The sequence below is a fragment of the Podarcis pityusensis genome (genome assembly GCF_964106645.2).
Source record: "Podarcis pityusensis genome assembly, chromosome: 13".
NCBI classification, from domain to species: Eukaryota; Metazoa; Chordata; class Lepidosauria; order Squamata; family Lacertidae; genus Podarcis; species Podarcis pityusensis.
In genome coordinates this window covers 10,153,986-10,295,399 of record NC_138038.1, presented here as the reverse complement: position 1 = coordinate 10,295,399, position 141,414 = coordinate 10,153,986, and the positions used below count along the sequence as shown (strand labels likewise).

The following is a 141,414-nucleotide window of genomic DNA, read 5'->3' as shown; positions in this document are numbered from 1 at the left end:
TGGGATTGAATTGAAAGTATGCTTCTACAGTTGTTTTGCTTTTGAATTGCTTTAGTAAAATGTTTTATAATAGGTATTAAAAGTGAAGAATTACATCATTTTGCTTAAGTTGATTTGGAAGCATTTATGTTATAAGGTGAGATAGAAATAATAAATACAATAAATACAAGATACTGAAACTACTAATTGTTCTACTTGAAATTAGTGGACCTAAATTAGTCATATCCACTAATTTCAGTGAGTCTGTTCTGAATGTGGCCAACTTTGGTTATCACCTATTGTTGTGACAAAATTCATGCTAAAAGCCAGTTAGAAGATCGTAAACTATGCTCTGCTTCACAGTACATAAGGGAATTTGCCCTGAAGAAAACTCTTGCTAGAAATCGTTGGCTTTAGACATGCTGAACCATCTGGTCAGCATCTTTAGATTCCATCTCTTTAAGTTTAGTGCATACCTTTCATTACCTCTGAACCTAAAGACCTCCAGATCTTTAGTGAAGCTATAGTCACGCATATTCCCCCTTTCTTTTTCCTCCCCAGTTCACCACACAGGTGGTCTCCTGCTGCCCTGCAAAACTGTCCACAGAAAATGGTGGAAAGAAGGAGATACTTCAGGGATTCCATGTCATCTTGGAAGACACTATTCTTTTCCCAGAGGGTGGAGGGCAGGTACCAATCTTGGTTCTTGGTCAGAAAGTGGAACCTGTTTTGGGGGTTCTAACATATTGTATACATCTTAATATGCTACTAGGGATTTACTGTTGACCTAGTTCTTGAAACTAAGATTTGAATTGTTCCACGGAATTACTAGAAATGTGTGATCTCCTGTTCACTCTTAAATCCAGATCTTGTCTGTGCTTCTTTTATATGTTTAAGCCAGCAATCCTAAACACACTGGGGAATAAACGCCAGTTTACTTCCAAATAAAATCTTATTACCAGGGCTTTTATTTCAGTCAAAGTTCAGAGTACAGTGGTACCTTGCAAGACGAATGCCTCGCAAGACGGAAAACTCGCTAGACGAAAGGGTTTTTGGTTTTTTGAGTTGCTTCGCAAGACGATTTTCACCATGGGCTTGCTTCGCAAGACGGAAACGTCTTGCAAGTTTGTTTCCTTTTTCTTAAAACCGTTAATACAGTTGCGACTTGACTTCGAGGAGCAACTCATAGCACGCGGTGTGGTAGCCTTTTTTGAGGTTTTTGAAGACTTTGGTGATTTTTGAAGCTTTTCCAAAACTTTCCCGACACCGTGCTTCGCAAGACGAAAAAACTTGTGGAACGAATTAATTTCATCTTGCGAGGCACCACTGTAGTTGAAATCAGTGGACTTGGATAACTGAAGTGCATTGATTGCAATGGGTTTATTCAGTGTGTGATTATTACCTTATATTTGTAATCTCTATAATAACAATCAATTAATGTATCAATGAGTATCAGGAAAGAGAATATATATGAACATAATGAGTAAAATGTGCGATAGGTTAAATAATGTTTAGAAGCACGAGGGGTTGACGGGAAGTCATCGGACCTTTGAGAAGAATGTGATACAATGTAATAAGTATATATTTTTTATTATGTATAATTTTGTTACATGTTGCTTTCTTATTTTCTTGTATACAATTTCAATAAAGCAATTTAAAATGCAAAAAAAAAATCTATAATAACAATCAAAACTTTTACTTGGGCTAATTAATATTGTGACGATAATTCAGAGAACCTCTGCACAGCAATTGCTTCGTTAATCAAATTTGTGGTTTTTTTAAGAGGGTGGTATAGCATTTGCTCAGCTTCGCAACTCACAACCATTGCCATTTTACACATGCTTTCGTCTGCTACAGCAGGAGAATATTCCCCCAAAGCTGGGCTGGTGACTTTAATTTCTTTTTTCCAGCCCGATGACCGGGGGCTCATTAATGACATCCCAGTATTAAGGGTCACCCGACAAGGTCCAGATGCTCTACACTTCGTCCAGACACCCCTTGAGCCAGGGAGCGAGGTGCAACTGGTGCTGGATTGGGACCGGCGCTTTGACCACATGCAGCAGCATTCAGGTAAGAAACCGATGGAACGAGATACCCACACATTCAGACTGGTCATCAAAAAAGACACATTTTTAATAGATATATATTTAAATCTCCTAGTGAGAAGGAGAAGGGGAAACTGTCGCTTATCATCGTCTCAAATTCAAATATCTTTAATACGGTCAATGACCAGCAAGCAATTCATAAAATAAAATATGGCAATATAAGTACTATTGTACTACAGATAACAGTGGAGATATGGCCAAATCACAAAATTGGTGCTTATGTTTGTGACCAAGTTTCGACTTTTAAGGTTTTAAGGATTCAATTCAAATGTCACTACTGTTTATCATTGCTCGTCTTATTCTTGTTGCAATGTAACAGTACTTCGCCACAGGCCTGTTGATTTCGGGGTCTTTGTCAGCTAAGAGGTGTCTGATATAGATGTCGTCTGTACTACGAGGTATTTTCCTCAGAATCGGCTCGATCTGCTCTTTTCTTGAGTCTCGATATAATGGGCAATATGACGATTATCATCGTCTCTTTTAGGGCAGCATCTCATCACAGCTATTGCGGATCTGATGTTTGGATTCAAGACGACATCATGGTGAGCAAGGCACACCTCTGCCTAATTGCTTTCCTCCCTGCTTGTGTGTGTTCTGAGCATTTGTATGAGTCTGAGAGAGGGGAGCTGCAAAACCTTGAGAGAAATTGGGGCACCCAGAGTGGCAAGAATCTTCATAGATCACCATTGGAGTATTTACCGTACTTTTCCGTGTATAAGACTAGGTTTTTTTACAGTGGTACCTCAGGTTACATATGCTTCAGGTTACAGGCTCCGCTAACCCAGAAATAGTGCTTCAGGTTAAGAACTTTGCTTCAGGATGAGAACAGAAATCGTGCTCCGGCGGTGTGGCAGCAGCAGGAGGCCCCATTAGCTAAAGTGGTGCTTCAGGTTAAGAACAGTTTCAGGTTAAGAACGGACCTCCGGAATGAATTAAGTACTTAACCTGAGGTACCACTGTATGTGGAAAACTGTGGGTCATCTTATACACTATTTAAAAATAGGGGGCGTCTTATACATGAGGGCATCTTATATACAGAAAAATACGGTAGTAATAACTTCATGAGCTGCTTGGAAGGAGGACAGATTTGTAAACAACCTTGGACCAGAGTTCTTTCCGTATTTGCTAATACTTAATGCGAGAATTAACTTGGTGAGTTAGGGATTCCCCCTGCATGTGAAGACAGGCTCTGGTGGACTGACAAGGCCAGTAGTGAGTCCAACGGTCAAGAAGGCGGTTTCTGTACATGCTGCAGAGGGAAGTGAGGGGCAGATGGGGCTTGTCAACCTGGCCATCTAGGAGGAGGAAAACTGATCCTTAACTTCCACGGCCTTGCGGGATGTCTTGGCGAGAGGAAAGGGCTAAGGAGTAAACCCTACTCCAATCCAGAGTGAAGTTCCTATGGCAGTTGGAAGGTGGCATGTATGCAGCCTCCTGGCAACTCCAGCAACCAAACTGGTGCCAAATGTCTTGCTCTGCTTTCGTTTGGACCACATCAGCAAGGCCGAGAGCGGGGTCTTGTCGTTTGGACAGCCAAGGACCTGCCTACACACTGCTCAGGGTGGTCACTTGGGTGCTGCTAATATAGCAGTTTGACTTCACCCCCCAGAGACGCACTCCATTGTCTCTCGAGACAGGCGGATGCCTACAACAATATCTAGGTTATTACAGTGGTGCCTCGCAAGACGAAATTAATCCGTTCCGCGAGTCTCTTCGTCTTGCGGTTTTTTCGTCTTGCGAAGCACGGCTATTAACGGCTTAGCGGCTATTAACGGCTTAGCGGCTTTAAGAAAAAGGAAACAAACTCGCAAGAACTCGCAAGATGTTTCGTCTTGCGAAGCAAGCCCATAGGGAAATTCGTCTTGTGGAATGACTCAAAAAACGCAAAACCCTTTCGTCTAGCGAGTTTTTCGTCTTGCGAGGCATTCGTCTTGCGGGGCACCACTGTAATTGGTAATGAAACTGATACAGACGAATCACCAGTACTCCACACAGCAATAGCAGTAGCCATTGGAATATGAATAGGCACCATGCATGTTTCTGTAGCTTAACATTTCCTGGGTGGAGTTGGTAGGTTGCAAGGAGAGATACCTGAAGGAGCGTCTCCACCCCCATCATTCAGCACGGACACTGAGATCCAGCGCTGAGGGCCTTCTGGCGGTTGCCTCATTGTGAGAAGTGAGGTTACAGGGAACCACAGAGGGCCTTCTCGGTAGTGGTGCCCGCCCTGTGGAACGCCCTCCCTTCAGATGCGAAGGAAATAAGTAGCTATCTTATCTTTAAAAGACATCTGAAGGCAGCCCTGTTTAGGGAAGTTTTTAATATTTAATGCTGTATTGTTTTTAACACTTGATTGGAAGCTGCCCAGAGTGGCTGGGGAAACTCAGCCAGATGGGTGGGGTATCAATAATAAATTATTATATTATTAATATTAGAAGTTTTTCCTTTCCCCACAGAGTCCTATTGAGAAGTCACTTCCACAATTTCCTATACCAGCAAATCTCCTACAGACTTAATACAGTCATACCTCTTGTTACGTTTGCTTCAGGTTGCGCATTTTCAGGTTGCGTCCCGCGGCGACCCAGAAAGGGTTACTTCCGGGTTTCGCCGCATGCGCAGACGCACAAAATGACGTCACGTGCATGCGCAGAAGTGGCGAATCGCGACACGTGCAGACGAGGGTTGCGTTCCTTTCGTGTTGCGAACGGGGCTCCGGAACGGATCCTGTTTGCAACCAGAGGTACCGTTGCATTGTTAACTGACAAGGAATATGTTGTTGTTGCTTTAATCCAGAAGCAAAGGTTAAAATGAAATCATTGTGTAGTCATGAAGATGTATCATCTGGGAAGCTGTCCCAGAAACTCCAGCGGGTGTAGAATGCTGCAGCGAGGCTCCTCACGGGGTCTCTGCCATGGGAGCATATTCACCCAGTGCTTTTCCAGCTGCACTGGCTCCCGGTGGAGTACAGGGTCAGGTTTAAGGTGCTGGTTTTGATCTTTAAAGCCCTTCACAGCCTAGGGCCCTCGTACCTATGGGACCGCCTCTCCCGGTATGCCCCACGGAGAGCCTCAAGGTCCATAAATAGCAACACCCTAGAGGTCCTGGGCCCTAAGGAAGTTAGATTAGCTTCAACCAGAGCCAGGGCCTTTTCAACGCTGGCTCCGGCCTGGTGGAACGCTCTGTCCCATGAGACCAGGGCCCTGCAGGATCTGATTTCTTTCCGCAGGGCCTGTAAGACAGAGTTGTTCCGCCTGGCCTTTGGCTTGGAGCCAATTTGATTCCCTCCCCGCCTTTCTTTTTTCCTTTCTCCTCCTGTGATGAGGCTGCATTTTAATGTTTCAATATTTTAATGTTGTATTTTAATCTTGTTTTTAAGTTGTATTCATTCAGCTTGTTTTTATTATTGCTTGTTAGCCACCCTGAGCCCAGCCTTGGCTGGGGAGGGCGGGGTATAAATAAAATTTATTATTGTTGTTATTATTATTATTATTATTATTATTATTATTATTATATCTTGAATAGGGCTTTGTTCCCAGGGAAAACGCACAGAGGATGGCAGGCTTAGCCTAGTTTCTGTGCAGTAACCCTTCCTCAGAGGACGATGCTGGAGGGCTGGGGACAGAGGGAGCTCTCTTGTGCACCCAGAGCTATCTCCCGTGTGACTTGGGGAACATGCTATTTGCTCTCTCCCACCCTCAACAGGGAGCTGGGTCGCCAACGAAGCACTATAGAGCTGGACACCCCCTCGATGACAGCAGATCAGGTGGCAGCCCTTGAGCAGAGCGTGAATGACAGAATCCGAGCCAGGATCCCGGTGGTGGTGCAAGAGCTGGCAGTGGGCGACCCTGAAGTTGAGCTGGTAAGCAAGAGCGTGCGGGCTAAGGCAAGAGGAGGGAGTGAAGTTTGCTACGTTTGGTTCTCTTAACCTTGCACTGCATTGCAGGTGAGGAGCCGTGGCTTGCCGGACGACCACACGGGGCCTGTGCGGATTATAAGCATCGAGGGTGTCGATGCCAATATGTGTTGTGGCACGCATATCTCTAATCTCAGTGACCTGCAGGTGAGAGTCATGGGGGCGGGGTGTGGCTTGCAGCACCAGAATCAAGGTTTTTGCCAGGTTGGACCCCCTCACAAATGAGCACAGGACTGCCTTGCCACTCACATCTGTTGTGAGAACACATTCTGCCCCTTCGTGACACATGAGAAGCTGCCATTGGTGTAACTCTGAGCTTCAGTAAAGCAAATAATTTAATTAGACAGCGCCTTATATGATATTGGGGATGCGGGTGGCGCTGTGGGTTAAACCACAGAGCCTAGGACTTGCCGATCAGAAGGTCGGCAGTTCGAATCTCCGTGATGGGGTGAGCTCCTGTTGTTTGGTCCCTGCTCCTGCCAACCTAGCAGTTCAAAAGCATGTCAAAGTGCAAGTAGATAAATAGGGACCACTCCGGCAGGAAGGTAAATGGCATTTCCGTGCGCTGCTCTGGCTTGCCAGAAGCGGCTTAGTCATGCTGGCCACATGACCCGGAAGCTGTACACCGGCTCCCTCGGCCAGTAAAGCGAGATGAGCGCCGCAACCCCAGAGTCCGTCACGACTGGACCTAATGGTCAGGGGTACGTTTACTATATGATATTGAGCGACAGGATAGTCTGGCCACAGTAAGGAAATTTTGTCCATGGTACAGTGGTGCCTTGCAAGACGAAATTAATCCATTCCGCGAGTCTCTTTGTCTTGCGGTTTTTTCGTCTTGCGAAGCACGGCTATTAGCGGCTTAGCGGCTATTAACGGCTTAGCGGCTTTAAGAAAAAGGAAACAAACTCGCAAGAACTCGCAAGACGTTTCGTCTTGCGAAGCAAGCCCATAGGGAAATTCGTCTTGCGGAACGACTCAAAAAACGCAAAACCCTTTCGTCTAGCGAGTTTTTCGTCTTGCGAGGCATTCGTCTTGCGGGGCACCACTGTATGATTCTTTTCCACCTAATCGTTTTGACACTTTGGCACCCTATTTGCAAAATTTAGCAATTCCAAAATGCAGGCGCGTCTTCACTTTCACAAGATTGAATATACTGCCTTCGGCTGTACTTGAGGGTTGACTTCAAAACATTCCACTGGAAAAATGGTTATCTCCCTGTGGAGATGACAGTATTGAGTCAGCGGGTCATGTGCTTCTGGCCTGCACTCTTTATAAAGATTTGAGGAGTGAGGTTATTACCCCTCCAATACTGTCCACGCCAGGTTGCTCAAACATTGCTATAGAGTCCTTTTAGTAGATCAAGATGATCAGGTGACAGCAAAAACTGCAATGTTTTTAGCGGGGGCAATTAGAATGAGATCTTTTATTTGATTATTGACGTAAACCCCCCAAATGTATTTTGTATAGTTATGTTTTTACCGCTATCTTCAGTACATTTTATTTTATTGCTATGGCTAGTGGCTGATGCAAATAAAGATTCTCTCTATCTATGTGATCTATACCATTGGTCTAGCTAGCTCAGTGTCCAGGATTTCAGGCAGGGATCTCTCTCCCGGCCCTACCCAGAGATACCAGGGATTGTAAATCAATTTGGACGCCTTTTTTTCTAACAAGGCTTCTCTGCTGCTTGTCAGTGGTCAGCCAGAAATTTTACAAGTGATTCCTTCCTTCAGATAGTGAAGTAATTGGGGAATCATCCTTATTTTAAATTACCTGCCTATACTTTTCTAACGAATGCCTGGACGCGTAGAACTATAGGAAGTTTCCTTCACTAAATCAGACCAATGTGTAAACAGTGGATTATTTCCACTGCCCAGCACAGACTCTGCAAGGTTTCTGGCAGAAATCTTCACTTGGAGATAGATACCAGGGTATGGATCTGGGACCTTGCAAGGCAGATAATAATAATAATAATAATTTATTATTTATACCCCGCCCATCTGGCTGGGCTTCCCCAGCCACTCTGGGCGGCTTCCAAAAAAAAATTAAAATACTGTAATACATCAAACATTAAAAGATGTTCTACCACTGAGCTTGGACCTTTTCCCACTTTCAATATAAGGGACAGGATAGACGCATGCAGATTTACTTTCCCTGATGCTTCTTGACAAATTCCAATCTAGCTGGTTGAAGGGCATCCTCAGAAAATTGGCCACATATGGTCTCTCCCCAGAGTATTTATTAAGTTTAGAAAGGGGAAGGGCCAAGAACATAATCAAAGAAAGACTCAGGGACATTGAAACCCAAAATGACTTTAACCAACTTCCGATAACTTATAAACTTCTATACAATTCCCAAAGGCCCCATCTAGCAAACTATCTCAAAGTTCTAGACAACGCTAAACACCGATGGGCATTTTCCAGGGCCCGCTTTAACGCTCTCCCTTCAGCTCTTTTAGAGGGAAGATACAATAAAATACCGATCGAACAAAGATTATGTCCCTGTAACAGCAATGAAATCAAAACCATTGGGCATGTCATCTTATACTGCCCATTATATCGAGACTCAAGAAAAGAGCTGATCGAACCGATTCTGAGGAAAATACCTCGTAGTACAGACGACACCTATATCAGACACCTCTTAGCTGACAAAGAGCCCGAAATTATCAGGTCCGTGGCAAAGTACTGTTACATTGCAACAAGAATAAGATGAGCAATGATGTCTACAAAGGAGTACAAACTGTAAACACCGAAGGAACGATAATAAACAGTAGCGACTCCTGAATTGAATTTTAAAAACTTAAAACTCGAAACCTGGTCATAAATATAGGCACCAATTCTGTGAATTGGCCATATTTTTACTGTTACTTGTAGCACAATACTACTCTTAATGTCATATTTTATAAATTGCTTCCTGGTCATTGACCGTATTGAAGAATTTTAAAAAAGATGCATGCAGATGTAGTATTTTACCACTCAAGACGAATGTGTTTGTCTTTTGAAGATGGTTAAGCTCTTGGGCACCGAAAAAGGGAAGAAGAACAAGACCAACTTAGTTTTCCTCGCTGGGAACCGAGTGCTGAAAACTTTGGAGCGAAGCCATGCAACCGAGAAGTCCTTCACATCACTGCTTAAGCAAGTATTTGTATTCTCCTGTCCCAGGGAATGAAACCAAAGTCCCAGAAGGGTGATTGGAAACCCAGTGGCCTTCAAATTTCATTTGAACTCTCGAAAGGAAAAGCACACAAAGGTGGGGATTTTCCCTCAAGGCAAGAAATAGTGAGTTGTATAGGCAAATTGGTTGTTTATAGAAGTTGGGCCAGTTATTTCTGGTCTGATCTTAGGGCTCGGGATGAGTAGCGGAAGGGTTTCAACAGCCACACCGTAAATGGATTTAAAGATAACTGTTCCCAAACAATGGTTTTAAAAGGGGATGGGACAAGTTCATGGAAGATAAGTTTTTCAGTGGCTACAAGCCACAAGGGCTGTGATCTGCCTGCACACTCTGAAGCCAGCACTGTGTCTGAATACCAGTTGCTGGAAACCACAAGAGGAGAAAATGTTCTTATGCTTGGGTCATAATAATAATAATAATAATAATAATAATAATAATATATGCTACCCACCTGATGGGGTTGCCCCAGCCATTCTGGGCTGCTTCAATTAGAACACATTAAGCATTAAAAGATTAAATGTTTTAAACCATTAAAAACTTCTCTATACAGGGCTGCCTTCAGGCATCTTCTAAAAGTCGGATACAGTCATACCTCCGGTTGAAGTAGCTTCGGGATGAATATTTTCGGGTTGTGCTCCGCGGAAGCGTGTTACTTCCGAGTTTCGCCGCTCGTGAATGCGCAGACGCTCAAAATGACGTCACGTGCATGCGCGGAAGCAGCGAAACGCGACCCACGCACGCGCAGTCACATGTTACGTTCACTTCAGGATGCGAACGGGGCTCCAGAACGGATCCCATTCGCATCCAGAGGTACCACTGTAGTTGTTTATGTCCTTGACATCTGATGGGAGGGCGTTCCATAGGGAGGGAGACCATTCAGTATTTTTATTATGCATTTTCTGTTTTTTATATTGTGTTTTTATGTTGGCAACTGCCCTGAGATCTACAGATGAAGGGCAATATACAAATAATAATAATACAGTGGAACCTTGGTTGTCGAACGTAATCCGTTCCGGAAGACCGTTCGACTAATGAAACGTTTGACAACCGAGGCGCAGTGGCTGGTCGGCAAAATCCATTGGAAAAATGGAGAAACGCACCTGGGAAGCCGTTCAACCTCAGGGGCGCGTTCGAAAATGGAAGCATTCGCTTCCGGGTTGTTGGCGTTTGAAAGCCAAAACATTCAGCTTCCAAGGCGTTTGACAACCAAAGTTCCACTGTAATAATAATAATAATAATAATAATATTAATAATAGAAGGTCACTGCCTTATTCTCTGTAGCTTCATGTCCTGCAGTGAGGGAACCGCCAAAAGGCCCTCAGAGCTGGACCTCAGTGTCCGGGCTGAATGATGGGGCTGGAGACGCTCCTTCAGGTACACTGGGCCGAGGCCGTTTAGGGCTTTAAAGGTCAGCCCCAAGACGTTGAATTGTGCTCAGAAATGTACTTCTTGAGAGCTTCCCACAGGGATCTGAGTGGCCACTGTGAGGATGTTGGACCAGATGAGCCATTAGCTTGATCCAGCAGGCCTTTCTTACGTTCTAAACCAGGCATCCCCAAACTCGGCCCTCCAGATGTTTCGGGACTACAACTCCCATCATCCCTAGCTAACAGGACCAGTGTGTTAGAATTCCTGCTCCATGATTGCAGTCGTAAGATTGTTGTCTTTCACATGACGGTGTATGTTTTGACTCCACAGAGTGGGAAGTGACGGAGACAGGACGTTTGTGTTACTGTGTTCCGTGAAGTGGGACCGTGAAGTCCTTTGTTCTTTCTCTTTGCTGTCTGATGCTAGAGAGAGAGAGAGGGAGCCATGTTGTAGTGCTCCGTGTGTGTTTATATGTAAATAAAATAATTAGCCAAAATGCTGAGTTGCTGAGGAGGTCTGTCACGCAAACTGCGAACACTCTGCGGATCCCTAAGTGTGCCGACGTCTGTTGACATCGGTCGCTGTGATGTTCAGGCAGAAGAAAGCTTTTGAAGCTCCCGAACGATCAACCAGGAGGGAGAGAACATGCCAGGCGGGCATGTGTCTCTACCAGCGTCCTACTTGAGTGTAGGACGAGCTCCTGACACAGTGGTCAGGGATGGTGGGAACTGTAGTCCCAAAACATCTGGAGGGCCGAGTTTGGGGATGCCTATTCTAAACAATTATAGGGACGTGGGTGGCGCTGTGGGTTAAACCACAGAGCCTAGGACCTGCTGATCAGAAGGTCGGCAGTTCGAATCCCCGCAACGGGGTGAGCTCCCGTTCCTCGGTCCCTGCTCCTGCCCACCTAGCAGTTCAAAAGCACATCAAAGTGCAAGTACAGTGGTACCTCGCAAGACGAAAAACGCGCAAGACGAAAGAGTTTTCCGTTTTTTGAGTCGTTCCGCAAGACGAATTTCCCTATGGGCTTGCTTCGCAAGACGAAACGTCTTGCAAGTTCTTGCGAGTTTGTTTCCTTTTTCTTAAAGCCGCTAAGCCGCTAATAGCCGCTAAGCCGCTAATAGCCGTGCTTTGCAAGACGAAAAAACCGCAAGACGAAGAGACTCGCAGAATGGATTAATTTCGTCTTGCGAGGCACCACTGTAGATAAATAGGTACCGCTCTGGCGGGAAGGTAAACGGCGTTTCCGTGCACTGCTCTGGTTCGCCAGAAGCGGCTTAGTCATGCTGGCCACATGACCCGGAAGCTGTACGCCGGCTCCCTCGGCCAATAAAGCGAGATGAGCACCGCAACCCCAGTCGGTCACGACTGGACCTAATGGTCAGGGCTGCCTTTACCTTTACCTATTCTAAACAATACAGCTGTTGGTATTGGCCCTCAGTTCAGTTGTGCATCTCCACTGAGCACAAGCTGTTTCACTTCCTCCCACCTTTTCCTCCCTCATCACCAAGCTTGTAGTCTTATTAGATGATGTACCAACCCTCCCTGAAGGCATCTGGTTACCTTTGTCGTTTTAGGACTGGCCCCGAAGAGCACGTGGAAGCTGTAAAGAGGCTACAGAACTCTCTGAAGCTGCTTCAGAAGGTACAGTTGAGCAATGGCCACGTTCCTCTGTGAATGTTTCTGGAGCCATGGTGGGGAATCCCAGGTCCCGAAAGGTCAAAGGCGGTGTCAGGGAACTGCCATCAGCTCAGAGGCGAGAGGTGGGAGGGCAGCTGGATTGCAGGGAGCCTCCAAAGATCGTGGGAAGCAGCACTTCCTCAGCGGAGGAGGGAAGCCCCCGCCTCTAGTGGGGAAGAGATGCAGGACTCGGAGGATACAAGAGAGAGCCAAGACACCGTGCCTGAGCAAAGCGGGGGGGGGGGGAGGCAGGTCCCCCTTTACCCACGCCTTCCCTGTGCAGTAGGTTTACGCGCAGAGAGGGGAGGCGTCGGATGGGGGTCAAGAGACTACTCTGCCGGGGAAAGTTTAAGGACCGCCCACTCTCAGATTCTGCTAGTGACTGAGCAAGACATGGAATTGAGGCGTCCTGCACTGTAAATGTTTTTGCACCAATAATAAAGCCTTTGAAAGACCAATCGGGATCTTGCCTGTTCGCTCTCGAGCAACCCACGCCGGTAGGCATAACAGGCAGCTTTCTATCTGAACATCAGGAGTCTTCCCACGCCACACCCAGTATCCCCAAGCTATGGCCCTTCTCTGCCCTCCCCTTCAGACAGTTTCTGCCTGGCTGGAATGTGCCCTTGAACTGCGAGAAAGCCTCTTGCTTGCTTGGAGTGGGGAGACATGGGTGGGCATATGTCAAAACGTCTTGACTTTCGTGCAGTTGAAATGCAGCCTGCCTGTGTAGCCACAGCTGTTGCCCTACCCAATTTTGCCTCTGTCCCGGCTCAGCATTGGTATGTGACTCCCGTGAGGTTGGCCATGGGGACATTGACAGACATTGGTTAGAAAAAAAGGTTCCCTATTCCATTGGGAGCAGAGAGAGCCACCAACAAGCTTTTAATGGGAGATTGCTCATTATTTTTATTATGTGTTTTCTGTTTTTTATACTGTGTTTTTATTTTTTTAAAAATAAATTTATTTATTTGGCTTTTCAGATTAAAATTTTACAGTCACTTGTCCAACATACAACATAATAACAAGATTCCAAGGAATCTCATGGACTTCCCTCCTCCCCTTTGTGGGTTCCTATTGTTAATCATTTCCTCCTGCATCTTTTGTAATAATCCAAATCTTTTATCTCTCCGTTGTATCCAAAATTCACCATTAAACTACAAGCAATATTCCAACCCTACTAATGATTTAAACTGTTGACAGTGATCTTTAAGACAAGTTATAAATTTTCCCCATTATTAAAATTTTGGCCTTCCTGATTTCTGATTCTTCCGGTCATTTTAGCCATTTTGACATAGTCCATCAACTTGATCTACCATTCTTCTCTGGCAGGGACTTTATCTTCTTTCCATCTCTGGTGTTTTTATGTTGGGAACTGCCCTGAGATCTACGGATGAAGGGCAGTATACTACTACTACTATTGCTACTGCTAATAATAATAATAATAATAATAATAATAATACAGTGGTACCTCCACTTGCATGAGATGCGGGTGGCGCTGTAGGTTAAACCACAGAGCCTAGGGCTTGCCAATCAGAAGGTCGGTGGTTCGAATCCCCGCGATGGGGTGAGCTCCCATTGCTTGGTCCCTGCTCCTGCCAACCTAGCAGTTCGAAAGCACATCAAAGTGCAAGTAGATAAATAGGTACCGCTCCGGCGGGAAGGTAAACAGCATTTCTGTGCGCTGCTCTGGTTCACCAGAAACGGCTTAGTCATGCTGGCCAATAAAGCGAGATGAGCGCTGCAACCCCAGAGTCGGCCACGACTGGACCTAATGGTCAGGGGTCCCCTTTACCCTTACCTCCAGTTGCACATGGGATCTGTTCCAGAGCTCCGGTCAGATCCCGAGGAATTCTCAACTGGAAGTGCCTGATCTGCGCATGCACGTGGTGCGGTAGAGCGCTTTGCGCATGCGCGCGGGGTGAAACCCAGAAAAATACTTCCGGGTTTGCCGTGTGCGTAACCCAAAGGATACGCAACCAGAGGTACCACTGTAATGATAACAACCACATGATCATCTGTGGGTCATGCAGGCAGCAGCTGAGATCAGACTCCAGTAAGCAGCCTGTAGGAAGGCCATGGGAAGTAAGACAGCAATCAGAACCAGAGTTCAGGAAGACTTTGCCAGAAATTCCCTGCCTGCTCCATCCCATCACTCTTGGTTGAGTATTGGAACAGAGGGGTGGTGGGTTCCCAGGGTGATTGCCCTAGGCACATTTTTCCGGGGGGCACCCCACCTCCCCAAGTCAGCCCTGTCCCGCTTTGTGAGGCTGGGATCTGAACAGATCCCACCTTGCAAAGTGGCTCAGGGCTGGTGTTGCTCCGGTTTTGCCAGCGGCGACGGCCGGGCCAGCATGCGGCAGGCTCTGTTCACCCCCGCACCCCAGCACACACGAGCTCCCCCCTCCCCACGGCACCATGAAAACACGCTCCACTGCTATGTCCACTTTCCGACGTCTACTTCTCTTTCAGAGCAACTTGAACCTGCTGAGGGATTTAGCTGTCCTCACAGCTCAGAGTTTAAAAAACAACCTGGATCAGGAACCTGTTCTTGTCTTGCACAGGTGAGGGGAAAGGTCATGTTGGGTTTGCATGGGGTGACTTTAAAATACCCAGAAAAAAAGAGGAAAATTCTGGATGCTTTCTACTTTGCCACTTGAAAGGTACAGCTGATTTTTTAACTCCCATTTAGAAACTGCTGTTCCCACTCACCTTACCTGTACAGTGGTACCTCGGGTTAAGTACTTAATTCGTTCCGGAGGTCCATTCTTAACCTGAAACTGTTCTTAACCTGAAGCACCACTGCTGCTGGAGCACGATTTCTGCTCTCATCCTGAAGCAAAGTTCTTAACCCGAGGTACTGTTTCTGGGTTAGCGGAGTCTGTAACCTGAAGCGTCTGTAACCTGAAGCGTATATAACCCGAGGTACCACTGTACAGGTTTTTGAGGCCCGTCAAAGCAAAATTGTGTGTTATATATTTTTTTAATTAGAAAAACACACACGCACTGTGGATCAATGCAACCCAAATGAATTATTAATCCTTTTTTTTTTTTTTTTTTTGCTTAAGCCAGTCTAGTCGTTACTGGTTTCTTTCTCGCGGGGCTAGTGGACCTATTGTAGGGAAAGGTGTGGCAGAGGTAGCATTTTGCATCCTGCTTTCTCAGGTCTTGGGATGGGGAAGTCCGCTCCACTTCACCGTGGGGAGGAGTTGCGGTGGACCGCGTGGCCACCCACTCTCCTCCGGGGGTGGGGGACGAAGTCCCGCGTTGCCCAGGAGATCCCGGCCGCAACAGCAACCAGCCAGCCAGCCAATCAGCTGGCTGGTGGGGGTGTGGCCGGGACCCATTTAAACGGAGGCGCAAGCTGGAGGGCTTATTCTTGGCTCGCTTCCTCAATCTGGATTGTTCGCATTTTCCCTCTCTTGCAGGAAAGACGGTGATTCTGAGTTCATGAACATCATTGCGAATGAGATTGGCGCGGGGGTGAGTCTCTCTCTCTTGTTTCTCTGAGCTTTGGCACCGGATATAGTGGTGTTTTGAGAGGTGCTGAAGGCTCCCTACTTTGAGCTGGAAAGGTTCCCACCTCCAGTGTATCATCTCAACACAAATCAGATCCAGTCAGGCCTTTAAAAACTTAATTGTTGTTTCAGATCATGCAGCTGACACATCAAAAGTGAAATTAAAATTAAGACAGCTGGTTACAGAAGTAGCAGCTCACAGCGTGCAGAGTAGCTATAAAATCTAATGTGATATAAAGGAGGAGGAGATAGAATTGATTCAATAAGCACCTGCAGTTAGAAAATAGGAACAGTTTTGTTCCAACTTCTGTGGTTAAAATACCGCTATGTGACGCTACCAAATACCAATTAAGAATAAAGAGATCATAGCAAAATTTAGAAAATATCACTGAATTTAAAGTCACATCCACACCATATATTTAGAGGTGATGTCACAAAGAATCCTGAGAACAAATAGTGTACCTCCACACACCTACAGTTTCCAGGATTCTGACTGCCCCAGATAAGCTAAATTGGTTTGATTCTTGCATCCATGACTACTGCTTACACCCCGAAAGATTAAAAGCTTTATTCATTAGCTTGGTGACATTTCCATTTATGGCACGGTCTGTTTACCTGTGGACCTCCATATGTTATGTTTTATTATGACTCTCTGCATCAGATTATTATAAAGTGTGTGTGTTCTTCGTTGAATATTTTGTTGTTGTAAACAACCTTCTTCCAGCAGGAAAGCCTCCTTTTCCTATCTGTGGGAGATGAAAAAGCAGCTGGGCTTTTTCTGCTCGCGGGACCCCCAGACGCTGTGGAGAAACTGGGCCCCAGGTGAGTCACTCAAGCCAGCTGGATAAATTCAGGCCTGGATTGGTGTGTGTGTTGGGGAGGGAGCATGGATGTTCATTTTGGTCGGTCGGGAAGAAAAGAATCACAGTTTTCTGGGAGTCTTTGAAAGAGAGAGACAAGCAAATTCATGTAGCGGTTGCAGGGCTGAAACAAATCAGGCAGGCTAGGCCATGGCTAGGGCTGGGCGATATAGCAGTATATCATCCAAAACCGATTTGAAGTCCATATCACGATATTGGCTTCATCATTGTTGATCATGAATCGTGTGTGTGTGTGTGTGTGTGTGTGTGTGTGTGTGTGTTTGCTATGCAAAATTCACAGTGTGGGAAAAATCATGAAGCCGGCCAATGCCTCCACATCAGGCATAGGCAAACTCGGCCCTCCAGATGTTTTGAGACTACAATTCCCATCATTCCTTACCACTGGTCCTGTTAGCTAGGGATGATGGGAGCTGTAGTCCCAAAACATCTGGAGGGCCGAGTTTGCCTATGCCTGCTCTATATAGTTCCATCCCTATTTCAAACATTGTGCTCTTTTGGTATATTGCAATGTGGAGCTTGTGATATAGCGCAATGTTGAAAACCAGAGATCACCCAGCCCTAGGCGTGGCTCTTGGAATATATTCCAGAAGTTCGTTTGACTTCCAAAAACGTTTGAAAACCAAGGTGCGGCTTCCAATTGGCTGCAGGAGCTTCCTACACTCAGTCGGAAGCCGCATCGGATGTTCGGATTCCAAAGAACGTTCGCAAACCGGAACACTCACTTCTGGGTTTGCGGCGCTTGGGAGCCAAAACGCACGCATACCAAGGCATTTGGAAGCCAAGATACGACTGTACAGTGGTACCTCGGGTTAAGAACTTAATTCATTCCGGAGGTCCGTTCTTAACCTGAAACTGTTCTTAACCTGAAGCACCACTTTAGCTAATGGGCCCTCCTGCTGCCGCTGCACTGCCAGAGCCCGATTTCTGTTCTCATCCTGAAGCAAAGTTCTTAACCTGAAGCACTATTTCTGGGTTAGCAGAGTCTGTAACCTGAAGTGTATGTAACCTGAAGCGTCTGTAACCTGAGGTACCACTGTACTCTATGAGAGCCCATTGACCAACAAAGCAAATGTGGGGCAAGGAGAAGCTAGTCTGACCCTGTTCCTGTTCTTCCCCCAAGGGTGGCGGAACTGCTGGAAGGAAAAGGGGCTGGGAAGCGGGGCCGCTACCAGGGCAAAGCCATGCGGATGAGCCGGCGGCCAGAGGTGGAAGCCCTCCTGCGGACATTTGTCAGCGAACGGAGCACAGAGCAGTGATGGGATGGACAACGGGAGTAAATGGCGCACTGTGAATATGAAAACCGAGCCACCGTTCTTAAGGACTGTAAAGTAATAAACTTAAGGATTCCTCCCCCTTTGTGTTCTTGCTTTCAGTGTGGCAGTGTCAACAAAGGAGACTGGTGGTCTGACTTGGAAACAGCAGTGAACTGAGAGATTTCAAGGGGGGGGGGGTAAAAGTGAGGGATGGATAGGGAAAGCATTCCTGGAAGCCAATGCTGTCTTTCCTAGAAGGAACTTCCCCCTGTTAATGCTGGAGAAAGACATAGAGAGTCCCTCTGAGACCTTGCACTGATTTTTGCACGTCCCCAAATCGGTCTTGATCCCAAATCAAGCCCCGCGGGTGTTTGCTACTTCTTTTCTCTTTCTTTTTGACCACTTCAGCTGGGCCTCTGGAGGCTCCCTGCACGCTACAGCCAAGGTGCCCCAAAGGCAGATATTGCTAAATGTTTGTATCTTAAAATGTGCTTATGGAGGAGTAAACCTCACCAAGTACTTCCCCACTGTCAGGAGGGAGTCAGATATGTTTGGGCATTAAGCACAGCTCGGTCCCTGCTCCTGCCAACCTAGCAGTTCGAAAGCACGTCAAAGTGCAAGTAGATAAATAGGTACCACTCTGGTGGGAAGGTAAACGGCATTTCCATGCTCTGCTCTGCTTCGCCAGAAGCGGCTTAGTCATGCTGGCCACATGACCCGGAAGCTGTACGCCGGCTCCCTCGGCCAATAAAGCGAGATGAGCGTCGCAAGCCCAGAGTCGGTCACGACTGGACCTAATGGTCAGGGGTCCCTTTACCTTTACTACTGTCCGCCAGAGTTTTCTTGCTAACCTAGAAGTTGTTGAATACAGTGGTACCTCGGGTTAAGTACTTAATTCGTTCCGGAGGTCCGTTCTTAACCTGAAACTGTTCTGAACCTGAGGTACCACTTTAGCTAATGGGGCCTCCCGCCACCGCTGCACAATTTCTATTCTCATCCTGAAGCAAAGTTTTTAACCCAAGGTACTATTTCTGGGTTAGCGGAGTCTGTAACCTGAAGCGTCTGTAACCTGAAGCGTCTGTAATTCGAGGTACCACTGTACGTGACTTTGTTTCTTGAGCAATATGACAGTGCATTGATTCATTTCCTGGAAAGTTTGCTTAGGGTTGTATTGCTAGTAAAAGACATCCTTTAACATAAGAAAGCCACACACCCACCATTACCGGAGAGACTTGGGTCTTCTACCTATATTGTGCCAATGGAAGGCATATTAGGAATAATCATCCACAAAACCCACAAGACTAAATTGGAACAGAGGGCAAAATGCAGATATCCAAGACTGAAGTGAGATGACAAAGAGGAAAGACTGAGACTTGTGGCTGGTAGAGGAATAGGGACAAATAAGGAGAAGCGTGTATACATTCAAAGTGAGAGACAGGAAGAAACCCAAGAGAAGGCACCAGAACAGAGAGCAGAAAGAACAATCGGTTGCAGCAAAAACTACTATTGAATGCCCAAGATACCCCCCAGCTTGCTTTAAAACGGAAAGGAACTTCATCTATCTTTCTGTTCAAGTTTGGACTCTGAAGATTTTTTTTTCACAACACACATTTACACCTGTCACCGTAGGACTGGGAGAAAACCTTGCCTGTAATCCTGGAGATCCGCTGCCAGTCTAGATGGACCAACAGTATGGTTTGATGTAAGGCAGCTTTCTATGTACAGTGGTACCTCGGGTTAAGAACTTAATTCGTTCCGGAGGTCCGTTCTTAACCTGAAGCACCACTTTAGCTAATGGGGCCTCCTGCTGCCGCCCTGCCGCCGGAGCACGATTTCTGTTCTCATCCTGAAGCAAAGTTCTTAACCCGAGGTACTATTTCTGGGTTAGCGGAGTCTGTAACCTGAAGCGTATGTAACCTGAAGCATATGTAACCAGAGGTACCACTGTATCTGTCCTTCGTGGTGTTCCTGCCTGGATGTCAGAATGTTCTTGATGCTAACCTGGGGGAGCTCGTATTCATTGATCTGTAGAGGAGCTCGGTTCCATCTCCCACAAAAGAGTCGGCAACGTTCCTAAGTTTTGTAAAGCTTTAGCCCCGAGTCCCGAGGGCCCTTGCAAGAGCTGGAACAGGAGAACCACGTCCAAGAAGGCTGCGTTCCAAACTTTCTGCCCCCTATGCGTCTTTCTTTGTCTGCCGGAAGAGCCAGGAGATGCAGTAGGGGATCAGCGCCACAGCACAGATGTGAGCGCAGGTGTTCCTGCAGAAGGAGAGGATGTAGAACAAGTTCTCCCTGTCGGTGGGCAGCTCGAAGGAATCAAACAGGTGCAGGACGGACAGGGAGCAAACGATGCAGCTGAGGCGGAAGGCCAGCCGCTGCCTTCGCTTCCCTTTGCAGCTCTGCGTGTACATTGGAGAGTTGAGGCCCAGTCCCAGGCCCAGCAGGATGCCCAGGTTGCGAAGCAGGCTGGCAAAGGGCGTCGTGTCGATATGGACCCACTCTGGCCGCTCGCACCACTTGTGGGCCTTCTCCAGCGTCCACAGGAGGTCCACCCCCAGCATCTTGAGCAGCAGGTAGAAGCCCAGGGCAAAGCCAAAGAGGAAGAAAGTGGTGCCCACGTATCTCCTCAGGCTGGCGTTGTAGATGGAGCGGACGTGCTCAAAGAACACTGCCACCAGCATCCCTGAGGAGGGGAGAGACGGTTCTGTTTAGCCGGAATATCCACAAACGCATCCACACAACGCCTCTCCCTTCAGAGTTGTGGATATAGGGCTGAGTGGGAGTTGAACTTTAGAGAATAAGCAGTTGGCCATTTAGTGCATCAAAGCGTTGGTTATCAAATGCTATGCGCGGCCCATCTGTGTCTCCTTGAACCTGGACATGGGGTGCCCACAAGGGTCCAAAAAAGGTAAAGGGACCCCTGACCATTAGGTCCAGTTGTGACCGACTCTGGGGTTGCAGCGCTCATCTCGCTTTATTGGCCGAGGGAGCCGGCATACAGCTTCCGGGTCATGTGGCCAGCATGACTAAGCCGCTTCTGGCGAAGCAGAGCAGCGCACGGAAACGCCATTTACCTTCCCGCCAGAGCGGTACCTATTTATCTACTTGCACTTTGACGTGCTTTCGAACTGCTAGGTGGGCAGGAGCAGGGACCGAGCAACGGGAGCTCACCCCGTCGCGGGGATTTGAACCGCCGACCTTCTGATCAGCAAGTCCTAGGCTCTGTGGTTTAACCCACAACGCCACCCATGTCCCTATGATATAATTGGCACTGCCCAAATTCCCAGGAAAACAAAAATCATTTGTGTGGTGCCAAAGGAATGGCGCCAGGCAGGTGTCCCTGGGGAGAGCATTATACAGCAGTGGTTCCAGATGATTCCTACAAGCAAAGCATGCCACACATATCACAGCAGAGAGCAAGGTTACAAGTCACCAACAACAATACAGTGGTGCCTCGCAAGACGAAATTAATCCGTTCCGCGAGAGTCTTCGTCTAGCGGTTTTTTCGTCTTGCGAAGCAACCCTATTAGCGGCTTAATGGATTAGCGCTATTAGCGGTTTAGCGGCTATTAAAGGCTTATCGGTTTAGCTGCTAAAAGGCTATTAAAGGCTTAGCGGCTTAGATAAAGGGGGGGAAAGCGGGGAAAAAATCTCAAGACTCGCAAGACATTTTCGTCTTGCGAAGCAAGCCCATAGGGAAATTCGTCCTGCGAAGCAACTCAAAAACGGAAAACCCTTTCGTCTAGCGGGTTTTCCGTCTTGCGAGGCATTCGTCTTGCGGGGCACCACTGTATTCAATTTGGCCTGGGGTAAAATTATTTCCTCCTGACTCCAGTCAAAGATCAACTTGGATCCAAGGTTGCTAGTTCAATCTCTGTATGGGACAACTGCATATTCGTGCATTGCTGGGCGTTTGACTCCTTTGGGTCCCTCCCAACCCTATGATTCTGTGAGCCACAGCTGGCAATCTAGGCTGCCTCCACCACCACCACCCCAAGACAAATGTTAGCAACATGCATATTGTTTGACTCTATAATAAAATAATAATAATAATAATAATAATAATAATAATAATAATTTATTATTATTATTTATACCCCGCCCATCTGGCTGGGTTTCCCCAGCCACTCTGGGTGGCTTCCAACAGAATGTTAAAATACAATAGTCTATTAAACATTAAAAGCTTCCCTAAACAGGGCTGCCTTCACATCTGAAGGGAGGGCGTTCCACAGGGCGGGCGCCACTACTGAGAAGGCCCTCTGCCTGGTTCCCTGTAACTTGGCTTCTCACAGTGAGGAAACCATCAGAAGGCCCTCGGCGCTGGACCTCAGTGTCCGGGCAGAATGATGGGGGTGGAGACGCTCCTTCAGGTATACTGGATCGAGGCCAGTACACACACACCTTCCAACCGTCTTCTGTTTCTAGTGCATAAAGGCCTTTTCGCTGGTGCGCAGAAATTTCGTTGTGCAGCTAAAAGCCTAGGAAAAACTCACCCGAGATCACACCTGAGATCACTTGGTGTGGGAAGTGTGCAGCGAGGAAGACTCTAGATAAGCAGACGCAGACCTGCACAGTCCAGAATCCCGCCCAGAGGAGACCACGCAGACACCTGGGAGTGAGGGGGACTTGTTCAGACCAGAGCAAAAGCAGGAATTATCTTACCACGCCACCATCTAAATCAGCGGTTCTCAACCTGTGGGCCCCCAGATGTTGTTGGACTACAACTCCCATCATCCCTGAGCTCTGGCCTTGCTAGCTAGGGGTGATGGGAGTTGTAGTCCAACAACATCTGGGGGCCCACAGGTTGAGAAAGGCTGATCTAAATCTTTGAGAGCTAGAGCCACGATTCCTCTCTCTCTCTCTCTCTCTTGCTGAGGAAAAGATTGCCTTGCTTGAGAAAGCCAGTTCTGTAGCCGCAGCCCTAATGGCAAGAGTCAGCGAATGTCAGGCTTCAGGGAATTCAGTCCCTCCCCCAGTGGCAGCCAAGAAGCAGAGAAATCAGGAGTTCTTACCAAGTAATATATTCAATAGTCACAGAGAGAGACGAAGGAATGCGGTCTCCCCTAGATAATGGCATTGCTCCAAGTAAAGTCCCACCCCCTACGTCTCTCCTATTCTACGTAACCCCGTGCCGGCTAATAGCTTTCTGCGTCTGAGCTTTTTGTTCTACTACCCTCAATGCTCGTCTGGTCCTGGAGAGGGGGGGTCAGGAATGCTTTCCAAAGACACTGAGTCTGTCAGCTGTCTCTTCCCTGGTGCTGCTTCTTCCTGCTGCTCCCCCAGTATTTCTCAGCTTCTCCCCTCTGCAGCCTCTGAACTGTGACCTTCTGCAAACCACTGTTCTAAATCTATACTGTCCTCCTGTTCTTGGGGAGGTTCAGGAGAAAGGGAGGGCCCTCACCATTCCTCCTCAGTCCAGCCCCTGACAGCGAACTTGTCTCCCACAACCACTGCGGTCAAAGGCTGCATCCCACAATTTGTGTGAATTTACCATGGGATGGTTTCAAGATGATCTACTCAACAGACCCTTCAAAAAGCAGGGATAGTGGACCTTATTCCTCTCTATGTTGCTGGACTACAGCATCCCTCACCATTGCCCAAGCTGGCTGTGGCTCATGGGAGGAGTGGTACAGCAGGATGTCTCATCCTGCTCATAAATATTCCCAATATTCCAAAACTGGACAGAATTTCAGTAAGCTGAAATTCAAAGACACGTTGAAGCGAGATTTTGCATAGAAAGGCAACGTAGAGGCTATTAAAAAAAGAACCCCCCCCCTTTTGCTGAGGTAATGTTTAATTGCAATTATCTTAAATGCTAACTTATCAGGGCTCTGACCAATTCACCCTGTGGCAGACTGACAGCCTTCATATCTTTCCATTTTTCTATATTGTACTGCCATTAACATTATTGTTATTATTGATTAAATTTGTATATCACCCTTAATCCGCAGATCTCAGGGTGGTTCACAGCATAAAAATACAATATAAAACACATAACATATAATATAAACAATAACAAAACAACCTCCCCCCTTTCCCCTACCCCCTCCCATAAACACATTTAAAATGCCATAGATTGCTCAATTGGGGATAAAGGGATGTTTTTTACTGGCTCCTAAAGATATGTAATGAAGGCGCCAGGTGAGCCTCCCAGGGGAGAGCATTCCACAAATGGGGAGCTACCACTGAAAAGGCCCTGCTCTCGTATTGCCACTCTCTAGAGCTCTCATGGAGGAGGCACATGTACAAGGGCCTAAGATTATGATCTCAGGGTCTGGGTAGGTTCATATGGAGAGAGGCGGTCCTTGAGGTATTGTGGTCCTGAGCTGTTTAAGGCTAAACCAGCACTTTGAATTGAAACTAATTGGCATTCAGTACAGTCAGGCCAGGATCGGTGTAATATGCTCAAACCGTGAGCAACCTGGCTGCTGAATTCTGCACCAGCTGAAGTTTCCGAGTCGTCTTCAGAGGCAGCCTTACATATAACGTGTTTCAGTAATCTAACCTTGACGTTACAAGAGCGTAGACCATAGAAGTTACGTTATCCCTGTCCAGGTGGGGCATAGCTGGGCCACCAGCCGAAGCTGATGGAAGGAACTCCAAGCCATTAAGGCCACCTGAGCCTCAAGTAACAGCAAAGGCTCCAGAAGCATCTCCAAACTGTGTACCCACTCCTTCAGAGGGAGCGTAACCCCATCAAGAGCAGGCAACCTCCCATTCATCTGGTCTAGGGAACCACCCATTAACAGTATTTGCACTAGATTGTCATTACACCCCGGGGGCAGCAGTTTTTGTCTCCTTGGAAGTATGGAGGAGCAAAGTTGTTCTGAGATGCTCTCCTGTTGAGATAGCATCACATTGTCTTCCTAAAAGTAAGGTCCCAGCTGTTCTGAACATCTGAGACCTGCATGTATAGGGTGGTATACTAATACTGATGGTTCTAGTTACAGGTTGGTCTGTACAGCCGTGTTGGTCTGCCGTAGTCTAAACTAAACTAAACTAAAAACTAAACTAAACTAAACTAAAATCAGAAATAGACTGGAAAGAGAAGTTGCTGAATTGCAACTTATTACCAAACTTAAAACCATGGAGAGACTTGGTCTGAATAGAGACATTGGATTCTTATCTCATTATACATGATAAAGCTATTTTGAGCCATCTTACCCCTTGCTTTTTCCTGTAAGACCAATTGCAGTCGTTAACAGTCGTCAACAGGTTAACCACACCTATCAGCCAATCACCCATTCCCACCACCCTTCTGAGTAATACCCCTCCCCACCCTCTCACTATATATAAGGGTCTGGTGACTTCTGTTTCAGTGTATCTGAAGAAGCGTGCATGCACACGAAAGCTCATACCAATAACTAACTTCGTTGGTCTCTAACGTGCTACTGGAAGGAATTTTTATTTTAATTTTGTTAATAGTGTTGGTGCAGGTTGAGAGCAGGGGCCTCACCTGGAAGCCAAGGTCTCTCTCTGCAGCGGCAAGAGTTGCGACAGCAGGGCTGTCACCATGACATAGTAGACCCCAGAAGACCCCATGGCGTGACCAGAGGGGCTGCCTGGAGGGGAGAGACACAAGTGTAAATGAAAGGGGGAGGTCTTACAGCCACTTAAAGACAGGGAGAAGAGGAGGCAGCTTCAACCTCACCTGGGCCAGTTTCACAGGTGATGGGAAACTGCTGGATCGCAGGGGGTGTTGCGGTGCCGTAGTAATCGGTCTCACGTACCCACCAGTAAGGTCTCTGTCCAAACAGGATCCTGTAAGGAGGGAAGATTAAGGAGTGGTGGTTGGGCCCCCAGAAACCAGAAGATGTAAGATAGGCTAGGAGGCAAGAAATTGCCACTGCCAATTAAGGAATCTTAGAAGGATGTTGGATAGAAACTAAGTGGTTTCCAGCTATAATGCTTTAAGAGATACGAAAAAAGGTTTACAAATGGGTAAAAGCTTAATGGTAAGGATTTGCTGAACTAACAAACTGAACTGGAATACAAAAAAGGGAGGTATGAGGAGGTCCGGGGAAATAAGTGTAAGGAAGATATGCTATGGAAAGTTAACGTGTTTTTAACTGTTTTTATCTTGTATGTTTTTCTTTATTTTTCTTTTTTTTGTTATATCTTAAAAACTTTATTCTTTTTTCTGTATTTTGTATTTTCTTGTATTTTTTATTTTTTGTTTTTGTATTCTTTGAAACTTTAATAAATATCATTTAAAAAAAAAAAAAGAAATTGCCACTGCCTATTCCAGTTACCTCAGTAAATCCATCTCAGAAGAAAAACAAAAACCTAGCCTTCCATGTTTTCAGGGTAGTAACAAACTTGCATCCTACTGTTAAAGGCTTCAGGAACTGGAAAAGACTGGTGTGATTATTTTGTACTCAAGACTTCTAGTTCCCTGCCACATTTCCTCTCCCTCTCTCTTCCTCTTATAGACATTCACATTTAATTAATATTGCTTTCATTTTTAATTCCTTGCTACAGTTTTTAATACCTGATTTTATTTATTGAGATCTTTTAAATTGAAAAAAGGCCTTTATTATGAGTTGCCTGTGCTTCTTTCTGTTGTTCTTAGATGGTTTTTAAAATTCTTTGAAAGCCCTTTGAATAGTATTTTAATAGAAAGGTAGTCTATCCATGTTTAAAAACCATCAAACAACAAATCTGAATCGCCAATCCATGATGAAGCAATTTTCATTTAATTCTACAAAATAAAACTACATTTTGCAAAAAGAAGAAAAAGGGAGGGGAGGGAGGGGAAAAAGGAGGAAAATCAAAGAAAATTATGTACATTTGGCTACTTCTTAAGTTAATCACAATCCCATGATTTGCTTTTTTAGGGCAAATTCTGGAAATGGAGGATTCATAGAATCACAGTGTTTGAAAGTACCAAAGATAATTCAGTCTCCTTCCTGACACAAAGGCAAAACTTCTCCCCAGAGCCACTTACAATGTCCAGACCATGCCATGGGAAAGCACCTACAGAACAAATAAATTATTCCATATTACTCAAGCAAGTGAACCAAGGAGTGCTTCCTTTCCAAAAAAGAAAAGAAAAGAAAGAAAGTTTGATTACCCCACAACTGCCCTGGCCCTTGCCACCAGACGGAGAAGTCAAACTCCCAGTCCAGTTTCCGACGAAGGTTTTAAAACGTAAATCAGATCGGTAACTAGGCAAGGCGCAGCTTATAAGGTGCAGCAGGTATATAAGAACTCTAGATCAGGGGTCAGGAACCTTTTCCAGCCATGGGCCGGTCCACCGTCCCTCAGACCATGTGGTGGGCCGGAGTATATTTTTTTTGGGGGGGAAATGAACGAATTCCTATGCCCCACAAATAACCCAGAGATGCATTTTAAATAAAAGCACACATCCTACTCATGTAAAAACACCAGGCAGGCCCCACAAATAACCCAGAGATGCATTTTAAATAAAAGGACACATTCTACTCATGTAGAAACACGCTGATTCCCGGACAGTCCGCAGGCCGGATTGAGATGGCGATTGGGCCTTAGGTTGCCTACCCCTGCTCTAGATAGATGGCTAAACCCAAGCTAATATGTTGACATGTTGATCCAACAAGCGACATGCCCCCTCCATCTTCCTTTTGAGTAGCAGGAAGGGCACAGCATTGGTGAAGCAAGCAGTCGGAGTCCTAGGCACGGACAAGCTAATGGGCACGGAATGGGTTGAGTTTGCGAGGTCTATTCACACCCATGCCAGAGTCTCTGTGTCTTTGGAGATGGAGGTTTTGTCAGAAGCAACTGAGCACCCAATTTACTCTGTTTCCTCCCCAGAGGCTCCTTACCAACAGGAGGAGGCAACAGAAGTGTGAGACTTGGGGTGTCTGATGCCACAAGGGCAGGGCACTCCTTTGCCAACCTCCTTGACTCCAGTTCCTCTGGATCTAGCTCTCCACACACTTGACTGCTAGCCTGCTCCTCAGCCTCGGACACTTTTCGGGATCCCAAATCTACCTCCCGCACCCAGGATTGTCCAGCTCCAACTCCCCAAGCTCCTCCCAATCGTCTTCAGGATTCGACCATCTCCTCCATGACTCCTCACACCCAGGCTGTGGGTGGTCAGCAGTGCAGGGAATTCATTCTGGAAGCAGTCAAAGGCATTCTCCGGGAGAGGATTCATATGAAATGCAAAGCTGTGATTTAGCACTACAAGAATGGGCCTGGAAAGAGACCTGCCTGCTTGCTCCTGCCCCTTTCCGCTCCACACAAGCTCAGCTTAATTAGCTCCTTCTTAGTTTGGGTCAAACCATAGTTTGCCATCACATCTGAACCAGTAAACTATGGTTTGCTCTGGCCCTGGAAAACAGCATCAAAATCTGGACAACGGGGTTCTTTTTATAATATCAAGCTAAGCTTTGACATTATGTTCAGACCAAACCTAAATTGCTACTTTGCATAGTCCTGGAAAACAGTGTCCAGGACAGAGTCCTGGCTCAGATTAAGAACTGGGACTACAGGGAATGGGGAGGGGAGCCCCTGTGGTCTCTGTCTGGGCAATATGACCGAGAAGAGAACTTGTTCCTGACCCTCAAATGGGGTGATCAGGATTCTTAGACTCCGCGCTCACCACTTGAAAACCAGGTTCAACCAATCACCGATCACAGCCACCCAGATGAGTCGGATTCCCACTTCCTCCTTCAGCTGGAACCAGATGGGGAAGAAGACAAAGAAAGTAGTTTTGAGGTCAGCGACTGTGGAGATGAAGACAAACCAGTCCTGGTAGCCCATGAAGTTCTCCTGGAGGTAGCTGGTGGCCTGGACCCCTGCGCTGTGCAGAAGGTCCATGGTGCAACTTCAGCAGGGATTGTCTTCTCCCACCTTAGCTCTTGCTCGTTTCCCTAGCCACTGAGCCTTTATTGTATCCGAAACCCCTGATCTTTGATCCTTAACTGCCTCCCCTCTCCAAAAAAATATTGACAGAGGCTGCAACATGAAGCAAAGTGTGTGTTTGTTTGCACGAGTCAGTGCTCCTGTTTTAGAGGGCATTGCTGCACCACTCAGAACTACTTAAATGTCATTTCCTATGGAACCCAAGTTTTATTATATAGTATTCTCAGCATACTCACTGAATTACAATTCACAGGACTTTGGGGGGAAAGCCGTGACAGTTGAATATAATAATGTCTCTTTCTGGAGAAATTAGCAAGACAGCGAGAGCTGACAAATCACCTTAACTGCCATAGAGTTTCTGCGCAGTGCATGGGTCTAAGCCAGTGATGGCCAAACTCGGCCCTCCAGCTGTATTTTTGACTACAACTACCATCATCCCTAGGGACGCGGGTGGCGCTGTGGGTTAAACCACAGAGCCTAGGACTTGCCGATCAGAAGGTTGGCAGTTCGAATCCCCGCGACGGGGTGAGCTCCCGTTGTTCGGTCCCTGCTCCTGCCAACCTAGCAGTTCGAAAGCACGTCAAAGTGCAAGTAGATAAATAGGTACCGCTCCGGCGGGAAGGTAAATGGCGCTTCTTTGCGCTGCTCTGATTCACCAGAAGCGGCTTAGTCATGCTGGCCACATGACCCGGAAGCTGTACGCCGGCTCCCTTGGCCAATAAAGCGAGATGAGCGCCGCAACCCCAGAGTCGGCCACGACTGGACCTAATGGTCAGGGGTCCCTTTACCTTTACAATCATCCTTAGCTAACAGGACCGGTGGTCAGAGATGATGGGAACTGTAGTCCCAAAACAGCTGGAGGGCCAAGTTTGGCCACCACTGGTCTAAACCATCAGCTACCTACAGGAGATGATGATAAGAATAATAAATTAAAAACCAGTCTAAGTTTGTAATGTAGGTTGGCCTGAAGGTCTCTGCTCTTTGTTGAGTCCATAAAAGGGCTTCATGGGTGGACATTTTTGGCACAAAGGTGGGCTTTGCAGGGGTTGAAATTTTCCTCGGAAGACACTTGAGAGCTTACTGTTTGTGCCTGTTTAGCTGCTTCTGTGTGATCGTTGTTTTCCAGTGGTGGCTTTTCATCACAACATTAATCCCGGCTGCTCACATTGACAATGTTACAAGACCAAGATTTGACACTGGGGCAAAGCTAGTTCAGAGTGAGGAGGAATAAAGTTCATTCAGAGTGAAAGTAAATAAAGATGATTCGGAGTGAGGGCAATGCTTTCTCTATCATACTTCCCTCATTTTGGATAGGCAATGGATGGAGTGGGGTGGTGCTTGCCCTGAATCTATGTTGAGCACAAGAACAAGGAAGGAGCAAGGAGCCTTATTGCAGCAGCTTCCCAGCATCCAAACAATTAAGTAACTTCTCCACCTATAGATCCCACCTTCTCCACCATAGTGGTCACTCATAAGATGGGCAGAATTTTGCTGTTGTTCACAGCTCTCTCCCCTTCCAAACTGCAAAAAAGTGAGCCCCCTTTTTCAAGCAGGGAGTCCGCTTCATCTGTTTACCCAGGTCTCTTTCTTTACTTATAGATGGAGAAAGAAAGAAATGGGACTAGGGTAGGGCAGACACTTCCGCAATGTTATGATGGGATGCAGCAGGAAGCCTTGTCAGGGAAGAGCGATATGAGGCGTTTCCCAATTTTCCCGTAGAAGGTTGGAAGGATTTTATGAAAAAGGAAGTGTTGAGCCATTAAAGATGTGCACAGGGCCAGCTTGGAAGCATGTGGGGATACAAGGTGAGATCTCGGAAGCCGGTGGTGTGTGGAGGCATTAAATAATAATAATAATAATAATAATAATAATAATAATAATAATAAATTTATTATTTATACCCCGCCCATCTGTCTTCTAAAAGTCTGGTATTTGTTTCTTTTACATCTGGTGGGAGGGCGTTCCACAGGGCGGGCCCCACTACTGAGAAGGCCCTCTGTCTGGTTCCCTGTAACTTTGCTTCTCGCAGCGAGGGTACCACCAGAAGGCCCTCGGCGCTGGACCTCAGTGTCCAGGCAGAATGATGGGGTTGGAGATGCTCCTTCAGCTATACTGGACCGGGGCTGTTTAGGGCTTTAAAGGTCAGCACCAACACTTTGAATTGTGCTCGGAATCGTACTGGGAGCCAATATAGGTCTTTCATGAAGACATCTGAAGGCAGCCCTGTTTAGGGAAGCTTTTAATGTTTGACGCATTACTGTATTTTAATATTTTGTTGGAAGCCATCCAGAGCGGCTGGGGAAACCCAGCCAGATGGGCGGGGTATAAATAATAAATTATTATTATTATTATTATTATTATTATTATTATTATTATTATTAAAGACCGGTGTTATGTGGTCTCGGCGGCTGCTCCCAGTCACCAGTCTAGCTGCCACATTCTGGATTAGTTGTAGTTTCCGGGTCACCTTCAAAGGTAGCCCCACATAGAGCGCATTGCAGTAGTCCAAGCGAGAGATAGCCAGAGCATGCACCACTCTGGTGAGGCAGTCTGCGGGCAGGTAGGGTCTTTGTAGTGACCAAGGCTTCAGTCTTCTGCCTAGTGTGCCCTACACCACTCCATCTCTAGAGGAAGCATAATAAAGGTAAAAGGACCCCTGGAAGTTAAGTCCAGTTGCGAACGACTCTGGGGTTGCGGCGCTCATCTCACTTTACTGGCCGAAGAGGCCGATGTTTGTCTGCAGACAGTTTTTCCAGGTCATGTGGCCAGCATGACTAAGCCGCTTCTGGCGAAACCAGAGCAGCGTATGGAAACGCCGTTTACCTTCCCGCCAGAGCAGTACCTATTTATCTACTTGCACTTTTGACGTGCTTTCGAACTGCTAGGTTGGCAGGAGCAGGGACCAAGCAACGGGAGCTCACCCCATCATGGGGATTCGAACTGCCAACCTTCCAATTGGCAAGCCCTAGGCTCAGTGAGGAAGCATAATGAAATGTGCCAAATAAGCATGCAGACTCACAAGCATGCAGACTCACAGCATGCTGAATTTAGCTGTGTTTCAGGTGGAAGTTGGGTTTCTTTTTTTAAAGCACAGGGTAAGGTAAAGTAAAGGGACCCCTGACCATTAGGTCCAGCCATGGCCGACTCTGGGGTTGTGGCCCTCATCTCGCTTTATTGGCCGAGGGAGCCGGCGTACAGCTTCTGGGTCATGTGGCCAGCATGACTAAGCTGCTTCTGGCGAACCAGAGAAGGGCACGGAAACACCATTTACCTTCCCGCCGGAGCGGTACCCATTTATCTACTTGCACTTTGACATGCTTTCGAACTGCTAGGTGGGCAGGAGCAGGGACCGAGCAACAGGAGCTCACCCCATCACAGGGATTCGAACCACCGACTTTCTGATCGGCAAGTCCTAGGCTCTGTGGTTTAACCCACAGCGCCACCCGCGTCCCCCAAGTACATAGGAACAAAAGAAGCTGAATCAGATTACTGGATCCATTGGATCAGAGTTGGGTCCACTGGACAACTCTGCGCTGACTGTCTTTCCCCCATATCAACTGGTAGCAATATCACTAAGGCACCACAGCATAGATATATTTTTGTCCCAGCTCAGAAACTGAAGAGTAAGTGCTGATAAGTAATCTTTCCAGGGCAATTAATTAATTAATCAAGACTCAAAGGGCATGATCTTGCATACATGGAGTTTGAGGAACACATAGCAGAAAGGCACGCAGCTTCCGAGTGAACGAGATCAAAGTGCAACCTCCCAAATTATGTGATAAAAGAAAGTAAACAACTGTATTAATGGAGAAAGAAATCAGCTGCAGAGGGCAAGGCAGCTGCTGTTGGAGGTTTGTTACAGGCAGCCCAAAGTGTCCTGGAAGAAGCAGGGGTTAGGATTTGAGAATGTGGGCATCCCAGAAATCCCACGTGGTGGGAAAACAGCTCAATAGCTGGCAGATAGGCATGCTGGGGTCAAGGTTGGAACTCCTGGGGAAGGTGGAAGGTGGCAGGCAGGAAGAGAAGGCAGATAAATAAGAGGGGTCAGAGTTTGAGCTCACCCCTGCCTGTATGCTCACCTATGTTCTTCCGGACAGAGAACAGAGTGTTCTGTTCGTGACCTCTAGCGTGGAAGCTTGCGTGAGCAAGATCTCCCTCATCTGACAGGTCCCTCCACCTGAAGATTAAATAGGAGGACTCCCAGGCAAACCCTCGGTTCGTGGTTGCGGTGGGAATTTTCAACAGAAAAAGGCCTGAGCTGGACCAGGAGTACGAAGCTAGATCAGAGACCCAGCGGCTTCTTTCTTCCCCCAAAAGAGTTAAAACTCTTTGACTATGCTGCTAGCATTTGTTTGCTACCAAAAGATGGTCACCAGTTTGAACAGTTTTAAAAAGCGCTAGATAAATTGATGGAGGATACGGCTATTTTCTGGAATTGCGATGCTCTGTTCACTCAGTTATTATGGTTAATCCAGAAAACACCACGGCTAAATAATTGCATTCCAGTGTTTTCTGTTGTCCCTCTCTCCCTGCCACCTTATTTTTAAATACCTGTTGTGCGTTGAGTAGCCTTTTACATATCAACCGGCAGCAAGTTACTGACCTACCTAATAGGAAGTGTGGTCTGAGTGAAGGCAGTTTGTTTGGTGATGCTCTGCTGCATTGCACTTCCAATCACAGCTGTCAACTTTTCCCTTTTCTTGTGAGGAATCCTATTCGGAATAAGGGAATTTCCCTTTAAAAAGGGGAAACGTTGACAGCTATGCTTCCAATGCCTTCCCACCCTCCATTGAAAGAGCATTCGCACCATCTGCCAGTAGCCGTTGATAAAAAAATACAGGGAGAGAAGGACAAACAGAGCCTTTGTGGTTGTGGCACCCAGACTGTGGAACAATTTCCTTACAGGGGTGCCCAAACTTTTTTCAAACAGGGCCAGATTTGCTGAAGTGAACATGTGTGAGGGCTGGCCAGAGTTGTTGGGCTTTTTTTAGGACTGAAGTTGTTGAGTTTTTACAATTTTACCCCAAAGTAAAGGATTTCACCTCAGGACATATACTGCCACAGGGGCAGGCCAGATTAGGCCCCCCAAACGGACTTTGGACATGCCTGCCTTACAGAGATTTGGTTCCCTGCCACTAAATAAAGAGTCATGGATGCTTTAGCTGAGATTCCTACATTGCAGGGGGTTGGACTAAATGACTCTTGAGGTCCCTTCCAACTCTATGATTCTTTTTTTGCCAGACATTTGGTTTATCTTGAGGCCCTTCTGATTTTGTTTTATGGGGATTTTTAAAATAAGTGTTCCGTTCTAAATGCTTAATGGCTCCATTTTAAAACGCTCCTATTGTATTTGTATTCCATAATTTTGTATGCTGCTTTGGGGGCCTGTTTAAGGCCTAAAAGGCAATGTAGATAGATAGATAGATAGATGATAGATAGATAGATAGATAGATAGATAGATAGATAGACAGATGATAGATAGATACATATCTTTCCTTTATAAGGAAAGTCCTCCTAGTCCTTCCTTCCAGAGAGCCTGTTCAATGAAACATCCTGATTCATCTGTGCACAGTTTTCAAGGAGGTTACATGAGGGTGGTTTGTTGACTATTTCAGACCCTCCAAGAGCCCCTATTTCCCAGGGACAGTCCCAGATATACAGAAGTTTCTGCTTTGATCTCAGAATGTCCCGCTTTTCCTTAGGACGTCCCTATTTCCATCAGAGAAATGTTGGATGGTATGGAGTTATCCGACCCCTGAGCCTTCTGAAGGCAATCCTGTACAGTGGTGCCCCGAAAGACGAATGCCTCGCAAGACGAATGCCTCGCAAGACGAAAGGGTTTTGCGTTTTTTGAGTCGTTCCGCAAGACGAATTTCCCTATGGGCTTGCTTCGCAAGACGAAACGTCTTGCCAGTTCTTGCGAGTTTCTTTCCTTTTTCTTAAAGCCGCTAAGCCGTTAATAGCCGCTAAGCTGCTAAGCCGTTAATAGCTGCTAAGCCGCTAATAGCCGCTAAGCCGCTAAGCTGCTAATAGCCGTGCTTTGCAAGACGAAGAGACTCGCGGAACGGATTAATTTCGTCTTGCGAGGCACCACTGTATAGGGAAGGTTTTTTTTAAAAAAAGTTTAATGTTTTATTGTTTTTATATATGTTGGACGCTGCCTAGAGTGGGGCAACCCAGAAAGATGTGGGGGGTATAAATAGTAAAAATTATCCTTATGGAATGGGACGTCCCTATTTTCATTGGAGAAACGTTGGAGCGTACACACTTTAATTGTCAGACCTGAATTTGCCTGTGTGGAAATGAATCATAACACCCAAAATAATGACAATCTGGAAGTGCCCCAGTCACTGCATCACACTGGGATCACTGCAAGGCTGAAACCGTCAAAATTATTGCTGTAGGCAGCCCTGAGTTACATAACACGGCCCCTCCTTGCCTGGAACGGGAATAATACACACCACATGGCAGCACCAAGGAGGGAAAAATCGAGTGCTGCATAAATAAATGCAAGTCAGCAATATTTTCATTGTGTAACGATAGGACACATCAGTTAATGGGAGTGGTTGAAGCTGATTCAGTAGCCAGCAAAAAGATAAATGTTGAAGACAATAGAGTTAAGCATTAACCTGCAGTACTTGCTGACCTTTTTCTGTAATGAAAGGGGTGAAGAACCAAGCTGAAATCTAACATGTGTGTCCTTAGGACTTTTGTGAGGAATGCAGTTAAGGAGCATGAAGTCAGAATTCAGCAAATGAGGAGGTTTTGCTTCTAATTTCCTTTGCTCCGCAACGCCAGGAGGGTTGAGGACCTCCATTCATTTCTGGCACCCAAATTCCTAGACTCGGAAGTCTTTAATTCAAATTCCGAGACTCGGAAATCTTTACTTTTGCATTTGGGTGTCGGGCATCCAGTCACAAACGAAATATATCCTCGCAACCCTGACATCTGCCCACCTCTGCCTGAGGAGACCTGAGGTGACACCTGTGTCAGCGCTTATGGTATCTGAAGTTTTTACAGCCCTTAGACCTGGAAATTTAATCGATTTCCTAGTAGAGTTTTCTTGCAAAGTGCTGGTAAAGGCCCAGCCCAGTGATTTTCAGTTGCTGAGCGCAACAGTGTCCTTTGGTGTGCAAAAGTAGATGCGCGAATCACAGGTACAGAACCCTAATTTCTTGTGGCCCTCGGCCTCCTTTGGATGCAAGTGAAACATGGCGGAAAGGAGTTTGTACCTCTCAACTGTCCCACTTTAAGAAGAGGGAGAGGTAAAGGGTACCTCATCCAATTTGCGTAGGCCCACCTACCTATGGCTGGGCCAAGGCATTTTGCCGCCTGAAGCAAAAAGCGAGAAGTCGCTTCCTCCTAGTCCCGTTCCAGGTGCAAACAGTTCAACAGACACATTGAATTTTATTTCCTCATCCTTCACTGCATCCTGAGGGTGCCGGGCAGTTTGCATAGCACACACTGAACCGCACTCTGCTTGTTGCCCTTGAATATTTGCCACCCGAGGCAGCTGCCTCACTCTGCCTCATAGTAGGGCTGGACCCTGCAACTCATCCCTGGCTTCGGCCATACCTACCATCAGCATGCATCTTCTGACATATTGCCTGTGAGGAAACGCTGCCCGGTTCAGATTTTGAAACAGGGTGCCAACTTGAATAAAATATTGGGAGGGGGGCAGGTAGGCCCTGCCCCACATAATCAATCACATGGTGCGAGACACACACGCCATTTGAATGGCAACGCTCATCAACTGGGGTGGGGGGGTAGCGCCTTCAATTATTTTATTGGTGGGGATTTGGCTCCTACATTTCAAATATAGTCCCTGCTCCACTCCTACATCACTTTCCTGTTTTGAAAATGGTCAAGAATACATTGTATATTTGGAAAGTTATGAGGATTGCTGACCTTCAGCGTGATCATTTTATAAGCCCTTTTATGTTTCTGGCTATCAAGGGGGGAAGTTAGTATATTTATATTTGTGCACCAAAGGCAACTGCTTTTTAAGGCATTTCCCCAGCTACGGAATCAAGACTTGGCGCAATGCATTTTTCCTCACATACGTCCTCGTCTGGGTCTTGAAAATCCTCTGTGGCATTGCCTCCCTCCTTCTTGGGAACTCCGTGTCCTTGCTTATTGTGGTATTTGCTCTGCCGCCTCCTCCATTTTTCACATCTCCCCTGGGATGGCTGGGATAGCTTGCCATGGAGGGAAAAATGTGGAGAATTCTGGGATTTTAGCTGGATTTCGCAGTGATCTTACAGACATGCACACCACAAAAGGAGTAGCTGCAAAGGCCGGACTACGTAATCTAACTCAAGCCTTACTTTAGACGGGGGATTTGGGGGGGCAGGTTTTTTTTTTATTTGCTACATCTCTGCTTACAAGGCTTTCACATGCAACTCAGACGCCGGGTTCAATTCGGGGAGACCTGGGACTTGAGTCTAATGTGGCAGCTTTTAGCAGACGGACGTTTACTGCCAGCTGTTTTATACGGGGAACGTTCTCCCTGAAAAGAAAACAAGTCAGTCTAAACCCACCCACCCCCAACGTAAAGTACCATATTTTTCGCTCTATAAGACGCACAAGACCACAAGACGCACCTAGTTTTTGGAGGAGGAAAACAAGAAAAAAAAAAATTCTGAATCCCAGAAGCCAGAACAGCAAGAGGGATCGCTGCGCAGCGAAAGCAGCGATCCTTCTTGCTGTTCTGGCTTCTGGGATATCTGCGCAGTCTGCATTCGCTCCATAAGACGCACACACATTTCCCCTTACTTTTTAGGAGGGAAAAAGTGAGTCTTATAGAGCAAAAAATACGGTATTTGCAAAGGATTATTCTATTGCAGGGCTATCCGAGTGACCCCACCCTCTGCTATTGCAATATAAGAACTGGCAAGGCAATTTCCCCCCATGTTTACAAATTTGAGATAAATCACATTTTCCATATAAAATAAGACCCAAGTTAGAAAGAGGGCAAACTTCTGCTACCGGTCATTCTTTGTTCATTGTGGGTGGATTGCTGCTGCCCAATCACAGATATTCTAAATTCTGGATTTCTACTGGTGGTAGGATTTTGTTGATTTGAGTGTGTTAAGCTTACTGTCGTGTCAATGGCTTCCTTTGTACGTTACTCGTTTCTTTACCCCCTGCCTATGGCGGTACCGCTTCTCCCAATGCCCACCATTTTGGGCCCCCCAAATGCACCACCGGGAAATACGTCAAATTTTATTACGCGCCAACTTGTTAATACAATTGGTTCATCTATCCACTGTGACTGTGGCCTGTGTCAGACAGTGAATCCCACCCCCCTTGGCCCAGAATGGAGGGTCATTCTCTCAGCCTTGCTATCTGTAATGGGGAATATCAACTTGAAACCTTTTTTTTAATAAAAAAAATGCAAACCATGTGGTCCTACCGCCTACCATACCCTCCAACATTTTCCCAATGAAAATAGGGACGTCCCATTCCATAATGATAATTTTAATATTTACACACCGCACATCTTATTGGGTTGCCCCAGCCACTCTGGGCAGCTTTCAACATATATATAAAAAAAGTAAGCATTAAAAAAAAACTTGTCTTCTGACAGTTTAGAGGTTGGATAATTCCATACCCTCCAACATTTCTCCGATGAAAATAGGGACATCCTAAGGAAAACTTGGACATTCTGGGATCAAATCAGAAACTGGGATGATTTCTCTAAATCAGGGACGTCCCCGGAAAATAGGGTCTGCAATAATCACAATTTGTTGTTGGTTTACACAGCAAACAAAAATAAATGGAGATGAACTCTAAGTTACTTCATATACTGGCGCTGTGTGGCTCAGTCAATGTGCCCCACCCACTAACCTTTCCTCCAGCTTTCCCCTTGCAATATGTTTAATCCTAGGAATTGGGAGTTAAGGGTTGGCAGCTGATGAACTGTTGACACAGTCTTTTAGCATGACAGGGAAGCAAACAGGGCTTAGCTTGCCCCAAGGATTAGCTCTGGAACAAATCAAGACTCAGTTCTGAAATATGTGAATAAGAGAAGACAATGCCTCTGACCATGTGCAGAATGCCTTTCTTTCACCAATGAGTCCTGTAGCCTGCTTTGATTAGGAGCAAGTGATTTCAGGTCTGAAGTGCCAGTACTCTAAAGCAGGCTAGATCCCCAGCTTCATTTTATAAATTAATCACAGCAAGTATTACTTCCCCTACCTGTCAACAGGTGAAGAAACCACCACCAAAGTCTCAGGATATCATTTTTTGGCACAGAGTAGCCCACCCACTGCGTAAACACTGGATAATAATTCTTCAGCAGTTAAAAGAAGTGAAAAGTTGAGCTGGCAGAGACCAGAGAGGAGCTTTAGAGAATCATTGCAGATTATTATTCTTTTCATCTCAAAGTTTAGCGCTCTGGCACAACACTGTAGAAGTACTGTAACCTGCATCACTAAATCAAGGCTAGGAGTTCATTTATAGTTAACTGGCAGAGGGAATTGATACGGGGAGCTTTTAAACAACATTTAATACTTCAGTTTTCAAATATTTTCCCAAAAGAAAGCTGACCATTCATTTGCTAACAAAACATGCTTTATTCATAACAAAAAGGTGTAGGTACAAATATAGAAATATGGCGTGCAGACATCTACAAAAGCCCTCTCTAGGCTGCAGTAGGTCGCGGGTGGGTTCGCCATCTTTTCTCCCTCCCCATCCCAAAAGTGACCGTCAATCCTTCAGTGGGGTAAAACCCCCCCATAACACACACAGGAGTTCATCGCTTGACCTCATAACAGCAGCCAGGCTCACTAGGGAGCGTCTCCCTTGAAGTGTGAACAATGCTGGCGGGTGTCATGGATGGACAGATAACTTCCCTCTCCTGCCACAAGACAGGCAATGGTGGAAATATATATTCTATTCCTCTTCTGCCCCAACTATGCCAAGTGAATCCCCTTGCTTGCTCCCCGTTCCCTGCCTTGCTGATACCAGTTTTTCCCTGTCATCTCAGCTGAGCATGTATTTGCTGGTGGCAGACAAAATCGCAGGTAACACTTTTCTGGAGAAATGTCTTGCACTGGAAGACTCACGTAGCAACGCCATCCAGGGCCAAGACTTTAGGGTCTGGAGGGGCCCCAGATGCAGAAGCGCTGGCGTATCAGCAACATTTTGAAATAAGCGGAGCGGCACACGTTACCTTTCAACCATAATGTCCACAATCTAAAAATTACCAAACTGCGCCACTGGAATTACGACCTATGGACAGCACTGGATGGAGACCCCGGCTGGTATTTTATGAAGGCAGATGGGTCAGCCGTATCCTGGCTCCAGCGGGAGCCCAGAACACACTTAGTTAAGAGGACCGCCAAGAACGCTGTCCCTTTTTGCCTTCCGTCGTAGCTCTTCACCTGCTCAAGTTCATAGAAAATAAAACCGGCATGGCGGCTACACAGTTTTCTTGTCTTGTTGGGTAAGGATCTGGGAGACGCAATACGGGATGAGGGCAACCGCTGCCAGTGGCACGGCGGCACTCTTGCAGAAAGACAGGAGGTAGAAGAGCAACTCCACTTTAGCAGGGGGCTTGAAAGAGTCAAAGAGGTGCAAGACGAGGAGCGAAGCGCCGATGGAGGCCAGCCGGAAGGCCAGCTGCTGCCCTTGTTTCCCTTTGCAGCTTTCCACGTACATTGGGGAGTTGAGGGCCAGTCCCAGTCCAAAGAGGACGCCCAGGTTGCGCAGGAGGCCGGCAAAGGGCGTGGTGTCCAGGTGGACCCAATCTGGGTTTTCGCACCACCGCTTGGCCTTTTCCAAGGTCCACAGGAGGTCCACGCCCAGCACCTTCAGCAGCAGGTAGAAACCCAGGGCGAAAGAGAAGAGGAACAGGGTGGTGCCCACATACTTCCGCAGGCTGGGGTTATAGATGGAGCGTATGTGCTGGAAAGATTCGGCAACCACCATGCCTGGATTGGGGGGAAAGGAGACATCGCTGGTCAGGACACACACACCTCCAAACTTTTGGAAGCAATCTTAAGGCTACGCAAAATGGCTCAGGTCTTTAGAAAACTAAACAAGGTGGAACACCTGGAATGCCATCACACCCTCAAAGACAAAGTATTCTGTTTTATGGGTATCTCACAGCCTCATCAAGACCTCATTTGGGCAGGTCAGAGTGATTTTTCTCAGGGTGGAAGGGGAAGGTCTCCCAGGTGGGAGGTGGGAAATTCAGCTCTCTGTATGTATGAAGGTTAAGATAAATTGGTGGCCAAAAGTTACACAGAATTCATAGCTGTCAACTTTCAGATTTGAAAATAAGGGATCAGCAGCCTCACCTGTCCCGGGGACAGTCTACGGGATATCTAACAATCCGGGATAGCAGCGGGAAGCAGCGGGAAACGGCGCTGGAATAAGGGAATTTCCCGCAAAAAAAGGGAAGGTTGACAGCTATGACACGCATATATTTATAATTTTGTTTTTTATGAGGATCATATGAGAAATATTATTAATGTATCTTTCTTTCTTTTTCTCTTTCTTCTGTTTGATACATTGCTTTTTATTATTTTATTTTGAATTTTATGCTATATTAGGATGAAAACCTTTAATAAAATTACCGTATTAGACGCACCAGACCACAAGACACACCTAGTTTTTGGAGGAGGAAAACAAGAAAAAAAATATTCTGAATCTCAGAGGCCAGAACAGCAAGAGGGATTGCTGCGCAGTGAAAGCAGCAATCCCTCTTGCTGTTCTGGCTTCTGGGATAGCTGTGCAGCCTGTATTCGCTCCATAAGATGCACACACATTTCCCCTTAATTTTTAGGAGGGAAAAAGTGAGTCTTAGAGAGCAAAAAATACGGTATTATTTTTTTTAGACCTCATTTCGGGGAGCACACTAATTTTGTTCTGTGGAGTCTGCGTATTAGAATCTGTAGCTGAGTCCACGGCAACAAATTCTACTGTATTCCATAGCTGCAGCCTTGCCGTACATCTCAATATATCATACCAGGCGGTGAGTAATCTGCACTGACCTGAGAAGACACCGGCGACAACTTGGTGGGGGAAATGGGCAGCGATGAAGACACGGGAGAGACAGACGCAGACTTGGACAACAGCAAAAGCCGCCCAGAGCACTGCCTGCAAGAAACTGCAAAAGGAGACAAGAGATGAGAAGAGAATAGAGGTGAACACTGGCAAGCTAGACTTTTCTGGGGCATCTCCTGAGCTCACTTGCAAGCTATACAGATCCTTTCCCACACACTGTCAGGAAAAATGTAAGAGCTCCGGAGAATTAAGACTGTTAAGTTGTGGGTGAACATATCAGACGACACAGTGATTCTTCAAACAGCTCTTGTTTATTCAGAGGCCAGAACAGAACTGAACTGAAGGGCTCAGTCAGCCTGCTTATATAGAGCTCCAGTACCACGTTACTGTAACAACTTTCTAAAACTATCCAATCACTGAACATCACTTTCGATCCTTCATTTGCATAACTATCTACAGTATCCCCCTGCTGGCCCAGGGTGAGAACTTCAGTACATAACAAAGACTTTGGGTTCCTGTGCAGTTTTTGCATTGGCCACCCTCTGTCACCAGGGGAAGACCAGTGTAATATGAAAGCAGAGGTCACAACAGGTTGTTAGATTGCAGTGTGAGCCTGACTTTCCTCTGGCTTCACAACTGAAACAACAGACGAGCAAACAAGCCAATCAAAATCCTGCTCAGCTGCCAAATGTTGTCCCTTCCTACAGACTTCGGGCAGGCTGTCATTGTCTGATGATTGAGAAATCTCTTGGCAACAGCTTGGGGCAGTCAATCCACACAATCATCTGGCTTCTGGTTCAGACATGTAGGAATGTATTTTCCAAAGCATGATCCGAGAGAGGCACCCTTGTACTGATCACAGTGAAGGAGTTTCCAGCATAGCCCTGCTGCACTTTGAAACATTGCATATGCCTTCTCCTGGTTCCCAATGAGAATAATTCACTTTTCCAGTTGCTACAGGCAATTTTAATGACAACATCTACTAGGGATGGAGGGGCAATTTGATCTTCATTGCAATTCAGTGAGAAACTAACTAACTTGCACTTCTCGAACCAACGTGCGAACATTGTGTGAACACAGCTATCCTGCAAAATTTGTCCTCCTCTGAATTGCGCGACGCAGTTCCCCACGCAATAGCAGAGGGGGAATGTGCACAGAACCACACACATTCATGGAAATAGCATTAAAATGCATAATACTTGGGGAAATTGCTTGCAAAAATATGAATGATTAGCCAGAGAGCCATATCAAAATGTGCTTATTGGGAGAAATTTGCATTAAAATGCTGTCAACTTTCGTGAGGATTTTTTTTAAAAAAATGCGGAAATGTGGAGAACTAAGAATGCTAAGATTGGAGAAATGAGAAACTTAGAGGACTGAAATTAACAGATCCATCCAAGCCTAAGATATGCACAGGGACAATATTGTTCTCTCCTGGTGTCTTTTTTCCTTATCAGCATCAAATCTCTGGCTTATTGTAAAGTGTATTTTTGTACCTTTTGTAAAAGGTTACTGCCAAAGGGATAAAATGCAGGACTTCCAATTTTCCCTTCCACAACGGAAGCATTGTTGCACGTCGTAATATTAATTCTCCTTGAAGCGGAAAATACTTCCCAGCACTCTCCCTTGCTCAGAGAGAGTGCCTTTTGTTAATATTGCTGGCGTTGCTTACCGGTGTTTCCAAGATGGCTGCTTCTTTTTCAATGCAATGGAGAGAATGGCTGTAACCATCACATAGTACACGCCGGCTGAACCCATCGCGTGTCCAGAGGGACTCCCTAAAGTGAAAAGGAAAGTCAGACGCCTTGGCTCCAAAACCTCCGTATCACCCTCAGCCTTGCCTGAAAGATATTACTACAGCAAGACCCTTTCAAGCTGTCTATATAACCCGTCGCCTTTCCAGAGGGGAAATAAAATGCAAAATCAGATGCAGGCCTTATGTACCCAAATACTACTCTTTATGTATTGATTTCCCACCCCCTTCAAGGCTCACCAGTCAGAGCCCAAGCAACATATTCTGCAACAGCTGAGCAAGTCTTGTGGTTGGCGTCGCTTTCTGTTTTCCATGGAAAGCACAGATTCAGAGAGCGCCTGGATTTTGATCTGAGACTGAACCATGTTTTGGTGGTGGGAGTTTAAGGCAGAGCTTCATTGACCATTTACTTCATTTTTAGCATTTAACTTAACCCATTTGGCTCTTAAAATGTATCTTTCACTGAGCTTCAGACATGGGTGAGGAAATTAAATCTTGCAAGGCTATATTGTGTTCCAGTACAGGAAAGTACAGAAAATGCAGGCGCTCACCAAACATATGGAATTGTGATTAACTCAAGACACGGCCTAGATTTATCAAACCTGTTTACAGTGGTACCTCGGGTTACATACGCTTCAGGTTACATACGCTTCAGGTTACAGACTCCACTAACCCAGAAATAGTGCTTCAGGTTAAGAACTTTGCTTCAGGACGAGAAAAGAAATCGTGCTCTGGCGGCGCAGCAGGAGGCCCCATTAGCTAAAGCGGTGCTTCAGGTTAAGAACAGTTTCAGGTTAAGTACGAACCTCCGGAACAAATTAAGTACTTAACCCGAGGTACTACTGTATTATTATTTTATTTATTAGATTTATATCACCATAAGATCTCAGGGCAGTTCACAGAATAACTGTCTTTATGATTATTTTTTTTGGTGTTAATGCATTCCTTTTTTTCCTTCCTGCCCTGCCTCTGGTTACACGGCCACCCTTTCCTTCGGCATCTCACCTGGGCCAGTTTCACACGTAGCAGGGAACTGCTGGATTGCAGGGGCCGAGGTGTTGTGGTAGAAACTGGCCTCACGTACCCACCAGTAAGGTCTCTGCCCAAACAGGATCCTGTAGAGAAAAGGAGCATGAGAGGCACTGTGAGTCTCTGCTGTGGGAAGGGATTGCCGACAACAGAACCAGCTAGGGCCGAAAGGAAAGAGAGTTGCGACACCCACACAAATTCCTGAGTGTTAAGGATCACAATGCAAGCAGACCAGAAGGGTCCCATGTTTTCGTGGAGTATTTTGGAGTCTGGTGCTGGAAAAAAACAGATCTGGGGGCTAAATAGATATTTATCCTAGATGCTAACACCAAAGGCAGTAATAGGCCATGCACGCAACTCGTTAAAGTCAACCAGGGGCAACCAAAGACTTTCCTCCCATTCCACAAGTCCAGAAAAAATAACTTGCCAGACTGGCATGGAACTTGCAGAGAGGAGCTCGTGAAAGGGAAGGAAAGAGTGGAAGGGAAATGGAAAGGACTTGTTCCATTGAGGCCATCCTAACAGCTGGTTTCACAGAATAGCAGTGAGCAGCTGGAATGGGTAGAATAGTTTGTTACCGGGGTTCGGACTTGCCAGGAAGTCTTCCCATTCCAAATTTATGGAAGCTAGCTGTGGCTATTCTTGGTGCCTACTTAACAAGTACGTGGGTGGCGCTGTGGGTTAAACCACAGAGCCTAGGGCTTGCCGATCAGAAGGTCGGCGGTTCAAATCCCCGCGACAGGGTGAGCTCCCGTTGCTCGGTCCCTGCTCCTGCCAACCTAGCAGTTCGAAAGCACGTCAAAGTGCAAGTAGATAAATAAGTACCACTCCGGCGGGAAGGTAAACGGCGTTTCTGTGTGCTTCTCTGGTTCGCCAGAAGCGGCTTAGTCCTGCTGGCCACATGACCTGGAAGCTATACGCCGGCTCCCTTGGCCAATAAAGCGAGATGAATGCCGCAACCCCAGAGTCGGCCATAACTGGACCTAACGGTCAGGGGTCCCTTTACCTTTGCTTAACAACATTACATGCCCAGATGAAGAAAGCCTGAGTTCAGGCAACCACTTTAGAGTAGGCAGGACACTTACCACTTGAAGACGAGGTTCAGCCAGTCGCCAATCACAGCCACCCAGATGAGTTTGATCCCCACCGCTTCGCAGAGGTGGAACCAGATGGGGAAGAAGACAAAGAACGTGTTTCGGAGGTCGGCAGCGAAAGAAACAAAGAGGAACCAATCCTGGGCTGCCGGGTAGCTTGTTTGGAGGTAGTGTGTGGCTTGGATGCCTGAGTGATGGAGAAAGTCCATGCCCGCTTCCATTCTGTCGATAGCTGAGCGACCAGCTATTTCGGTCCCTGCTGAAGCTGCACTACACCCTTGGACGGCTCTCATCGCCTTTTATCTTCTCCCGTGTGCGGCAGATTGAGCTTTGGACTTAAAATCACTTTGGTACAAAAACACCTTCCCGATCAAAGGTGCTTCCCCCCCTAGCTTGGGACAAACAAGTTTAGAGAAACTTATGTAAGAGGAACAAACAAGCCCTCCAAAACAGCCTGTTGCCTTCGCCGCAAATGCGTTAACTCTTTCCAGGGCCACATTAAATCTTCATCCCGTCCCCTGGGTAAAAGGAAGCGTCTCTGGTTGGTGCACAACTTCTCCTGCATCCTGGCTCAGGGCTGATGGAGGAAATTTGCTATGTGCATGAATCCCTGGGTTGAAATTTTCAAGGTTTTAGTACTGCTCACAGTTGGGTTCCCGACAGGTCATTTTATATTATCCCACTCCTCCCTCTGCATAAAAAACCCCAATCATAGGCAACTGCAGCAACTCAGTTTAAACTGCCTTTAAAAACTAATGGAATTTAAGAGAGACCAGATAGACACAGGGTTCTTCCACACTAGGCATTTAGTGTGGAATTGCTATGTTTTGTTTGCTCACTTGTTATGGGGCAGCCACACAGCGCAGTCATCAGAATCCTTCCCTCTTCTGTTCTCCAACTGCAGCACACAAACTTTGCAGTAGTGATTCTACAAGTTTCTTTGACCATACCTATCACAGCTCCAAAGTCCTCCCTAAATCTGTAATCTCAGGATACGTGCTCAAGATCAATTAATGCACACGAGCTACTGCACAACACCTTTGAACCTCCCCTTTAGCGCTTACAATGGTGATGGCTAATAATGCAATAAGCATAAGTAGAAAACCATGTGTACAGTAAGTGTTTCAGCTTATACGCAGGCCGGATCCTATGCATGTTTATTTAGAAGCAAAGCTGAGACTTAATGCATACCCTTCAAGTGCCCTGATTTTCCAGGGACAGCCCCAGAATTACAGAAGCCATCCTGAGGGCCTTCTCAGTAGTGGCACCCACCCTGTGGAACGCCCTCCCACCAGATGTCAAAGAGAAAAACAACTACCAGACTTTTAGAAGACATCTGAAGGCAGCCCTGCTTAGGGAAGCTTTTAATGTTTAATAGGTTATTGTATTTTAGTGTTTTGTTGGAAGCTGCCCAGAGTGGCTGGGGAAACCCAGCCAGATGGGCAGGGTATAAATAATAATAATAATAATAATAATAATAATAATTTGATCCCGGAATGCCCGTTTCCCCTTTTCCTCCCCTCCATGTATTGGAGAACAATTAAAAGTGGTGTGTGTAGGTGTAAAAAAAGCCCTGTTTATACTGAACATAAAATAACTGCACCGTGTGAAGGAAAGGGTGACACTGGCGTACAAAGCCCGTCCTATAATTTTGAAGGAAAATGTCACTAATCCATTTTAAATTATTTAACTGCAATGCTTCCACAGCCAGCCATTTATTCCCTCTCTATCCCTTTTCCATTGTGTGTTGTGATTTGTTTGGTTTTCCCCCAGATTGCAAGGCTACAGATAGGGACTGTCTTGTCTGTAAGCCACTCCAGGAGTCTTTTTGGCTGAAGAGCGGTGCATGCAGATGTACTAAATAAACCAAATAGACAATAAATATTTTGGGCATGAGGCCTCTTCTGGTTCCTATTTCTTCAGCTGGGCTTTGCCTTTCTCCACCTTGTAGGCTCTCGTGCAGTTCATCTTAGGCAGCAGTGAACAGCAAAGAGGGAATGCTGACACGAGCCAGTTCAAATGCCTGACACTTTGACCGTCACGCTGTGTTCCCGATGCAAAGTGCCAGATTCGGACTCTCTCAGCTGGTATGATCTGCTGAACCACTCAATAAAGGCTATTTAAGAGCTGGGGACTGTACTCACGCCAGCAGACGAACACGCCGCACACATTCTAACACTTAACTAAGCATGTTTTGCTTTTCAATTTCTTTTGCGTACGTGAAGTGCCGATTTTGAAAATGCATTTTTGTCATCGCCGATTAGGCAGGAGCGCAGGAGGTTACGAGCACAGCTCTGCAAAAGTCTCAAGATTTAGGTCCGCCCCATAATAAAGTCAGGGGAGTTTAGCATTGCTTTTCTACCATCAGATGGTAATACAGGGTACCTCAGGTTAAGTACTTAATTCGTTCTGGAGGTCCGTTCTTAACCTGAAACTGTTCTTAACCTAAAGCACCACTTTAGCTAATGGGGCCTCCTGCTGCTGCCACACCGCCAGAGCACAATTTCTGTTCTCATCCTGAAGCAAAGTTCTTAACCTGAGGTACTATTTCTGGGTTAGCGGAGTCTGTAACCTGAAGCGTATGTAACCTGAAGCGTATGTAACCCGAGGTACCACTGTAGAATTAACAATTAGCATTTCATCCCCTTGATAGTGGTTCTAGGATTGCAGTCTTCAATGGGAAAGGCCCTACCTGATTGGGGCAATAATTTAGGGCTGCCATATGCCTGGGTTTTCTTGGGAATTGGCCTGCAAAATGGCGGATTTTTGCTGAATGGGCAAAATGTCTGTGTAAACCTGGACATATGGCAAGTAGGTCAGTTTTTTTTTTTTTTTAATGCTTTTAAAAACACTATAAAAGTCCCCAAACAACAAACTTGGTCCAGATTTTCACTTCCAGGAATATGGCCACCCTAGATAATTGCTGCTTTTTCATTAAAATGAAAGTCACTTCTTTAAGCATCCATTTTGTAAAAGCACGTGTAGTTTAGCCTTTAGTTGCCAGCAATAGCAGAGCAAGAAAATGTCATATGAAGGGACAGGAAATCATCCGGGGGAAATTATGGAACAAGTCCAGAGCAGGATGTGTGTTTGTTAGCATCTGCAAGTTCTTTTCATCTGTTTTTTCTTTTAAATTGCTTCTATTGTATTATTTTGATAGTGGCCATTAGCCTGTCTTGGAAATATCTGTATTGAAGGGTGGGATATAAATCTGTAGAATAGAAACTTGGGAGCCAAGAGTTGAAAAGGAAATTATTCCCACCCGCCCTGCCGACAAACCTTAGGTTAACTTCTATAGGCAGAAGACACGTCATGCCTTTCATCTCCCCAACTGGGGGAAATCAGACACGTTTTCCTGTTTACCAGCGGTGCAGTTTGTTCTTCTTGTGTTCCTGGAAACGCTAAGCACAAAGCAAGCTCTCCTCCAAAACACGATGGTGTCCACACTCCGGGCCATCAGGAAGAGCAGGGTTAATGATTGCTGGCCGGCCAGTGAAAATGTCTCCTTTATCTCCACTCGCCAACGAAAGTCCAAGCTCAGGGCCCTTGACCCGCGACAATCTGCGCAGGCAGTGGCCATGGGCCTGGAGGGCAGGCCAGTGAAGACGTGGAACTAGAATTTCAGGAGAGTCCAAAATCAACCATGCCCTGGCTTGCATGTTCAGGGCTGTCTTAAGCATGTGCGGCGCCTTGCCCAAAAAAGATGTTAGATTGTTTTTGACTGCTATGAGCTAAAAACTGGAAATCCCAAGAAATACCAACAGTAGAAGAATGGCAGATGAAGTTGTTGGACTTTTTGGAGCTGGCCAAACTGAGTGGAAGAATCCGCGATCAGAAAGAAGATTGGAAGAAATTCAAAGATGATTTAGCCAAATATTGTAACATAAGACAATTAGAAGTCACTTGAAAGTACCAAATAGGCTTAGGATTAAAATAAGAACAAATTGTAAAGCATTATGGATTTTGATTACTAAGAAAAGAGAAGAAGATAGTAAATTGAAGGAGTTAATTTTATTAGAAAGAAGATTTTGGAGAACTGTTACAAGGTGATACAAAGAAATTCAGTTAGGGGAGATTTGAGGAAGTCAGTTAACAACGAAAGTGTTTTAGAAGTAACAAATGTTTATATTTTTTTTAGTATTGTAGTGTGTTTTCTTTTGTGTGTTTTATATGTTATATCTGTTAGAAATGTGGAAAACCAATAAAAAATTTTTTTTGGGGGGGGGGAGCACATGTGACGCCAGGGTACAAAGATCCGCCCAGCACCCTACCCCCCCCCAAGTTGCCCAGTCCCAGGCACGCAGGAGGGTGGAACTGGGCGCCTGCCTCAGCGTCTTGCTGGCTCGGTTGCTCCCGAACTCGCAGCACAGAGCCCGCCGTGGCGCTCCAGCCAATGGGTGGGCTCTTCCCCGGACTCAACTCTCGGACCCCAGACTCTTGGCACCTGGGTGCCTCGCACCCCTAGCGCCTATGGGTAAGACGGCCCTGTGCATGTTCCTGCACAACATGCAACAGCTGTTAGAAACAGAGATGTCTCTATAACCCATGGAAAGAAATGGTAGCAAACTTTAACCAGGCCAGGTATTGGGGCCACGTTTATGACATATAATGAAATGAAAAGGATGTTTAAAATAACGTTTGTAAAACAAAGAAACTAGAAGCTTTTCGGTTGGGAATTATAGGGACAGAACTACCCAAACTGTATAGAAATGGAAAGAAGCAGAAGTCCCAGCAAAGGAAGAACGGATACAAAAACTTATGGCATATGCAGAAATGGCGAAACTTACCAGGAGAATAAGAAATCAAGATATCAAACTTTTCATAAAAGAATGGAAATGGTTTATGGAATAGTAACTGATAAACGTTAAACAGATAAAAACATTTCTTCTTTCGTTTTTTTCTTATCTTTGTTACTTCTTTATTTTTTATTTCTTTATAAATTTTCTATTTTATATAATTTTCTTTCTTCTACCTGTTAAGAGATAGTACATATTTGTATAGACATGCAAATTTTTCATCAATAAAGAATATTTATTAAAAAAAATAAACAGATAAAAACATTGACAGGATTATTGCAATAACCTGCAGTTATTACATATGAGTATATATTTAAAGAAGATGAGTAAATGAGCAAATTAAGTTAATTAGGATATTCAAAAGATATTAAAAATAAATTTAAGGAACCGCAGAAAGAGGGGGGAGGAAGTTTTGAAATGTCAAAATGATTGTAAAATCAGTGAAATGTATAAATCTGAAAAGTATTTTTAAAAAAGAACAATATTGTGAAAATGCAAATCTCCTGACAGGTATAGATTGAATCTTGAATATTAAAGAAAATTATAAACGTAAAAAAAATTCTTGATATGTAATAGATATACAGTGACAGGAAGTGCGTATAGGTTAAGAATATTTAGAAAGCACAATGAGGTGATTCGGAAGCCAAAAATATATGTGATGTTAGATTATGTGTAGTCAATTAAAGTTTAGTTGTCATTGTGGTATTCTTTTTGTCTGTTTGTGTTGTATGTTTTGCAATAAAGATTAAAAAAATAAAGATACTGGGGCCACAAATAAACATGTTGCAATATGTCCTAATCTTTTGACGCTCTTTCCCTGAAATGACCCCTACCCCCAGTTAGGGAGACCAAAATCTGGCAAAGTCTTTCTCTTGTTGGGCTGGGGTTGTCACCTGTGGTCAGGCAAAATATGGGACACGTCAGGGTGGGTGGGAATTGGGGGGTTAAAAATTACTTCACCTGGTGCAGAAATGACTTCAAAGGAATCCATTACAATGGGACACAACTAAAAGAGGATTGACAACTTAAGTTGACAGAATACGCAGAACTTGCAGATTTAACACATAGAATGAGAGAGCAAGAAGGACATATATTTAAAGGAGAGTGGGAAACATTTATTGAACGTATGGAAAATAACTGCACAGCTGAAAACGCTGGCAGCATTAAGATAAATTCAGCAGAGGCATTCGTTTTAGGAATTTTAAATGACGATATTCCAAAAGACAAAACTATTTTTTTCTTATACGCAACGTCTGCAGCAAGAATCCTGTTGGCTAAGTACTGGAAAGGGAATCAGTTACCCACTAGGGGAGAGTGGCTATGTAAGCTCTCAGAATACTTAGAATTAGCCAAATTGACAGATATAATAAGACAAAAACTAAAAAATGAAGTAAAAAAAGAATGGGAGTGCCTAAATGAATACCTCAAAAGCCAAGGTTCGAGGGCAGAAATCTGGCTGAGTCTGGAATAACCTTGTGAAGTGAAAGGATATGAAAGAAGGATTTATATCTAGATGTTAGGATAGAGAGGATAAAGAAAACAGGAAAACAGGAAGACAGAATGAGAGATAAAGGAGGTGCTGTGGGATTAGTGGAAGTCAATGTCTTGTTGTTTTAGTGTTTATAATATTAACTTGTAAGATATGGATTTTGGTTTTTTTTGTTTTGTTTTGTTTTGTTTTTGTTTTCGAATGTTGATATTTGTGTGTTGTGTATTGTTATCTTTTGATATTTTTTGTGCTGTTGTTGTTGTGTGGAAAATACTAATAAAATTCATTTAAAATAATAAAAAAATATATAAATTAAGCAGTGTCAATAACATTTGATCAATGTAAAAGTGGGAAACTGATCTCAATGCTTACAGTTAAAATATGCAGGAATGTATAATATGTAAAATGACTCATGGAAGGGGAAGAAGGGAAGTCACTGGATATTTTTAAGTTTGTAAAAGGTTTATTTTGAAATGCAAAATTGAAAACTTAATGAAAATTATTAATAAAAAACCTCACAATGGCACACGAGGGTTACAGTGGTTTATTCGATGGGGGAAAAAACAGACAGCAAAAGAACAATGATTTACAACTGTAAGAAAAACATTGCTAATTACATTTTATTTATTTATTTAAACCCCGCCTTTTCCCCTGACGGGGCTCAAAGTGGCTTACAGATAAAAGTAAGAATTGCTGGAAACATAAGGGGGGGGGGGGGACACAAGTACCGTATTTTTTGCACTATAACACTCACTTTTTTCCTCCTAGAAAGTAAGGGGAAATGTCTGTGCATGATATGGAAGGAATGCCTAAGGGTGGCAAGCCTACGGATTTTCCTCCTCTAAAAACTATGTGCGTGTTATGGTCGGGTGCGTGTTATAGAGCGAAAAATACGGTATTTAAAAACAAGCAAATAGCAGCTTTGAGAGTATGAGGCAAAGGGCATGGAAAGAAAAGATTAAACGCCGTCTTCCAAGTTACCACATCCCCAATTTTCCATACCAGCCCCATTTAGCTGTTAATTAACAAAGTAAAAACTGTGGGAGACTCTAATCACAGTGGAAGTTACATTTCTTTGCATTCCCCGCCTGCCCCATGCCTCATCTAGTCTGGCTCTTAATCCCTCTTTAATTTAGTGTATTTTTGGCATACTCCACTGGGAATATCTGTTCAAGCCCTGGGAAAATGACAAGGCCATGCATAAAAGGTCATTTTCCAACAGCGTCACCCGCATCAAAACCGGCTGTTTTGTTTCAGCAATATTTCAGGGGTAGCATGGAATTCCTTGGTGCGCAGAGGGAATTGGAGTGGCTGCCATTTTGTTTTCCCTAGAAAGCTGTGAGTTGCTTTTTGAATTTTCGGAAATTCACAATGGCTGCCAGGATAAAAGATTATTGCATGCTTTGCTGTTGATTGGGGTACAGCATTATTGTGGTCAGCAATTTAATATCTACAGGGGAAAAAAATAAACTGTCACAGTGGGCAGATAATTCCTATAGCTTCTCATTTTTTAAAACAGGTACAGTGTCAAATCCCCCTCCCCAAAATAGGTATTGACTGCAGCGTATGTGTTATGTACTGAGCTGAATCCTAGATCAATAGGATCCAGAATGCAGCAGTCTGATTGGTCGGCAGGAGCCACCGGATCCAGCACCAGGTGGAAGTGAATCAGTGACCTGCAAGAGCAGCCAATCAGACTTCTGGAGGAAGTGAATCTGCAACCTGATTGGCTTGCAGGAGTATCCCGGAATTAGCCAATCACGCAGGGCGCATTGTGTAAATAATGTATGTATAGCGAGACGTTTTGAGGAAAGTTTCATTCATTGCTACTACAAGCTGAATAAAGAGCATGAAATTCACACTCGACTCCGAGTATATTTCAGTTTGTGTGTGTGTGTGTGTGTGTGTGTGTGTGTGTGTGTGTGACTATTTCAGTTTCTCTCTGTTTTTTACTTTTCCAAGCCTAAATTCAGTTTTCCACATTTCCGCATCAGTTTGCAATACACATCCCAATTTCCCAGGGACAATCCCATATTTACAGAAGCCACCCCGGTTTCTGATTTGATCCCAGAATGTCTCGCTTTTCCTTAGGACGTCCCTATTTTCTCTGGAGAAATGTGGGAGGGTATGGTAGGAGGTCCCTATTTTCATCAGAGAAATGCTGGAGAGTATGGAGTTATCTGAAGGCAGCCGTGTATAGGAAAACTGTTCTTAACCTGAAGCACCACTTTAGATAATGGGGCTTTCTGCTGCCACCGGAGCACGAGTTCTGTTCTCATCCTGAAGCAAAGTACTTAACCCGAGGTAATATTTCTGGGTTAGCGGAGTCTGTAACTTGAAGCGTATGTAACCTGAAGCATATGTAACCTGAAGTGTATGTAACCCGAGGTACCACTGTATATACGGATAGGATCTTCATGCCATTACAGTTTGGAGACGGTTTTTATAGCTCCTGATCCTCACCCCCAATTGCACTGGTTAAATTTCTAAACAAATTTCAAACCACCATCTTTCCCAATGCCTTTGACAGGTTTCCTTCTGTTTTGTTTTTCTGTGGATTGAAGTACCTTGGCAGGTTTGCTAGCATGCAAAAAGAGGCATTTTGCTTTGCTGTGCCCTGCGCTGCAGCTTCAAGAACTGCGCCCAAATGGGTAGCTCTTCTTTCCCTCCCCAGCGCCATTCCTTCCGCTGCACCCCTAACTTGGTGGGTGCCACGAGGCTGCTGCGTGGAGAGAAACGGGCCAAGAAGGAATCTTCTGTGTTGTTGAGAGGAGCTGGTAAAATGGCAGCCTCAGACTATTTACACAGCACCTTTCCTAGGAAACGGGCATGCAAGAAAACGGCAGGCCCCACCACGCTCCCCCTTTCTCTTTGGCCAACCTTTGTCCCACTAACGCGCCCGGCCAGATTGCAGCAAGGCAGGAGAGCATGTTCCCTGTTTCTTTCCCAGGGCCTCTCTGCTTATCATCTGACACCACATCCTGACTTCATCCCCACACAGTTACTCAAATAATTAATCTGAAAGGGACGGACGGACAGGGTGGAGGGTGGGGAGGTGGAGGAAGGAACAGGAGAGAGAGAGAGAGAGAGAGATCCCAGGAGCCACAAGGCTCAGCATTCAGCCCACATGGCTTTGCACATGAGCGGAGGAGACCCAGAGGGTCAAACAGCACATGGACTGAACGCATCTCCGAAAACACGTCAGAGGTTGTTTGTTTTTACTTGATAGTAAGCGCAGGCAGGGCAAGGGGAGATTTGGATTGTGCCACAGGCCAGGGAGGCTTAACCCCTCTCTCCCCACCCACGAGCCTATGGAAATGTCACATCCCTGACACGCTTCCAAGTGACACATAGCTTGGCCCTGAGATTTCAAGAAACTCATTTCTCACCAAAGAGCATGCCCTCCAACACTTGGAAGGCAAAATCTGGGATGCCATATTTGCGGTGCAATTTCCTGCGGGGGGGGGGGGGGCGACGACGACACTTTTTGGGTGCTGTGCCATGCCTGGAAATGCACTTTTGGGAGGGGAACCACACACATTGTTGGGTGTAATAATAATAATAATAACAATACAGTGGTACCTCAGGTTACATACGCTTCAGGTTACAGACTCTGCTAACCCAGAAATAGTACCTCGGGTTAAGAACTTTGCTTCAGGATGAGAACAGAAATTGTGCGGCAGCAATGGGAGGCCCCATTAGCTAAAGTGGTACCTCAAGTTAAGAACAGTTTCAGGTTAAGAACGGACCTCCGGAACGAATTAAGTACTTAACCCGAGGTACCACTGTACCAAGGTACGCGGGTGGCTCTGTGGGTTAAACCACAGAGAATGGGGAAGATTTATAATTTATCTTAAAAACCATTGTAAACAGCTAAAATCATTAGTAGGGTTGGAATAACACTTGTACCTTAATGGTGAATTTCGGACATAATGGTGACATAAATGATCTGGATCATCATAAAAGATGCAGGAGGAAAGGATTAACAATAGGAACCCACAAAGAGGAGGAGGGAAGTCCAGGAGATTCTTTGGAATCTTGTTTTTATGTTGTATGTGGGATATATGATTGTAAAACTTTAATCAGAAAAAACCAAATAAATAAATTAAAAACAACAACACCTTAACACATGGGTGGGCAAACTAAGGCCCGGGGGCTGGATCTGGCCCAATCGCCTTCTGATTCCTGAAATCAGCGTGCTTTTACATGAGCAGAATGTGCCCTTTTATTTAAAATGCATCTCTAGGTTTTTTGTGGGGCCTGCCTGGTGTTTTTACATGAGCAGAACGTTTCCTTTTATTTAAAACGCATCTCTGGGTTATTTGTGGGGTCCGCCTGGTGTTTTTACATGAGTAGAATGTGCCCTTTTATTTAAAATGCATCTCTGGGTTATTTGTGGGGCATAGGAATTCATTCATTTCTATTTTTTTTCAAAATAGAGTCTGGCCCCCCACGAGGTCTGAGGGACAGTGGACCGGCCCCCTGCTGAAAAAATTTGCTGACGCCTGCCTCACGGATGCTCATGTACAAAAGGGGTATTGTTGACCACTGATCATGAGCCAGACCTGTGCCAGGGGGGCCTAGTGACGAGACAAGGGGTTCCTGAAGCCAAGGACAATCAATGCAGCCTCCCTCCCTCACCTCAACGCCCGTAATTCAAACCAGCTGTTACACATTAACTCTGCTCTTTTCACTTGGCAATGTCTTTCTTTCGGAGGTCTGGGTTCACTGAACATTTGCAGGAAAAATCCCAGTGCACGTGGCGTCCCTCATCCTCACTGCCCCCAAAGGCCATTTGTTGCTTGCTTTCTGTTCAGGGAAGAAGGTGGTTTTTTTGTTTGCTTAAAGGAACAGCAATATAGCATTTAAAACACACAACACCCCACTTCACATGCCATTCAATATAAAGTCACCCTTTAACCGAACGCCTCTTTCCTGGAGGTTCCCTGTTCATCACCAACTGACCTGACTCTTTCTAAATCTCCTCCTCTTGCAGATAACTGTTTGACCTAAATACCGTATTTTTTGCTCTATAAGACTCACTTTTTCCCTCCTAAAAAGTAAGGGGAAATGTGTGTGCGTCTTATGGAGCGAATGCAGGTTGCGCAGCTATCCCAGAAGCCAGAACAGCAAGAGGGATCGCTGCTTTCACTGCGCAGCGATCCCTCTTGCTGTTCTGGCTTCAGAGATTCAGAATATTTTTTTTCTTGTTTTCCTCCTCCAAAAACTAGGTGCGTCTTGTGGTCTGGTGCGTCTTATAGAGCAAAAAATACGGTAGTAATAATAATAATAATAATAATAATAATAATAATAATAATAATAGAGTCTCCTGTCCATGGCATGCTCCACATTGTAAGATAGAGATTTGTGCTTTTTTGTTTGTTTTTTTGTTTGTTAGATTTAGGACAAACGATAACCAACCGTGTAAATTTAGTTTACAAAAAACCTACGAAATGGCAGCATTTGTTTAAATCCCCAAGAATGGCAGATGAAAATGATGGACTACATGGAATTGGCGGAAATGACTGGCAGAATCCGAGACCAGGGAGAAGAGTCGGTGGAAGAAGATTGGAAGAAATTTAAAGACTATTTACAGAAATATTGTAAAATTAATGAATGTTAGAATGATGCTGGATTGAAGTTGTGGTTTCTAGCTGTAATGGTATAAAAGAATATGGAAAAATTGGATTTTCAATAGGTCAAAACTTAATGCTATAATATATTAGGATTAAAGATTAGGATAAAATAAGGAGGGAAAGGAATTGCTGAACTAATAAATTGAACTGGAATACAAAAAAGGGAGGCATGAGGAGGTCCGGTAAACAAGTAAATGAAAGATAAGTGATGAAAAGATGGAATTGTTTTTAATTGGGTTTTTTTGTATTTTGTATTTTTCTTTTCTCTATTTTTCTTTTTCTTATCAATGTAACCTTTTTTTGAAACCTGAATAAATATCATTTTTTTTAAAAAAAGCATTTGTTTAAATCCCCAACTTTCCATAAAAATGTGCCCAAGGCAATATCCAATTAGATACCTAACTTATTCAGCACTGTTATAAATTGGGGGGTGGGGACTGGGTACGCTGTATGCGTGAGTCCCTTCTAATTCCTGGAACCAATAAAGATTCGATTCCTGGAATAGCCAGGCTAGCTTCCTGGTGAGGTTATAGCTCTCTAAAGGTAAAGGTAAAGGGACCCCTGACCATTAGGTCCAGTCGTGCCCGACTCTCGGGTTGCGGCTCTCATCTCGCTTTACTGGCCGAGGGAGCCGGCGTACAGCTTCCGGGTCATGTGGCCAGCATGACTAAGCCGCTTCTGGCGAACCAGAGCAGCGCACGGAAACGCCATTTACCTTCCCACCGGAGTGGTACCTATTTATCTACTTGCACGCTGATGTGCTTTCGAACTGCTAGGTTGGCAGGAGCAGGGACTGAGCAGCGGGAGCTCACCCCGTCACGGGGATTCAAACCGTTGACCTTTTGATTGGCAAGTCCTAGGCTCTGTGGTTTAACCCACAGTGTCACCCGCGTCCCTTTATGGCCCTCTAAGTATGGGCAATTAAGGGGAGAAGGGAAGTAGCTCTGTGCTGGATGACAACTGGATGCCCCCCCCCCCTCTCAACTTGTTGGTAGTTAGAAAGACAAAGGAGATGGAGCTGATTTATGTGAACTAGAAGTGAGAAGCTGGCAGGTTGGGCAGCTGGGAGATAGAGCCATGCCTGATTTCTGCTTGAATCCAAGGCTGTAGCTGTGCCAGAAGCAAGACCCTTTTAGGCTGTTAATGCCGTGAACTTCTCCATCATAGGCCCCAGTCGCGGATGACTCTGGGGTTGTGGCGCTCATCTCGCTCTATAGGCTGAGGGAGCCAGCGTTTGTCCACAGACAGCTTCCGGGTCACGTGGCCAGCATGACTAAGCCGCTTTTGGTGAAACCAGAGCAGCGCACGGAAACGCCGTTTACCTTCCCACCGGAGCGGTACCTATTTATCTACTTGCACTTTGACATGCTTTCGAACTGCTAGGTTGGCAGGAGCAGGGACCGAGCAGCGGGAGCTCACCCCGTCACGGGGATTCGAGGGTCATGTGGCCAGCATGACTAAGCCACTTCTAGCGAACCAGAGCAGCGCATGGAAATGCCGTTTACCGCTGCGGAAGGGACATGGAAGTGACTTGAGGGCCTCGGATATAAGATTACCAGGTTAATGTGCTAGATCTACGGGATAAAAAGGACTGACAAACCCAGGACCAGGAGGAAGGGACGCTGGATGAAGACTAGATTGTTTTTATTCCTTTTTTTATCATTAGGATTGTTTTATAAAATTGATGAATATTAGAAAAATGTTGAAATGAAATTACTTGGCTCTTGCAAAAATGTTTAAAGAATTAGGTAAAAATGTTATGGTTATGAGAAGTTGGTAAAAATAAGATTTAAGTTTTAAGCTTTAAGGTTTTCTATAAGATAAGATGAAAATAGATTAAGGTAATGTAAAATGTTATGGTTATGAGAAGTTGGTAAAAATAACATTTAAAATTTTAAGCTTTAAGGGTTCCTATAAGATAAGATGAAAATAGATTAAGGTAATGTAATGACAGAATACTATGAATTATGGAAAGGATTTGCTGCGATAACTATTAATTAGGATACAAGAAAAGGGAGGAGGAGAAGGTCAAAGAAAGAAGGTAATGAAAGTGGAGAATTTGAGAATGATGGTCTTATTTTTTCTTTTTCTTTTTCTGTATTGTCTTTTTTATTGTAATTTTAATTTTTTCCCCCAATAAATATTATTTAAAAGAAAAAAAAAGAAATGCCGTTTACCTTCCCGCCAGAGCAGTACCTATTTATCTACTGGCACTGGTGTGCTTTTGAACTGCTACGTTGGCAGGAGCAGCGACCGAGCAATGGGAGCTCACCCCGTCGCGGGGATTCGAACCGCTGACCTTCCGATCGGCAAGCCCTAGGCTCTGTGGTTTAGACCACAGTGCCACTCGCTGCGTAAATAAACCACATAAAGACCACAGTTTCCACTGTCCCTCATTCCACAGGAAACACAAATCCTAGCTAAGTGTCAGGGACCCCTGAAACCTTGCACTGCTCTGAGATTGGGGAGGCATGCAACAGTGCGTAAGGAAGCAGATTCCATTCACAATCATAAATAAAAAGGGGGGAAAGTAGTGCTTATCCCAGATTCTCCTGCATTGTTTATGTGAGGATGTCCAGAGTCTGTCAGTCTTGCTAGTGGCACTCTGCCCCAGTGATATCTTCCCTGGAGAGCAAAAGTTAGTTGTTCTGTACTGCAAGCACCCCAGGGGAGAGAGCTGTCATTTATCAGTGAGCCACAGCTAGTCAGGTACGGTTCCTAAAAAACATGGGGCATGTTGAGTGAGAGAGTTTGTGCAAACTCACTAAAAGCAAACGAAAGAGAAAGAACGTAAAAGGCAGGCACAAGTCTGTGGGGACAGGAGTGGAGGTTATGAGCATTACAGCAGGAATGCATGCTCTCTTCCAAATGACCATAGGAACACATAGCCCTTCGGAAATGATTTAAACCAAGAGTGATTGGTTGATTCAGGCTGCGTACACAACATACATTTAAATGACATCTCCCCTCCTCAAAGAATCCTGGGAACTGTACTTTATACCCACAGAGTTAAAATCCCCAGCACTCTTAACTAACTACAGTTCCCATGATTCTTGGTGGGAGGTACTTTAAATGTTGGGAAAGCAGTACGACAAAATTGGGAAAGGAGTACGACACGGCTGTATATTGTCTCCCTGCTTATTTAATTTATATGCAGAATTCATCATGCGAAAAGCTGGGCTGGATGAATCCCTAGCTGGAATTAAGATTGCCGGAAGAAATATCAACAACCTCCGATATGCAGATGACACAACCTTGATGGCAGAAAGTGAGGAGGAATTAAAGAACCTCTTAATGAGGGTGAAAGAGGAGAGTGCAGAATATGGTCTGAAGCTCAACATCAAAAAAACGAAGATCATGGCCACTGGGCCCATCACCTCCGGGCAAATAGAAGGGGAAGAAATGGAGGCAGTGAGAGATTTTACTTTCTTGGGCTCCATGATCACTGCAGATGGTGACTGCAGTCACGAAATTAAAAGACTCCTGCTTCTTGGGAGAAAAGCAACGACAAACCTAGACAGCATCTTACAGCATCTTAAAAAGCAGAGACATCACCTTGCCAACAAAGGTCCGTATAGTTAAAGCTATGGTTTTCCCAGTAGTGATGTATGGAAGTGAGAGCTGGACCATAAAGAAGGCTGATCACCGAAGAATTGATGCTTTTGAATTATGGTGCTGGAGGAGACTCTTGAGAGTCCCATGGACTGCAAGAAGATCAAACCGATCCATTCTGAAGGAAATCAGCCCTGAGTGCTCACTGGAAGGACAGATTGTGAAGCTGAGGCTCCAATAATTTGGCCACCTCATGAGAAGAGAAGACTCCCTGGAAAAGACCCTGATGTTGGGAAAGATGGAGGGCACAAGGAGAAGGGGACGACAGAGGACGAGATGGTGGGACAGTGTTCTCAAAGCTACCAGCATGAGTTTGACCAAACAGCGGGAGGCAGTGGAAGACAGGAGTGCCTGGCGTGTTCTGGCCCATGGGGTCACGAAGAGTCGGACACGACTAAATGACTAAACAACAACAACTTTAAATGTATGGTGTGTACTCTGTAGAAAAGTATTCTTCCAAAGGGCCATTTTAAGTGTCTCTTTGCAGGGAACCCCAGGGTGCTTCCAGTCGCCAGATCCCACCAGCCCAGCCCAGACCCTTTCTGCCCTCTTCCAGGTCCAAAATGACCCACCAAGGTTTAGGATCCGAGTTTTCCTTCTCCTACATGGGCTACTTTCCCAGGTGAACAAGCCTCACCTGCTGCTCACTTCCCTCTACAGCACTTGCAGAAATGCTTTCTTAACTTTCTTAACTGCTATTGGTCTCACCCGCTCAATCTGCCGGACTTGGCATACAGGGGACAAAATAATAATAATAATAATAATAATAATAATAATAATAATAATATATTTGTACCCCGCCCATCTGGCTGGACCTCCCCAGCCACTCTGGGCAGCTTCCACAAAGACCAAAATTACACTAAGATGTCACACATTAAAAACTTCCCTGAACAGGGCTGCCTTAAGATGTCTTCTGAATGTTAGGTAGTTGTTTATCTCTTTGACATCTGATGGGAGGGCGTTCCACAGGGCAGGCGCCAGTACTGAGAAGGCCCTTTGCCTGGTTCCCTGTAGCCTCGCTTCTCGCAATGAGGTAACCGCCAGAAGGTCCTCGGCACTGGATCTCACTGTCTGGGCAGAACAATGGGGGTGGAGACGCTCCTTCAGGTATACTGGGCCGCATATTAGGCGCAACTCAGACGCGCATCTTGAGCAATTGCACAATAAACGTACACACCCAATGGCCCTACTGAAAACACACAAACCCATTTATTTCACTTAACGCTGAAACAAGCCGCGAACCATCTGCTCACGGCAAAGGGAAATTTACAAGCTTGTACCAGGGTGGCGGATGCTGCAGAAATTCCTGTCGCAAGTGGAGTAGTCGGACTGCAAGGCATTTTGTGGCCAGATTATTATCTCTGTTTCCATTCTGAGCTCGTGTATGATGGTGTCTGCGTCCTCTGTCTCTAGGGTAGGTGACACGACTGCTCTACATCCTAAGAAAACCAGAGCATAGTTGCTTTCCTATATAAGCCATCACAGGGAAAACAGTTGTGTGAAGTATCTCATTGACTATCTGGTAAACCCAGAAATTCTCCACTCAGTCAGCCTAAGAGAGGGTTGGAGTAACCTGTGTTCCTTCAGATGGCATTTATTTATTTGAAGCAGGGTTAAGTCACCCCTGCCACCCCCCATTCAGGGGCTGATATAGCCCACAAACCAATGTTTCTGCTTCCCCTGGACGTCATCAATTTTGGCAGCAGTGGCAAAAAGCGAAGGAAAATGAAAGTAGACGTAGTATGCATATCGTTGGGTTGGGTGGGGCCCAGTGTGGTCTGATGAAAGGATTATTCAATTCTGGGATTCCCTCCATTTCTAATTTTTCTAACTTTAACTTCAGCTTTCTCTTTAACTAACTTTCTCTTTCAGCTTCTGCCTTCTGGAAGAAGGTACAGGACTAGCCGCCTGAGAAACAGTTTCTATCCAAATGCGATTTTGGTTTTAAATGCAGTGTAAGGAGTCTCTATGGAAGTATATTGTATTTAAAAATGGGGTATCAGAGTTTTTAGGGGGCTAACCAGGTTGGGATAGCAGGCTTGTTGGTTTTGAATGTCTTATGTAGATTTTTTCAATTTCATTGTTCTGTATGGGACAATGACAATAAAGATTATCGTATTGTTATCGTATCGTAGCTCTCCACCTTTTGAAGCAGTTTGCAAAACATCGCCAGTGTTTTAGTGCAAATTTCTCCTAATAAGCTCAGTTTTGAGTAATGCACACATTTTTGCGAGCCGTTTCCCCTAATAGAATGCATTTCAGTATGTTACTGTCACAAACTTCATTTTGATGCACCCTTTCCTCTAATACATGCATTTTTAAAATTAAAAAAACCACATTGTTTCCTTGGGGAATGGCTTCACAAAATTCAGGAAAGTTTGAATTTTGAAAGATAACTCTGTTTCAGTTGGAATATTGTTTTGGAAAGTGCACTTTTGCTCGATTTAGTTTTCAGCGCAGACGCTTATCAAAATTTTTCTCCATCCCTGCCTGATGAGGATGCAGATCACCTTCCCCTCAGTCATCAGGTCAATCACTGAATGAATGGAAAAGGGCAATAACTCCCATTCACCAAAGTGAGTCAGGTGAGAAGCATGAGGCCAATAGTAGCTGTATGTTTGTGTCCTCTGTGTTTACATGTAAGCGGGAGAGACTATGGGGGAGCCACCCCCAATTTTGACCACACCTGCCACTGGCATGCACCCAGTGTAAAGGACTGGTCAAAGGTGAATGTACCCCTTGGGTCAAAAAAATATTAGCCATCCCGAATTTAAAGATTTATCTTGTTCTTAAACCAAATATGCCTCCCAAAGCATATTGCAAATCACTAGAAAAAGAGAGAGTCAATTCCTGCCCCAAGTTCCACCCACAGCAGCAGATCCCCATGTCAATCTTTCTCCCTAACCCTTTATCCCTGATGTAGATCTTCCCGGACCCTCTTATTCCCTGGCAGGGAGAGGCGCCATTTCGGGGTCCGCCTCAGGTGCCAAAATGTCGTGGGCCAGCCCTCAGGCTTACAATCTAAAATGGCACAACACAAGAGGAAAACCGATTGGGAGGGAGGAGGAAATAAGCAAACTCAAGTGACACGTTCGCCTAACAACCAGCGGGGGTAAAAAAAAGATCAAAAAGAGGAAGCAGCACACCTGCGCCAGCAGAGTGATCCTGCAGCCTGTCTCGTCTCTCAGCTGCCAGGTTGCTGGACTCCGATTCCCATCAGCCCCTGTGAGCGTGGATGATGGGAGTTGTAGTCTAGCAGCACCTGGAGGAAACCAGGTTCTCCACCCATGGCCTAAGAGGAAAAATCCTCCCCAACACCAAACTGATAACACTGGCAAGGCTGCAACAAGCGAAGGAGGAGATGGAAGGAATATGGAGAGCAGGCAGTATTCAAGTCAGACGTTGCTAGGGCTCCACAGCGTCGTTATTCAGCTGAAACAGGCATGTTTGGGCAAACTGAGATGGGGCGGGGAGGGGAATGCAGAGTCTTTCTTCGTGTCAAGGACTCGTAAAGTTCTGGAAGCCACTGAAGGTGAACGGAGGTAGGTTGGGGGAACATGAAGCTCTCTCGGGCAAGCAAGCGACTGGGTTAATGTCGCATTGGCTAGCATCTTGGTCCAATGTGAAGTAGACGCCGTCCGGGGACCTGCTGGAGGGATCATCGTTGAAGAAGTTGTAAGGCCGAAGGATGAAGCCCACCCCATTGCCGACCGTCACGGTGTTGGGGATGTCCTCAGCGTGCGGCACATGAAAGAAGCCAGTGGAGATCCAAGCCACAAGGTCCTGGGGGGGAAAGCAGCAGGAAACACAACAACAGGCCTGTTTGTCACGAGTGGAAGACGTTTTCCTCACTAATATGGTCATGGAAGAGAACTTCAATTCTTTCCAGTGAGGATTGGACATGTAACATCTAATTCCTTAAAAATCAGAACTGTCACACCACAGGGATGTGTGCTAAGTCCCTACCTGTATTCATTGTATACATACGACTACTGTGTATCATCTGACCTGTCTACGGCAATTATTAAGTCTGCAGATGACACCACCATAATGGGTTTAATAACAGGTGGAGACGAATCAGCATATAGAGGGGAAGTCCAAAAAATATCTACATGGTGCCTAGGGAACAACTTGCACCTTAATATCAGCAAGACAAAGGAGATGGTGTTGGACTTTCGGAGGAAGAGAGGAGAACTAGCCCTGCTGTACATCAGGGAGGGCTGTGTGGAGAGAGTCTCTTCCTTTAAATTCCTAGGAGTTTATCTCAGTGAAGACCTTACTTGGAAAATAAATACAACCCAGGTGGTTAAGAAAGCCCAACAGAGACTCCATCTCCTCAGAATATTGCGAAAGAATCAATCAACATTTGATGATCTCCTTCTACCGGTCAACAATAGAAAGTGTCCTTTCATACTGCATCACGGTGTGGTATGCTGGTTTGACGTCAACTGATAGGAAGTGCCTACAGAGGGTGGTGAATACAGCACAAGATATTATGGTCTGTCTCGTGAATCTGCTGGATGAAATAGCGGAAGAACGTTGCCTCAGGAGAGTGAGGAAAATTCTCAGGGATGATTCACACCCTGACTGACACTTTCTTGATCTCCTGCCCTCAGGCAGAAGATATAGAAGCAGGATTCGTCGCACCAACAGGGTAAAGAACAGCTTCTATCCGTGGGCTGTTAGGCTGCTGAATGAAAAGACAACAACAGGGCAACTGACTTTTGAGTTTGGTGGGTGTGCATCAGTAAACGAGGGGAATTAAGACGAAGAGAGCTGAGTGGGGGGTGCTCGTGTAATCTCACTGTATACAAGTTGTACAAGTGACAATAAAGTATTTCAGTTTTTTTCAATTTCAATTTTCCCAGTTCTCAGTGTGTTGAAACAGGATTTGTATCCCCTGAAGTTGGGTGGGCCAGTCGAGAACAGGCTGCATGTAGATCAGAGATGGAGACTCGGTGGCCCTGCAGAGGTTGCCGGGTTCCTATCAGCCCCAGGTAGTATGGCCAGAGGTTGGGAATGATAGGAGCTGGAGTTATGCAATATCTGGGTTCGCCATCCCTGATGTAGATGATGCTCAACCATCCTAGATGGTCTGTGGCCAAATTGTGGGCCATTTATCTATCAGAAGCATAACTGAACTCAGGGGTCAGGAGCAAGCCAGCAATAAATCACACCAGGTAAGTGAACTTAACTCTTAGAGGAAACAGAATCGGATCACAAGTGCCAGGCCTAATGAGCACAGCAACAAGGTCTTGCAGAGTCTGAAGGTCCCCGCCTTCCCATAGCTGCCTAAGTCTCCTCCTCGCCAGAGTTTTCCCCAACCAATCTGAGACTATGCCGGTGTGGCTGCTTTTGCTCTGCCCTCTTCATGCCTCTCCTGTACTGTCTGAAAGCCCCCTTAGGCAAGAAGTTCCACAGGAATGAAGTCCCCACCAAAGAGGCTTAGCTCCTTGTAAATAACCCTGCAACATACCGTATTTTTTGCTCTATAAGACTCACTTTTTCCCTCCTAAAAAGTAAGGGGAAATGTGTGTGCGTCTTATGGAGCGAATGCAGGCTGCACAGCTATCGCTGAAGCCAGAACAGCAAGAGGGATTGCTGCTTTTGCTGCGCAGCAATCCCTCTTGCTGTTCTGGCTTCTGAGATTCAGAATATATTTTTTCTTGTTTTCCTCCTCCAAAAACTAGGTGCGTCTTGTGGTCTGGTACGTCTTATAGAGCAAAAAATACGGTAATAGTATCCTAGGCAGAGCATCACCTAGATCTAAGGCCATATGTTCTTTGGGTATGCCAGACTCACAACATTTAGACCATTATCATTATTACTGGTACAGCTCCTTTACCCTTCCTCCTTTAAGGCTTTCTCCATCTCTAACGGACCTCTGTCCCTCTTCCTCAGGAAGCAATAATTCAGGATAGCTTAGTCGGTAGACCACGAGACTCTTGATCTTAGGGTCATGTTGGGTGAAAGATTCCTCCACTGCAGGGAGTTGGGCCAGATCAGTGTTTCCTCAAACTTGGGTCCCCAGCTGTTGTTGGACTACAATTCCCATCATCCCTGACTACCGCTCTTGCAAGTTAGGGATGATGGGAGTTGTAGTACAACAACAGTTGGGGGCCCAAGTTTGAGGAAACACTGGTCCAAATGATTCTCACGGTCCCTTGTGCAATTCTAGGATCGCAGCACTCACCTCGTTGACGATGGTCTCGTTGTCTATGAAATCAGCAAAGACCACCAGTGGATCCCAAGGATCATTCTGATTATAAATGCACGTGCTGATCAGTTCCTCCTCTTTCCGCTTGGTAACAGCCAGCTTGTACCTGAAGGATACGGATAACGGGGGAAATGGTTGAGAGGATGAAAGCAGAGGCAAGAGGCAAGTTCTTTGTCTTTATTCCTAGCAGTGCCGTCTTCTACTTAGAATATGATAGTTCGTGGCAAGATGGCTACCACCCATCCCAACTACCATATAGTGAGTCACACCACTGGCCTGTCTAGATCAGTATTGTCTGCACTCAGCGCTCAAAGGTTTCAGACAGCGGACATTCCCAGCCCGAGGGGAACATTCTGTACCCAAAGCAGATGCTCCACCACTGAGCTACAGCCATCCATGGCCGTACCCCACCAGAGCCCTTCCAGGGCATCTCTAAAAACCGCAGATAGAAGCAGCCCCCTTTATAAAGATCTGAGGAATGAGATCATCACCCCACTCTTACTTACCACCCCATCTGCGGCCACATTGTTCTTTCTTTTATCAGATCAAAATGATCAGACAACAGCAAAGGTTGCTAGGTTTATCGAGGGTGCAATGAGATTAAGGGCCACTATCTGAACGATAATCTTGGTCATTTGACTGTCCTTTTTACCCATTGTTGTCTTTTCAATTGTATATAAAGTATATCTATCTACCACTGAGCTACAGCCCTCCAGGGGTGCACTCCCAGGGTTGAAGTCAAACTGCTAGAGAATCACAGCGCCTGCCGTGGCTGCAGAGGCCAGTGACTCATAACTGCTGCCTCCCAAATGATTTTTGCTGCGTTAGCAGCACTGAAGTGACCCAGGAACGACCCTCAAAATGAAACAGGGTGGATAATGAATTCAAAAAGATGTTTAAATTGGTGATTCCCCCCCCCCCCAAAAAAAACCCAAAGCCTTTTTTGCTTGGGATAATTGGGTCGGAGGTTCCAAAGAAGCTGACTTATCTTTTTATGCATGCAACGACGACAGCTGGAACTTTTATATGCACAGAAATGGAAGAGGAAGAGATTCCAACCAAAGAAGAATGGCTTATAAAAATCAACGGACTATGCTGAAATGGCAACATCGACCGTAAAACCAAGAGATCAAAATGATGAACTGCTTATGGAAAAGTAGAGGCCTTTTTTGGGGGGGGGCTATCTGTCAAAGTATTTTAGCGATATGAAATCGCGAGCAGGATTCTGAGGTATGAGCGAGGGGGAGCAAAAAATGAATGATAAGCTGGAGTTAGGGGGGATTTAGAAACAAGTATTATGCAGGGACGCGGGTGGCGCTGTGGGTTAAACCACAGGGCCTAGGGCTTGCCGATCAGAAGGTCGGCAGTTCGAATCCCCGCAACGGGGTGAGCTCCTGTTGCTCAGTCCCTGCTCCTGCCAACCTATCAGTTCGAAAGCATGTCAAAGTGCAAGTAGATAAATAGGTACCGCTCCAGCGGGAAGGTAAACAGCGTTTCCGTGCGCTGCTCTGGTTCGCCAGAAGCGGCTTAGTCATGCTGGCCACATGACCCGGAAGCTGTACGCCGGATCCCTTGGCCAATAAAGCGAGATGAGCGCTGCAACCCCAGAGTCGTCTGTAACCGGACCTAATGGTCAGGGGTCCCTTTACCTTTACCTTTATTATGCAGCAACCAAGGATAAGGAAAAAAAATCAGTGCAGGAAGGGTGGGAAGTCAACAAGAAAAATATCAGTGAATGATAAATTTGTTTAAAGCTTTGAAAATTTAATAAAAATCAGTATTTTAAAAAATGAAACAGGGTGGCATTTATCTGAAAGACAAACAGGACATCGATTCCTGTTTGGGGCAATAGATATTGGTCATAATATAGACATGGAAGCATGGGAACCATTGTGGAATAGGGATATAAAATTTCCAGCATGTTACAGTTTAAGAGAAAATTATATTAAAATGATTTATCAATGCTATCTAACACTGAGTAAACTGGCAAAAATGTATAAAACTAAATCAAATAAGTGTTGGAAAAGTAAAGAGGAAGAAGGTTCTTTTTATCATATGTGGTGGTCTTGTTAAGGTTAAGGCTAAGGCTTACTGGGAAATGATATACAATGAAATGAAAAGGATGTTTAAAGTAACGTTTGTAAAAAAAAACAACCAGAATCCTTTCTCTTGGGAATTATAGGGATAGAACTGCCTAAATTGTATAGAAACCTATTCATGTATGCAACTATAGCGGCAAGAATGTTACTTGCCCAAAACTGGAAAGAAGTAGTCCCAGCAAAGGAAGAACGGATACAAAAACTTACGGAATATGCAGAAATAGCGTAAATTACCAGAAGAATAAGAAATCAAGATAACAAACTTTTTATAAAAGAATGGAAACGGTTTATTGAATATTTACAGATAAATTGTAAACATATAAAAACACTAGCAGGATTACTGTAATAACCTGCAGCTACATAAGAGTATATACTATACTATATTATACTATACTACATAAGCGTGTATATTATAAAGAAGATAAATAAATGAGTAAGTTAAGTTGGATAGGCAGAAAATATTAAAAATAAACTTAAGGAACTGCAGAAAGAGGGGGAAGGAAGTCAAGTTTAAAAACGTCGAAATGATTGTAAAATTGGTGAAATGTATATACAGTCGTACCTCCGCTTACATATCCCTCCAGTTACGTAAACTTTGGAATATGTAAGCGGTAAACCTGGAAGTATATTTCCGGTTTTTTGCTGTGCGCGCATGCATTGAAGCGGTAGACCACTTCTGCGCATGCGCAGAAGCGCTCTACCGCCCCGCACGCGTGCAGAAGCGGTCTCTCCGGTTGGGAAAACCTCGGGATCCAGCCGGGTCTCCGGAACAACCGGAGGTACCACTGTACCTGAAAAGTATAAATAATATTAAGAAAAAAAGAGAAAGATCATGGTTCCTGTTGCCTACCTGCCCCAGCTAATGGACCTCTCCATGGTGCTAGCTTCAGGTAAGTGTTCTCCAGCAAAGCTGGTGATCTGGATGCGGTAGCTTCGCTGATGGTTCCACTGGTTCTCCCGGCTGGTGGCAAAGTGCAGGTACCGGGGGACTTTGCCGTTCAGTGGAAAGGCAGCGTCTTCTTCCTTGTCCAGGGTTCGGGTTGTGAGAACGGGCCGTTGGATCTGGTGCTCTGGGCTCCAGGGGGCCTTCACAGACTCAAACGCCATATCAAGAGCCACCAGGGAGTTCTTGATCCCTGACGAAAGCAGAGAATAAGAGAGAAGGATTTCCCATTTCGGTCCCTAGAGACAAACCCTCAACAAAGCAAGATTGTTAGTAGAGCACGAGACTGTTCATCTCGTCTGGGAATTATAGGGACAGAACCACCCGAACTGTACAGAAACTTATTCGTGTATGCAACTGCAGCGGCAAGAATGTTACTCGCCCCAAAATGGAAAGAAGAAGAAGAAATCCCAGCAAAGGAAGAACGGATACAAAAACTTATGGAATATGCAGAAATGGCGAAACTTACCTGGAGAATAAGAAATCAAGATAACGAACTTTTTATAAAAGAATGGAAATGGTTTATTGATTATTTACAGACAAATTGTAAACAGATAAGAACATTGGCAGGATTATTGTAATAACCTGCAGTTTCTTAAGAGTATATCTTGAAAGAAGATGAACAAATGAGGAAATTAAGTTAATTTGGATAGGCAGAAGATATCAAAGATAAATTTAAGAAACTGCAGAAAGAGGGGGAAGGAAGTCAAGTTTTGAAATGTTAAAATGATTGTAAAATTAGTAAAAGCAGAGAGAAAGAGAGAGAGAGTTAACCTCAGCGCCATAACTTCAAGCACCACTTCCTGCATTGCAGGGGTTTGGGCTAGATTACTCTCACGATCCCTTCCGACGCTACAATTTTGTGATTCTTGCAGCCACTGGGATAACAGGCGCACCAACTCCTAGGGGCGGAGGGGTCTTTGGCCCCCTCAATATTAGCTGGCAGGGGACTGGGGCCCCTCAATGCTGAAGGGGTGGAGAAGGGCGAATGTGGTGCAGTTCAATGGCTGGCTCCTCCTGAGCGTGAGAAAGAGGTAGCCTTGCTGGGCTGGGCACTTGGCCTCCTCCTGACGATGCAATCTCACACGCGTGAAATGCATGCCAGCCCCTCACAATCTTGGGCGCAACACCAACTTGGGCCTGTGGAGGAAACTTCCACCTTGTATTTCGGAGGCGTGGGCTCAAATTATCTCCCATCATGTAGGATTACACAAATCCCCATCTCTCTCAGCACCAGTTATTCACCCGTCAGATGGGGATAATGGTGGTCTACTAACAGGGTCGTCTCAGAGGCAATCTGTCTTACGTTTCATTGCAAACTTTTAAGACCAGCCAAGAACAGCTTGGCACCTTGGCAAATTCTAACGGGAAGGGAGCTTCCCGCGGCTGATCAGCAGCTATGAAACTCCCTCCTGCCTAATTTCCATTGTGGGAACTGTTCTTTTCATTTGCTTGCATTTCTTTGTGGACTTCCTAATTTGGTTTCCTTACAGCCACCGCATGAAATGATGAATCAGTGCATATTTTATCAGCAGAGTAGGTCTTATTCCTTGTGCACAGATGGAGAACTAAGGGTTTGAGAGAGACAGAGGGACAGAAAAAGAGGAGACGGGGGACTTATCCACACTTTCTTCCACACTTTCAAGGCACAGTCAGAGCTTTACAGTACCATATCTGAATGCCCCCCCCCTTTATTGCTCCAGAGCTTCCCCCATGAAAACCCACTCTTTAAAGCTTAATCAGAACAGGAAAGAGCAGGTCAAAGGGTGAGTGTATAAGCCCGGAGTTATTAGCCTAAATTGCACAATGAACCAACAGGAGGCTTGAAAACAAGAGACCATATTTTCCAGATCTGAGCATTTTTCAGCGGTTCACCATAGCTTTCCCTCTCTTCCAGGAGAAAGTGAGCAATGTACTGTATCACTCTGCCCTTTATATACAGAAACATACTACAGCGACTATATTGCCATGGCATCACTGCCTTTTCAGGTGGCATTACAAGACTGGCTCCTTGCCTTTTATCTAAAGGTGGAGTAACAGAGGACTCTGCCTGGTCCATCTGTGGGAATGTTGAGGGTGGCAGGAGAGGATGTATCATTTAATAATATCCTTCCTAACTTGTGCCAGCAAGTTTCTTCTCTTAGCAGAGCGCATTTCCCTTCTTACACAGCAGGAAAACAAGTTCCTGACTTGTCTGAGCCTTTTACTATTATACAATTCAATCTAGCTCAGATTGAATTGTGTGTTCCTGGTAAGGTCTCCTTTGCATCCCTCCTAAAAGGATAAAGACACCACAGGCTTATTCATAAGGAACAGAACGTAGTTTTACTTACGATCAGGCAGAGCACAGTGTGATCCCTGAAGGCAGGCTTTAGGGTTAAAGTTACAAGCATGTACAGACAGGTTTACCCCCTATGGGAGATGACATGGCAGGCAGCAATCGAGTCCAGGTGATGCAGGAAGGTCAAAAAGAGAGAGGTAGCTACGTGACTGGACCTTTTGTTAGGTCAGGTAAGGCCACGCCCACCTTTTAGTCACATGCAAGGAAGGATGCTCCAGGCCAGGAGGAACAGGAAGTTTTGACTGGCTGGACCAAACATTCCCTTGCATGTCCACTCTAGCAAAACAAGGAATGTTGTATTTGACTGCTCCCAGTGGATTACATCCCACACCGTCTTGTTCAGGATTGGTGTCTGGCATGCAGCTCTCTGGGGAACTCCAACAAAAGTCTTTCCCAACCTGAGGAGCCCAAAACGGAGCTCTGTGTACACAAAGCCCGTGATCTTCTGCTATCCCCACATTCCTTATTGGACCAGAGTTTGAGCAAACGAAGACTCCAGACAACGGCATCTCCCCATTTCCACGTGCAAAGAGGAATGGGGTGAGATTACAAGCAAGTGGTAAGCCATTCCCAACCTTGTCAATAGTTTCCTGCTGCTGTGGAAGTTAATCCCGATCATACAACCCAGAGGGGCAGGGCTTCTCTATTCGACCCTCGATATTCTTCCCAGGCCACACCCACCATCAAGGCCACACCCCCTTTCTCTAGGCCACTCCTCTCACTGGCTCTGCTCTCACACTATCCCCCAAGCCCTTTTCTGTGGCAGGAATGTGCCTCTTGCTTATCCTGATGGAGAAGAGAGGAGGAGATGGGGGCGAGTGGGATGTGGAAACCTTTGACTCCTTTGTGGCTGGACTTCAGTCTTACCGTACACATTCCTGGTCCCACCCACTTTTGCTTATCGCACCGCCCACTCCTAACGTGGCAGCTTCTGGAAGTTTGCCCCTGAGGGAATGTGAGCCTCAGGCTGAAAAGTTTCCCTATTCCAACATAACCATTTAAAGAACTCTGCTTCATCGACATCTCTTTCTCTGCAATGCATCTGTAAATCCCTAAACGCTGTTTTATGAAACAGAAGCATCTCCAGCTCATATAATTTACAAGCTGCTACTTCCCCTTGGCCCAAGATTCTGGTTCGCTTCTGCTCTTTGCTAGTACTATCAGATGTTCCGTTATTTCATTTCTCTGAGTCCCGTTACTTTCCTTGCAACATGTGCTCCCTCGCTCAAGCCGTGTTGAGCTTCTGCCCTACCTGCACCATTCTGGACTGCATTTTTCTGGCTCCTGATCTCTGCTTATGGCACATTGAGGCAATCAGGGAGAGCAGTGGTGGAAACGGGAACAAAACCAGACAAGGAACAATGTGTCAGCCGAATGTTACCAGTGTTCCAGAAACAGATGCCTTCAATTCTCTTAATCTGCCTCGAGATGATGGATTGCATTTCATAGACTATTTGTTGTTTCAGATTGTAAAAGGTAAAGGGACCCCTGACCATTAGGTCCAGTCGCGGACAACTCTGGGGTTGCGGCTCTCATCTCGCTTTATTGGCTGAGGGAGCCGGCGTACAGCTTTCGGGTCATGTGGCCAGCATGACTAAGCCGCTTCTGGCGAACCAGAGCAGCGCATGGAAACGCCGTTTACCTTCCTGCTGGAGCAGTACCTATTTATCTACTTGCACTTTGACGTGCTTTCGAACTGCTAGGTTGGCAGGAGCAGGGACCAAGCAATGGGAGCTCACCCTGTCACAGGGATTCAAATCGCTGGCCTTCTGATCAGCAAGTCCTAGGCTCTGTGGTTTAACCCACAGGGCCACCCGCGTCCCAGATTGCACACTTCTGTTAATAACAGAATCATCTCCTTATGTCAGACATCACAGTTCCCAAGTATCCAATAAGGGGACCCTAAACAGCACATTCAAGTTTGGGAACAGCATTATGCCAGAAATTGTGGCTGACCTTCCCAAGGGTGCTGATCCTTTATTCTCTCTCCCTCACCTTGTGATAGATCCAAGTTTCACAATCCTTGGCTTAGCATTGCAAAGCTTGGAGATTTGCACTGCTTACTGTACAAGGTGGGCATTGCAGCCCCAAAAGTTATTCTCTGGCTTAGATTTTAACCTTTGCCAGTCTTCCCCTTGGTCCCACCCAGCGGTGGAGCATATGCCCACACTGCCCAGGGCGGGTGTGCTCCCAAGGGGGGAGCGTGGTGCGGAGGATGCCCTCCCGGGCGCGGGATAGCTGCTCGGGTGCCCAGAGCGGCGCACGCACCCTGCAGCCAGGGTGGACATTCGGCGTGCCGCCCACCCACGACTCCCAAGCCTACCCCAAGCTGTCAAAACAAAAGGGGAAGGGGGGAATGTTGCTGGCAAAGCGGCACAGCTCCCCTCTTACCCCGACGGCTTGGGGTAAGCTTGGGAGTCGCAGGCAGACGGTGCACCGAATGTCACCCCCTCAGTGAGGGCACCCAGGGCGGTCCGCCCCACTGCCCCCCTTCCTACGCCCCTGATCCCACCCACTCTCCTTCTTCCAATCCCTGCCCCAATCAGACCTCATCATGCTTCTAGTGACGTCACCAAGGGTCCTAAAGGAGCATCCCTGACTCATAATTTAAGCCAGAATAAACAAAATACAAATACATCACAAATGTCTCACAAGAATCTTACCCATCTGTTGTGGCAAAAAAAGAAGAAGCAAACATGCCTAATTGTTAGGAAATTGTTAGAAAAAACAACATGCCATTTTCCAAGTTCTAGCAAAAAAATAAAATGTTTAGTTTTCTGAGTGCTAAATAAGGGAAGGTTCACACAGTGTCCCTTTTATAACCCACTAGTCTAGCTCTGGTATGTCAAACCCTATAAATAGACTGAATAGGAAAAGGAATTTTTAAACAGTCACACAAATCCTTACATTACTTGAAATAATAATAATAATAATAATAATAATTTATTATTTATACCCCGCCCATCTGGCTGGGTTTCCCCAGCCACTCTGGGCGGCTTCCAAAAGAATATTAAAATACTATGATACATCAAACATTAAAAGCTTCCCTAAACAGGGCTGCCTTCAGATGTCTTCTAAAAGTCTGGTAGTTGTTGTTCTCTTTGACATCTGGTGGGAGGGCGTTCCACAGGGAGGGCGCCACTACCGAGAAGGCCCTCTGCCTGGTTCCCTGTAACTTGGCTTCTCGCAGAATGTGAGATTCCTGGAGGGAAGCTAGATTCGTTGTGGGACGCCCGGTGGCAGGGGACCCCCAACTGCAACCCCTCTCAGTATTCAGCTACGGTTTCCACAGTTAGGGTGGCAGAACATAACGTTTTGGGAAGTCTGGGGCACCTACCTCCAACATCCAAGTCGACTTTGTAGTTCATGAGATGGTTGTGCATGGTTCCAAGTGTGTGCTCCCCGACCCTGTTTCCAAACGCAGTGCCACCTTCCGTGAGGAACGATGTGCTGATGTATCCCGTGGCATGGACCTTGACTTCTATAGCACCATTTTGGTAGAACACAAAATCCCAGACATAGTCGTAGTTGATGAGAGTGGAGACGGCTCTCAAGACCAAAGCGTAGTTGTTCAACCCGCCGTAATAGAAGGAGCCCATGTCAGAAAAATGTCGCCGGAGAGGCACGCCCATGTCATGCTCAAAGATGCAGAAAGAGTTCTTGTTCAGTCTTGGGGTGTCAGAGTCTATCAAGTAGTGGCGGTCCACGTAGGTGGCCGTATAGGGGCAGTCCACTCCCCGAACCAATTCGTAAGAAAATTTCCCAATGCCAAGGGCCCCGTCCATGTACCTAGTCACCATTCCCCCGGGGCAGTTGGAGCCATAAGTAGCAAGAGCTTCTTGCAGACTCAACTCGTAGACAATCCTTTCCTCGCCAAATCTGATGTTGAAGAGGCGTGGCCCTGTGTTCACATTCATCCCAAAGGCAAAACTCCAAGACCGGTAGACAACATGGCTGCCAGCTACGGTGTAGCGCATCCCGAGGGGCTCAAATTGCAAAGGGCCTGGATGAGGAGAAGATTCTGAAGGCTTCCTGGAAGTAAAATCATTCTTCAGATGGGCTGCCTTCACTCTGACCTCCTTCACACGCCCATCTCTAAACTCCTTCTCCAAGTGGGCCATATTCTCATAATACTGGCCGTTGTAGAACACTTTCTTCACCTTCCACTCAGAGATGTTCAGGCTCTGGTGGTCCACCAAAACCTCCAAGCCAATGGGGTGGATGTAGTACCCGCTGCCATTGACATTGTGGAACAGGACAAACCAGGTGGCTCGGTCGCCAGATTCAAACCCTCGGGGAGCTGTGGTCAGAGTAGCCAGGTTATTCCTATTATACTCACAACATTCTCTGAGGAAGTTGTTGGCCACCTCGAGCTCCTGGAAAATGAAGATGTCAATATCTTTGTACTCCTTCACCGTCACCGGCCTGCTGTGATACGGCACCTTCCTGCCAAATTTCTTCAGCGTGATGTCACGGTGGCCCGTTGGGTTCGGAAGAGGGCCTACCACGAATTCGGTGACATTTGGATCTGGCTGGTTCCCAAAGTACACCACAGCCAAGGCCTCCCGGTGGGGCTGAGCCCTTCCATGGTCCAGGAAGCCCAGAGCCACTTCTTTAGAGGGGAAGTACGTATCCAAGTAGTAAATGCAGTTATCGGAGGGCTTTGCCTGAGATGCATCTTCCAGGCGGACGCCAAGATTCTCCTTGAGGTATTTCACCACTTGGACCATCTCAGCGGCTGACAGGTCAGCAAAGATCTCGCTCGGATCTCTGTTGGTGCCTTCGGGAGAATTCTGGAGCCCTGAGACGCCACACCTAACGACTTTTTCCTTTCTGGTCATCAAGACACAAACTAAAGCAAAAATGGTAGCCAGAGCCAATACCAGGAGAACAACCACGGCTTTCATGTTCATGCCGGTGTCTGCGAAAGGCAGCAGTGGTCGCGACACACTCAGGAACCCCAGCTGCTATTTCCTTGCAGGAAACGGTTTGGGAGGGAAGGAGGGAGGGAGGGAGGAAAGCTGCTGCTCTGTTCAGAATTAGAGGAGGGTTCAGAGTTAGGAATGCATGGAGGCTCATCAGCGACTATAAAAGGCAGGCTTGCGCTCTCTCTGCCCAGCTATGTATCCACCATAAACCCAAGCGGCTCTTGGCCCAGGATGATGGACTAAGAGGTCTTTGGAGAGAACGCCAAGCGCTAGGCAAGACCCCAGAGAGGCAGAACACCCAGATTTAGCAGAGACCCTCGGAGAGGAGGAGGTTGGAGGAGGTTTCTGTCCAAATGCTGTAACCTGATCCCTCCCAAGCCGAGAAAGTAACGATGCCTGCTCACAGCAGAAACCCTTTTCTGCCCTTTTCTCAGACTGCTCAAAAGCTCATTTCCACCATGTTCACATTGCCCACCCCCCCCCCCGCCCTGGTCCAGCCCCAGAAGCACAGATTTAGCTTGGCCCTCACCCCATAAGAATATGGGTTCAGTTTACTGTTGAGCCAGCTGTGCCATCGTGGTGGGTTGTCTATGTACCGTATTTTTCGCTCTATAACATGCACCAGACCATAACACGCACGTAGTTTTTAGAGGAGGAAAACAAGAAAAACAATATTCTAAACGAAATAGTGGATATATGATTTTTGTGGTTCATGCTGTGGCCACAGACATGTGATCTTACAGTGAGTTTGGAGTTTGGAGTAGCCCAATGCAAAAATCCTGAGGATCCATGTGGATCCATGCTTTGTAACCACGGAGGAGGGAAGGAAGGGGAACCATGGATCTGCTCACGACTGCAGCAGATCCCCCCCGCCACCCGCAGGCATTTGCTCCATAACACGCACAGACATTTCCCCTTACTTTCTAGGAGGAAAAAAGTGAGTGTTATGGTGCAAAAAATACGGTAACTCTCAGTTCCTTGATTTTAAAAAAAACCACTGGGTTTCTGAGCAAGAGCAACACACTTCAAAATGGGGCTGCAATGAAGGAAACAGGGTAATATAATGTACCTGAAAGCACTTTCCTGTTACTCAGTGGGAAATGAAACGGCTTCTTAGGAACTGTTCCAAATGTGTGCTGGTGATTTGGGACATTGCAAACCTGGAATCTGTAACACACCCAGTCTACTTTTCCAGCGGGCACCTTAGGTCTAATTCATACAGCCTTGGAAACTTGCCTGCCTAAAACATGATACATCTCTGGTGACTTGCAGAAAGCAAACAGCACCAAAAATAAGGCACACGATTCTGAAATTTGGAAAAGCCAAACCTGAAGGAACAAGACTTTCTTAGGCCTGTTCACCCCTACAGACCCTCTGGAGGACCAGCTAAACTTTAGCTACTGAAATTCAGTTGTGGGCTTGTTTTAAAATCTGGACTTGAAATGTATTTATTGTATTCTGACCTATCTGTGTTTTGCTTTTATAACTTCTGCAAACCCCTTGGGGATTTCATTTTATTGCCAAAAATGTTAAGCAGTATGCATCTTCTGAACGAACGAACAAACGATTAAATAAATAGCAACCTTGAGCTCCCCAAGACTTGGAGCCATGTTCACCCCCCGCCCCCAACACAGTACTTTGGACAAAGGAGGCTTAAGAGTGCGGCTCGTTGTTTGTTTATTTGTTAATTTGCTCAGAGAGATGTACAGTTTAGTTTTTTTCTAGTTCACAGTGTCTTGCCAAGAACCTTCATCTTACCCTGCTGAGGTGTCAAAACATACCAGTGGCTGGGCTTCATCAAATGAAGCAAAAACATGAATACAGAAACACCCCTCACTTTCAGGAAGCCATTTTACCGTGAGGGCACAGCTATGGTTCCACTTAAGGAATTTGAAACTGCAAGCAGGGCTTTTTTTTCAGCTGGGACTCTATGGTGGGTGCCATTGCCATTCGAAGAGAAATAGGGAGAGCCATTCATGGTGAGTTCTGCTACCTATTTTTCTAGAAAAATAGACTGCAAGTGATCAAAAAAGGAGGCAGAACCTCAAAACGGTGAATAGGAAACTTTAACGCAAGGTTTAAAATGCTTGTTGTCTTTCAGGTTACACCTTCAGGGGAAAATGAGGCATTTTTTTGGAGCATCGCAGCAGCAGCAGTATGACTCTGGCTGAAAATCACCGGATATTTTACACCTTGCATTAAAGTTTCCTGCGCATGGCAGCATTATTTTGAGGTTATGCCTTCTCCCTCCCCCTCCCCCACTTGTGTCCTGGTGATTTGTAGGGCAGTGGTACCAGTTTCGAAGTGCTCTCATCTCTTGCAGGTAAAGACATGGTTTTCTCTCCCTCTAGGGTTGAGCTAAAAAGAGAGAAGTTTTTGCAAGTTATAGCAAAAGCTGGCTGTCGATAGTGCTGATTACCCAACCCACTGCAACAATCTTTTTTTTTAAAAAAAAAAACCCGCTTCCACACACCCCCTCTCTCAATTTCATTTTTTTTTAACAAAGGAAAATATTACTGAAATTACAGAAGACTTGTGCTCTGAATTCTTTTATTTTATCTTAAAGATGGGTGTCTCACCTAAATCCTCTGGGCTGGATGGGAGAGAATAGCAACTGTGCAAGAATACTGTAAAGCAATCTGTAACGTCATGACATGAAGTCAGGCTCATATCATGGTTAAAGGAGACAGGCCAATTGCTCCCGGAATACTGGGTCTTTGACTACCTTTCGATTCATGGGCAGTCCCAGATTGCTAGTAAGAAAGCAAATAAGCAGATCTTCACTGCAAACCCACTCCTGATTTACCTCAGTGTAACTACAGGAATTTCAGTTTGGTGAAGGTGCCAAGACTTCTTTGTTAAAAATCACCAATCCAGTTTCTGGAATTGCAGCCTACGGAGTTCCTTTTGGAGGGAGAATTGCTGTTAAAAGTCAGCCAGTCCAGGAGGTAATTACACTTATTGAGATCTCCGGAAGGAAAAAGATACACGAGCGTTTAGGTGACTGGTGAAAAAAGTAAATTTCAGTTGAGCAATGTGCCTGGGAGTGCAAATATAATTTGTCCAAACTTGTCCAATACACGCAAGCAAGGATTAAGATTTGGGTTGAAAGATATTAGACAGGGAGATAATTGCTTAGGAGGAACTGCTCTAGTTACATACTAATTTCACGCTGAGCTGTCCACACGGATCCCTCTGCCAACCTCCCACCCAAAGTCAAGAGCTTCTCAGAGCCTTGTCAGGTTTTGGAAGCCCTCGTAAGTGAAAGGCGGGAGGTTGGGTAAGCATGCCGCTGTTTTCGGCAGGCATGCAAGGTGGTTGACGTCACAGGAAGTCGGGTCCTGTTCGCTGGTGAAGAAAACACCATCCGGGGAGTAGATGGAGGGATCGTCATCAAAATAGTTGTAGGGCCTCAGGAGGAAGCCAACTGCATTCCCAAGCGTCACTGTGTTGGGGATGTCCTCCGCGTGTGGTATGTGCAAGAAGCCCGTGGTAATCCAGGCAACCAGGTCCTGGGGAGGACAAAAACATTGGCTCATGACATCTGCTAAGAGAAAAGGGTGCAGCAGTGATGCAGGGCAGTCACACATACATGATAATAATACAGTGGTACCTCGGGCGGCGCTGTGGGTTAAAGCACAGAGCCTAGGGCTTGCCAATCAGAAGGTCGGCGGTTCGAATCCCCGCAACGGGGTGAGCTCCCGTTGCTGGGTCCTTGCTCTTGCCAACCTAGCAGTTCAAAAGTACGTCAAAGTGCAAGTAGATAAATAGGTACCACTCCTGCGGGAAGGTAAACGGTGTTTCCGTGCGCTGCTCTGGTTCGCCAGAAGCGGCTTAGTCATGCTGGCCACATGACCCGGAAGCTGTACGCCAGCTCCCTCGGCCAATAAAGCGAGATGAGCGCCACAACCCCAGAGTCGGTCACGACTGGACCTAATGGTCAGGGGTCCCTTTACCTTTACCTCGGGTTACATACGCTTCAGGTTACAGACTCCGCTAACCCAGAAATAGTACCTCGAGTTAAGAACTTTGCTTCAGGATGAGAACAGAAATCGTGCTCCGGTGGCGCGGCGGTAGCAGGAGGATCCATTAGCTAAAGTGGTGCTTCAGGTTAAGAACCGTTTCAGGTTAAGAACGGACCTCCGGAACGAATTAAGTACTTAACCCGAGGTACCACTGTAATAAATCATAATAAATTTTATTTATACCCAACCCTCCCTGGCCAGAGCCGGGCTCAGGGCGGCTAACACCAGTAAAATTACAGTAAAAACATAATTGGGGGAAAAAACCAATTTAAAATACAGGTTAAAATGCAATTTAAAATGCAGCCTCATTTTAAAAGTAGCCCATAGAGCAAAACCATAAGGGGAGGGAAACATAAGGGTCAGACTGAGTCCAAACCAAAGGCCAGGCGGAACAGCTCTGTCTTGCAGGCCCTGCGTAAAGATGTCAAGTCCCGCAGGGCCCTAGTGTCTTGTGACAAAGCGTTCCACCAAGTCGGGGCCAGTACTGAAAAGGCCCTGGCTCTAGTTGAGACCAATCTAACCACCTTGCGACCTGGGACCTCCAAAATGTTGATACAGCTGGAAGACACAAGAGCTACCCACACTGGAGGAATGGCAGATGAAATTGATGGACTATATGGAATTGGCGGTAATGACTGGCAGAATCCATGACCAGGGAGAAGAGTCGGTGGAAGAAGATTGGAAGAAATTCAAAGATTACTTACAGAAATATTGCAAAATTAAGGAATGTTAGAGTGATGTTGGATTGAAATTAAGTGGCTTCTAGCTGTACAGGCTTTAAAGTTATATATAGATCAAGATTAAGGATTAGGATTAAAAAGGTTAAAAGAATGGAAAATTGGTTTTTAATAGGTAAAAATTAATGTTATATTATATTAAGATTAAGGATTGGGATTAAAAAGGAGGGAAAGGAATTGCTGGACAAACAAACTGAATTGGAATACAAAAGAGGGAGGTATGAGGAGGTCCGGGAAATAAGTAAATGTAAAAGTAGTGATGAAAAGATGGAATTGTTTTTAACTGTTTTTTCTTTTTTCTTTTTGTATTCTGTAACTTGTAATGTGTATTTTTCTTTTTATTGTTAAATTCTTTTTTTTATTAATGTGTCTCTTTTCATGTGAAACTTTAATAAATATCATATAAAAAAAAAACCAAAATGTTGATACAGCTGAGGGCACATTTACGCCACTTCCGCTGCAATGGCTTCCCCCAAAGAATGCTGGGAACTGTAGCTTACCCCTCACAGAACTACAGTTCCCAGAATCCTTAGCAAACTACAGTTCCTAGGATTCTTTGGTGGGGAGAGCTCTGGCTGTTAAAGTGCTATAAAGAGTGTTTTAAACATGTGAACTCAGTCTATGTTGAAACTCAAAAGAAGACATTTTTCAACATGCGTTCATGGGTTCAAAGACAGATCTCTGAAGTTTGGGGGCAGACTGGTGGTGGATGGAAAATAGCTGATGTGGATCAATGAGCAATTATTAGCAAAAGCTGGAAAATTCTTTGCTCCAACTGTCTGACATGCACCCGTAACCTGGGAGTGGGGTAGACTCTATGTCTGGAGCCAATTTGTGAAAGCAGCTTTTGACAAATGGCTTCTATTTTGTGAGGGATGAACTGGGATTTTGTGGTGGCTGCTTGCCTGCTTGTACTCCCACAATAATCTGCTCAACGTGTAGGTTTGTAAATAAAAACAAAAGGGAGGAATTCGATGGAGAGCCTAAGATGAACATTTCACCAGCACAATGATTTTTCCATGGGCAACAGGACATTATCTCCCCTCTGCTTGCCCCAAAATCTGTTCTCCCAACTGTCTGGAAGAGATTCAGGGATGGTTCGGGGCATGTGTGGTATGAAAGTCCCGTTGTAGAAGCAGGCGTTGGTCTGCTCACGCCATAATTTAATTGAAGGCTCAAGGCACAACCCAAACTGACCAAGTTAAGCTTGCAGGATCAAATACTTTCAACTCAGGAAGCCAAAGATGGGATGAGATTGCTGAGAGAGGGACAAAATCTGGAAGGAAATGTCACAAGATGCCTATTGGGAAGATCTCAAAACACAGAAACCGCCGTGGGAAATCTACTCCACTTCCCAGTGGGGAGGAGTTGCGGTGGACCACATGGCCACCCACTCCCCTCCGGGGGCGGGGACGAAGTCCCGCGTCCCCCGGAGGTTCCCAGCTGTGTCATTCGTCTGCCAGCCAATCCGCTGGCTGGGGGGCGTGGCTGGGCCCCATTTAAACTGAGGCGCGAGCCAGAGAGCTTCCTCTTGGCTCACTTCCTTGATCTCTTGCATACAAATTCCCAGAACCCTAAAGGTCTCTGACCTGAAGACGCACAGTTGCCCTTTATCCCATAGCCTCCCTCCTGGTGTGCTCCCTGCCCCGATGGGCAGTCAGAGGCTTCAGGAGACTGTACCCATGAGGGCCCAGATTCTGCCTCTGTTGTTGTTGTTGAAATTTGTTGTGGATGGTAAGGTAAAAGGTAAAGGGACCCCTGACCATTAGGTCCAGTCGTGGCCGACTCTGGGGTTGCGGCGCTCATCTCGCTTTACTGCCTGAGGGAGCTGGCATACAGCTTCTGGGTCATGTGGCCAGCATGACTAAGCCGCTTCTGGCAAACCAGAGCAGCGCACGGAAACGCCATTTACCTTCCCACCAGAGCGGTACCTATTTATCTACTTGCACTTTGGTGTGCTTTCGAACTGCTAGATTGGCAGGAGCAGGGACCAAGCAACGGGAGCTCACCCCGTCGTGGGGATTCAAACCGCCGACCTTCTGATCGGCAAGCCCTAGGCTCTGTGGTTTAACCCACAGCGCCACCCGTGCCCCCTGTTGTGGATGGTAGGAGAGGATATATTGATTACCATATTTTTCACTCCATAAGACACACTTTTTTCTTCCTAAAAAGTAACGGGAAATGTCTGTGTGTCTTATGGAACGAATGTGAGGTCCCTGGAGCCAAATTGCCCAGGGGCAAAAAGCAGATCATGCTTTCTTTTTTTTTTTTTTTTTTTTGAAAGAGGGAAGGGGGTGTTGAAACAAAGCCGCTGATCGTTTGCAGAGCGGGGAGAGAGATAAGGGACGCTAGAGATAAAGGAGGCTGCCTGGGAGCAGGGAGGTGAAGACAGCAAACTTGCAAAGAGGGGAAACAGGAAGACTAAAGCAATAAGGAGAGAAATTAGAAGAAAAGGAGGAGCAAAAAAACTGCTCCAGCTAAGTAAAAGACACTAAGGCAAACAAGAGGGAAGGGAGTGTTGAAAGGAAACAGCTGATCAGTAGGATCAGAAGAGAGATAAGGGAGGCTAGCGGAGGCTCCCTAGGAGGGGGGAGGTAAAAGCCCATGGATCCTCAGGATTTTTACATTGGGTCACCCCAAACTCACCATCAGATCACATGTCCATGGCTACAGCCTGCACCAAAAAAACCAGGCACCCACTGCTGCGTGGGGCCGCAATGGTGCAAAAATGTGGTTACAAAGCGCGGATCCACATGGATCCTCAGGATTTTTACATTGGGTCACCCCAAACTCACCATCAGATCACATGTCCATGGCTACAGCCTGCACCAAAAAAACCAGGCACCCACTGCTGCGTGGGGCCGCAATGGTGCAAAAATGTGGTTACAAAGCACGGATCCACATGGATTCTCAGGATTTTTGCATTGGGCTATCCCAAACTCACTGTCAAATCACATGTCTGTGGCCACAGCATGAACCACAAAAATCATGCATCCACTGTTTCATTCAGAATATTTTTTCCTTTGTTTTCCTCCTCTAAAAACTAGGTGCGTCTTATGTGCGAAAAATACGGTAAATATTATACTTCCTCGTTCATGCTAGTGAGCTGGTAGCAGAGCACATTACCTGTATATTGCAGGAAGCTAGTTGGTAGAATCTCTTGAGTTAAGCAATCCAGTCTGGCTTGTCCAGATTGGATTTGTTCCTGGTAACTCCCCTTTGTTCCCTCTTAAAAAGAATCAAGGCACAACAGTCTTCTTTTAAAAGTACCGTATTGGCCCGTATATAAGCTGCTCCTGAAAATAAGCCGCACCTTTAAAATTCAAGGGAAAAAAGACAATACCCGAATATAAGCCGCTCCCTTAAAATTCTGCAGGCACTCACACCCGTAAATGGCAATTGTAGAAGAAGCGATATTGTAAATGCCAATTTTGGTACGGTTGTGAATTTAAGCCACACTTTACTTTTCATGGTCAGAATTGGGGGGGAGGGGAGAGTGTGGCTTATATTTGGGCCAATCCAGTAATAAGAAGTTTACAGTGGAACCTCGGGTTACATACGCTTCAGGTTACATACGCTTCAGGTTACAGACTCCGCTAACCCAGAAATAGTACCTTGGGTTAAGAACTTTGCTTCAGGATGAGAACAGAAATTGTGCTCCGGCGGCACGGCAGCAGCGGGAGGCCCCATTAGCTAAAGCGGTGCTTCAGGTTAAGAACAGTTTCAGGTTAAGAACGGACCTCCGGAACGAATTAAGTACTTAACCCGAGGTACCACTGTACTTACATTCAGTTCACAGTATGATCCTGAAGGCAGGCTTTAGCTTGTAGTTACAGAAGAGAGTGGGGATTCATCCCATATTGGGATTGAGCCCATGTGCTGCTGGCTGAGAGCCAGCCGACAGCAAAAGAACATCAAGAGAGCAGCATCAAGAGAAGGGTCCATAGAAAGATGGCTGCATGACCAGCCCTTTTATGGGGTCTGCCAGGGTCACGCCCATTGACCTGGTCATACGCTGGGGGAGGACTCTCCAGGCCAGGTGTCACAGGAAGTCCTCCTGGCTGGAGCAACATCCCCCTGTGTGTCCACTCTGGGCAAACAGGAAATGTTGTATTTGACTGCTTTCTGTGATGTTACAACCCACAAAACTGGTATACTGCCCTGTACACATAAATCTCAGGGTGGTTCACAACAAAAAATCACAATACAGAAAACACAGAATCTATAGGTGCTGGTGACTCCTACCAGGCTTCTCTGTCTAGGAGCTTCCCCTATGGAGATTCCTGTCCATCACCCTCAGATGCAATGATCTCCCTATCTAGAGCCCCTGCAGCCTCTGACTCCGCCCCTCATCACCGCTGGATTGAAGGGCCATGGCAACATGACAGACCCTCCAGGTGTCTCTATTTTCCAGGGACAGTCCCGGATTTACAGAAGCCATCTTGGTTTTCTGATTTGGTCCCAGAATGTCCTGCTTTTCCTTGGACGCCCCTGTTTCCATAGGAAAAATGTTGGAGTTATGTGACCCCCAAGCCCAGGAGATAAGTAACTAAGCAACCTTTAGAAGACATCTGGAGGCAGCCCTGTACATATAGGGAAGTTTTTAAATGGTTAAGGTTTTATTATGTTTTTATGAATGTTGGAAGCCGCTCAGAGTGGCTGGGGCAGCCCAGTCAGGTGGGTGGGGTAGAAATAATAAATTTGTTGTTGCTGTTGTTGAATAAAAAGGTGAAGGCACCCCTGACCATTAGGTCCAGTCGTGGCCGACTCTGGGGTTGCGACGCTCATCTCGCTTTATTGGCTGAGGGAGCCGGCGTACAGCTTCCGGGTCATGTGGCCAGCATGACTAAGCCGCTTCTGGCGAACCAGAGCAGCGCATGGAAACGCCGTTTACCTTCCCACTGGAGTGGTACCTATTTATCTACTTGCACTTTGACGTGCTTTTGAACTGCTAGGTGGGCAGGAGCAGGGACCGAGCTCACCCTGTCGCGGGGATTCGAACAGCCGACCTTCTGATCGGCAAGCCCTAGGCTCTGTGGTTTAACCCACAGTGCCGCCCACGTCCCTTATTGTTGAATAGGATGTCTCTATTTTCATTGGATAAACGATGGAGGGTACGCACTTACCAGCGCCAAGAAATTTGGCGAGTTAAATGGATTTGGGCCACACAGCCAGCAAATCCGTTCTCCCGACTTTCCGGGCAGCTTTCAAACTTCAAGAACAACCACAGGAGGGAAAGCGCTTGCTGTTTACAGTCATATCCTTTGACAGAAATGCATCTGAGAATTCCAGGCCAAGAATTCTAGAACGTTCAGCTGTTTGGCTGGGGTTGATTTGGCTGGGCTCACGTCTCAAATCCCACAGAGAACGGTCAAGCGGCCTGTTCTTCCATTTATGTGAGAGTTCAATGAACGTTAACATCAAGACGACACACCAAAAACATTATTATTAGCCGCACATTAATCATTTCTTTCCTAAGAGATGGTAACTGTGCTTAGGAGGATGAGCGCGACACATGGAAAACATTGCTCCAACTCACAATTTTTTGCATTCCACACAAGACAAAAAGCCTTATGGCGGTTTCTAATCCTGCGTTTGCTGATGCAGTTTTAATGAGGAGGCAATGAGGTATTCATTAGCAGGCAGCATGGGGAGTCGTTAAATCTTCTGAGAACACTAGTTCTCCCCCAGTCAATTTTTTTATCCAGTCTTGGAATCAGAAAAGGGAGAAAATCCAGCTAATATATTGGGAGGTATTGGCAGTAAGGTAAAGGTAAAAAGGTAAAGGACCCCTGGACAGTTAAGTGCAGTCAAAAGCGGCGCTCATCTCACTTTCAGGCCGAGGGAGCTGGCGTTTGTCCACAGACAGCTTTCCGGGTCATGTGGCCAGCATGACTAAGCCGCTTCTGGCGCAACGGGACACCGTGACGGAAACCAGAGCGCATGGAAATGCCATTTACCTTCCCGCTGCAGTGGTACCTATCTATCTACTTGCACTGGCATGCTTTCGACCTGCTAGGTTGGCAGGAGCTGGGACAGAGCAACTGGAGCTCACGCTGTCGTGGGATTCGAACCACCGACCTTCCAGTCGGCAAGCCCAAGATGCTCAGTGGTTCGCAGTAGGGTAGGTTCAAGCATACCAGCTGTTGATTCTCTCCTGCAAATGCTGCCTCCAATCCCTCCGTCTATGTGAACTAGCAAACACAGGTTCAGAAACCCCCCGATTTGCTTCAAATGTGTGTTTCCACTTCGAAGACGTGTGAAAGATGCACTGAAACCTATTCCCCTTTATATCCTGCTTGACAAGCTAATAGCAACCGAGGGTCATATGATAAGGGAAACAGGTGTGTAACAGATTTGTCGAGCATCTAGTTTCTGGTTTGAGTCCGCATCCTGCCCAATTCCATGGAGGTTGTACAGATCACCAGAAGCTTCGGCAGAGAGTGTTAACTCACCTCGTTGACAATCGTCTCATTGTCTATGAAGTCAGCAAAGGCAACTGAAGGAGTCCAGGGGTCATTCTGGTTATAGATGCTGGTGCTATATGGTTCTTCCTCTTTGCGCTTTGTGACAGCCAGCTTATACCTGAGAAGCAGAGTAGCAACGAAAAAGCAGCAGCAGCAACAGCAACAGCAACAGAAAACAAAATGAAGTGTCGCTGAAGCTGAACGGTATCCCCATTTTCCTACAGATGAGGCCCAGCATCACGCTATGGCGCTTTGTCTTTGCTCGTGGCCGACCGCAGCTGACAAGATAGTGGATGCTCCCCTGAAATTGGGACATGGGGTGCTTGCCGACAGGTGAGGTGGCCCCTTACTGCTCTTCCAAAGCAGAAATGCAATTGATTTCCCACACTATCAGGGGTTTTGTGTGCTGCGAGTGGGCCATTTGAAACTTGAAACCGCTACAGCCTTTGTGTGGCTGGGCGCCAATTTATGATCCTAATTTTTTAAAAAATAAATAAATCAGAATTTTAATTAGTGCTAAACACTTTCCCAGCAAATACGTTTTAAATGAAATATATACAGTGGTACCTCAGTTTTCGAACATCTCTGGTGACAAACATTTTGGTTTTCGAATGCTGTAAACCTGGAAGTAAATGCTTTGGTTTTTGAATGCGCCTTGGAAGTCAAATATGAAACTCCACATTGAGTTTTCTGTTTTGAGGCTTCCGTTTTGAGGCTTCTATACTGAGTTTTCGGTTTTTTAACGTTTCGGAACTCGAATGGTCTTCCAGAATGGATTACGTTTGAAAACTGAGGTGCCACTACAGATACTTCTACAAAGGCTTAATGATGTTATAAAGGCTGTCTGCCTGCCTGTCTATCTAAAATATATTTCTGGTCAGCATCCTTTTAGCAACATAGTTGATGACAGTGACCAGAAAATGTCATAAAATGACACAAGTTGCAAAGGGAATAAAAAAATGTGTGCTGAGCTACGATAGGTTTATTTTCCGAGTTATGTCATTGCCCATGTCAAAGCCCTAAAACAACAAAAGTAAAGGTAAAGGGACCCCTGACCATTAGGTCCAGTCGTGGCCGACTCTGGGGTTGCAGTGCTCATCTTGCTTTATTGGCCGAGGGAGCCGGCGTACAGCTTCCGGGTCATGTGGCCAGCTGCTTCTTGCGAACCAGAGCAGCACACGGAAATGCCAATTACCTTCCCGCCGGAGCGGTACCTATTTATCTACTTGCACTTTGACGTGCTTTTGAACTACTAGGTTGGCAGGAGCAGGGACCGAGCAACAGGAGCTCACCCAGTCACGGGGATTCGAACTGCCGAACTTCTGATCGGCAAGTCCTAGGCTCTGTGGTTTAATCCACAGCGCCACCCGCGTCCCTAAAACAACAAAAGAATAGTGCTAAAGGCCACATTTGTGGAGATTGTGATGCTATTCCAGAGAAAGTTGGACTTTCTGTGGTTTGAGAAAAGATGGAGGAACCAAGGGGAAAAGAGAGGAAGAGAATTACTGGATGATGGGACTGTGATGTCACATAAGACGCAATCACTACCTTCCCCAACTGATAGCTCTCTCCATTGGATCCGTCTCTGGAAGGTGGTCCCCAAAAAAGCTGATGGGCTGGATCCGATAGCCACGATTATGGCCCCATTTGTTCTTGCTTTCGGATGCAAAATAGATGTATCTTGGCATGTCATCATGTAAGCGAAAGGCAGCCTTGTCTTCCGTGTCTAAGACTTTCTTCACCAGTTTCATCCGGTTGATCTCATGTTCAGGGCTCCAAGGGACCTTCACTTTTTCAAAAGTCATGTCGTTGGCTAGCAAGGAATTCTGAACACCTAGAAAGAGGGATGGCGAGGATAGAACGGTAGTGAAAAATTATATTCTCAAGATCCTTCGTATATGTCCATACTGGTGGAGCAATTCGGCAGAGACCCTACCTGCCCGCAGACTGTCTGGCCAGAGTGGTGCATGCTCTGGTTATCTCCCGCTTGGACTACTGCAATGCGCTCTACGTGGGGCTACCTTTGAAGGCGACCCAGAAGCTACAACTAATCCAGAATGCAGCAGCTAGACTGGCGACTGAGAGCAACTGCCAGAACCATATAACACCGGTCCTAAAGGATCTTCACTGGCTCCCAGTACATTTCAAAGGACAATTCAAAGTGTTGGTGCTGACCTTTAAAGCTCTAAACAGGTTTGGCCCTGTATACCTGAAGGAGCATTTCCACGCTTATAGTTGAGATCCAGCTCTGAGGGCCTTCTGGAGGTTCCCTCACTGTGAGACATGAAGCTACGGGGAACTAGGCAGAGAGGGCCTTCTCGGTAGTGGCACCCTCCCTGTGGAAGGCCCTCTCATCAGATGTCAAGGAGGTAAAGAACCACACAACTTTTAGAAGACATCTGAAGGCAGCCCTGTCTCAGGAAGATTTTAATGTTTGACATCTTTTTTAAAAAAAAATATGTGCTGGAAGCTGCCCAGCCAGATGGGAAGGGTTTAAATAATAAAATCATTCTTTATTATTATGATAGGCTTGCAGAAACAGTGGAGAGACAAGCCTAATGTGTTGGATTTATCATCATGTATGGATTACAAGCTCAGCAAGAGCAAAAAAAAATTAACTAGAATAACTGCAGACTTAAAATCTAAGCTTTACAGTGAGGGAGGGTGAGTGACTGGAACAAGAGAGCATGAGTGGGAGCTTGTAAAATGCCCTTGAACCCCTGCAAGGTGCTAATCAAACCCAAGAGTCCCATGGAAACACAGTCAAAAACAATATTTTAGATGGATTCTGGAAATCCAGACACAGGTTGTTCCTATCACAAAGGGCAATGAAGCAGTATATAGATGTGGTTGCTCCAATGGTGCCCTCTCCTGGCAGAAACTTTGCCACTCAGTTCATGGAGATCTAGTAGGAATGTCAGCAAATTCCATCAGAAAGGGGAACAGAAATTCACCCAATCTGCATGTTTGTCCGAGGTCAGTAATGGAAACTGTGCAAGCAAATACAAGTGGCATTTACTATCATTATTTTTTTCCCCAGCCTGCAGATATTACACAAGTGGTTATTTCCTGCATGGTTTTGACATTTCCCTCAATGCATTGAGATTAACTGTGCAATTAATTACTTAATTAACTGCATGTGTTTTGGCCATAGCAGATAGCAAGATGAATAGCTAAGGTTTCAGCGGAAGCTGAACTGCAGCAGAATGGAAACAGTGCTTTGTTGCAACAAACCTGACCCAGGGTGGAAATCGCGGCCCCCTGGCACCCCTGGGTTGTGGGGTGGGAAGAGTGAGAAAGCACCCAGGGGCAAGAAGCAGAGCTGTCAACAAGGGCAGAAGACAGAGCAAAAGTGCCGTGATCAAAGTAGACCTTACCTCCCACATCCAAGTCCACTTTGTAGTTGATGAAATGAGTGTGGATCGTTCCAAGTGTGTGGTCTGCCACTCTGTTGCCATAGTCCAGCCCATCACCATAGAGGAAAGATGATGTTATATACCCACTGGCTCTGACTTTGCTTTCAATAGCACCATTTGGATGGAAAATGAAGTCCCAGATGTAGTCATAGTTCCCCATAGTAGATACAGAACGAAAGACCAGCGCAGAGGCAGGCAACCCCCCGTAGTAGAGAGACTGAAGGTTGGAGTAATGTCGCCGGAAGGGAGCCTCCACATTCTGCTCAAAAACACAGATGGAGTTCTTCTGCACCTCTGGAGTCACAGCCTCAATTAAATAAGCAGCATCAAGGTAAGTGGCAGAGTAAGGGCAATCAACTCCGCGGACGAGGGAATAAGAATACCTCCCCATGGCAAAATTGACATCCATATATCGGGTGGACATCCCACCAGGGCAGTTGGAACCGTAGACAGACATGGCGTCCTGCACACTGAGTTGGTAGACAATCCTTTGGCCCTTAAATCGGACGTCATAGACACTGGGTCCTCTGTTCACGTCCATCCTGAAAGCAAAACTCCAGGATGGGGAAATGACCTGGTTGTTCCTTACACTATAGCGTGGTCCGCAGGACTCATAGTGCAAAGGACCAGATCCCAGAGAGGGGACCTTTCGGTCGATCGAAGCAAACCCCCCGTCGGAGGAGACTCTCTCGACTTTGGCCACTTTCACGCGATTCGCTTTGAATTCCTTTTCCAGCTCCTGCAAACCATCATAATACTGACCGTTATAAAACACTTTTGGCACACTCCAGTGAGAGATGTTGAGGCTGCTGTGGTTTAGCAACAGCTCAAATCCCACCGGATGCAGGAAGAAGCCCTTGATGTTCTGGAACAGGGTAAACCAGGTGGCGCGATCTCCAGACTGGAACCCCCGAGGGGCTGAGGTGAGGGCCGCAAAGTCGCTCCCGTTGTGACCAAACACCTGTTCGAAGAAAGTGGCAGCTTCAAGCAGCTTTCCTCCCAGTAGGAATTTCCCAATTTGTTCGTATTCGTTCCCCATCACAGTTCGGCCGTGGTAAGATAACTTGCCTCTATATTTCTCCGCCGTCACATCCCGATGATATGTTGGCGCCGGGAGCGGGCCCACCACGTACTCTGTGATGTTTGGTTCTGCCTGGTTTCCAAAGTACACCACAGCCAGTGCCTGTCGAACAGGCTTTGGCCCTCCATGATCAAGGAATTTCAGCACCTGCTCCTTGCGGGGCACCTCCACATCCAAGTAGTAAACACAATTATCAGAAGAGTTGGCGTGATAAGCATCCACCAAGGGTAGCCCCAGGTGAGACTGCAGATACTTCAGCACCACAGCCGTCTCTTCTGTGGACAGGTCAGCAAATACCAGGCTCTGGTCATTGTGCTTTCCGCTCAGGGAATCCTGAGACCCTGCAGGACAGTGAACAAGGGTCTCCCTCCTAGTCAGCAAGACGCACACCAAGGCAAAAATGGTAACCAGAGCGAGTAGCAGGAGAATGAGCAGGGCTTTCGGGCTCATCGCGGCAAAGGAATGCTTCAAAGCCCCGTCCGGTTGCTCTCACCAAGTCCGTCCCAGTGACCGCTCGTTTGGCTGCTGGGTCAACGCAGCTGGAAAAATGACTCAATCCAGGAAATGCTAGATGATTAGGTAGAGGCCAAAAGGAAGAGGCCTGAAGTACGTGAGTAACAAAAAAACAAGGACCACCCTATCAGAACAGCTGGTTCATCACAGAGTAGATCTATTACGCAGTCGGAGATCTGAACACCAGAGAGTGAGACTTCTGGGGACTCTTTGTGGCAGTCAGTCTGCCACTGTTCCACTGGCCTGAGGGTGCCTTCATAGAGAGCATGGCAGATCACCTCGTCACTCCCATTATGGGAAGTTCCCAGAACTGACTGTTATGTTGGTTATTCTAGTTCAGAGGTCCTAATTTCTTCCCGCCCAGACATATTAATGGGCTTGATTTTCATACTCTTGGAAACCAGCCTTCGCTTCAGCAGCAGGGAGGGTGTGTATGTGTGTTTGTGTGTCTCGTTCAGTTATTAAAAAGAAGAGGAGAGCAGCGAAGAATGAAATTCCACCTGGAATTTGAACCCAAGGCTCCTTCCAGATGTCATGAATTGCGTGCACAATGCTATTGGGGGCGGTTAAACATGATTGCACTTTTAATATGATTTGTGCCCGCTAAAAATTTGGGGTGGTTAGTGCAAGAGCACCTTGGCAATGTGCTGAAATGTGTCCTCTACATTCTTCCTCTTGGTGTCAAGACCCTGCCATTCATGTGGGGTTTTGTGTGGACATAAGGGATAGATTAGCCCAGCAATCTCAGCCTGAACATCAAAACTTACATATGTGTAAAAATGAAAATATAGCGGTATTGTGTCACAACACAACTAGGATGCGGGTGGCGTTGTGGTCTAAACCACTGAGCCTCTTGGGCTGGCCGATTGGAAGGTCAGCAGTTCGAATCCCACAACAGGGTGAGCTCCTGTTGCTCTGTCCCAGATCCTGCCAACCTAGCAGGTCGAAAGCACGCCAGTGCAAGTGGATAAATAGGTACCACTGCAGCGGGAAGGAAACCGGCATTTCTGCGCGCTCTGGCTTCCATCATGGTGTCCTGTTGTGCCAGAAGCGGTTTAGTCATGCTGGCCAAATGACCCAGAAAGCTGTCTGTGGACAAACGTCAGCTCCCTTGGCCTGAAAGCGAGATGAGCGCCGCAACCCCATAGTCACCTTTGACTGGACTTAACTGTTCAGGGGTCCTTTTTACCTTTACAACTAACGTACACTTAGGGAAAAAGAAGGGGGAGAAGCTTGTCCCTTTTTACAAAGCCCACATTTCCTGTTGGTGCTGTGTACTACTATTCCTGAGGCGGGATGTCTGCAAATGAGCATGAGTGTTAACAAAAGTACACAAATGAAAATATGTTGGCATGGCATCATGGCGTAAGTAGCTCATAAAGAGGGGGGAAAGAGAATGGCAGGAACATGGACAACGGAATGGGTAAAGTTAATGTAAAGGTAAAGGTAAAGGGACCCCTGACCATTAGGTCCAGTCGTGGTCGACTCTGGGGTTGCGGCGCTCATCTCGCTTTATTGGCCGAGGGAGCCGGTGTACAGCTTCTGGGTCATATGGCGAGCATGACTAAGCCGCTTCTGGCGAACCAGAGCAGCACACGGAAATGCCATTTACCCTCCCGTCGGAGCAGTACCTATTTATCTACTTGCACTTTGACGTGCTTTCAAACTGCTAGGTTGGCAGGAACTGGGACTGAGCAACGGGAGCTCACCCCGTCACGGGGATTCGAACCGCCAACCTTCAGGTCGGCAAGGCCAAGGCCCTGTGGTTTAGACCACAGCGCCACCCGCGTCCCTAAAGTTAATGTAGGGATGCAATAATGTGTGAAGATTGGAGAAGCATATCAGAACCAATACAAGTGGATTATGTGTAGACAGCAGGCCTTCAAAATGTCCCTATTTTCCAGGGACGTCCCTGATTTAGAGAAGCCGTCCCGGTTACTGATTTGATCCCGGAATGTCCCACTTCTCCTTAGGATGTCCCTATTTTCATTGGAGAAATGTTGGAGGGTATGGAATTATCTGACCCACCGAGCCGTCAGAAGGCAATCCTATACTGTATAGGGAATTTTTAAAAAATAAATGTTTAATGTTTTATTATGTTTTAATATATGTTGGAAGCTGTCCAGAGTGGCTGGGGCCACTCACTCAGATGTGTAGAGTATAAATAGTAAATCATTATGGAATGGGACGTCCCTATTTTCATTGGAGAAATGTTGGAGGGTATGGGACAGCCCAGTATAAATCAATGCCAAATGCACTATTAATACATCGACAACATATTTCTACATGCACCCAAAATAACACAGCAGTCTGGGTAGGCTGTAGGTCCTGGGCTTTACTTACATGGAGGACATGGGTGAGAGCCAGTGTGGTGTAGTGGTTAAGAGCAGTGGACTCGTAATCTGGTGAACTGGGTTCAATTCCCCGCTCCTCCACATGCATCTGCTGGGTGACCTTGGGCTAGTCACACTTCTCTGAAGTCTCTCAGCCCCACTCACCTCACAGAGTGTTTCTTGTGGGGGAGGAAGGGAAAGGAGAATGTTAGCCGCTTTGAGACTCCTTCAGGTAGTGATAAAGTGGGATATCAAATCCAAATTCTTATTCTTCTTCCTTTGAACCACTTGCCAGTTTTGTTCCCATTTGGGTGAAATGAGTGTGCTGATGTGACGGAACAGAATCCCAGAAAATAGCAGTAGCCCTCCTAACAAAATCAGAACACATTACCAGGTGACAGGAAGCCATGCCGTGCAGGACACCAAGAAAGTTCAACCGAACTGCAGCTGCCCTTTGCGGAAAACCTTGAGATAAGCCTGGGGGGATGTAGGTGACAGATGTGCTGGTCAGCAACTGCTATGGGTTGAAGAAGTAAACACAGAAGTCAAGTTGCAGAGTGCCTGGGGAGGTCAACAAGATGGATGAACAGCTTTTAGGCTGGGACTGGAAGGTTTTTGGTGTTGCAGTCAGGCAATTTTAGATTCTGGATGCAATGGTCTTCCAGGAACCCTCCTCTTGAGATGGTAATATATACGGCTTCAGAATGTGGTAAGCCAAACTCATTCTGTTGAGTTGGAATCTGGCCCTGCCCTGAATGGAGCACTAGGAATTTTGCAGTTACTTGCAGAGTCGTGATGCTTTATGTGTCTAGGTGTGTGGGGCAGCAGTATGAAATGGGAAAAGTTAAGGGGCAGGGGCAGTGATGTAGCGTGGTGGTGGTGGGGCATAGGGGTAGTTGCCCCGGGTGCAAAATTGTTAGGGGTGCAAAATTGGTGCAACACCTGGTGCTGCTTCTGTTCAAAATGGTTTCTCCATGCGAGCCAGGAAGTGATCTCCCCAAGGGGTCAAGTTCACTGCATGTACGGTGTTAAAAGAAAATATTATGAAGATGATGTATAGATGGTATTTGACTCCTGTAAAATTAGCAAAGATTTACCATAACAGTGATAATTTATGTTGGAAATGTAAAGAAAAGGAGGGGACTTTCTATCATATGTGGTGGACATGACCCAAGGTGAAAGACTTCTGGGAGAAGATTTATAATGAATTGAAAAAAATGTTGAAATATACATTTATTAAGAAACCAGAGGCCTTTCTTCTTGGAATAATAGGTTTGGAATTGCCCAAGAAAGATGTTAAATTGTTTTTGTATGCCACAACTGCGGCAAGAATTTTGTTAGCTAAGAACTGGAAATCACAAGAAGTCCCAACAAAAAAAGAAGGAAGCTATCTCTCCAGACAACGGAATGACTCTTATTTTCTTATCTCTGCAGCTACAATCTCTCCTGGGTGAACATGGACGCTGTTAGGCAGTTGAATGAGCATGTGTGCTCTGTCTGTTTCCCTCCCGCAGCCCTGGCAACCCACATTATGCCACTGGGCAGGAGGCGAATTCACAGCAGCAGTTGGAGCTTGGGAAAGCACAGTCTATTTTGGAAGTCCAGACTCAGAGGTAGAGGTGTTCGTTTTCGGCTTGTTCACACTCTGGGGACCAGTGGAAGAAAAACTGCAGGAGTTAAAGCTGGACCTGTGCACAGACCAGGAGATAACCTGAATTACTGGCAGCTGGTTTAAGTGAGTCAGGCATGCTGGTCTTCAGTGTTGAAACATATCATTAGTTAAAAACATGTTCAGGGGCCTAGATTTGCAGCTTGGATCAAGGCATAAATTAAGGTCGATGCAGGAAACAGTTTGAATGGAAAAAGCAGGAGCCCTTCCTTAAATGTTGGAGGGTATGTAAGCGCTGAATAAAGAGGTCCTGAGAACCACATTTGGCTGTCAGCCCTGAGACAGAAGACAGGCCTCATTCAGTTCAAGACAGCAAAATACATCAAAGTCTAACAATGGGTCCAAGAAAGGAACCTCTGGGGGGAAATTAGTTAATATATTTTAAAAAAAACATACATACACACAAAAAAGACAGTTAGAAACTGGGAATTTGAGGGTGGGGAGGTACAAGCACCCACAGTTTCTGAACACTTCAGCTGAGCAATAGCTATTGTGTTCAGATTTGAGGCACCACAATGTAAGGAGCCGGCGAACAAAACTGGAAACGATTCAGAGATCTGTGATCATAGTTAAAGCCAGCTCTAGATGAAAAAGCGGAATGAACTGCAAAACATGGAAATGCAATTAAGGCAAGGATCCAACAGACTGAAGGACTAGTTTTTTCTTTTGTTTTTTTGAAGAGGTTCTTGGCTTTCCTTTTCTCAAAGCGCAGCAGGCCCACCTCACGCTGGGAAAGGAAGATTTCAAAGGAGTTTGTGCCGTGGTGGGTTGAGCGGAGGTCAACTATTTAAAGGATGAAAAGTTTGAAAAACACCAGGCCAGCACACGGATAAAGGGTGCCGTCACGGGAGCTGATTTCTGGGAGATCTCGCCCTAAATTAGCACCGATTCCAGCGCACGCAAGGAAGCCGCCTCAGGGACTTCTGCCACCTGAGGCGGTTTCCTCACACCGCCTAATGACTGGGCCGGCCCTGGTTTCCCGGATGTGTCAGGCGTGCATTTGGTGTGGGTGTACTCAGCCAATGAAAGCTCAAAGGCTTCTCCTTAGAACTGACATAGCCTGTTATTTCCTGAGCAAGGAGCCCTCAGCACCTCTCGGGGCCTTTTGTCCTCAGGGCAGCTTTCCAGGAAACAACCAGCAGGAAGGCTGCAATTTTGGAACCTTACCTCATTCCTAGAACAATGGTACAAGGTTCCCCCCCTCCCAATTGCCCCTGCCCTGGACAAGAACAAAACAATATATCCTCCAGAGTCTAGCCCCCCCAACTTGGTGGGGCCTAGATGTCAACATGTCGCCTTTGAGGAGGGGCGGCTGGCTGGGAGACTGCAAAGAGCCTCATGATGCTCCCAGCTGCAATGCGAGGCCTTTTTTGAACTCAAACATTGTAAAAACAGTCTCCTGTCCCAAGCTGGTTGAGGTCTATGAGTGGACCTACCCATTGATCTGCAATTTCCGGCAACTGCGGGTTGGAAAATATTGGTGGTGCAAGATATTAGCGGCTGAACAATGTTCATCCATGAACCACATCTATGGGGTCACCAATACAGACCCTCCAAGCGCCCCAATTTTCTAGGGACAGCCCCGGAATTACAGAAGCCGCCCTGGTTTTTTATTTGATCCCGGAATGTCCTAGTTTTCCTTTTTTCCTTCAGAGAGCAATTTAAAGTGGTGCAAAATGCAAGTCCTGTTCGCACCGAAAATAAAATCCCTGCCCCAAATGAAGGAAACGGTGACATACGAAATCCTTCCTATAATTCTGAAGGAAAAGATCAACAAGCCACTTTGAATTCTTCAACTGGAATGTTTCAGCAGCCAGTCATTTCTTGGGAAACACAGGGAGTGTTTATTCCTTTATTATAGAAGGAGCCCTACACTGTCTGCTCAGGAGTAAGCCTCACTGTATTCTGTGGAGCTTACTCCCAGGTAAGGTGTAAACTACAGCCTTACACTGCAATCCTAATTATTTTTACTCAGAACTAAGTCCCACTAATGGGATGTGGGTTTGGCGCATCAGAAGGTCGGTGGTTTGAATCCCCACGACGGAGTGAGCTCCCGTTGCTCTGCCCCAGCTCCTGCTAACCTAGCAGTTCGAAAGCACACCAGTGCAAGTACATAAATAGGTACCACTGCGGCGGGAAGGTAAACGGCGTTTCCGTGTGCTGCTCTGGTTCACCAGAAGCTGCTTAGTCATGCTGGCCACATGACCCGAAAGCTGTCTGCGGACAAACGCCGGCTCCCTTGGCCTATAGAGCGAGATGAACGCACAACCCCAGAGTTGTCCGCGACTGGACTTAATGCTCAGGGGTACCTTTACCTTTTAAGTCCCACTAAGTTCAATAGGATTTACTCTCTGGTATGTTCCTGATCATTCCCAGTTTTTTTTTTTTTTAAATTATTATTATTATTCCTGCCTTTTTCCCTGACAGGAACTCAAGGCATCGTACCGTTAACTTTCCCCCCATTCCAATCATCTGTGGAAGGTGCTGCACACATTCCCTTCCCTCACACATTTTTTTCCTTTACAACAACCCTGTGAGGTAGGCTCGGTGGAGAAGTTGTAACAGGCTCAAAGCGACCAATGTAGGTGTGCATATGACGCACATGTGTGCGCCAGGATCAAAGGCGGGAGATGCTTCCTGACGTAGAACAGAATGCCCTGTTTTCATCAGAGAAATGTTGGAGGGTATGATCTCAGCTTGAGGGGGGTGGCAACCACATCTAGAACAGGCTGAAAACTATTATCTCTGAGCCTGTATCTAACTACAGCACCTATCAGGATTGCGTTTGTTTCTTGACCAGCAGCCCATTACTGATTCCAGATACTGGTTCTGCGCTTCCAAAGCCTCACCTAACTGGGATGGAAATGATAAATGGAGCTGGGCGACATCTGACTGGCACGACTAAATTCCAAATCCTTAGATACCTTTGCAGAGAGGCTTCAAGTACAGTGGTACCTCGGGTTACATACGCTTCAGGTTACAGACTCCGCTAACCCAGAAACAGTACCTCGGGTTAAGAACTTTGCTTCAGGATGAGAACAGAAATCGGGCTCTGGCGGCAGCGGGAGGCCCCATTAGCTAAAGTGGTGCTTCAGGTTAAGAACAGTTTCAGGTTAAGTATGGACCTCCAGAACGAATTAAGTACTTAACCCGAGGTATCACTGTAGTGCAAATCCTGGCTGCTTCACACACATTCTGCAAAAGTATCACAGGAAAAATGGGGGTGAGGAGGGGGAACAGATCCACTGAACTGCCTTCTACTATATGGACAAGTTAAAATATAATGTTACGAAGTACTGGAAATTAGGCTTACCGGTAAGTTGAACGCTTGGGAGGGGGGGGAACACCTTCTTCTTCTTTTTTATAAGATATTTATTACGGTTTTTTGAAATATTACAGTGAAAATGAAAAAGAAAAAAGAAAAATACAAAATAAAAATAGTTAAAAACACACATATTTTCTATTACTTATTTTCCTTTAGCTTGTTTCGCGGACCTCCTCGTACCTCCCTTTTTTGTATTCCACTTCAATTTATTGGTTCAGCAAATCCTTACCATTAGATTTTAACCCATTTATAACCCTTTTTTTTTTCATATTCTCTTAGAGCATTACAGCTGGAAACCGCTTAATTACTATCCAACATCATTCTATCATTCATTAATTTTACAATATTTCTGTAAATAGTCTTTAAATTTCTTCCAATCTTCTTCCACCGACTCTTCTCCCTGGTCTCGGATTCTGCCAGTCATTTCTGCCAATTCCATATAGTCCATCACCTTCATCTAACATTCTTCCAAAGTGGGTAGATCTTGTGTCTTCCAATACTTTGCAATGAGTATTCTTGCTGCTGTTGTAGCATACATAAAAAAAGTTCTGTCCTTCTTTGGCACCAATTGGCTGACAATGCCCAGAAGAAAGGCCTCTGGTTTCTTCAAGAAGGTATATTTAAATACCTTTTTCAGTTCATTATATATCATTTCCCAGAAAGCCTTAATCCTTGGGCACGTCCACCAAAGGTGAAAGAATGTACCTTCAGTTTCTTTACATTTCCAGCATTTATTGTCGGGCAAATGATAGATTTTTGCAAGCTTGACTGGGGTCATGTACCACCTGTATATCATTTTCATAATATTCTCTCTTAGGGCATTACATGCCGTAAACTTCATATCTGTGGTCCATAACTGTTCCCAGTCAGCAAACATAATATTATATCCAACATCTTGTGCCCATTTAATCATAGCAGATTTTACCGTTTCATTCTGAGTATTCCATTTCAACAGCAAGTTATACATTCTTGACAAATTCTTAGTTTTGGGTTCTAACAGTTGTGTTTCTAGTTTTGATTTTTCCACCTGGAAGCCAATTTTCTTATCCAAATTATATGCCTCCATTATCTGATAATAATGAAGCCAATCTCTCACTTTGTTTTTTAGTTTCTCGAAACTCTGCAATTTCAATTTGTCTCCTTCTTGTTCCAAAATTTCCCAATATTTCGGCCATTTGGCCTCCATATTGAGCCTTTTCAGAGCTTTCGCTTCCATCGGTGACAACCACCTTGGGGTTTTATTTTCCAATAAATCCTTGTATCTTATCCAAACATTAAACAGTGCTTTCCTGACAATATGATTTTTAAATGCTTTATGTGCTTTGACCTTATCATACCATAAATATGCATGCCATCCAAATACGTTGTTAAAACCTTCTAAATCCAAAATGTCTGTATTTTCAAGAAGTAGCCATTCTTTCAACCAGCAAAAAGCTGCTGATTCATAATAAAGTTTAAAGTCTGGCAGGGCAAATCCACCTCTTTCCTTTGCATCAGTTAATATCTTATGGAACACCTTCATTCTTACGAACACTTCTGCACTGAAAACAAGTTGATTGTGGAGATGGTTGAATGTCCATTGCTGGAAATTTCCCAGGAAAAGCTGGAAAGGAATCTGTTTATCCTTTAAGTACAGGATGTCCTGCTCACAGCATCATTGGACTCCATACTGATCTGTCTTTATCTCAAGTCTATAGCTCAGTCTGAATTCATTTGGAACGATCACTGCATGTTCCCCACAATCCTTTACCCTTCAGCTGAGCTCTGCTTGACTTTTCACGAAGTCCCCATGCTTTTTGCTTTGCAGACACGCTGCCACGGAAACCTAGGACCTATCCTCACCGCCTCAAAAATCAGCTTTTGGCCTGCCTTTTCCTGCCTTTTCCAGGTACGAACCACATCGACATCTCTGCTGCAGTGTTCATGTAAGATAGGTAAAGGGACCCCTGACCATTAGGTCCAGTCGTGGCCGACTCTGGGGTTGCAGCGCTCATCTCGCTTTATTGGCCGAGGGAGCCGGCATACAGATTCCGAGTCATGTGGCCAGCATGACTAAGCCGCTTCTGGCAAACCAGAGCAGCGCATGGAAAGTCCATTTACCTTCCCGCCGGAGCGGTACCTATTTATCTACTTGCACTTTGACGTGCTTTCGAACTGCTAGGTTGGGAGGAGCAGGGACCGAGCAACGGGCGCTCACCTTGTCGCGGGGATTCGAACCGCCAACCTTCTGATCGGCAAGTCCTAGGCTCTGTGGTTTAACCCACAGCGCCACCTGCGTCCCATCACATAAGATATCCTGGAGCAAAAATCGCTTTTCTCCTAACCGGGAGTAACGCGAAAAGGTTTTCTGATACAATACCACGATGCTTTCCCCTGTAAAGTGTGTTTGGCATAAAACCTTTGTTTATTTGTCTCGGATCCTCTCTGCTTTTCACTCACCACCTCCTCAGTGGTACCCACAACACAAACCCCATCCCTCTCCGCCTCAACCTCTTTCTGCTGCTGCCTTCTTCCATCCCCATCTCACTCATTCATGGCACTTATGGCCCTGAGCCCAGTGCTCTTCATTCCCAGAGGTGCTGAGGACAGTGGCCCAGCAGGGCAAGGAACTGGGCAGCTGAAAAGAGGGAGCTCCAGGCAGCAGCAAGCAGCCACTCAGGAAGTACACAACTACCATCCTGTTCCTGCCTTCTGGCTTTCGGCTGAGGCCTTTCCCTGCCCCATCACTACCAGGGATTTCTAAGCACTGATTCTCCCCAGGCCTGCGCCTGGCCTTGGGGCAAGTGCAAGTGAGCAAAGGGGCACAGGCAGGGAGGACCACATTTGTATGGGACCCAATCCCTTTGCATTCAATAGGGCTTACTTCTGAGGAGGCCGAGGCAAGTCATCAAGGCCACTCGGAAGCATAGCTGTCAACTTACAGATTTGAAAATAAGGGACCAGCAGCCAAAATAAGGGATTTTCAGAGCACAGGTATGTTCAACTTCTGAGCCCCTCCGAGCCAAAGGCAGAAAGCCCAGCCAGCAGCCAAACAAAGCCTCAAGCGGTGGTTCCCACAGCGCAGCAACCCGGCAAAGGGGATGCAGCAAGGGAAACCACCATCACTTCTCCGCTGGGAAGCGCTGAGCAAAGGCGAGTCCCCAGGCAACGCGGCCGATTTGATCGGCACAAGGCATGCAAGCTCCACCCCCCCCCCAGTCGTTCTTAGACTCCTTATTGGGTGAGCAACGCAGCCAAGCAACCCAGTTGGAGCCTCCCTCCTCCCTGGCCGGCAGGGAGGGAGGGAGAGGAGCTGCTTCCTTTGAAACCCGGGAAATTTAAGGGACATCATCAATAAGGGACAGCAGCGGGACACAGCACTAGGATAAGGGACTTTCCCGCCAAATAAGAGACGGTTGACAGCTATGCTTGGAAGTGTATCTCCTGCCTCAAAAGGAATCCATTCATTTGTAAATCTGCAACAGGAAGCCTTGCTCACTAGTCACTAGGTGGCACTGCCTACAAAGCAACAACACCTGCAGTGTTCACGTCCTTCATCCATAAGGGAGAGATGATAAGGAAGCCTGCTTTAGAAGACGTGAGGGCTGTGCCCCTGGGCAGCTGATCTGCAGCACAGCTGATAGTTCAATAGCACAGGCCACCGGGTCTATTATCTTAGCCTCGCAAAATAAACACCAAGAGGCCACCTCTGGAAGTTGGGTTGGGGCGAGGACTTTGGACGATCTTTCTAGTATATGCACGAGCCAGTATCTTGGCAGAACAGGAAAATACACCAATGACTTTCCCCGCCGCCCTGCATCCCCACTCCTGGCAGATTCACTGCAAGGGACAGAGACATTATTGAGTTCTCCGTGGTTCATTGATGCATTTGTCGGAAAGGACAGAGAGTCCGCTGACAGGCAAGCCCAAGGAAAACTAATACAGTGGTACCTCTGGTTATGTACTTAATTCGTTCCAGAGGTCCATTCTTAACCTGAAACTGTTCTTAACCTGAAGCACCACTTTAGCTAAAGGGGCCTCCTGCTGCTGCCGCGCCGCCTGAGCATGATTTCTGTTCTCATCCTGAAGCAAAGTTTTTAACCGGAGGTACTATTTCTAGGTTAGCGGAGTCTGTAACCTGAAGCGTATGTTACCTGAAGTGTATGTAACCCGAGGTACCACTGTATTAAGACTAAAATTAAGAGAGGGAGGCTGAATTGCTTGGTCAGTGCTCTCCTTTTGAGTAGCAGTCTTGGTCTTCTCCTACTAGGTGCAAACGGCAGTAGGAGTTGGAAGGGACCCCAAGGGACATCTAGTCCAACCCCCTCAATGCAGGGATCTTTTGCCCAATGTGGGCTTTGAACCCACGACTCTGAGATTAAGAGTCTGATGCTCTACCGGCTGAGCTATCCCAGGGTGATCCATTCGAGCCTCCATCATAGACCAAGAACTATCCCACAGCAAGAACGGGACATTGCAGCAAGACACAGAGACTGCTCCAGGAGTGTGAAGGTGAAAAAATGCACACACTTACCACCAACGTCCAGGTCCACCTTGTAGCCGACGAAGTGGGTGTGTATGTTCCCCAGAGTGTGGTCCCCAACTTGGTTCCCGTAATCTAGCCCGTCACCGTAGAGGAAAGATGAGCTGATGTAACCGGAGGCTCGGACTTTGCTTTCAATGGCCCCGTTGGTGTGGAAGACGAAATCCCAGATGTAGTCGTAGTTGCCTATGCTCGAAACTGAGCGGAAGACCAGCGCGGTGGCAGGCAGCCCCCCATAGAAGACGGAACGGAGGTGGGAGTAATGGCGCCGGAGCGGAGCGCCCAGGTCCTGCTCAAACACACACAGGGCGTCGCGGGTGACCAGGGGCCTTTCCGCTTGAGCTAGGGAGCGGACGTCAAGGTAGGTCGCGGAATAAGGACAGTCGACACCTCGAACCAAGGGGAAGGTGAGCCTCCCAATGCCAAAGCTCCCGTCCATGTAGCGGATCGACATCCCCCCAGGGCTGTTGGACCCGTAGACCGACATGGTGTCCTGCACACTGAGCTCGTAGGCGACCCTTTGGCCTTTGAACCGGATGTCAAAGAGACGTGGTCCCCTGCTCACGTCCATCCTGAAGGCAAAACTCCAGAAGGAGGAAAGGACTTGATTGCTCCTCACGCTGTAACGTGGCCCCTGAGGCTCGTAATTCACAGGGCCCGGCCCAGCGGGGGAAACCTTAGGCTTCAACGAAGCAAAACCTCCTTCAGCCGGGACCTTCTGCACCTTCTCCACTTGCAGATGTCCCTCAGCAAATTCTCTCTCCAGCTCTGCCAAGTCCCGGAAATACCGGCCGCCGTAAAACACTTTCTTCACAGCCCAGAGGGAGAGGTCCTGGCTGCTGTGATCCAGAAGCACCTCCAGCCCAACTGGGTGTAAGAAGTAGCCAGTGACGTTCTGGAACAGGACGAGCCAAGTTGAGCGATCTCCGGACTTCAGTCCCCGCGGAGAGGTGGTCATGGCGGCGAGGTTGGTCCCGTCGTAGTCCAAGACCTGCTGCATGAAACTCGGAGCTGTGGGGAAAGCCACCCCATGCAGAAAGCGGGCCATCTGCTTGTATTCGGCATCCAGCGGGGGCCTGCGATAATAAGGCAGCGGCCCTCCATATTTCTGCACTGTCACATCCTGGTGGTAGGTCGGCTCTGGGAGAGGTCCCACCACATACTCAGTAACATTTGGAACGGGCTGGTTTCCAAAATACACCACAGCCAGAGCCTGCCTAGGAGGACGGATTCCTCCGTGATCCAGGAATGCGAGGGACTCCGCTTTGGGTGGCAACTGCAAGTCAATGGAATAAATGCAGTTGTCAGAGGGTTTTGCCTGCGAAGCATCTTCCAAGCTTGCCCCAAGGTTGGACTTCAGGTACAGCGCCACACGGGCCATTTCCTCCTGCGACAGATCTGCAAACACCTGGCTGCAGTCGCTGTGAAGATGCTCCGGGAAGCTCTGCGACTGGTAACCGCACCAGGTGGCATTTTCGCCTCTGGTCAACAAGACGCAAACCAAGGCAAAAATCACAACCAAGGCCAGGAGGAGCATGAAGAGAAGAGCTTTGCCGTTCATCTCTGCAGCAGCCGTGGAAGCTGCAAAGCATCGATGGAGCCCAGCAGTGGCGGTCGCAGCTCTAAGCAGCTCCTTTGAACTCTGACCAGCTGGATTAACAGAGCGTGGAGACAGAGGTGAGGCAGAGACAGAGGGAGGGGCTTGCAGAGGGTCAGCAAGAGGCAGATGGCCCCGGGTTTCAACTTCTCTTGCAGAGATGCTCATCCAGAGGCAGAGGTATCCCAGGGATTCACAGCAGACGGTGACTCACTAGACAAATCACACGCCACTCACTCCTGGCTGCTCGTCGAGTCCAGCCAGCTTCCTGGGGAGTCTGCAAAGCCAGGGTCATCAGATACTTGCAGGTCTGGCAGGTTCGCCATGTTTTGTACACTAAGCAGCTGGCCCCCTCTTCCTCCCCAATGTAGCCTCTTAATGCTCAGAGTGCAAGTGTGTTTGCTCATCAAAACACTGATATCCTGCCTCTCACTCATTTACAAGATCCAAGGCAGGTAATGGTGGCATGACCCGAGCGCAAGCTTACGAAAGAGTCCCAGAACGTTTAATAGGCCTTATTCCCCCAAGGGAGTGGGTTTAGGACAGCAGCCTAAAAACCCCGCTAATGCAAATATAAAACTGAGGTTTAAAAAACAGAAACACCGTCACAAACACTAACACAGTAATAAAGCATGCCCTTGATCGGGCTTTTCCTTGCAAGATGCTATAATAAACGCCAGGCTTGAATAAAAAGCGCTGCATCTTGATCCATTAAAAGAAAAGGGTACATTTCTGCCAAGCAGACACTCATGTGAAGAATGCAAGGTCCCTCTCCCTCTCTGCATTTCACAAGGAATATCAGATCATGAGAAGAAAGGATGTCCTGCTTTACAAAAGGAGAAAGGGGTGAGCAGCAAGCATCATCATGGTGAGGGACCTCTCTCGACCTTCTTGAGGCCTAAGTGTGCACACCTGCATTCCCATAGTGTTATGTACTGAGTTGAATAGGATCCAAAAGGCAGCAGTCTGATTGGTCCTAGAACAATAGGATTCAGAATGCAGCAGTCTGATTGGTCCTAGAACAATAGGATTCAGAATGCAGCAGTCTGATTGGTCCTAGAACAATAGGGTCTATAATGCAGCAGTCTGATTGGTCCACAGGAACCACCCAATCCAGCTCCAGGTGGAAGTGAATCCGCAACCTGATTGGCCTACAGGTGAATCCCGGAATTAGCCAATCACGTGGGGCCCATTGTGTTAATAATGTATATAAAGCAGATATTCTGGGGGAACGTCCATTCCTCCTCACCACTATGAGCTGAATAAAGAGCATGAAATCCACTCTTGACTCCGAGTATATTTCACAGGGCTTCATCATTTTCCTCAGGATGAAAGCCACAGGAATCGGAGCGGCTTTTGTTTGGTAGAATTTTCCCCATGTGTGGAGCATCCCACTTCTTTTACCGGCATTTCTAGGAAAAAAAGAGGGAACCCTAAGTGCCCCTAAACTGGAATTTGAAGCTGCAACAGCGAAGAGGCTTCAAACAGTTTGCGCCTCTCTCTGTGCCTGGCCTGGCTGAGGAAAGAAAAACATAAACACGCCCAGCCAGGAGAAGCTCTGTGTGGGAATTTCCATGCCCGCTTCCAGCCTGTTCCCAATGTTGGTTTCCTGAAACCTTGCTCCTGCCGTTAATGTGCCCTTTCTGTCTCCTTCCAGAGGCCAGCCGTCATCCGCACCAGATGGCCCCATGTGCCCCTGTTCCATCCTTGACCGCTGCCACTCCTCTTCCCAGTAAATTCTGTTAAGTGGTACAGTCAGGCAATTGTAACAACCAGGAGTCGTGTGGCACCTGAAAGACTAGCCCATTTAGGATGGCGTAAGAGTTTGGCGACCACTGCCCACTTCATCACAGAGGCATGAAGCGTTATTCTGAGTGACGCATGGCGGTGGCTATAAACAGTGAGGTCAGAAAGGAGACTGTGATAATTACAGTGGTACCTTGTGTTACATACACTTCAGGTTACATACGCTTCAGGTTACAGACTCCGCTAACCCAGAAATAGTACCTTGAGCTAAGAACTTTGCTTCAGGATAAGAACAGAAATTGTGCTCCGTTGGCACAGCGGCAGCAGGAGGCCCCATTAGCTAAAGAGGTGCTTCAGGTTAAGAACAGTTTCAGGTTAAGAACGGACCTCCGGAACGAATTAAGTTCTTAACCAGATGTACCACTGTACATAATTAACAGTGGCGGTTCATAAAACAGTTTTTGATTAACTGTTTTGGCGATCACTCGTAGCTGAGTAAGATTGTCTTCCATGAACACTGTCCCGTAAGTGACTGTGGAGGCCAATTCTGGATCCACACATCCTTCCACAGTGGGGACATAGATCTCTGGGCGGGTTGATCACGGTGAGGGTTTGCCAAATGTGCCTTCCTCTTAGCACGTTTCTCCCTTGCATCTCGAGTTTGAGTGTCTTCAAAGCCCATGACACCTTTGGCAAAGGCTGTTCTCCAATTGGGGCGCTTGCAGGCCAGTGTTTCCCAGTTGTTGGGAAACTACATTTTTTACGATTTGCCTTGAGAGAGTCTTTAAAGCTCTTTTGTTGACCACCGGCATTACCCTTTCCATTTTTAAATTTGGATCCTGGCATCCTGGAATCCTGGCATCCTCCAAACCAGGTCAGGGAACAGCGGGATGGCAGGGCTACGCCTCCCCACTGCCTCCCGAGCTTGTGGGGCTGGCCGATGTCTGCCCGAAGCGCGGGGCGCTCTGCTTCAGCGTGCCCCGCGCAGCAGGCTGCTATCCGCAGCCTAGGGAGCCCTGCGGGAACTCCCGCGGGCTCCCCAGGCTTGCTGATAGCTTCCTGAAGCCTGGAGAGCGAGAGGGGTCGGTGCGCACCGACCCCTCTTGCTCTCCAAGCTTCAGCGAAAGCCTGTATTCGCCCCATAGGACACACACAGATTTCCCCTTCATTTTTGGAGGGGGAAAAGTGCATCCTATGGGGGGGGAAAATACGGTAATAAAAAAAATTGAAGGAAAAAATTAAAAAATAGCTAAAATGTTGGAGTTTACAGATTTCCTTCTGAAGCGCCATTTCCCCTGCCAAATACAGATTATATATATATATATTCCTTTGATAGTGTCTGTATGGTTTGGTCATGGCCTTTGGCTAGTACAGTTAAGCCTCTCTCTCCTTGCTAATAGTCATTTTCTTGTACACCTGTAGTATGCACATGCCTTTTCTTTCTTGGTTCTTGGTTCAGATACTATGGAACAGTTTGCAGGGGTTTCTTTTCCGCAGCAGCAGATGGTGCATTGAGGTTGCGCCACTCCCCTGCATTGCTGCATTGCGGGACATGGGGAACGGGTTCAATATTGTGATAGGAATTTTATGGTCTTAGATATATGGTAATGTTCATAAGTGTACCAACCAAGCACGTACATAGATCAGCACAGGAAGACCAACCTGGAACCATTTTGATTCCTAAACTGAGCAAATGTTTTCTCTACAAGGTCAAAGTGGGAAACCTCCCCATTGTCTCTTTCCTCACAAATCCTGTCTTAAGGGCACATTTAAGATATGAATAGGGTGTGAGCCTGTGACATGGCCCAGGGACTAAGTATTTATCATTACAAAAGACTGGCCAGGCTCCCCAGGAAATCCAATCAAGTAACCTGCCAGACAGGAGATAAACAGTGACAGGAGAAAAACAACATTCAAATTTCTGTTTTAGACCACCTTTTTTGTGATGTAGGTATGATGTATCTGAGGGGTGGTCTTAGGTTACACCCCTTCTGTGATGTATGTATGATGTTTCTGGGGGTGGTCTTGATCTACGGGTTGGCAATTTCAAAAGTCTTTATAAGGCCTTGCGCACCATTTTTCGGGGTTCCTCCTCTCTCCTGCGGGTGAGGGGAGCACCCTGTTGCAACAGATCAATAAAGATCAAGCTTATTAGCTGCTTTGCTTCTCAATATTCTCTGGTTGGCCTCTGTTATTCTCTCCTACCAATAGGGAACCTATGTAAGGACTCTATATGGGCTCTTGGATACCCCATAAGGGAAAAGGGCAATTTTTGTTTACAACAAAAGCCCTCCTACGTTGCCTCCATCCCTTCTCCTGTTGCCATGTGCAGCGGTGGCTCAGCTGAAGGTGGCTCAGCTCCACCATGGCAGCAGCCTACTGCTTTTCCCGATGCATCAGACCAAAGGGCCCAACTGGTGACAATGGATCAGACCCAATGGATCAGACCAAAGGGCCCAAGTGCACTCAAGCTCCCCTGCAACCGCTACCCCAAGGCAGCCTTGCCTCCAGTAGTGAAGGTAGAACACAGCCATTGCGTCTCCAAGTCACTGATAGCCTGATCTTCCACAAACTCATCTAATCCTCTTTCCAAAGCCAACAAAGGTCTGCCAAAAGGCGGCTCATGAACAAGGTAATTTAAATCCTACAGGTCAAAGTCCTCCGATCCCAAGCAGTCAACCATCAATTCTGTGTCCAGGGCGGCTGTCTACCAGCTCCATCTGGTACATAGGCTGAGACCCTATCTGACCGCAGACTGTCTCGCCAGAGTGGTGCATGCTCTGGTTATCTCCCGCTTGGACTACTGCAATGCGCTCTACGTGGGGCTACCTTTGAAGGTGACCCGGAAACTACAACTAATCCAGAATGCGGCAGCTAGACAGGCGACTGGGAGTGGCCGCCGAGACCACATAAGAGCGGTCTTGAAAGACCTACAATGGCTCCCAGTACATTTCCAAGCACAGTTCAAAGTGTTGGGGCTGACCTTTAAAGCCCTAAACAGCCTCGGTCCAGTATATCTGAAGGAGGGTCTCCATCCCCATCGTTCAGCCTGGACACGGAGGTCCAGTGCCGAGGGCCTTCTGGCGGTTCCCTCATTGTGAGAAGTGAGGTTACAGGGAACCAGGCAGAGGGCCTTCTTGGTAGTGGTGCCTGCCCTGTGGAACGCCCTCCCATCAGATGTCAAGGAAATAAACAACGATCTGACTTTTAGAAGACGTCTGAAGGCAGCCCTGTATAGGGAAGTTTTTAATGTTCAATGTTTTATCGTATTTTTAATGTTCTGTTGGGAGCTGCCCAGAGTGGCTGGGGAAACCCAGCCAGATGGGCAGGGAATAATTAAATTATTATTATCAATCAATCTTTATTACGGTCCAGAGACCCAACAAATCATTACAAATCAATACACAATTCATACAGCCTACCTCCAGGTTAAACAAGCATTTTGTTTAGAATATAGGGCTCATTTATTCTGGCAGCCACCGATAAAAACTTTGCCACTGCTAACGTTCTAGCATTTGTCCGGTCTTCCAGTAGGAACCTGACATAGTGAGCCTCTGATTTTCCCGGGAAAGGTACCAGCAAGGGTAGTATCAGTTCAGCCCTGGCCTGCTCATATTTTGCACAATGCAACAAAATATGTTTTGTGGAATCGATGTCTTGAGCACACGAGCAAAGTCTGTCCTGGTTATTATTATTACTACTACTACTACTACTACTATTAATATCATCAAAGCTGGAAACATAACATTTATTTTTCTCTGGAATGTACCTGCATCGGAGCTCCATCTATTGCCTCTTAGCCGAAACAACCTCACAGGGTTGGCTGGAAGGAGAACCATTTAGGAGGGATACAGGCGCAATGTATTAACAGCAGCAGCAATAATACTGGAAAAAGTCATCATCGGGTCTTTTCATTACTAGCAGATTCGAACCACCCCAATCCCTAAAGCAGGGCTTCCCAAACTTGGGACTCTTTTTGGACTCTTGGGGCTTTTTTTGGACTACAACTCCCATCACCCCTAGCTAGCAGGACCAGTGGTCAGGGATGATGGGAATCGTAGTCCAAAAACAGCCAGACACCCAAGTTTGGGAAACCCTCTGTTCTAAAGTCTTGAGGGAGGTAACATTTAATCGTTAACAAACGCGCTTACATATACAGTGGTATCTCGGGTTACATACGCTTCAGTTTACAGACGCTTCAGGTTACAGACTCCGCTTACCCAGAAATATTACCTCGGGTTAAGAACTTTGCTTCAGGATGAGAACAGAAATCGCGCTCCGGCGGTGCGGCGGCAGCAGGAGGCCCCATTAGCTAAAGTGGTGCTTCAGGTTAAGAAGAGTTTCAGGTTAAGAACAGACCTCCAGAACAAATTAAGTACTTAACCTGAGGTACCACAGTATTTGTTTCAATAACAAGACGCTAGAAAATTACAACTTTCCCCTCTCAAACAGAGAGCTATGCAAGGTAATTTTGGCAGAGGCTTTACTAGGTCACTTAAGAGCACCGGGGGTGGTGTGCCTTTTTCACCCTGAGGGCCATAATCCTTTCTGTGCAACCTTCCCAGGGCCACATGCCAGCAACGGGCAAAAACGGGCAGAGTAACTAATTAAAATTTTGCAATTGTACAGCTAGCTACTTTCCACACGTAACCACAAAGCCCTCTCTATCCTCAAGAGAGGCAAACAAGTATTAAGAGTTCAAGGAAGGGTTCCAGTCAGACCAAAAGCCCCTTCAAGGAAAGGGTGAAGCAGGGCTGGTGGGGAATATAGCCAGGGTTGGGGGTTGGGGAGGGAACAGGCCTGAGGCCAAGATGCAGACGTCTGGAGCGCCCGGGATCGAGTTTCCCATTCCATGTCTTACAGACATAGCTAAGGAGCTGCTAACAAGTGAAGCTCTTGTCCCCAAGCTTTAAAAAGGGCCCCTGGACGGTTAAGTCCAGTCAAAGGTGGGGTTGTGGCGCTCATCTCACTTTCAGGCCGAGGGAGCCAGCGTTTGTCCACAGACAGCTTTCCGGGTCATGTGGCCAGCATAACTAAACTGCTTCTGGTGCAATGGAACACCATGACGGAAGCCAGAGCGCATGGAAACGCCATTTACCTTCCCGCCGCAGCGGTACCTATTTATCTACTTGCACTGGTGTGCTTTCAGACTGCTAGGTTGGCAGAAGCTGGGACAGAGCAATGGGAGCTCACACCATCGTGTGGATTCGAAGTCCAGTTAAAGGCAGGGTTGTGGCGCTCATCTCGCTTTCAGGCCAAGGGAGCCGGCGTTTGTCCAGACAGGTTTGCGGGTCATGTGGCCAGCATGACTAAACCACTTCTGGTGCAATGGAACACCATGACGGAAGCCAGAGCGCATGGAAACGCCATTTACCTTCCCGCCGCAGCGGTACCTATTTATCTACTTGCACTGGTATGCTTTCGACCTGCTAGGTTGGCAGGAGCTGGGACAGAGCAATGGGAGCTCACCTTGTTGCGGGGATTCGAACCACCGACCTTCTGATCGGCAAGCCCAAGAGGCTCAGCGGTTTAGACCACAGCGCCACCCGCGTCCCCAAGCTGTACAGAGGGCTGCCTGAGAGAAAGCTTGCTCTCCACTGACGGATTGTGATGGGGCACATACTGAGAAGCTCCAAGTCCCCGGTCTGTACGGGATGCGGAGCATGAACTGAAACCAGCACCTAGAATGCTAGAGGCAGCCCTGTATCGAGACCCAAACTGGCGGTGTTTCATGCTCTCGGCGTGCCCATCTGTAAACAGGAAGCTTCATTCTACACCAGTTGAAAAGGTGAAGGCAGCCTCATGCGCTGTGCCAGATTACTGACCGAACACGGCTAGCACGAAGCAAGCTCCGTTTGCTCAGCTTTCTGGTCAGCAGCACAAGAACTTAGCAGACTTTGAAGAGGGCAGACCTTGCGTTGCACGACCTGAAGTCATTCTGCTAAGAATTTAAACTTATTTAAAGACAATTATGAGAAATGTTGGTCAGAGGTGAAAAAGGATTTAGAGATATGGTCAAACTTGAAGCTTTCCTTACTAGGTCGAATTGCTGTTATAAAGATGAATGTATTGCCAAGAATGTTATTTCTCTTTCAATCATTCCAAATTGTGGACAAAATGGACTGTTTCAAGAGGTGGCAGAGAGATATTTCAAAATTTGTCTGGCAGGGCAAAAAGCCTAGAATAAAATTTAAAATACTAACCGATGCAAAGGATAGAGGTGGATTTGCCCTGCCAGACCTTAAACTCTATTATGAATCAGCAGCATTCTGCTGGTTGAAAGAATGGCTGCTTCTTGAAAACACAGAGGAGGTGTGAGGAGGTCCTGGAAATAAGCAAATGAAGGTCAAGTAATGGAAGGAAAGAATTGTTTTTAAATATTTTTACTTTGTATTTTTTCCTGTTTTTTTTTCTTTTTGTGTGTGTTTTGTAAAACATTGAAAATCTTAATAAATATCTTAAAAAAAAAGAAAAAAAGAAGTCATTCCTTCCAGCACCTACCGAGCTTTCAACTGCACAGCGTCATTTTGTCGATGCGGAATTCAGCATCCTAGCATACTGAACTTCTGCAGACTCCTGCGGAAGAGCAACTATTATCTGTGGCTGCAGGAAAAACCTAAAAAGAGAAAGGAAAGTGGGAGGGGGCTGTAGATTGGTTGGGGTGGCATCTTATACAGCTTTCTTGTCCCTTTCTTAGGATGCTATAGCCTGACCACTACAGCTGGGCAATATATCGTCCCTAACCTGAGGTCCAGCTCCGAGGGCCTTCTGGCGGTTCCCTCGCTACAAGAAGCCAAGTTACAGGGAACCAGGCAGAGGGCCTTCTCAGTAGTGGCACCTGCCCTGTGGAACGCCCTCCCACCAGATGTCAAAGAGAAAAATAACTACCAAATTTTTAGAAGACATCTGAAGGCAGCCCTGTTTAGGGAGGCTTTTAAAGTTTAATAGGTTATTGTATTTTAGTGTTCTGTTGGAAGCTGCCCAGAGTGGCTGGGGAAACTCAGCCAGATGGGCAGGGTATAAATAATAAATTATTATTATAAACCGGTTTGAAGTCCGTATTGCGATATCGGTTTCATAACTGTTGACCTGGCAATATACAGTTGTACCTCGGGTTACAGACATTTCAGGTTACAGACTCCACTAACCCAGAAATAGTACCTCGGGTGAAGAACTTTGCTTCAGGATGAGAACAGAAATCGTGCTCTGGCGGTGAGGCAGCAGCGGGAGGCCCCATTAGCTAAAATGGTACCTCAGGTTAAGAACAGTTTCAGGTTAAGAATGGACCTCCAGAATGAATTAAGTTCTTAACCCGAGGTGCCACTGTACTTTGAATCGTGATTTGTGTGTATATTTGTGCTACACAAAAATCATGATGCCGGAAAAGCCGTGAAGCCAGCCCATGTCTCTACATAGCTCCATCCTTGTTTCTGACGTGATATATCAACATATCACAATGTTTAAGGTAAAGGTAAAGGGACCCCTGACCATTAGGTCCAGTCATGACCGACTCTGGGGTTGCGCGCTCATCTCGCTCTATAGGCCGAGGGAGCCGGCGTTTGTCCGCAGACAGCTTCTGTGTCATGTGGCCAGCATGACTAAGCCGCTTCTGGCGAACCAGAGCAGCACACGGAAACACCGTTTACCTTCCCGCTGGAGTGGTACCTATTTATCTACTTGCACTTTGATGTGCTTTCGAACTGCTAGGTTGGCAGGAGCAGGGACCTGAGCAACGGGAGCTCACCCCGTCGCGGGGATTCGAACCACCGACCTTTTTATTGGCAAGTCCTAGGCTCTGTGGTTTAACCCACAGCGCCACCCGCGTCCCTGCTCCTTGCTTAAATAGGCCAAAAATAGGCTTGAAATTGTACAGGCACATAGACAGGAACATCTTAGTAGACGAAGGGGAGAAGAGAGACAAGAATGAGCACTCCTTCAGAGCTTTCTCTGAAGATGCAGAATTTAGGCCAAACTTGCAACCGCATGCAAATGTGCTTAAATAAAATAATTCAGGTAAGACTATCGATTTCAAACTTTTATGTCAAATTCTCCTAATTAATTTGTGTGTGAAAACGTACACAGTGCACTCAAAGCATCTCTATGTGCCTCCACAGTTAAAAGGAAACAGAAAAGTACAAGGATTTTTCCAGTTATGGAGCCACATCATACGCTACCAACTGGTCATGCTTCAACAGCAACAAAAACATTCGCACCGGGTTACCAGACTTCAAGGAAATGGATGGCAAGATGAAGCTAAAAACACCACACTACAGGCAGATAGAAAACAATGCCAAAGTGTTTATGGTGAGCCAAGAGACCTACTCTTGGTGAACATGTGGAAGAAGGGAAGTTGTCCATACTCTTTTAAATACAAATCCTGGTATCAAAAAGGTCATCAAGGAACTTATTGGTAAAGAAGATGAAGATTACTATATAGCAAATGACAGGGAAGATGGGCAGGGAAGCCAAAGCAAAACAGAATACAACATCCTACTAGGGAGGAATGCCATCAATGGACTGGAGACATTGTTGTGTGCCAAGTTTATGTGAAACAAGACATCTGTAAAAATACTGAGTTTCTGCTATGCAGAATATGAATTTGTTAGAGAGGGAGCAGATAGTAACCTAGGCAAAGCTTTAGGAAGAGCCTGGCATGTTAAGGAAAAGAAGCTCTCAGGAAGTGAAGACTAGGTGAGAAATAGGGAGTAGCAAGCAAGGATAGCTAAGATTTATTATTGCATTGTTTAACGTAAAAGGTAAAGGGACTCCTGACCATTAGGTCCAGTCGTGGCAACTCTGGGGTTGCGGCGCTCATCTTGCTTTATTGGCCGAGGGAGCCGGGGTACAGCTTCCAGGTCATGTGGCCAGCATGACTAAGCCACTTCTGGCGAACCAGAGCAGCGCACGGAAACGCCGTTTACCTTCCCGCCGGAGCGGTACCTATTTATCTACTTGCACTTTGATGTGCTTTCGAACTGCTAGGTTGACAGGAGCAGGGACCAAGCAACGGGAGCTCACCCCATCGGGGGGATTTGAACCGCCAACCTTCTGATCAGCAAGTCCTAGGCTCTGTGGTTTAACCCACAGTGCATTGCATTGTTTACTTGCTTGTAATTCTTTTTTCGGGACATTAGTGGGAAACTATGGTAGCAGTACCCAAGTTATCTGAGCATTGATCGCGAACTTAGGTTAACCCTAAATCGAACAAACTGACTTTAATGTTGGCCATGTTAAAAATAAAACACTTGGTTTGTGAAACACATACTTGAAAAAGCCAAGCCAAACCACACTATTTTCTGCTGCAAAAGTGCCAGGATGGAATTCAACCTGCCTTTTGATATGGTACCGAGAAAAGGCCTGTCACCACATTGTGTGCCTGTTAATGTGTAATCTCACCAGCAGATCTACTTGTTGGTAGATCCATTGACAATAAGGCAAAAAAGTTGAAAAACCAACTTTACAGTTCTAAGAATTCCAGGAGAACTGCAGGCAGGAATTTCGAACAAAAAAGTTACAAAGGGACTTAATGCTGTGGTTTTTCAGCAAAGATCCTACGCAGCAGACCTGAACGTTTCAATTTGCCCCTGGCTCACATGTAAAAACAATGATTTGGAGAATACAACCCATGCCATTGTGCAGGTCAACTAAATGCAACTTGATGGTCCCATCTGAAGGAACAGGGGGTTGGTAATCTGAATTATGCACTCAGCAGTTTTGCAGCCATCCAAATTCAAACCCAAGTTTTGAGTTTCCATCCGTCGCAACCATCAGTGCGAACATTAACCATGCCTTACCCTTGCTTACAGAGAAAAGCAAGTTACTTTCTTACCAAAGGCAGCTGATGTATAACGGATGAGCATATATGTATATCTGTAGCTGTGTTAAGTCTCTTGCTGCAAAACAGAACTTTGTGGCACCTTGAAGATTAACAGATCCATTGTAGCATAAGCCACCATGGACTAGAACAAGGCCTTGTTGTCTTTGATGACCTGCCATTCTTCCACTTGCAAACTGGCCACAATCACTTTGGGTGTCATCAGTAAAGCCCAACTGGTTTTTGCTCTCAGACGCAATCAGTCCAGTTACCTAGAACGATAATCCTAGGTCAGTGCTAAGGGGCTCTCCAGTTTCCTTAGGTCCAGGAAAGGTTTGCAGCCGGACTAAGGAGCATGTGACTTTTCGCATGCTGCTGGGGACTACAAATCCCACCATCTCTGACCACTGGCGATGATGGCTGGGGCTGAGGGGAATCTGAACTGAGCATCATCTGAAGACCACAGAGGTTCCCATCCCTGGTTGAGAGAGCCATTCATGAAACACACCTCCATGACAAGACCCCAGCCTCCAGTCCTCTTTGTTATTTGCCATTTCCCTTCCCCTTCATTGCGTTCAAAGAAACAAAGCAGGAATGATGCTTCTCAGTTTCAGTATGGTACATCAGAAGCGAATCCTCCTTTCAAAAGCAACAGAGGCCGACCAAGACAAAAGGGCCATGGAAAAGCTGAATGTTTGTACTGAGTGGTTTTCACACAGCAGCAGATTCAGGAAGATTTTGTTGCTGCTGCTGACGCCACTATGCTTGCTTTTTTATATGGCATTATTTCAAGTATATTGACTTGTTTAATGAGGGTCCCCCCCCCCCATCCAGACCACCTCTCTTCTTATAGATCTGGAATATTTGGACTTCACGCTCTCGTACATAGTTGAACGATCTTCACCATCGTCAGCAAGTCCATTGACAAGTAGGAGGCACTCTCAGGGGTGAGTTGGGTATTCGTTTCACTTCCAGGGCAGCACAAGGTTATGTTCCTGTTACAGAACAGCAGGTTCAAGGACAGGTACAGTGGTACCTTGGGCTACATACACTTCAGGTTACATACGCTTCAGGTTACAGACTCCGCTATCCCAGAAATAGTACCTCGGGTTAAGAACTTTGCTTCATGATGAGAACAGAAATCGTGCTCCGGCGGCGCGGGAGGCCCCATTAGCTAAAGTGGTGCTTCAGGTTAAGAACAGTTTCAGGTAAAGAACAGACCTCCGGAACAAATTAAGTTCTTAACCCGAGGTACCACTGTACTGAGATTGTTCCTGTGCAGCTGAGGCCCAGGACTGACACAGTCCCCTGACTGATCCTTACCCTTTACTCAAACCACCTCATCCCAGCTGGAACCTTGGGTAGCCACAATGGAATGTGGATCTCACGGCAATATGTGCCGCTGTACTCATTTTGTCATCTTGTGCCAGGTCTCTTATTGATCAGGGAGGTCTAAGAAGATGGCGAACTGTGGACACAGATAAGGAGGTGATTTTCTTTTTAAAAAAGAGAGTGTTAATTATGCAAACTCCAGAGTTCACAGTGCAGTAAATACACTGAACGGTGCGCTTCCAATGGGTTTCGGAGGCACACACATTTGCAACACTGCACAAAAATAGTGAATCCACTAGGGCAGTCTACGTGACACACACAAGGTGCAAACACCTTCTATCTAAGCTCACTTGCTTGTCTGGGCAGAGGGCTAATACAGAGTAGGAAGTACTGCAGAATTCTCAGCACAAAGGAAAACTTTGATAGTAAGAACTCAGCCCGATTTCTCCCACAAGGTTAAGAGGTAGGAAGTTGTGTTGTTACATCGGGGTGAATATAGCAATTCATGGCCTAGAACTCTGGCTCCCAGAGATCTGAGCAGCACGTCAGCTCTCAAGCTGCAGGGGCAGAGCAAGCGCCCAAAAAGGCAGGATTTGAACCCTCTGGGCGAATGGGCAACAACTGAAGGGATTGATATTATGGAGACACACTGCTCTCCACAAAATCTGACAGGCAATTCAGAGATGCACAGCTCTGCAACACCCGTAGCCTATTTGTCACTTTGCTCAATTCACTTTAGGCAAAGGTCAAGTACAGGCGGCCACTTTGAGCAGAGATCAACCCACGACTCACCTTGAGCTAGTTAATGTTAGTTCAGCCTTGAAGCCCGTTGGACCACGGCTTGATGCTACAATAGGTGCCCTAAGCAGAACGTCACAATGAGCAGATTTCAGCGCCAGGAGCAGCAAAGATAAACTTGGTGATGTAGTACTAAGTATTAATACTGACAGGAGCAGAAGCTGGGGCCTTAACCAATGCCCCTTAGGGCTCCTTAGCCCACCAATATCCCATATTTCTAGAGGAGAACGTGAGAGCGAATATTCAATTTCAACTCAGCATCATGACAGATTGCTGCTACCGAACAAAGTCCAAACAGGCGGAGGCCAGATGGAGCGCAAGACCAACTGTGCATCACGCAGTGACCCCGGTTGCTCGTACACACGGTGACTGCCGAGGATGAATTCAAAGTACCTATTACTTTTAATTTGTCAACATAGTAAAAGTTGTACATACGTTCAATGTGGCAAGGAAATATGAACAATCCAACAAAGCAGCCGATACAAAGAAACGCAGGAGAGGACTACTCTCGGGACGCAGCTACAACGGCAGCTGTCGCAAGAGTCTGCACTCCAGGGAAGACTAAGGTTTGCCCAGCTACAAATGACAGTAACAAAGGCATCTGCAAAGGGCACAGGGAAGATGAGCTTCCTGTGCTCTTAGGAGGCTGGCAGAGATTTCTTTAAAAATAAAAACAGCAACCAAGGGAAGGGAGAGGGGCCGATAAACGGCATTCACGCTGCCACTGTTTTTACATATCTAACACCACTCACAATACTACGGCACAAGAGGAATATAAAGACTAAGAGTAGATCTCAAGGGAAACTGAAGCACTCCTATTAGTTGGTGCCCCCTACCTGCTCGCTTGAAGACTAGAAAAGAGCAAAACCAAAGAATCCCAGCGGGATTCGTTCACGCAGCAAAGGGCCAAAACCTAGACACGCTTTCCTGGGGTTTCTTGAAGGTCAGAAAGGGCCCCTCCAGGAACAACCGCTAAGCTTGTTATATTCGGGTGGGAGAGAAGAAGAACGAAGACGGGGAAATTCTCCGGTCCTTCAGCACTCGCTCGGCCGTGCCAGTATTAGGCAAGCCGATTCTGTAGGGCTAACTGTCTGTCTATCCAGCGCTGCCCCAGCCCGAAATCCAGAGAACGCCCACTGCACTCAAGGGTTCCACTGGGTTTACCTGCCAGGCAAAAGGACTGCTGTGTCGAGAGGAGAGCCGCTTAAGTGCAGTACGTAATCCGGAATAGATTACTGTAGATTCAGAACAACGAATCAACGGGGGGAGGGGGGGCAGGAAGGGAAAACTCAACACAGTGGCATCAGAATCTGCGTGATTGGACAGTGGGCATGGACAGCCATGTGAGATGAAAAGGGCACTCGATTCCCCCAAATGCATTTTTCAATGGGAAGACTGAACTGGTCCAGCAGAACTTGACACTGCTCTCGACCAGTTCAAAGATACGCTACCTAGAAGGGAAGGGTTCCTCCCGGCTGCTACAGAACAGGGTCATTCAGGACTGCTGGCACAGGGATGGTTGCCTGGAGGAGGTTGGCCGCTATCCTGTTCCCACCCACGCAGGAAGAGAAACTCTGCCCCATACCTTTCGGATGTCAAGAGATGGGGGTGGGTGGGGGGCAAATCCCGAGACCCAAATAAAAACCAACCAGAAAGAGCTAGGAGAGTTTCTTTAGATTTTTTTTTTTTTTTTAACTAAAAGTGTGGTGAGGACTGTTTCCAGCCAGATTCCCCATCTTGATAGTCACATAAACTGAGGCAAAAGGGCTGCCTTGAGCCTACTGAACAGTTCATGAGTTCAGATTGTCGACAGCTCAGTAGAGGGTCTCGGCGTTGCTGCTCCGGGGTCGCTTGATCTTCTCAATGTTCTTTAGGATCATGTCGTGGAGAGTCACCTGGCGGGAGAGGAGACAGGGGTTGGTTTCTTCTTGGCTCAGGGAGGATCCGGCTTGCAAACGAATTTTTTGCACACACCCACCCAGGCTAAAAAGGCAGAGCTCGCTATTACCTAGACAAGTGATGCCATACCGCATACACCAGGAAGAAGGGGCCCATCTACCCTAAGAGGCCTCGGCAATGCTCTATAAGACGCACCCGACCATAAGACGCACCTAGTTTTTAGAGGAGGAAAACAAGAAAAGCCAGCAACAGCCGCAGACACGCTCGCTCAGTGCGGCTCTTTAAAGATAGAGAGGCTCTGCTCAGCTGTTTCTTGACTGTAATTCAAGTAAAGGGAATGTTTGCGAGCAGCGGGCAACGAAGATAGTATTTTACATGAAGATAGCGAAGAAAGTGATGTCAGTGATTGTGAGCAACTGAGCTTCATAAATTCTGACTCTAGCAGTGATGAGTTCTTGGGGTTCACAGAAGACTAGAAGAGTACTCAAACCTTAAAGTCTCTCTTCATTTGTTACTGACAGTGATGATGGTTCTTAATGCCATTGTTGACCGCTGTTCACTTTACATGGTTGTAATATGATTCTGATATACCGGTTGTTTATTAAATACAGTAGTTTACACAACATTTGACTCAGAATATTTTTTTCTTGTTTTCCTCCTCTAAAAACTAGGTGCGTCCTATGGTCGGGTTCATCCTATAGAGCGAAAAATACGGTATTTATCTACTTGCACTTTGACGTGCTTTCGAACTGCTAGGTTGTCAGGAGCAGGGACCCGGCAACGGGAGCTCACCCCATCGCGGGGATTTGAACCGCCGAACTTCTGATCGGCAAGTCCTAGGCTCTGTGGTTTAACCCAGAGTGCCACCCGCGTCCCATCTACCCTAAGAGGCCTTGGCAATTAATAACTGGTTGAGAGAGCAGCCCTCTGCAAAACTGGCTCAACTGTTACGGGCCCCTGCCCCCTCAAGCACCTTAATAGAGTGCACAGGAAGGTGTTATGAATCGTCTTCAAGACTGGACTTACATATTGATTTCTGAGCTCCGAAATGATGAGCCGCAGGCTGATGTATTCCTTCTCATCCATCTCAGTCACCGTGCGACGGTAATCCTCCTACAGAGACAGTTATTTAGCCAGAATTGCTTTGCACTAAGTGGACTTGCTGTCTCATTCCATCTCCCAGCCGAGAGTCACCTGCAAAGCTGCCATTTTCTCGGGGTCTTCTCAGTCACTACCATCAGTATACCTAGACTCCAACCCCAACCCAAAAGGATGTTGACAATCAAGAACTGGTCGGAAGAGACAACAGGCCTATGCAAAACCCACAGAAACAGAAGCCGGGACCGACGTGCTCCAGAATTTAATTCGAAGCAGACCCTCACGACAACACAATATTCCCCAAGGGTTCAGTCAGGACAACAATCAGTCAGGAAGCCTTTTAGCCACTTCTCTAATGCTATTATTAAAAGTTCGTAACGCGAAACTCAGCTATCACCTTAATACCTGCACTTACCACATGAGGATATTTAGCTATTTTAGAAACCAGCTTTGCCCGTGTGATGTAGTATCTGAAAAGGAAGCAAGAGAGGTGGTTCAACGGTTGGCAAGGGGGTGCCCAAACAGCATACACTACAGAGGGAAAGACCCCTCTGCAACAAAAGCCAGCCTCTGAAGGCACTCTGCGCCAAGCCGTGAAAAGGCACCCACCTAGAGATCTGGTCCAAATATGAAGCTGCTTCACTCTCCACAGTTCGGAGCTCTGCCACAGTCTCTTCCTGCAAAGGAAGGAGCCAACAAAGAAACATTTGATAGAATTTTCAGGTGCACTCAGACCTGGACGTAGCCAACCAATATCTTAACCGGTCATGCTGATGAGTCTCTGCCATGAACTGGAGGCCTGAGCCCCAGCAAGGCAGAAAGAGCCACCCAATCAGCCTTGGCCAAAAATGTTAGAAACTCAGATATATAAGCTAGGTGCCAAATGGCTCCTTAAACCAAGGTTACAGTCACCAAAATGGAATTGTCTAGTTCAGGGGTCAGCAAACTTTTCTAGCAGGGGGCCGGCCCACTGTCCCTCAGACCTTGTGGGGGGCCGGACTATGTTTCCAAAAGAAGAAAAAAAATGAACGAATTCCTATGCCCCACAAATAACCCAGAGATGCATTTTAAATAAAAGGAGACATTCTACTCATGTAAAAGCATGCTGATTCCTGGACCGTCCGCAGGCCGGATTGAGAAGGCGATTGGGCTGCATCCGGCCCTCGGGCCTTAGTTTTGCCTACCCATGGTCTAGTTGCCATTTTTGGGTAAGATGGCTCTAAAGTCTTATTTTTCAAATGATGGACTGACTGTGACTGCTAAATGTATGGCTACTTCAGATGACAACCTTGAGCTAGGTTAAGGATGCTGAGAACTTAAAGAAGAAAAGTGACTTGATCCAGAGGCAGTCCAAATATATATTCCCCTTTTCCTACCGCTTTTTCTTAATGGTGACTGCTCCTGCTCAGAAAAAGCACTTTGGTTCCTGAAATTCTGATTGTGCTCACCACCCCAGAAAGGGACAGTTCCTCAGGATTCTGCCCCCGCCCCCCAACTGCTGACCTACCTGAATAGAAACGCCAAAGTTGTTGCCGTCCTCTATCCTGGGAATCAGCAGCTGCACCCACATTTTGACCTGCAGGGCAGAATATGCCATATTGAATAGGTGCCACTGCTTTGCTGTATACACTGAAAACGGCTGGCAGACTGTTCTACCTGCAGCATCTGCGCCAGGCAGTTCAGGCCGAGACAGAGAGACTAATAATAAAAATTTATTATTTATACCCCGCCCATCTGGCTGAGCTTCCCTGGCCACTCTGGGCGGTTTCCAATCAAGTGTTAAAAACACTTAAAGGTAAAGGTAAAGGGACCCCTGACCATTAGGTCCAGTCGTGGCCGACTCGGGTTGTGGCGCTCATCTTGCTTTATTGGCCGAGGGAGCCGGCGTACAGCTTCCGGGTCATGTGGCCAGCATGACGAAGCCACTTCTGGCGAACCAGAGCAGCACACGGAAACACCGTTTACCTTCCCGCCGGAGCGGTACCTATTTATCTACTTGCACTCTGATGTGATTTCGAACTGCTAGGTTGGCAGGAGCAGGGACCGAGCAATGGGAGCTCACCCTATTGTGGGGATTCGAACCACCGACCTTCTGATCAGCAAGTCCTAGGCTCTGTGGTTTAACCCACAGCGCCACTCGCGTCCCTAAAAACACTTGCTGCAGAACAATTAAAACTCCAAAACCAAACAAGGATTTGAAATCTAGTCTCCTGCATTCAAACCCAACACTGGCCCACTTTTCACTGAGATGGTAAACCCAAACCTAGGGGTCTTTAGACCACAGAAGGGGGTGTTGTCACATGGCTGAACGCTCCTCCATACAAACAAAACATTCCCATGCACAGAAAACCAACAGATCACAGAGACAGAGAGAATTCTAAGCTAACTTGCTTCCCGGTATGCTAGATTTCCATGGCCAAGAAGGCTGTGGCTAAGTTGCTGAGTGGAACACCTCAATGTGTACATATTACACCTGGGCTGATGGAACTGCACTGGCTCCAGTTGGCTACCAGACCATGTCCAAAATCTTGTTACCAACATATAGAACCACTAAACAACTTAGGACCAGGTTACCGGAAAGACCGCCTGCCCCTGTATAGACCTGTAAGATCACCTAGCTCTAGTGGGGAATTTAAAGTGGTATCACATTCTGCAGACTATCTCAGGACAGCAACCTGAAAAAGGGCGTTTTCTGCTGTTTCCACTGCACGGTGGAATGCACTTCCTTTTATCATATGTAACGCATGGTCTATGAATTGATTCAGACGTCTTAGAATCATAAAACTGTAGTTGGAAGGGACCCTACGGATCATCTAGTCCATATGAGGATCGAACCTGCAACCTTGGCGTTATCAGTCCCAATCTCTAACCAACTGAGCTATCCAGGCCATGCAAAGATATATCTTTCTGCCTGGTCTTTCCTTGATCCATAAGATCTTACCCTGTTATTTCTGCTTTTCATTTGTTATAATGCTGTTCACGGTTTTTACAGTGTTTTTGAATGCTATTTAGGTTTTTTTTTAAAGAAAGAAAAAAGTGGTCTATGAAATGCTTTTAAATCATAAAATAAAAATATGTGCTGGTATGAAGAAGAAGAAGAGTTTGGACTTGATATCCTGCCTTTCGCTCCCCTTACGGCAGCCTTTCTCAACCTGTGGGTCCCCAGATGTTGCTGAACTACAACTCCCACCACCCCTAGCTAGCAAGGCCAGAGTTCAGGGATGATGGGAGTTGTAGTCCAACAACATCTGGGGACCCACAGGTTGAGAACCGCTGCCTTAAGGAGTCTCAAAGTGGCTAACAATCTCCTTTCCCTTCCTCCCCCACAACAAACACTCTGTGAGGTGAGTGAGGCTGAGAGACTTCAGACAAGGTCACCCAGCAGCTGCATGTGGAGGAGTGGGGAATCAAACCCTGTTCACCAGATTACAAGTCCACCGCTCTTAACCACTACACCATGCTGGGATTCAGAGAAGGATTCAGTCACACAAGGCACCAGTTTCTCATCTGAAGTCTAGGCACCTCAGCAAGACTAAGCAAACTTCATACCAGGTTTGCCACAGTAACATGCAAGCAGAGGCCAGATCTGCGACCCCACATCCTTGCTGATATGCATGATTAGCCACCTCGTTCTCTCTGAGGAGTTAACTGAAAAAAAGCATGTTTGATTTTATCCCTGCTGTTCAGAGTACCACCACAGGAAACAGATCTGAAAAGCATCCGAGCCCAAAGAGGAAGGAAAAGGTGGAAGAAGATTGGAAAAAGTTTAAAGACTATTTACGGAAATATTGTAAAATCAATGAACGTTAGAAAAATGTTGGAATGAAGTTATATGGCTTTAGTAGAAATGTTATAAGGAATTAAGTATAAATAGATTAATAGAGAATTAAAGGGAAAAATAAGGTCAAAATGTGTTAAGATAATTATAGGATAGAAAGCAGAGGAAGATGGAAAGGAATTGCTGAAATAACTAATAGAAGTGGAATACAAAAAGGGAGGTGTGAGGAGGTCATGGAAATAAGTGAATGAAAGATCGAAACTATTTGATGTGTTTTAAATTGTTTTTCTTTTCTTTTCTTAGTTTAAATTGTTTTTGTTAGTTTAGTGTTAGGTATCGTTTTTGTATTGTATTGTATATTTTCTTTTTCTGTGTAATGTCTAAATTGTTGGAAAGTAATAAATATTATTAAAAAAAAAAGAAAAAAGGAAAAGGCAGCCCAGCACTCACCGTGTTGCATTTCTCAATGAGCAGCCGGATCTCGGGTTTCACCTTCTCAATGATGTCCACCAGCTGCTGGTTGCTTTTCAGCATCCCATTAGGCATGACAAAGACTTTGGTACCTGGCGCCACGAGAAAAGATTTGCCACTTATTCCATGGAGTGTGAGCATGGGTGCGCATGAATGCGCTTGCCGCTCAGCAGGTCAGGAAGGGCCATAAGCTCAGTGGCAGAGCAACAGCTTGGCCGGTTCAACCCCTGGCCTCTCCAGGTAGGGCTGGGAGAGATGCCTGTCTGAAACCCTGGAGAGCTGCTGCCAGTCAGTGTAGGCAATATTGAGCAAGAGGGACCAATGGTCTGGCTCAGTGTAAGGCAACTTCCTATGTTCCAGGATACCCGTGGGGTTTTATGCAGGCAGAGTGTTTACCCACTCTGGATCAGTCTATTCCTACTTCCAATGTCCATAAATAGCAACACCCTAGTGGTCCCGGGCCCTAAGGAAGTCAGATTAGCTTCAACCAGAGCCAGGGCCTTTTCAACACTGGCTCCGGCCTGGTGGAACGCTCTGCCTCATGAGACCAGGGCCCTGCAGAATCTGATTTCTTTCCGCAGGGCCTGTAAGACAGAGTTGTTCTGCCTGGCCTTTGGCTTGGAGCCAATTTGATTCCCTCCCCCTCTTTCCTTTTGCTTTCTCCTCCTGTGATGAGGCTGCATTTTAACATTTTAATGTTTCAATATTTTAATGTTGTATTCATTCAGCTCGTTTTTATTACTGCTTGTTAGCTGCCCTGAGACCGGCCTTGGATGGGGAGGGGAGGGTATAAATAAAAATTAATTATTATTATTATTATTATTATTATTATTATTCAAGCGTTTTAAACACATTAACTCACGAACCAAACACATTAACTCAGGACAAAAACTTTAAAAAAGAATGGGGAAAAAATATAATTTATCTAATTTATCTGCAAGCAGATGGAAACATTGGCAGGATTTGAAACCCACTTGTAATGTAACAAATACTATGGATAATGTGGATTGATTTAAAATATATAATATGGAATAATATGCAGTTGTAAATGTTGACAATAGGACCCATGGAGGGGATAGGGGGAAGTCTCGAGATTCAGAGTTATCTCTATATATGCATATGTGTTTGGAATGTTATAAATTTATATTTGTAAAATAATAATAAAAAAACAAAAAAAAAAACAAACCACACACCACCACCAACACCACATTAATATAGGAGGTAACAACCTTTGCAGGAGCCATATATCTTTAAAAAGTTGTGCAGTAGGGAATTTCAGCAGGCGGAATTTATCATCACAGAACTGCAGGATCTGAAAAGTTGCACCTGCTCAAATGTCCTCTTCCACATAGCTATTAAAATTAGCTGCTGCATAGATATTATTGATTTTGACCATTTAATGACATAGGAATTGAATTCCAGTGATTTATTTGGGGGGGGCACTCTCTTTTTAGTTAATTTCAAAAATAGTGGCTTTGAACTCTCAAACCTGGGATCCCTACGCTCCGTTTCTGTTCTTTGAAACTTCATGTTGTGAATTAGAAGACTGACAGCGTAAGCCAGGCCACAAATAACGCAGCTGTGGTTTTCCCAATTAACTGCAAATGAATTTCAACCATACAACATCTTGGCAGTACAGTGGTACCTTGGTTCTCAAACGCCTGGGTTCTCAAATGCCAAAAACCTGTAAGTAAGTGTTCCAGTTTTCGAACGTTTTTCAGAAGCTGAACGTTTCTGGGGCACCTGCAACAATCAGAAGCTGCGCCTGGGATTTCAAACATTTCGGAAGTCAAACAGATTAAGTCTGGCATTTTTGTTTTTGCTATTTATTTTGCGTTTTTGTTTTTGAGGCTTTTTCGGTTAATTTGTTTTTGTGACTGTGTGGAATCCAGTTCAGCTACTGATTGATTGATTGTGTGACTGCAGAAAGGGATAAAAGCAATGACTATCATCAGTGCAGGTAAGAAAAAATTATAATTTTAATTTTTAGCATCTACAATACTGTCTTATTTATTTTATAGTATAGTACATTAATTATTGCTTTCATTTTATGGATCAATAGTCTCATTAGATCGTAAAATTCATGTTAAATTGCTGTTTTAGGGGTTGTTTTTAAAAGTCTGGAAAGGATGAATGCGTTTTGCATTACTTTCTATGGGAAAGCGTGCCTCAGTTTTGGAACGCTTTGGTTTTGGAACGGACTTCCAGAATGGATTAATTTTGAGAACCAAATGTACCACTGTAATATTCAAACAACATAAGGATCCAGCCATCCTGCAGTAAAGTAGCGAAAAGCTGGAGTATTTCAAGGGATCATTTCAAATTCCTAGGAGTCAATTGTGTACGAAGCAGCTGCATCAGGGACAAATTTATGATCAAGGTGCAGGCCACAATTACATCAGTGAATTAATACTTTAATTCCTTGGCACCAATATAAAAGTTTAAGGTTTCTGGATTTTCCCAACCCCGTATGCTCAGAGTGTTCACTCAATTGGACAAGTTTCGTAAGACAAACACAAGCTCCCAAACCAGCATTGACAGCAATCAGATGCCATGAATTTAGCAGTAGAAGTTTAGGAACTCACCCTGGAAGGTTTCATCACGGTCTTCCAGCTTTCTCTTCTTCATATTGGGCTGAAAAAACAAAGAGGACGTTATTATTTTTTACAGAAAGAAAGCAAATATGTACAAAGTTGTTTGCGGGGGGGGGGGATGTATTGTATCAAATCATAAAATCTAAAGAAGCGTGTTTATCCAAATAACTAAAACTGTAGGAGAAAAAGAGAAATAGGTAAAGGAAATTACAAAAGGAGGGTATGGAAAAAGAAAGGACCCAAAGAAGGCAAAGAGGAAGAGAAAATAATAGGTGTATTTGGTGTAAGTATATACCATTTGCATCCTTAACTAATTAAATAAGTTTAATTGAACGTATAAGAATCACGTTCCTGACTTGCCATCTCAGTCAAACAAGCGAAAATGAAACACAAGTACCTAAATTGTCTTGAAATTCCGACGATTTATAAATAAAACTTCAACTTTTGAGAAATTTGTCATGTGCATGGCTTTCTTTGATTCTTCTATAGGAGGTTAACTCATGCCAAAAGGGCAGGAAATTCTATTCTGCATACACAGAATATGGAGAGGAAGACACGGGTCCTGACACAAGCAACTATCTGCTTTTGCTTCTAGTTCCCAGACAGCTTTATCTCTGTCCAGACCCTCTCAGTAAATGTGAGCATTATGCAGTTTTGATCAACGTCTCAAATATTAAACCCAGGTAAAGTGAACCACCTTACCCCATCCAGTCCATCATGACTGTTTGTGAGCAGGATTGGGTCTGGAACAGGAAGGTTCATATCTGAGTGGATTTGGGTGAGATCGTGAATGTTCAGAATGGGATCCTAGGAAAGGAGAATAGCCGAAGCATAATGTTAAATTGCTTAACACATTCCTAAACAGAACCAACCAAACTTGAATCCAACACCAAACCCGCCCTGAGACACCCCCCCCCAGGTATAGGGCGGTATATTATTATAATAATAACAATAACAATAATAATAATTCAGTCTGCTATAGTCAAGAGCCACTCACTGGACAAGAAAAACCAGGTGAGAGGCAGTGGACTTGCAACTCTTACCTTAAGGAACGCATCGAGTTCTAAAAGCTTCTTTGGGAAAAAACTTGCCACCAGATCCTCAGCCTGAAGGACAAAGAAAAGCCAGCTGTGATGCATGAATTAATACTGAGATTATCTGCAAATGGGCAGATCAGAAATTAACCCCAAATTAACCCTCTGTATGAACCAGGAGAACCACTTCCACAGGCAAAAGCCATGAGCCTTGGATACTGCAAGGGCCAGAACAGAGCTACAGACAAGCTTTCTAATTGACTAGCTGAAGTTCTCTTAAGAGTCATCAAAGGGTCTCCAGCAAGATGTTCCAGCAACAGAAACATCCAGACCCTTAAGCATTAAGGGCAGGTGGCGGGAAGGAATCATGACACTTACTTCACCTGTGATCCGCTCCCTGAAAGAGTCTACCTACAGGAGAGAAGAGAAGCAGTTTAGAACAGAGTCCAAACTGGGTAAAACAGAGTGACCCAAGCATACATGGAGCTGTGTTCTGTACAGTAGCACAATATTCTCATAGAATCAAAGAACTGTAGAGTTGGGAATCATGTCTGAGGGTCATCTAGTCCAAACCCTTGCAATGTAGGATTATGCAGGGGGGCCCATATGGGGATCAAACCCACTGTGGGCCTCAGGGGTCCACAATTTGCTTAGAATCAACAGCCCAGGGCACAAAAAGTTATGTACCACCTGAAAGCATTTTTCTGAAATTATTTAGCCGTGTTCCAAGTTTTTTACAGACCCCGCTGATTCTGGGGATTACGGGGTTGGAAAAATCTTTACTTCCTGGCCATCTAGAAGTTTGGCGCTGCGACTAGAGAATCCACAATCTCTTTTCCTATCCTGCACCAACCCATTCTTTAGCTCCTTTTTCAAACTCAGCGCAGTATTGTTGCCAACAGTCACCGCATAAGGCCAGAGCAACAAGTTGCCAAAGTGAGTGTTTTTGGCCCATGTGCATATAAACAGATGAAGCTGGCCATACTAAGTCAGATCATTGGTCCTTGTCACAGCTAGATGGCGTGCCTGGATTTGTTTGAATGGGACATGCCTATGCCTTCGGTCTTCCCCTCTTTCAACACGCCCTGCCTGGCATGCAGCCCCCACAAGACTATCCACAAGAGAACATAGCCTTGCCATCTCCAGCCAGTGGCTAAAATTACCTGCCTTCTTCCATCCTTCCTTGTTTTTATCTGAGTTGTACATACGCAGTGCCTACAGAATATGTCTCATGCCTGAACAACTGACATAGCTAATTCTTGCAAAGATGGCTCCATTAAGCTATGCCAGTACTGGAGCTCTCTTCTACACATATCCCTCTGATGCCGATAAATAATTGGTTCGAAACCCACATTGCGGTAATGGCTTCTTAACATCTGACACTGCGATATATCACGATTGGTCTGTGAGCTATGTAAAAAATTGTGACATGGGGAAAACTGTGAGGTTTTCTTCTCTCATATTTCCTGCCACCCCTGTTGCTCTGTACAGGTGTAACAATATGTTAAAATCAAGTAAAAATGTGTCAGTTCTGCAACCCTAATTGTGGCAGTTGCCAGGACATTACCCTACATTGTTCCATCCTTATTTCAGACATTGTGATATATCGGTACACAGTGGTACCTCGGTTCTTGAACATAATCTGTTCCGGAAGACAGTTCCGAGTTCTGAAACATTCGAAAACTGAGGTGCAAAGGGCGGGCTGCAAATTTCATTGAGAAAATTGAGAAACACGCAGTGGAAGCTGAGCATAGCTGTCAACTTTTCCCTTTTTTAAAGGGAAATTCCCTTATTCCGAATAGGATTCCTCGCAAGAAAAGGGAAAAGTTGACAGCTATGCTTCTGGGGCGTGTTCGAAAATGGAAGCATTTACTTCCAGGTTTCAGGCGTTCCAAGTTCTGAAATGTTAGTCAACGGAGACGTTTGAGAACTGGGGTACCACTGTATTGTGATGCTTAGCTGGTGATATATCACAATGTTGAAAACCAGACAAAGGCTCAGCCCTACCTCTGATCAATCATTAGATCTGCTGATGTGTCAGTATAAGAAGTTACAGCAGATGAGGGGGCCATCTCCTATGTTCCCTTCAAAACAGCCTCCAAATTATAGCAGTCTACTCTACTTCTTTATGCTAGCATATGGGTCAGCCAATGTTATTTTTCCTCCATACACATGCTTCCCCTGGATCTAGGCCTCACCTACGGCAAATATGCATTAAAAACAACAACCACCACTGCCTCAAAGTAGAAGTGGTCCCTCTGCCCACTGGATGTTATCAGAAATGGATAGATTCAGCCTCAAGGCTGTAGCACAGTTTTGTTTTTTCTCCAAAGAATATAAATCCCTTTTACTTAAGAAGAGCACATAAAGCGTCACGAGAAGCAATACTTTGCCTCCTACATGTGGGTTGCAAATTCATATATTTGCATAGCAAGGCTTGCATCATATTTCCACATGGTCTGTTACTTAGACAGAAAGCAGCCTTCACTTTCAGGATTACTTGGAGCCACCAATTTTGCAGCACTCACTGTCCCCCATCACGTGTCTTTCAGTGGACAAGTTAAGAACGTATTTTTACTCAAGGCAGCTTTGGGGCAAGTTAGGCACCTGGCCTGTTTTAACACTGTACTGGGTGTAAAGATTTTACTGCTGACTCTTGCTAGTTTCACAATTGCTTTAATGTTTTACTGTTCTGTAGTTGAAGAGCTTTGTATTTGGGTTTTTATGATAATGAAAAATTAAATCTGATTATGTGCTAGGAGATCAATGGGGCAAGAGTTGCTCCCCCTTTCTCCCTCCTCACAATTCCAAAATCCTCCTACTAATGACCTCTCAGGAGTCCGCCTAAACAGGACAACTCTTCCCCTCATACTTGTCACTCTTCATCCTCTTTAGAAAAAGTATTTGAGGCTCCTTCCTCTGAAACAGCTCAAGGGATGTGACAACCATACTTTCCTCTGCTGATGCAAATAGAGTGGTACCTCGGGTTAAGTACTTAATTCATTCTGGAGGTCCGTTCTCAACCTGAAACTGTTCTTAACCTGAAGCACCACTTTAGCTAACTCTGCCACCACGCCACCGGAGCACAATTTCTGTTCTCATCCTGAAGCAAAGTTCTTAACCCGAGGTACTATTTCTGGGTTAGCGGAGTCTGTAACCTGAAGCATCTGTAACCTGAAGCGTCTGTAACCCGAGGTACCACTGTATTCCCTGGCAGCAGAGGGAAGTATGCCACCCTTTGCTCAGGTAGGTTGGGATGGTAGCGGCGGCCAGAAGAAATCCCCCCCAACTACTTTTGTGCAAGAATATAGGGTCTAGCAGAGATGTTCCTACTCTACCACACTCTTTTCCCCCCATGATCTGTTAGCAATAACAGAGATCAAGTGAAGACTAGGGAAGAAACAGTTTTGCTTCTCCATTTTCTTCTGTTTCATCTCCTGCTTTTTAAAAATAATACACAACACTACAGTGGTACCCCGCAAGACGAATGCCTCGCAAGACGGGAAACCCGCAAGACGAAAGGGTTTTCTGTTTTGGAGGCGCTTCGCAAGACGAATTTCCCTATGGGCTTGCTTCGCAAGACGAAAGCCCATAGGGAAATCTCCGGGGACCTCTTTTAAATGCTGGCGGTGGGGAGCAAAGCCTTTCCCCCCCTCCGGCCTTCAGAAGAGGTCCAGGAAGGCCGGCGGGGGCCGAAAGGCTTTGCTCCCCACCGCCAGCATTTTAAAAGCAGTCCGGGATAGCAGGGAAGAGCTTCCCGCTATCGCGGACGGCTTTTGAAGGCAGGCGGGGGGGGCAAAGACTTTCGCCCCCCGCCCGCCTTCAGAAGAGGTCCAGGACCTCTTCTGAAGGCGGGCGGGGGGCAAAAGTCTTTGTCCCCCCTGCCTGCCTTCCCAGGGGCTTTTACATCGCCCCGGACAGCGGAGAAGTCCTCCGCTGTCCCGGGCGATTTTAAAATGCCGCCCGCCAGCATTTTAAGATCGCCCCGGACAGCGGAGAAGTCCTCCGCTGTCCCGGGGTTTTTTAAAATGCTGGGGGTGGGAAGAAAAGCCCTTGTTCCCCCCCCCCAGCCTTCAGAAGAGGTCGGGGGACAGACTGTCCCCGGACCTGGTCTGAAGGCGGTTTCCCTAGGAACGCATTAATTGATTTTCAATGCATTCCTATGGGAAACCGTGCATCGCAAGACGAAAAACTCGCAAGAAGAAAAAACTTGCGGAACGAATTAATTTCGTCTTGCGAGGCACCACTGTATCTTGGTTTCAAATATTAACGAGCGTATGGGGGGGGGGCAAAGGGACTAAAGAGGGTCCAGGGAAAGACAGAGTTCCCATCCCTGACCCCTCGCATGGATGGCTTTTTACTTCAATCCAATGTAGGAGATCAGAGCATGATGATCACTTGCAGGATCAGAAAGCAAAACAGACACACCTCCAAATATGCATCTGAATCAGGTGCCCTATTCCTGAAAAGCACTGTTTTCAATAGCCAGCTGCCATCCTTGAGGCCACCAGAAGAAGAGGGGGCAGCACTCTGATACTCCCCCCCCCCAAAAAAAAATATATGCTTGGCCGCAGCTTTGCCTCAGCACCATCCTGCTGTAACTACCAACTGCCACCACTGATGTCAGAGGGGGAGGAAGCAGCAGTTTCTCCATTATGTTTAGACCCAGCTCCATGATCTGTTGAATTAAAAGCTGTTGAGCTTTATAATTAAAAACTAGTGCATGAGTTTGCTTTTTTACCTTCTCCCCTCCCAATCTTGTGTTGTGTTTAAGTTGAAAGCCTGCAGGCAAGGCCTGTTTTCCCTCCCTGATCTTTGCAAGTTACTCTGAAAGATTTATTGTCAGCTGAAGACCAAGGTATAAATACATTAAATAAAATAAGCAGTAGACAATTTAACAGCTACCTAAAAATAGGTGAATGGGCAAACTAATTTTTAAAATGGGAAGCTCTCCCAAACACAAAGAAGCAAAAAAGGACCACGCAAGACTTCTAACCAGACCGATTATAAGAAAGTCTTCACTTTAAACTACAAGAAAGTTTGCGCAAAAAAAGCCCATTACCGCAACAGAAAATTGACAGGTGAATAGTAATACATATATAAAATGCAACGGAGCCAGAACTATTTCCTACATGCTACCAGTCTGAAACTTAACTTTAAGGCTGGGTAAAAGAGAAAAAAATAGAGAAAATTGATAGGCTCTCAATTCAGGACAAGAAATGGCTCTTTTTTTAAAAAAAAAATATTTTCTTTTAAAAAACTGTTAAAAATAGCTGGGGTTCAAATGAAATCCTAAGTGGAACATAACCATTAAAAATACCCATGAAACTGGATCTAGTACGCTCTATCAAACTGATCTGAGCTAAAGCCTGATTTTTTATTATTATACATGAAAAATGAATCCTGAGGAACACTATGTGACCTCTTAAGTCAAACATTATAAATATTGCACAATAGGTCATGCACTGTATATATTTTTGTATATATTATTGTTCAGATGTTGAATAAACATGCTGTCAAGTGGCACGGCCATCTAATTTCTATCTATTCTGACCAGCTGCTACATGCCAACTCACAGTTCTGAGTACAGTACTGAGCTTCCAAAACATAGCCTTGCTTATCATTCCTTAACTTCACACAGAAATCCTTAATTTGGCAATTACTCTTCTAGGCTGATAAAATCTAGCCAGGGCAAAAGTCATATTGGGTGAATGATCTGAGGTGTATAGCACGTTCCTGGACGATATAATAAATTTAGATGCAAACAGGTGTGCTTTAACAGCCAGAATGCATTGCTTGCTTGGGAAATATACGAGCTACTATAAACTTGGAAGTTTGACTTAAATGGAGACTTTTTCCTCAAATCCCTTTGATCTGAATAAACCCACCCTCCGCAGGGCAGGTAAAAAACAGTAAAATCCAAGCAGCCTAAAGAAGCCACCATTGAAGGATGCAGCAACGGCAGGTGCCTTTGGCCTGTCAGAATCAAGCAGAGAGCATCCCCTGTGGCCAGAGGCAGTGTAGTTCCAATGATCAGCAGCTTGCGCAGAAAAGATGCACCATTGGTAGAACACGACTCTAATAATAATACAGTGGTACCTCGGGTTACATACGCTTCAGGTTACAGACTCCGCTAACCCAGAAGTAGTACCTCAGGTTAAGAACTTTGCTTCAGGATGAGAACAGAAATCGTGCAGCGGCAGCGCAGCGGCAGCAGGAGGCCCCATTAGCTAAAAGTGGTGCTTCAGGTTAAGAACAGCTTCAGGTTAAGAACGGACCTCCGGAACGAATTAATTTCTTAACCTGAGGTACCACTGTAATAATAATTTGATATCATCATCAATCTTTATTATGGTCCAGAGACCCAACAAGTAATAATAATTTATTTATACCCGTTCATCTGTCTGGGTTTCCCCAGCCACTCTTAATCCCAAGGTCGTGGGTTCGAGGGCCACGTTGGGCGAAATATCCCTGCATTTCAGGGGGGCTGGCCTAGATGACCCCCCCAGGTCCCTTAAAGGTAAAGGGACCCCTGACCATTAGGTCCAGTCATGGCTGATTCTGGGGTTGCGGCGCTCATCTCGCATTATTGGCCGAGGGAGCCAGCGTCCGGGTCATGTGGCCAGCAGGACTAAGCCGCTTCTGGCGAACCAGAGCAGCGCACGGAAACGCCGTTTACCTTCCCGCCGGAGCGGTACCTATTTATCTACTTGCACTGGTGTGCTTTCGAACTGCTAGGTTGGCAGGAGCAGGGACCGAGCAACGGGAGCTCACCCCGCCGCGGGGATTCGAACCGCCGACCTTGTGATCGGCAAGTCCTAGGCTCTGTGGTTTAACCCCCAGCCGGTTCCCTTGCAATCGTGCAAGACGACTCGGTGTGATCATGCCAACTTCCCAAGAGGCAGGGATGCAATCCGAAAATCTTAAGGCACGCGGCTAAGGGTTCCTACCGCCTCCCTCTTTAAGTGGCAAGGTGGTAAGCCAGGCCCGTTGTGTCTTGGCTAAGCGGGGTGCGGGGTCTGACGGGCCCGGGACAGACCCACCCCCCCAGGGCGCTGGGCCAGCAGGGCCTCAGCCCTCCATGGCAACCGGCCCGCTCTCCCCGTAAGCGGAGAGGAGCCGCGGCTGAAGCGCCCCGGGGGAAAACCCCTCCCTCCTCCTTCCGGAGGCCGGCGCTCTGCACATGCTCCGGGGCACGCCCGCCCCGCGAAGCAACTTAGCCGCTCTCGCCTCCTTCCCGCCCCTCTCCGGCCCCGCTTCCCTCCGTACCTTGATCTTCACTTCCGGATCCACCTTGAGCAGGGAGGCCATGGCAGGGCGGGGGAACCGCTATCCCTCTAGCCGGGTCCGTCTCGTTTTCGTTCCGCGAACGCGCCGCCGCCGCCACCCGAGCAAACCACCACCGGCTTCTTGGCCGCGGCCGGAAATGACGGCATAACGCCTCGCCGACGCCGCTTCGCCAACCGCCGCGCGCGCCTTCAGCTTCCCACGTGATTCGCTCCCCCTCCCCCCCCCCCACGCCGCTCGTGTCTTTTGTCTTCCGCTCTCCCGCCTCATCCGGGGTAACTGACGCACGAGCTGGACAAGCAGCTTCCGGGCGGCGTGGGCGGAGCCTGAGAGGAGTTACCAAGAAACGGGAAAGAGCGCGCAGGGAAACTGATCCCGCGATAAATGGTTCCGGAGTGATTAAAAGCTAATACTGTAATAATAATAATAATAATAATATATCAGATAATAATAATAATAATAATAATAATAATAATAATAATATATTAAAATGTTAAAATATAATAATAATACTCTTTGGATGGTCCTTTGGGGACCCTGGATTTCTGTTTTTTTTTAAATGATATTTATTAAAATTTCAAAAAAATACAAGAATTACACAAAAACAAAAAATAAAAATACAAAAAAATACAAAATACAGCAAGAAGAATAAAAAAAACCCCTTATTAAAATATAACAAATCAATGAAAAATAAAAAGAAACAAACCCAAATAAAAACAGTTAAAAACACATTAATTTTCCATAACATATCTTCCTTACACTTATTTCCCTGGACCTCCTCATACCTCCCTTTTTTGTATTCCAGTTCAGTTGTTAGTTCAGCAAATCCTTACCATTAAGCTTTTACCCATTTATAAACCTTTTTTCATATCTCTTAAAGCATTACAGCTGGAAACCACTTAGTTTCTATCCAACATCCTTCTAAGATTCATTAATTTTACAATACTTCTGCAAATAGTCTTTAAATTTCTTCCAGTCTTGGATTTCTGCCCCAGAAGTCCTGCTCCAATAGCACCGCTATACTTGGAATCAGAAGAGCTTTGTGTGAACACTCCCTAGCCTGCTTTGGCATCTGTCGCCTGATGGAGGGCCGTCACTGCTCCCTCCACTACAACATGCTAAATTATTTATTTTTATAATCATGTTAATAATGATAATGATGATAATAATAATCTTTTATTTATACCCCGCCCACCTGGCTGGGTTTCTCCAGCCACTCTGTGCAGTTTTCAACAGAACATTGAAAACAGAATAAAACTTCAAACATTAAAAACTTCCCTAAACAGGGCTGCCTTCAGATGTCTTCTAAAAGTCGGATTCTTTCCTTGACATCTGATGGGAGGGTGTTCCACAGGGCGGGCGCCACTACCAAGAAGGCCCTCTGCCTGGTTCCCTGTAATGAATGCACTAAAAAATTATTTATTTATTTTTAAATGCGCCTACTTGATTTTTAGGCATCTTAAAATCCTAGAAATGCAGAGTTGGGAGGGACCCTGAGGGTCATCCAGTCCAACCCCCTGCAATGCAGGAATTCAGCTAAAGCATCCATGACAGATGGCCGTCTAACCTCTGCTTAAAAACCTCCAATGAAAGAGAGTCCACCACCTCTTGTGGGAGTCTTCCACTGTTTAACTGCTCTTACTGCCAGAAAGTTCTTCCTGATGTTTAGTCGGAATCTCCCTTTTTGGAGCTTGAAGCCCTTGATTCGAGTCCTGCCCTCCAGAGGAGGAGAAAACAAGCTTGCTCCTTCCTCCATGGGACAGCCCTTGAGATATTTGAAGAGGGCTATCGGATCTCCTCTTACTCTCCTCTTATCAAGGATAAACATACCCAGCTCCTTCAATTGTTCCTCCTAAGGCTGGGTTTCCAGACCCTTTATCATCTCGATCGCCCTCTGCACATGTTCTACTGTGTACTTGTACTGGCCTGGTTAGGAAACCCAAACGGCCACCGGCAAAAAGTGTGGGTGGTTACCGTAATTTCCACCGCAGCGTTTTGTACTGATACGTGATCAGCTACTCTGGTTGCTAAATGTAACCACAGCTTGCATTCAGTGATCTTAAAATATATTTGCCCAGAGTTGGGACATTAGGTGGGAATCGTAATGAAAAGGCATACTATCTATTTTATTTATTTATTTAACAAAAATTGCACACCACTTGATTGTAAAAATAAAAATCCTCAAACTGGTTTATGAAAAAATAAAAACAG

General features: G+C 46.1%; 6 protein-coding genes across 9 annotated transcripts in view; 1 reads left to right on the top strand and 5 right to left on the bottom strand.

Annotated features, from left to right (window-relative positions):
• Positions 1-17,971, top strand: part of LOC308460473 (putative protein PTGES3L) — a 33,985-nt gene extending 16,014 nt beyond the window's left edge. For both annotated transcript variants that reach the window (XM_080976922.1, XM_080976920.1), the window contains 11 exons: positions 541-669; positions 1,890-2,049; positions 2,569-2,626; positions 5,787-5,943; positions 6,028-6,144; positions 9,001-9,131; positions 12,117-12,183; positions 14,689-14,780; positions 15,645-15,699; positions 16,462-16,556; positions 17,736-17,971. In XM_080976922.1, the coding sequence (XP_080833048.1) occupies positions 541-669; positions 1,890-2,049; positions 2,569-2,626; positions 5,787-5,943; positions 6,028-6,144; positions 9,001-9,131; positions 12,117-12,183; positions 14,689-14,780; positions 15,645-15,699; positions 16,462-16,556; positions 17,736-17,871 (1,197 nt within the window). In that variant the 3' untranslated portion in view covers positions 17,872-17,971. The remainder of the gene's footprint in view (positions 1-540; positions 670-1,889; positions 2,050-2,568; positions 2,627-5,786; positions 5,944-6,027; positions 6,145-9,000; positions 9,132-12,116; positions 12,184-14,688; positions 14,781-15,644; positions 15,700-16,461; positions 16,557-17,735) is intronic.
• A 1,040-nt stretch (positions 17,972-19,011) lies between these two features.
• LOC308460496 (glucose-6-phosphatase catalytic subunit 1-like) lies at positions 19,012-28,752 on the bottom strand. Of its 2 annotated transcripts, XM_080976984.1 has the most exons (6): positions 28,454-28,529; positions 26,816-26,844; positions 25,520-25,629; positions 25,325-25,430; positions 22,362-22,477; positions 19,012-20,551 (listed from the first exon to the last, which is right to left on the bottom strand). In XM_080976984.1, the coding sequence occupies exons 2-6, from the start codon at positions 26,827-26,829 to the stop codon at positions 20,043-20,045; spliced, it is 855 nt and encodes a 284-aa protein (XP_080833110.1). In that variant the 5' UTR covers positions 26,830-26,844; positions 28,454-28,529; the 3' UTR covers positions 19,012-20,042. The 2 variants fall into 2 exon arrangements, with proteins under 2 accessions (XP_080833110.1, XP_080833109.1); XM_080976983.1 differs by lacking the exon at positions 26,816-26,844 and having other exon boundaries at positions 28,454-28,752.
• A 10,521-nt stretch (positions 28,753-39,273) lies between these two features.
• On the bottom strand, positions 39,274-45,910 carry LOC308460482 (glucose-6-phosphatase catalytic subunit 1-like). The gene is made up of 5 exons (XM_080976946.1): positions 45,598-45,910; positions 44,489-44,598; positions 43,403-43,508; positions 41,718-41,833; positions 39,274-40,652 (listed from the first exon to the last, which is right to left on the bottom strand). Exons 1-5 carry the CDS (start codon positions 45,897-45,899, stop codon positions 40,141-40,143), a joined length of 1,146 nt encoding a protein of 381 aa, XP_080833072.1. The 5' UTR covers positions 45,900-45,910; the 3' UTR covers positions 39,274-40,140.
• A 16,419-nt stretch (positions 45,911-62,329) lies between these two features.
• On the bottom strand, positions 62,330-77,978 carry LOC308461655 (amine oxidase [copper-containing] 3-like). The gene is made up of 4 exons (XM_080978739.1): positions 76,077-77,978; positions 70,306-70,591; positions 67,333-67,462; positions 62,330-64,922 (listed from the first exon to the last, which is right to left on the bottom strand). The coding sequence occupies exons 1-4, from the start codon at positions 77,650-77,652 to the stop codon at positions 64,638-64,640; spliced, it is 2,277 nt and encodes a 758-aa protein (XP_080834865.1). The 5' UTR covers positions 77,653-77,978; the 3' UTR covers positions 62,330-64,637.
• Positions 77,979-79,327: 1,349 nt separating this feature from the next.
• Positions 79,328-107,927, bottom strand: LOC308460365 (amine oxidase [copper-containing] 3-like). Of its 2 annotated transcripts, none has more exons than XM_080976653.1 (4): positions 105,747-107,927; positions 90,445-90,730; positions 88,885-89,014; positions 79,328-81,179 (listed from the first exon to the last, which is right to left on the bottom strand). In XM_080976653.1, exons 1-4 carry the CDS (start codon positions 107,518-107,520, stop codon positions 80,895-80,897), a joined length of 2,475 nt encoding a protein of 824 aa, XP_080832779.1. In that variant the 5' UTR covers positions 107,521-107,927; the 3' UTR covers positions 79,328-80,894. The 2 variants fall into 2 exon arrangements, with proteins under 2 accessions (XP_080832779.1, XP_080832780.1); XM_080976654.1 differs by lacking the exon at positions 105,747-107,927 and adding an exon at positions 92,274-94,464.
• A 13,494-nt stretch (positions 107,928-121,421) lies between these two features.
• Positions 121,422-139,409, bottom strand: PSME3 (proteasome activator subunit 3). Its single transcript, XM_080977089.1, has 11 exons — positions 139,186-139,409; positions 132,295-132,327; positions 131,926-131,988; positions 131,585-131,689; positions 130,874-130,922; positions 128,268-128,380; positions 125,547-125,615; positions 124,649-124,716; positions 124,455-124,509; positions 123,968-124,054; positions 121,422-122,937 (listed from the first exon to the last, which is right to left on the bottom strand). The coding sequence occupies exons 1-11, from the start codon at positions 139,225-139,227 to the stop codon at positions 122,857-122,859; spliced, it is 765 nt and encodes a 254-aa protein (XP_080833215.1). The 5' UTR covers positions 139,228-139,409; the 3' UTR covers positions 121,422-122,856.
• Between the last annotated feature and the right edge of the window lie 2,005 nt (positions 139,410-141,414).

Coding starts and splice junctions, on each gene's coding strand:
- LOC308460482 (XM_080976946.1), bottom strand. CDS start 45,899: ATGAGAGCCGTCCAAGGGTGTAGTGCAGCTTCAGCAGGGACCGAAATA. Junction 43,509..44,488: donor TACGTGTGAAACTGGCCCAG/GTGAGATGCCGA, acceptor TTTTCACTTTAG/GGAGTCCCTCTGGACACGCG. Junction 41,834..43,402: donor CAGCCATCTTGGAAACACCG/GTAAGCAACGCC, acceptor CTCCTTTTGCAG/TTTCTTGCAGGCAGTGCTCT.
- LOC308460496 (XM_080976983.1), bottom strand. CDS start 28,671: ATGGACCTTCTGCACAGCGCAGGGGTCCAGGCCACCAGCTACCTCCAG. Junction 25,630..28,453: donor TTGAACCTGGTTTTCAAGTG/GTGAGCGCGGAG, acceptor CCCTCCTTACAG/GATCCTGTTTGGACAGAGAC. Junction 25,431..25,519: donor CACCTGTGAAACTGGCCCAG/GTGAGGTTGAAG, acceptor TCTCCCCTCCAG/GCAGCCCCTCTGGTCACGCC.
- LOC308460365 (XM_080976653.1), bottom strand. CDS start 107,520: ATGAGCATCTCTGCAAGAGAAGTTGAAACCCGGGGCCATCTGCCTCTT. Junction 90,731..105,746: donor GGTGGACCTGGACGTTGGTG/GTAAGTGTGTGC, acceptor CCCTCTTTCTAG/GTGTTCAGAATTCCTTGCTA. Junction 81,180..88,884: donor ATGAGACGATTGTCAACGAG/GTGAGTTAACAC, acceptor TGTCCTCCCCAG/GACCTGGTTGCCTGGATTAC.
- PSME3 (XM_080977089.1), bottom strand. CDS start 139,227: ATGGCCTCCCTGCTCAAGGTGGATCCGGAAGTGAAGATCAAG. Junction 130,923..131,584: donor GTCATGATGGACTGGATGGG/GTAAGGTGGTTC, acceptor TTGTTTTTTCAG/CCCAATATGAAGAAGAGAAA. Junction 124,717..125,546: donor ACTTTGGCGTTTCTATTCAG/GTAGGTCAGCAG, acceptor CTTCCTTTGCAG/GAAGAGACTGTGGCAGAGCT.
- LOC308461655 (XM_080978739.1), bottom strand. CDS start 77,652: ATGAACATGAAAGCCGTGGTTGTTCTCCTGGTATTGGCTCTGGCTACC. Junction 67,463..70,305: donor AGGTCCATTAGCTGGGGCAG/GTAGGCAACAGG, acceptor CGTATCCTTCAG/GTACAAGCTGGCTGTTACCA. Junction 64,923..67,332: donor ACGAGACCATCGTCAACGAG/GTGAGTGCTGCG, acceptor TTTCCCCCCCAG/GACCTTGTGGCTTGGATCTC.